Source organism: Phyllobates terribilis, unplaced genomic scaffold (genome assembly GCF_046119375.1).
Source record: "Phyllobates terribilis strain yellow unplaced genomic scaffold, ASM4611937v1 Scaffold_5__5_contigs__length_657084704, whole genome shotgun sequence".
Lineage (NCBI taxonomy): Eukaryota > Metazoa > Chordata > Amphibia > Anura > Dendrobatidae > Phyllobates > Phyllobates terribilis.
In genome coordinates, this window is record NW_027362765.1 from 18,575,521 (window position 1) to 18,719,699 (window position 144,179).

General features: G+C 44.2%; 3 protein-coding genes across 4 annotated transcripts in view; all 3 read right to left on the reverse strand.

The window, feature by feature from the left end:
• The window catches only part of LOC141270566 (oocyte zinc finger protein XlCOF8.4-like), a 6,159-nt gene extending 2,977 nt beyond the window's left edge, over nucleotides 1-3,182 (reverse strand). The window contains exons 1-6 of the mRNA XM_073680639.1: nucleotides 3,107-3,182; nucleotides 2,210-2,316; nucleotides 1,901-2,080; nucleotides 1,707-1,830; nucleotides 1,559-1,623; nucleotides 1,270-1,360 (exon numbers count right to left, since the gene is read on the reverse strand). Of these exons, the coding sequence (XP_073536740.1) occupies nucleotides 1,270-1,360; nucleotides 1,559-1,623; nucleotides 1,707-1,830; nucleotides 1,901-2,080; nucleotides 2,210-2,296 (547 nt within the window). The 5' untranslated portion in view covers nucleotides 2,297-2,316; nucleotides 3,107-3,182. The remainder of the gene's footprint in view (nucleotides 1-1,269; nucleotides 1,361-1,558; nucleotides 1,624-1,706; nucleotides 1,831-1,900; nucleotides 2,081-2,209; nucleotides 2,317-3,106) is intronic.
• Nucleotides 3,183-31,565: 28,383 nt separating this feature from the next.
• LOC141270507 (uncharacterized) lies at nucleotides 31,566-111,748 on the reverse strand. 2 transcript variants are annotated; one of them, XM_073680518.1, is made up of 14 exons: nucleotides 111,667-111,748; nucleotides 110,339-110,440; nucleotides 110,030-110,209; nucleotides 109,823-109,946; nucleotides 109,642-109,739; nucleotides 109,358-109,448; nucleotides 85,717-85,823; nucleotides 85,408-85,587; nucleotides 85,201-85,324; nucleotides 85,020-85,117; nucleotides 84,731-84,821; nucleotides 82,469-83,554; nucleotides 37,138-37,148; nucleotides 31,566-33,760 (listed from the first exon to the last, which is right to left on the reverse strand). In XM_073680518.1, exons 2-14 carry the CDS (start codon nucleotides 110,417-110,419, stop codon nucleotides 33,278-33,280), a joined length of 2,754 nt encoding a protein of 917 aa, XP_073536619.1. In that variant the 5' UTR covers nucleotides 110,420-110,440; nucleotides 111,667-111,748; the 3' UTR covers nucleotides 31,566-33,277. The 2 variants fall into 2 exon arrangements, with proteins under 2 accessions (XP_073536619.1, XP_073536618.1); XM_073680517.1 differs by lacking the exons at nucleotides 31,566-33,760; nucleotides 37,138-37,148 and having other exon boundaries at nucleotides 81,904-83,557.
• A 6,634-nt stretch (nucleotides 111,749-118,382) lies between these two features.
• On the reverse strand, nucleotides 118,383-129,162 carry LOC141270543 (uncharacterized). Its single transcript, XM_073680600.1, has 8 exons — nucleotides 129,104-129,162; nucleotides 128,682-128,773; nucleotides 122,862-122,980; nucleotides 122,553-122,732; nucleotides 122,356-122,479; nucleotides 122,175-122,272; nucleotides 121,886-121,976; nucleotides 118,383-120,283 (listed from the first exon to the last, which is right to left on the reverse strand). Exons 1-8 carry the CDS (start codon nucleotides 129,127-129,129, stop codon nucleotides 119,316-119,318), a joined length of 1,698 nt encoding a protein of 565 aa, XP_073536701.1. The 5' UTR covers nucleotides 129,130-129,162; the 3' UTR covers nucleotides 118,383-119,315.
• Between the last annotated feature and the right edge of the window lie 15,017 nt (nucleotides 129,163-144,179).

The window sequence follows — 144,179 nt, forward strand, 5'->3', positions numbered from 1 at the left end:
ACAAAAATAGCAGTGGATAAAAAAAAAAATTCAAGTCTTTTATACTGTTCCTTCCTTAATAATCTTCTTCTGGTAACAAAAAAGGCTAATATAAAGTGATCTGTGGTAATTTCCAACACACAACAGTAAGTTTTAAAAAGGTTGTCCAGGCTTGGGTTTCAAAATGGTCACTATGTGACCACAGACTTGTGAATACTCACAGTGAGCGCTGTCAGGATTCTCCAGGTGCTGGGAACAGGCAGTCATGTGACCGCAAGTATACAATTTGCATACTTTTGGTCACATACCAAGTAGAAGTGTCCAGCCTCGCTCAATTCACTTGTGTTGAGCGAGGCCACGCACGTCTACTTGACATATGATCGCATGCATACAAATCTTATACTTCGCACCCGCCCGCTCAGGGTGTCAGCACCAGAAAATACTGATTACGTGCACTGTGAGTATTCACAAGTCTGCAGTCACAGAGTGACTCCTATACAGTCGCCACTGACTATTAGGTCGGTTTCACACGTCCGTATATCTCCCATACCGGAAAAAATGGTGCAGGAGATATCCGTGTCCATGTGTGTCACACGTGTGGCAACAGTGTGCCGCATCAGGATTACACAAACCGGCGCCTGGGAATCAGTGCTACAGTTAGCGTTGTTCCCAAGCGCTAGTGCTGATCACTGCCCTCATCATGGTTCCCTGACGGCGCTGCGATCAGCACTAGCAGGGACAATGATGAGGGTAGTAGTGTCTGCTCCTGCAGTGTCCACTTCTGTAAAAATAATAAAATAAAAAATCCTTATACTTACCTGTCCTAAGTGTCCCCCGCTGTAATCCATGCGACCGATCAGCAGAGGAGCCAGGGAGAATGAAGCGCTGCAGCAAGCGGCCCCGGCCCAAGTTGAGCTTAGGAGCATGTCGTTTCACTCACTGAGCACAGCTGGTACGTGTCACATGGATGGCATCCGTGTGCGGCACGTGTTTACATGGACCCATTGACTTGAATGGGTCAGTGTGAGCCATGCTGTCGTCCAAAACAGACACACGGTCTGTGAAAACACACTGAGATGTGCACAGACCCATTCATTTGAAAGGGTCTGCATGTGTCAGCATCTCCGGCACGTGTGGAAACTGTCACCACATGTACCAGAGATACTGACGTGTGAAAGAGCCCTTATTGTGGCTGATGGACTGGGATTTGAAAATGGATATGCATCAATTCCAATATATTTCAAATGAGAAGAATCTGTTACTGCTCTGCATTTAGTGGTTACTACTCACCTGGGTGGTTATCTGTAGGAATTTCCGCTTTACACCACTCATCACCCCTCACATATGTCTCTGTAGTATTAATAGGGGTCAGATCTTCACCCTGAAACAAATATTGTGCAAGTCACAGACAGATGGAGAAGTCACATCTATGACCAGCTCTAATCCTGCCATCTCCACCGTTCTCATTACACAAGTATAAAGCATATAATACTGGTGAATAATTCAAGACTGAACACAAGACTCTCACAGCCGTCTACACATCATAGGGGAGATCTCATGAGACCTTCTCTCCATCTACCTGATAATCCTGTTCAAAAAGAGGATGGGGACATCTTTCTGGTGTTGTCCTCTTACTGGATAGAACTGGAGGAAACACATACAGGGACTGAATTCATTCTTTACATACAGATAATTATAGGCCGTGTGTATTTAGTCCTGTCTGTTACCTGGTGATGTGAGGGGCTGGGGAACCTCCATCATGACGTCCTTGTACAGATCCTTGTGCCCTTCTAAATACTCCACCTCCTCCATGGAGAAATAGACAGCGACATCCTGACACCTTATAGGAACCTGACACATACAATGATACTGTCATTCCCCGATCCCTTCATAGCATTGTACAAAGTCCCAGCATTCCCACCTCTCCAGTCAGCAGCTCAATCATCTTGTAGGTGAGTTCTAGGATCTTCTGGTCATTGATGTGCTCACGTATCAGGGTATGAGGTGGAGGCCCCATGATTGGGCACAGGGGTCTTCCCCATCCCTCAGACACAGGGTCCTGACAGCGCTCAATAGAGGTCTTCTTCACTACTGTGTATTCCTGGTTATGGAGAGACACATTAATAAATCTCACTACAGACATTTCCAGAGTCCTCACCTCTCCAGTTCTGTCCATCTATTATTCCCATAGATAAGAATGATGTAATGTGACGTCATCAGAATCTCTCACCTCTCCAGTAAGCCGGAAGAGGATCTCTAGGGTGAGGTGTAATATCCTCTCTGCCATCTTATCTCTGTCCATATCCATCCTTGACATGTCAGGAAAATTGTAGAAACCTAAATGGAAAGAAAGTTTGAAGAGGAGTAGGAGTAAAACACAAATCACATAAAAAGTTTAATTACTGGAGATGTGATACCAGTATAAAACAATAATGAGGTAGTGCTCTTCATGCATCTAAACATAAAACAATGTTGTGTTGAGGGTTCCTTTGTGTCTACGGATACGTCAGAGAACCACACGTCCTTTTTTTTTATGGACCGATTGTCAGCAAGAAATAAAATAACCAGAGAAATCTGAGCTTGGATCAAACTCGCCAACAAATCAAAGACCCAGTGAAAAAAAAAGAAAAAAAGGACAGAACACAGGAGGCGTCTGCCTGTAATTTGTGTTTTACTGGTTAAAGGGAAGTAGAAGCAAAGAATTTTTTTTTTCTTTATACAAGAAAAATGGGTGCAAAAAAAGTAGTAAAAACTGACAAATAATAATTACTATTATTTCTATAGCACCATCATATTTCACAGCACTTTACGTTACAGAGGGAATATATAGACAATAAAGACATCACAGAATAACACATAATTCACCAGATACAGGAGTGAGGGCCGAGATCACATCATACCACCGACCATTAATCACAAGGGGGAAAATCAACAATGACGTGTGAGGAAAAAGGAGAGAACAGTAAGGACCGGGGAGACCGCGACAGAACCACTGGACTGTGTCCAAAAGGAATCATCACTGAGCAACAGCAGCCATCATAGGAAATACTACAGATTGTATCAGTGACTGCAGCGCCCCCAAGAGGAGAAGAGAACAATGTAATTATATAATGGGGTCTCCACATACCTCCACCTGCAGAGCCGCCACCACATATATGGCTGCTCTGTGCGCACAGGAGCTGTGATGAGGTCACAGGAGGGGAGGAGTCAGGGGTCACATGATCAGGGGCCTCAGTGGATGCAGGACTCTGCTGTGCTGGTTGTCATGGTGCTGGATGAGCTGAAGTTTATGTGTGGGGTCAGGAGGGGTTTACAGTGTGGATGTAGCAGAGCCGCGTGTGTACGAGGTGTACGGAGCGGAGCCGTGTGTGTACGAGGCGTACGAAGCGGAGCCGCGTGTGTACGAGGCGTACGGAGCGGAGCAGTGTGTACGGGGTGTACGGAGCAGAGCCGCGTGTGTACGAGGTGTACGGAGCTGAGCCGCGTGTGTACGAGGCGTACGGAGCGGAGCCGCGTATGTACGAGGCGTACGGAGCGGAGCCGCGTGTGTACGAGGCGTACGGAGCGGAGCCGCGTGTGTACGAGGCGTACGAAGCGGAGCCGCGTGTGTACGAGGCGTACGGTGCGGAGCCGCGTGTGTACGAGGCGTACGGATCGGAGCCGCATGTGTACGAGGCGTACGGAGCGGAGCCACGTGTGTACGAGGCGTACGGAGCGGAGCCGCGTGTGTACGAGGCGTACGGAGCGGAGCCGCGTGTGTACGAGGCGTACGGAGCTGAGCCGCGTGTGGACGAGGCGTACGGAGCTGAGCCGCGTGTGGACGAGGCGTACGGAGCGGTGCCGCGTGTGTACGAGGCGTACGGAGCGGTGCCGCGTGTGTACGAGGCGTACGGAGCGGAGCCGCGTGTGTACGAGGCGTACGGAGCGGAGCCGCGTGTGTAAGAGGCGTACGGAGCGGAGCCGCGTGTGTACGAGGCGTACGGAGCTGAGCCGCGTGTGGACGAGGCGTACGGAGCTGAGCCGCGTGTGGACGAGGCGTACGGAGCTGAGCCGCGTGTGGACGAGGCGTACGGAGCTGAGCCGCGTGTGGACGAGGCGTACGGAGCTGAGCCGCGTGTGGACGAGGCGTACGGAGCTGAGCCGCGTGTGGACGAGGCGTACGGAGCTGAGCCGCGTGTGGACGAGGCGTACGGAGCTGAGCCGCGTGTGGACGAGGCGTACGGAGCGGAGCCGCGTGTGTAAGAGGCGTACGGAGCGGAGCCGCGTGTGTACGAGGCGTACGGAGCTGAGCCGCGTGTGTACGAGGCGTACGGAGCGGAGCCGCGTGTGTAAGAGGCGTACGGAGCGGAGCCGCGTGTGTACGAGGCGTACGGAGCTGAGCCGCGTGTGTAAGAGGCGTACGGAGCGGAGCCGCGTGTGGACGAGGCGTACGGAGCTGAGCCGCGTGTGTACGAGGCGTACGGAGCGGAGCCGCGTGTGTAAGAGGCGTACGGAGCGGAGCCGCGTGTGTACGAGGCGTACGGAGCTGAGCCGCGTGTGTAAGAGGCGTACGGAGCGGAGCCGCGTGTGGACGAGGCGTACGGAGCTGAGCCGCGTGTGGACGAGGCGTACGGAGCGGAGCCGCGTGTGTAAGAGGCGTACGGAGCGGAGCCGCGTGTGTACGAGGCGTACGGAGCTGAGCCGCGTGTGTAAGAGGCGTACGGAGCGGAGCCGCGTGTGGACGAGGCGTACGGAGCTGAGCCGCGTGTGTACGAGGCGTACGGAGCGGAGCCGCGTGTGTAAGAGGCGTACGGAGCGGAGCCGCGTGTGTACGAGGCGTACGGAGCTGAGCCGCGTGTGTAAGAGGCGTACGGAGCGGAGCCGCGTGTGTACGAGGCGTACGGAGCTGAGCCGCGTGTGGACGAGGCGTACGGAGCTGAGCCGCGTGTGGACGAGGCGTACGGAGCTGAGCCGCGTGTGGACGAGGCGTACGGAGCTGAGCCGCGTGTGGACGAGGCGTACGGAGCTGAGCCGCGTGTGGACGAGGCGTACGGAGCTGAGCCGCGTGTGGACGAGGCGTACGGAGCTGAGCCGCGTGTGGACGAGGCGTACGGAGCTGAGCCGCGTGTGTACGAGGTGTACGGAGCGGAGCCGCGTGTGTACGAGGCGTACGGAGTGGAGCCGCGCGGGTACGAGGTGTGCGGAGCCGAGCGTGTACGAGGTGTACGGAGCGGAGCTGTGAGTGTACGAGGTGTGCGGAGCAGAATCATGTACATAGCGGAGTCGTGCGTGTACGAAGAAGAGCCGTGTGTGTACGAGGTGTACGGAGCAGAATCATGTACGGAGTGGAGCCGCGCGTGTACGAGGTGTACGGAGTGGAGCCGCGCATGTATGTGGCGTATGGAGCAGAGCTGCTCGTGTACGAGGCGTACTGAGCGGAGCTGCGCGTGTACAAGGCGTGCGGAGCTGCGCGTGTACAAGGCGTACGGAGCGGAGCCGTGAGTGTACGACGTGTACAGATTCAAGACTTGATTTCCACTTAAATGATTGGTACGGCCATTTCTCCAAAGAGTCCCAGGAGCCATTTTTTATCATGACAACACCAGGCCTCATGTCGCACATAACCTGCTCCCGTAACTGCAGCGTCTCTGGTCTTGTCTCCATTGCTCACATCTGATGGAGAAACCTATATGGAAAGTTTTAGGGGAAACTCAAAAGGTTTCACAAGTTTGCCAGTTTTGATCAAATCAGGGAGTCGATCGATCGGAGACAAGAGAACACAACCAATTCTGTCTATGTCCCAGGCTTGTCTGCTCTCACATGCCCAGTCACACGTCAGTGTCAGTAACTCCCCGGCGCCTGCACAATAGAACCCTGCGGCGCAGTGCACAGACAAACTGGGGCGGGAGGGAACAAAGCGTGAGCGGCGCTTTGCGCATGACCAGGAAGTCAGGGAGACCAGTGCACGTCACAGGGCCCTGTGACGTGCAGGGGAGGGGGGGGGGGTGATAAATAAGCACATAGATAAACAGATAGGCGGGGATTTCTTGGGGTCCTCCATAGGCCAAGCCTGTGCAAAACAGAGTTGATAAAAACACATTTCTCTGCAATCAAACCTCTACTATGGGCCATACAGGTATGTATAGATTTATTTTTCTATAACCTGTATGCCCATAGTAGAGGTCTGATATCTCCCAGGGGGGTGACAGATTCCCTTTAATACAAAGACAGCTCTATATTTGATACGCCTTATGTTATTTGCTTTTAAGAATAACACTTATAAAGCTAATATTAAAGTACAAAATTATGAAAGATATATGTGTATATTTAATTGTCTAAAATAATAATCAAAGCGAGGTATAAATATTTACCATAACCCTTTTTATTATTTACAGACAATTTATCCATCAGCTACTTCCCCATGCTATGGGAGCCTGGAGGGGACAAATCCCGTTCACTGACGGACTTCTTGTCTGTAAATCTCGTCATATATGATTACTGGAGGAACACTGTGATATTTTGCAGATATGATAACCCACGGTCTATGATGTCTGATCTTGCACGTCTCTTCACATGGTGTAATCATAACAAATATACCAGTTACATACCAACATTTAAGTAATGAAAGGGTAAATGCATATACTCTTATTCCCTATCCCCATTTCCACTATGTGAGGTCTACCATTCAGCTTGATTGTCTGCAGTTCATGTATATAGGGAATGTTTGGGGACAGCATTTATATCTAGGTCACCATGCAGAAGTATGAAGGTAGCAGGCGTAAGGCGTGCTAATGTGCAGGTTCCCTCTGCACCCGGGAGAAGCCATTTATAGGCCTGGTGACCACATACTAGATATAAATCCTTAGGCAGTATGCAGAGTATGATGTCAGTGAGTCTCCCAAGACAACGTATATAAGTCAAAAGTCCTTGCATCAGAGGTTTCCTTCGTTGTAACGGGCAGTATCAAAAGTCTCTTTGTGGAAACAGCTATAGTTGAAAGTCTCATATGGCATAGTGTCATGGGATATTGCGCTATGGGTGCATATCCAGCAGTTTTTAGGAATGTCTTTAGAAACTGTGTCTCACAGCAGGACTTGGTGATACTTATCAGCTTATTGACCCAGTCCTTTCCTCCTTTAGTATCTCATTGAAAGTTAGGGCAATGGATGCAATTGCCATCAGCATGGTCCAAAAGGGGCAGGGTCAAAATCTTTGCTGCAGCCGACAGGGCTGTGGAGTTGGAGTCGATTTTGGTGGAGTCGGAGTCGGTATAAAATGGACCAACTCCGACTCCTAAAATATATAATAAATTGGGTACAGTAGTTCAATGCAGTTTGTGGGGAATATTTTTTCATAAGAATTTGGGAAAGTTATGAAATGTCCTATAAATGTCTGTCGCATTCCTGATGTAAGGGTCTAGACTTTTAGCTGAGATGAATCTGTACTACAGTAAATTTATCACTTAAATATGAGCCATGTATGAGGGAGTCGGAGTCGTGGAGTCGGTGTCATGGAAATTGAGGAGTCGGAGGTTTGGCTTACCGACTCCACAGCCCTGGCTACCGGGGATCAGGACCTTTTTCAGTGGCTGACATTGATCCAAGTATCTTTGCCTTGGAGGTTGACAGAAATGGCAGTGGCCTGTAGCACTTAAAATGGCTCACTCTATCTGGGTTCTAGTGGTTTCCTCATATATCTCTTGACCACGACCCAGTCTCTTGGTACCAATGTGTGTGCCGCTTATACAGTTTGAGTCTGAGATGGAGGAAAGGACATGGTTATGAGTAACAGTCAGATATTTGTGCAACTCCAAGACATATTCAGTGAGGGAACTGTAGGAGGCCTGCAGCTGCTGAGGTAAATACAACCCTGTTTTAGGAACACTGCCAAACAGTATTTCATCGGGTACAGCTTCTCTATACCCCTCACTGAATATAATGCAATGGGCAAGCAATCTACCCAGGACAAGTGTGTTTCCTCCATGCACTTCTGGATTTTTAATTTCAGAGTACCATTAAGGTGTTCCACCTTCCCACTACTTTGTGAGTGGTAGGGAACATGGAAAATCTGATCTATCCCCAGAGTGGCCATGATCTGTTTTATCAGTTCTCCAGTGAAGTGTGTGCCTCTGTCACTCTCTATGGTTTTGGTTACCCCATATCTGCAAACCACCTCACTTATCAATTTTTTTTCCTGTGTTAACTTTGGTCATAGCCCAAGCTTCAGGCAACCAAGGGAAGAAATCGATGCATACCAGGACTCATTCATAAGTACCCACCTTAAGTAGCTGTATACAGTCCACCTGCAGTCTCTGAAGCGGGTAATCTGGTTTTGTGTGCATTTTGTAATATTCAAATAGGTTTACCGGGGTTATATTTCGCACAAACGAGACATACTTTGTAGCCGCATTTGGGAACCTTGGGGCACAGCAGTTTGGTAGCACCACTGCACACATAAAACCATTTCAGTCGTGCATCGGGTGAATGTGCTAGGGCAGCCATCATGAGGAACAGGCAGCGTGGGAGGCAAAGCCTGGTGTTCACCTGCCATACCCCTGACTCTGACTGTACAGCACCCGCTTTGGCCCATATGTTCTGTTTGTGTGGGGGAGCCAGGGTCTGAAAGACCTGCAGTAGTTCACGATCAACGGCCACTGGGCCCGGTCCGGTGACAGTCTCCTCTGTAAAAAGGGGCTTCCCGCAATTTCGGTCACTGAGTTCCCTAACGGGGCCGTGTCTGCTATGGCCAGTATTCCAGTCAGAGGTAGTCGTGCTGCTTCCTTAACCGTCTGGTCGGCCAAGGCAATCCCTACTGCAAGGGAAGTTTGTTCCATGTGTGCCCTTTGGGGAAGGGTGAGTGCTGTGAGTAGCTGTTCTACCGCCTCCTAGGTTTGCCAGCAGAGGCACCAAAGAAATCTGCGACCCTTTAAAACATATCTCGAGTCCGAAAATACATTCATTTCTTTACATTTTCCAAGATTGCACGCAGCAGTGAATGCCTTCAGCTCAGCCTCTGGCATAGAACAGCTGGAGGAGAGTGGTTCATGTATTACTGTCTTACCATTGTGGACTATTGCATACCCGTTGATTATTCGTCCTTGATCGTTGTACCAAGCTCTGGAATCATCTACAAAATACTCAGCAGACGGGTTAGTGAGGGGTACATCAGTGATATCTAACAAGCCATATGTTTCTCCATCCATCAATGCCTGACAATCATGTTCATGTGTCAGTGTCAAACTCACAGTCCCTCCCTCTTCCCCACCCTGATATTCTCCTCCCTTTCCTAAATCCACTGGTAATCGTGTAACTGGATTTAGAACATTACAGCGTTTGATAGTTAGATTGGGGGATATGCTGTCCGTGTAGTCTGCTTAGGTGAGTTAGACCCGCTGCTACACGAGGAGCAGGGTAGTGTAGGTGAGGAGTCGCCATCTTTATCCTATTCTTTAAAAACAAAAAACTCCAGCTTACTCTGCTTCCTCTGGCTCCTTTTGCCTTAGGTCACCATCCCTGGGTAAAGTGCTGGAGCTATATTAATAGGACAGGTGCTTAGGTTGTCAACAAATAGGGGCACTGGTTGCCGGAGCTCTGGAGTCAAGAGGCCATCGTCTTCGGCTGCCAAACCATTGCCACCCCTCTTTGTCAGATTTGAATTCAGGTGGTCAATATCATTAAGAAAGGTCTCATTTCATAACTTAACCTGACAACTTTTAATAATGTCTAAAACAGTGTTACATAATCTGAAAGGTCCTTGAGCTAGTCTGGTGGAATATTCTTCAGCTGCTCTCTCAGGACGTGCAGCCTCTGTGCAGTCCCGGTACCTTCCTCACCTATTTGTCAATAACGCACTCTGTTTTGTGGGCTATAAGATGCACCGAACCATAAGACACACCCCAAATTTTGGGGAACAAAATAGGAAAAAAATGTTTTTTAATAAAATGGCGGTGCGTCTTATAGTCCGAATTTAAGGTAGCTTATTGGGGAAGGTAAAGGGGGGGGGGCTGGGATGCTGCTGCAGGAAGCTGGCGGCGGCAGGAGTGGGGCGATGCTGCGGGCCCCAGGCTGGCAGGAGGGAGTGTCCCTGCGGTGCAAGGCTGCGGGTCCTGGGCTTTCAGAAAATGATGGCAGTGAGCGGAGTCCCCGCACTGCACTTATCATTGTTTTCCTGACGCTTCAGGACAATGGCCACCGAAGATGGCACATGCGCAGATTGAGATCTCAGGATCAGAGATGTTGGAAGCAGAGATCTCAATCTGCGCATGTGCCACCTCCAGCAGCCATTTTCCCAAAAAGCCATCGCCAGGAAATCAATTGGAAGTGCAGGGACACCGCTCCCCGCCAACATTTTCTGAAAGCCCATGGCCCTCAGCCTCGCACCGCCGGGACACCCCTTCCTCCCAGCCTGGGGCCCCCAGCATAGCCCCACTTTTACACACCTTACTTACGGCAGCCATGGCCATAAGAGACTGTGGTCGGTCTCCGACTGCATCTCTAGCATTAGAGGCCGCTCCTCCTGCCTCTAGCTGCAACCTGGGCATGCCCCCTGGGCTGTCCACATCGCAGCTGTGGGAGGAGACCGCGGCCATCTTTGTGGAGCCCGCAGTGTAAGCTGCGCACGGCTCAGTCCGTGCATGCCATGACAGGAGTTGCCGGGGAGGAAGTGCCTGGGAGCGGAGGTCCCGGGTATCTGCGGTGGCTGCAGCGGCGGGGAACGGTGTTTCTCAGCCTGTCAGCTGTTATCACCGCTGATATCTTCAGAGCACAGAGACAGAGCGCTGCGTGGGAGAGTGTAAGGTGAGTAGGATTGTTTTTTTTTCTTTGCATTGAATATAAGGGACCATATGCCCAGGATGGGGGCATATACCCAGGATTGGGGGCCATATACCTAGGATGGAGAGGCCATATACCCAGGATGGGGGCACATACCCAGGATGGAGGCCATATGCCATATACCAGGATGGGGGCATATACCCATGATGGAGGCCATGTACCAGGATGGGGGCATATACCAAGATGGAGGGCCATATACCAAGATGGGGGCATATGCCAGTATGAGGTGGGGCCATATACCAGGATGCACTAAATGGGGCCATTATACTGTGGGGCGCTATATAGGATCATTATACTGTGTGACGCTATATGACGCCATTATACTGTGGTGAGCTATATGGGACCATTATGCTGTGGGGCACTATATGGAACCACGATACTGTGAAGCTCTATATGGGAACACTACACTGTGGGGCGCTATATGACATAATTATACTGTGGGGCGCTATATGATGCCATTATACTGTGGGGCACTATATGATGCCATTATACTGTGTGGTACTATATGACGCCATTATACTGTGGGCCACTATATGGGGCCATTATACTGTGGAGCACTCTATGGGGCCATTATACTGTGGAGCACTCTATGGGGCCATTATACTGTGGTGCACTCTATGGGGCCATTATACTATAATATACTTATAAGCCCCAGCTGTCTGCTTTACCTTGCCTGGTTACCAAAAATAGTGGGGAACACACATTTTTTTCATTTATTTATTAGGGTAAACACACTTTAGTGCCACATGAAAGACACTAAAGGGTGCAAGTTTATTATATGTAGGGGGCTTGTGAAATTATATATCTACAGGACGTTTATTCTATTGCACCACTGCTCCCATAAAAGTGTTCAGAGCAGGGTCACACATTTTTATAGGAGCAGTGGTGTTATGCGTGAACCTGCTCCATCCACTTCTATGGTTGCAGTGGTATAATGTGTGACCCCGCTCCATTCACTCTAAGGGAGCAGTTGTGTAATGTGTGACACCGCACCGTCCGCTTCTATGGGAGCAGTGGTGTATTCTGTGACCCCGCTCTGTTCCCTTCTATGGGAGCAGTGGTGTAATGCGTGACATCGCTCCATTCACTTCTATGGGTGCAGTGGTGTAATGTGTACCCAGCTCCATCCACTGCTATGGGAGCAGTGGTATAATGTGTGACCCCACTCTATGCACTTCTATGGGAGCAGTGGTGTAATGTGACCCCGCTCCGTCCACTTCTATGGGAGCAGTGGTGTAATGTGTGACCCTGCTCTGTCCACTTCTATGGGATCAGTGGCGTAATGTGTGACCCCGTTCTGTTTGCTTCTATGGGAGCAGTGGTGTAATGTGTGACCCTGCTCCGTTCACTTCTATGGGAGCAGTAGTGTAATGTGTGACTCCACTCCATCCACTTCTATGGGAGCAGTGGTGTAATGTGTGACCCTGCTCCGTTCACTTCTATGGGAGCAGTAGTGTAATGTGTGACTCCGCTCCATCCACTTCTATGGGAGCAGTGGTGTAATGTGTGACCCCGCTCTGTCTACTTCTATGGGAGCAGTAATGTAGTGGATGGAGCAGGGGCACACATTACACATGCTCCCATAAAAGTGGACGGTGCGGGGTCACAGCTTACATACATTAGATATTGCGTATCTAATCTCATCCTGTGTGATACACTCCAATAAGCCCAATATGTAATCCCGTCATGTGATACACTACACATAGAGTAACATGCTGGGATTAGATACAGGGCTAAGTATCTAATTGTGTATGCGATACCCTCCATGTATATAACCCCAGTTTATGATACAGCGAGCAGCACTAACAGAATCAGCGCTGCCGGCCGTCCTCGGTGACACTGTAGCTGTCAGTATCACTGGCAATCACCAACAAAATGGCTCCGCACTGTGATCCTAAACTTTACCCTCTTATCTTTTTACAAACACCCAGAAGGGCAAAAGGGGAGTGACGCAACACACATGTGAGCAGACCCCGCCCACATTTACTGCAGTCATAAGGTGAGCTAGTTGTACACTAGGTTTTCATGGCAAATTTCAGCAGCTGCTCCCCAGAGAGTTTATAAGTGGAAATACCAAACCTTTTAAAATTATTTTTCATATTTTACTTTATTAAAAATAAATCATAATATATATATATATATTTTTTTTTTTAATTAAAACATTAATACTTTAAATTTCTCACAATTGTTGAGATTTTTTTTTTTTATGGCACCTTCCCTTTAAACTTTCAACTTTGCCACTACTCTGAGTGGTATCGAGTGTGTAGGGCCAACTCTGTCCCTAAGGCCTGCCATATCTCTTTCGTCAGATTGGCTATGAATGCAGGCCCTTGGTCACTTTCTATGTTTTCTGGGAGCCCATATCTGCACACTATCTCAGAGAGGATCTTCCTTGCTGTTGTTCTAGCTGATTGATTTTTCACGGGACAAGCTTCTGTCCACCCTGAGAATATATCTACCACCATTAAAGCATACTAAATACCCCTGAGTGTGGCATTTGTATGTGATCTATCTGTATGCGCTGGAAAGGGTACATGGGTTTGGGTTTACACTTCTGAGATGTCTTCTCAGTCTTCCCCGGGTTGCAGCGGGCACAGACAAGACATCCCCTTGTGTAGTTTGCGGCTACTGTTGAAAAGCCTGGTGCATGGTAATATTGTCTCACAAGATTGTGCATCTTCATTTTTGATTGGTGGATGATGCCATGAACCCATCTGGCTACCATAGGGTAGAGGGCCCTTGGAAGGCACGGATTTCCTTCTTGTAATATCAGATGTTTTTCATCTGGCCTGGCTCTTTCCTGGATCCACTTCTCCTTTTCTTCTTTGGATGCCTACTTCTGGAGGGCCAGAACCATGTTCTCCCAAGATTGTAAATCTAGTCGGTCTTTCCCTGTTCCAGGGTCTGTTAGAGAACATAGATGAGATGTTTCTGTGGCAAGTGATAGTATTGCTACCTCTTTTGCTTCTTTGTCAGCCAGACTGTTGCCCACTGCTTCCTTTGAGATTCCCCCAGTGTGTGCCTTAACCTTTGTCACCGCAACGCTTTCTGACATCAGCAGGGACCCCATCAGTTCTTGTATGGTTTTATGGTGTCTTACAGGAGTTCCAGGTATTATTTCTAGTAGTTCCTTCTTCCACAAAATGGCTACATATTAGGTGGTCCTCGAGGTTTTTACCTCTCCTATAGGTGATTTTAGGTCTATCTGAAACAACGTCTGACAAATCCTTGTCAGATTTTAGTATTGGCCAAAGGTCATGCAATATAAGTTTCACATCTTGATTATGGTCATCAAAACTACCTATCAGATGAATCTCATTTTGTTGTTGTTCTTTTTTCTTCCTATCAGCAGTGAGATGTTGCAACTTCTTACTTGGAATCTGAACACAGGAGGAGGTAATCAACATACTGTAGGAGCGTGACTGTGGGATGTGTCATTCTCCAGGGCTCCAATACAGTAGTCATGGCTTGGCTGAAGATGGAGGGGTTGTTCTGGGCTCCTTGAGGCATCACAGTCCATGTGTGATATGCAGAAGTAGTGCTGTTGCTTTAAAAGCATTCAGGAACTATTAGAAGTAACACAAACACAGGAGATAGGAAGTGTTGTGCTCCAGAAGCATCCAGCAACTAGATGGGTTAACGCAGTCACAGGAGAAGGGGGGTGTTTTAGCAGAGCCCCAGGAGGATTGTGGGGAAGTTGTTTACTGTCTGGCTGGAGCTGAAGAGAAAGGTGGTGTGTGTGTTCTGCATCTGACAGAAGCGCCCCTGCAAGTGAAAAGGATTCAAGTGAGGAGTCAAGCTAAGCACAGGTCAGGTAGAGTTCCTGAACTAGTAGTGTAAAGTATTGTCAGGCAGAAAGATAAGGACTGTAAGAAATGGTGTCACAGGGATCATCTCCCTCAGCAAATCCCCCCCCTCCTCCATCTCACTGTGCTGTAAAGAATGATGTGTTCATTATGTGCCTTTGCATTAGAACTGTGCTATCCTGTGCTACTGGGAAGACTGTTAACTGCTGTGCTGCTAAGGAAACTGTACCGTTTGTCACTGGAGCCTGTTGCTCATAACACTTAACTTGCACTGGCTGTGCGGCTTCTTATTAAATGTTACTGTTCTACTGTTTATGAGTACACTCATATATATTCAGCTCTGGCTCGGGATAGCACGCGTGCTGGGTCACGCGTGCAATATATTTTAAGTGCAATAGTTAAAAGTGCAGTTATACAATGGCCGGAAGCTGATAATCCACTCTCCTCTCTTCTTCTTCTTCACACAGGTATTTAATTGCTCCATCCGTTTTTGTGTTCTGTCTGATGAGAAGTGTGAACAGCGTCATATTGTCTAGCAAGATTTTTTCCATGGTATTTAATTGCTCCATCCGTTTTTGTGTGCTGTCTGATGAGAAGTGTGAACAGCGTCATATTGTCTTGCAAGATTTTTTCCATGGTATTTAATTGCTCCATCCGTTTTTTTTTTGTTTTCCTGTTCCTATTTTAGTGTTCAAAGCTTTGTATTTCACTGTTTTATGGCCTCTTTGTTTAACATTGGGTGTTTATTACCCTGCATAGCATTGCCAGCTCTGGACTTTTGCTAATTGACTAATTACTCAGTATGACCAACTGGTGCTGGACTTTAGTAGACATTTCAGTTCATATATATTCAGCTCTGGCTCGGGATAGCATGCGTGCTGGGTCACGTGTGCAATAGATTTTAAGTGCAATAGTTAAAAATGCAGTTATACAATGGCAGTTGGACAGGGCAGGAGACAGGTAAGGTGCATAACATATTCATACAAACATGCTTCTCGGTCAGTCATACTGCATTATGCATTAGTCTTATCAATCTTTTTATTTGTTTTCACTTCTGCTTTCTCACAACTCGCCGCCCTTTAACACATTCTGTGCACTCACTCTATATCAACCCCTCCCTTCTCCCCTCTCCCATATATAACTCTGAGGCTCTACTGGTGCCTTTTCTTGTGACCAGTGATCAGAACGTAGCAGAGGATCCTATCCCGGGTTATAATGTAATCAGTGAGGTCATCACGAAACACAAGTCAGGGACGCTGGTGGTAGATACAATTGCCACATCGCTTGCCATACCCAATGCCGTGGCGAAAAATGTGATTCATAGAGTAAAGAAAGCACAGAATACAATGGACCTAAAAGAAGTCAAGGTAGGCAGGCGCCCAACCATCATCCCTGTAAACCAAATGGTGGGGGTGAGGTGTGGAGTCCAGGTAGAACCGGGAAGAAAAGTCCAGAAAAGACTGTTCATGCCAAAAGACTCCTCAAAGCTTCCGGAAGGCCTAGTTCAAGGTGAGACTGTGCTTACGATTCCCACTGGTGGATTTGTTCGAGTGACAGTACCGGTGATGAATACTACAAAACATGAAATTAGACCGGATCCAAGGACTATGTTAGGTCACATTGAAACCATTAAAGCGGTATATCCAGCCAATGTGAGACCCGCCCAGGGGTCTAACGTGAATTCAGTCTCCTCACCAAGGAACAGGAGTTGCCCAGGGGAGGAAATTGCACGACCCACCTCAGGGTCCTGGGATCCCCCAGTATCCCTGGAACACTTTTGTGCTGAAGATATAGCGATAGCAAAATAGATGCTGAGAGAAGAGTGTCATGCATTCTCTAAAGATGACTATGACATAGGATGTATCCCGTCGTTGCAATTGAACATCAATTTGAAAGACACTGCCCCAGTAAGTAGAAGTTACAAGTCTGTGCCAAAACCATTACACCGTGAAGTGAAAGAATATTTACAAGATCTCAATCAACAGAGGTTGGGTCCAAAAGTCGAAGTAGTCTTATTCCTCTCCTATTGTTTGTGTTAGGAAGAAGGACGGTACGTTGAGACTCTGCTGTAATTACCGGGAACTAAACCGAAAGTCAGTACCTGATCGACACCCGATACCAAAGATCCAAGATATGCTGGATAGCCTATCAGGAAGTACCTGGTTCTCTGTAATCGATCAGGGTAATGCATACCACCAAGGGTTTGTCGAAGAGTCCAGTAGACCCTTGACAGCATTCATCACACCATGGGGATTATATGAGTGGATCCGCATACCGTTTGGGCTCAGTTCAGCTCCAGCAGAATTCCAGAGGAGCATGGAGACATGTTTAGAAGGATTGAGGGACAATATCTGCCAGCCGTACTTGGATGACAATGTGGTACACAGCAAAACCTTCCGGGAGCATGTTGAACAAGTGAGGACCGTATTACAGAGGTATCAACAACACGGAGTTAAGTTGACCCCAAAGAAGTGTGAACTGTTCAAAAGGCCAGTCCGATTTCTAGGGTAAATTGTCTACTGAGAAAGATATACCACGGACCCAGCAGAAACCACTTCGGTACTGGCCTTAAAAGACAAGCATCCCTCTACCATCGGGGAGCTGAGGCAGATATCAGGATTCCTCTCCTACTATCTACTTACATTCGGAACTTCTCTAGGATTGCCGCCCCACTATACCTTTACAATCTATAACTATCTACTACCTATAACTATACTTTGGGATGGGTGACAGAATCAACAACACCCACGGAGAAAAAGAACGCGGGTAGGACCGGGCTTAAAAGAAACAACGCCGTTTCGTCCCAACAGCCCATTCTCTGGACAGCAGACCACCAGGAGGTATTGGAAGAACTAGTAGACTACCTGGTAAAACCACCCATCTTGGGATATCCTGATTTCAATTTACCATTTGTTCTTCACTGTGACACTTCTCAAGTTGGACTGGGAGCTGCCCTGTATCAGCATCAAGATGGAAAATTGAGAGTCATTGGTTACGGTTCTAGAAGATTGACAGATGCCGAGAAGAATTACCATCTACATTCCGGAAAATTACATAGTTACATAGTAGTTTATAAGGCCAAAAAAAGACAAGCGTCCATCCAGTTCAGCCTATTTCTTGTGCACTGCAGCTATTCCGCAGCGTTGATCCAGGGGAAGGCAAAAAAAAAAAACATGTGGTATAGGCCAATTTACATTATTGAGGAAAAATTCACTTCCCGACACCAATCTGGCAGTCAGATTAAATCCCTGGATTAATTAACTATCACTAAGCATAAAATGTAATTTTATTGTTCTCAAGAAAGGCGTCCAGGCCTCTCTTGAACTCATTAAGTGAGTTGGACATCACCACTTCCTCTCCCAGAGAGTTCCAGAGTTCCTGGCACTGAAATAGGCTATCTGTGAACGATTTAGAGATTATCTCTACTACAGTAAAGAGTTTGAGGTATACACTGACAACAACCCTTTGACCTATGTCCTTACTATAGCCAAACTGAATGCAAAGGGTCAAAGATGGGTTGCTAAACTAGCTGACTTCAATTTCAGCATCAAGTACAGGCCAGGAAAATGCAATGCGGATGCTGACGGATTGTCAAGAATGCCACTAGAGCCTGAGGAGTTCATGCAAGAATGCTCGGAGGAAGTCAGTCTGGAAGCAATTGAGAGCACTACCCAAGCAGCACAAGCTTATCAGGAGGAAGACACACCATTGTGGTGTCAGTTGATTTTGGAAACCACCACAAAAGCGAGAGAACAAGATCACCCCCTCTCTATAAAACAACTACCAAAAGGGAAGAGCCGTAGAGCACAACGGGAAGGTCAGATAATTGGTAGAATATTACTTTATGTGGACCAAATCGGTTTCCAAGTAAATGGCAGAGAGACAAAGAGTCACCAGCAGTATCTGTTTTAATTAAAGAATGGACGAAGCTCTATCTCAGTGAAGACGGTATCCTGTATCGTAAAAGAGGACAAAACCGGCAGTTGGTACTACCCAGAGTATTCTGTAGATTGGTCTTCAAAGAACTCCATGAAAACATGGGACACCTGGGAGTGGAAAGGACAACCAACTTGATCCGTGAACGTTTCTTCTGGCTGTACGTGCAGAGAGATATTAAGAGGTACGTGACCAGGGAGTGTGGGTGTCTGAAAGATAAATGTCCGAACACATCAACCCGGGCACCTATGGGCAACATCCAAACTACGTATCCATTTGAGATGGTCTCAATAGACTTTCTACATCTCGAGACATGCAAGGGTGATTAAGATTGCATATTGGTGGTGATGGACCATTTTACTCGATTTGCCCAAGCATATGCCACCACCAATAAATCAGGTCGAACAGCGGCAGAGAAGATCTTCAATGATTTTGCTTAGAGGTTTGGGTTCCCTATGAGGTTACACCATGACCAAGGAAGAGAATTTGAGAACCAGTTCTTTGCCAAGCTAGGAAAGTACTGTAGAATTCAGAGATCCCACACAACGCCCTATTATCACCAAGAGGGTAATGGACAAGTGGAACGTTTTAACCGGACATTATTGTCGATGTTGCGCACTTTAACAACTGATGAGAAGAAAGCCTGGAACAGTTCTCTGTCAAAAGTGGTACATGCCTATAACTGTACAAATAGCGATGCAATGGGTTACTCACCCTTTTTCCTATTGTATGGACAATCGCCAAGACTGCCAATCGACATCATATTCGATACTCCGGTGTCAGAGACTTACAGAAAGTATCCGGAGTACATTCAGAAATGGAAGAAACAGATGGCAGAGGCATACAACATAGCGTCCAAAGCGGTTACGCAAGGACAGAGCAAGAGTAAGAAGTACTATGATCGAAAATGTTATGGAGCAGAATTGACACCGGGAAACCGGGTGCTAGTCAAGAACGTACGTGAGAAAGGCGGTCTAGGAAAACTTTGCTCGTACTGAGAAGACAAGGTGTATGTGGTCGTAAGGAGGAAAGCTGATGACAGCCCAGTGTATGAAATCCGATTGGAAATGGGAGACAAGAAAACCAGAATAGTTCATCGGAATTTACTACTACCCTGTGATTATCTCCCACCACAACAAGACTTCCCAGAAGTAAACAGACATTGTTCAAGATTGACTAAGGGACCACCACAGACTAAAGCTCTGGAGGTGGATAGTGACCTTGAAAGTTCCGATGGAGAAGAACACACCGTTGTATTTCTCGGACCGGCAAGGAGAGGGATGTACCATCCTCAGGAGAGTGAACTAAATCCTGAGGCTTTAGAGTTCGTACCAAGGATTACAGATGAAGTCCAATTCATATCTGATGATTGAACACCGGCCCCTGAAGAGACCGATCGACACTCAGGAGGAGCGGAATTACCAGACCGTGCGGAAACAAGTGACTCAGGAGAAGTACAGGAACTTACTGAGGCAGCATCAAGAGCATCTGAGGAAGCACGGGAAATGAGTGTGGCGGAAGAAACTCCTGTGACCGAAGAACCCGTGGTATCTGAGGAACAACCCACCAGGAGGATGTCGACTCGAGAAGTGAGGAGGCCCGTGATGCTGACATATGAGACACTTGGTGAACCGAGTCAAGTGCCAAGGACTGTCGACTGGAAACAGGTATCTCTACCTGCGGACCAGGTAAGCCCACTTGAGAGGCAGTATGGAAGATGTTGCCTCCTAGAAAGACTTGTTTTCATGCTTTGATTTTCCTTAAAAGACTTTGTAGAAACAAAGAACTGTTAAAGCATAGATAGAGAGAGCTGGTTGAAGATGTACGAAAAGCTTCAGCTGAAGAGATGCTGATTGTTTTTGTGTTAATTGTTTATTTCTTACAGGCGTCCTACAAGAAAAAGGTCGTAAGAATAGATTGTTATCAATGTTTATGAACGTTATACCAATTTGTCAATGCCAATTTGTATATAAAGATATCCAACTTTCACCACTGTCTCAGAATTGGTCAGATTGACCAATTAAGATGAATGTCGAGGACAACATTCAAAAAGGAGGGAAGAGTGTGACATGCAGAAGTAGTGCTGTTGCTTTAAAAGCATTCAGGAACTATTAGAAGTAACACAAGCACGGGAGACAGGAAGTGTTGTGCTCCAGAAGCATCCAGCAACTAGAAGGGTTAAAGTCACAGGAGATGGGGAGTGTTTTAGCAGAGCCCCAGGGGGATTGTGCAGAAGTTGTTTACTGCCTGGCTGGAGCCGAAGAGAAAGGTGGTGTATGTGTTCTGCATCTGACAGAAGCGCCCCTGCAAGTGAAAAGGATTCAAGTGAGGAGTGAAGGTAAGCACAGGTCAGGTAGAGTTCCTGAACTAGCAGTGTAGAGTATTGTCAGGCAGAAAGATAAGGACTGGAAGAAATGGTGTCACAGGGATCATCTCTCTCAGCAAAATCTCCCCCCTCCTCCATCTCACTGTGCTGTAAAGAATGCTGTGTTCATTAATGTGCCTTTGCATTAGAACTGTGCTGTCCTGTACTACTGGGAAGACTGTGAACTGCTGTGCTGCTAAGAAAACTGTACTCTGTCATTGGAGCCTGTTGCTCATAAGACTTAACTTGAACTGGTTGTGCGTCTTCTTATTAAATGCTACTGTTCTACCGTTTATGAGAACTGTCAAGTTTGTCTGGTCAGCAAGTGAAACAACCTACCTGTCTGTACCTGAGGGTCAATACCCCTCTGTGCCTGAGAGAATCTGCAGCACATGGTCTATGGTCACCCTGAGTAACAGTTCCCCCAGGATTCCAAAGAATTCATATCTGAACCTAGCGGCGTGAGTATAACACATGTGTACTATTGGCTCTCACATGGGCAGACATACTGCCTGTGCAGCTGCACAGGGGCCCAGAGGGGGAGGGGGCCCATCATCGGAAAGTTTATCATTAGGTCTCCTGTGTTTAAGAGACATAATTATGTTGGCCAGCAGGTGGCAGCATTACAGAACTGCATCACGATATTCTGCTCTGCGGTGCCTCTCTATATCAATCGGAACAGAATGAGAGAGGAAGAGAGGGATAGTGGACAAAGCATTTACAGAGCAAGGCAAAACAAAAAGAGAGAGCTCCGGTTACAGTCCTCTCCATTCTGTGCAGTGTCCTCCTCCTCTCTGTATATACCTGGTTATGGCTTCTGTGCAGCTCGTGTTGTGAGGCCCTTGCTGCTCCAGAGACTGTGAGATACTTACCTAAGTGCATATGTATTTGCTTATATCCTGTATGTGTAGAAGCTGTGTTCATTTCTAATGTGCAGTTTTCTCTGTGTAAATGAGTATATGTGGCTCTGTACCTGCATTCCTATCTATGTATGATCAGCGCCGGACTGGAGAACCTGGGGCCCACCAGGAAAAAATCAATCTTGGGGCCCACCAGCACCATGCAGTTACCGTATATAGGAATAACATAAGTCCACAAACTCTTTCAAAATGAATCAACTTTATTAACTAATAAATAACCAATATAATGAATAAATAACAAACTAAAGAAACACTCCTGGCAAAAGAGGAACACTGTTATCTTATTCACACCAGTGTGTGATAAAGTGCCATAACAGAACAATAACAATAAATACTTTCAAGGTACATTCCCTTAAAGTATAAGTGCCACACATTGAACCTGCATCTATCTAGCATCCCAGCATCATTGTAGCAGCACCAAACTTGGCCCACTGGGAAAACTTAAAGAATTCTGTAAACATTTTGGAAGTTTGTATTGCACGTTTTCCTCTCCTCTATAATACAATACCATTCAATTGTTAGTGAAAGGCCCAAAACAACAAATAAACACACACTAACAGTCATTCAGAAGCAAAATTCCAGAAGTTTTTTTTTCAGAACAGAAGATGACATTGCATACGTACTAATAATGTCATCATAGTCTAAGTTCCTTGAAATGTCATACTCAATGTTCAACAGAAGGAGTGACTCTAAAAGCTCCTGTCCAATCGAAGACCTCAGACGATTTTTTACAATTTTCAGCTTTGAGAACACTCTTTCACATGAAACCTGGGTGCAAGCAAGTGTAAGAAGTGTCTTGTAAACTGCAAAAATGTTCGTGTAAGCAGCAGAATGTAAATTGTAGTCATGTAAAAGTCTGTAGCAGCAGGAAAGACAGTTGCGAGACGAGTTGAACTTTCAGATGCAATCATTTATTTTACCATATAGTGTACAGGGAAATGGCAACAAAAATTCCAAGTGCAGTAAAATTGCAAAAAAAGTGCAATTACACGTTTGTTTATTGGTTTTTTTTAGTCACCATGTTCACTATATGGTAAAACCGACGTGACAGTGTGATGCCTTGGGTCAGTACGAGTTCGTAGATACCAAACATGTATACCTTTACTGGTATCTAAGTGGTGAAAACAAATTCACAAGTTTGAAAAAGAAAATCACACTTTTCACGCCATGTTCTGCGCTCCGTAGTGTTCTCATTTTTTTGGATCTGGGGCTGTGTGACGGCTTATTTTCTGCGTCTTGAGCTGACGTGCATCCCTGCTGCTTTTTATTAGTCACAACACAGGGAGAGGTTAAACATCCAAGTATTTAATATGTATTGCAAATAAAGAATGTTCCCATTCTTAATATGCGAAAAAACAAATGACTGACAACAATCCACTATACCTAGACTAATAATACTATATAGAAGAGAGAAATACCGCCACACCATGACCAGAACACATACCACCACATAGTGATCAAATACTACCAAGTACAAGGTATATATACTGCCACACCATGAGAAGACAACATATTACCACCACATAGTGACTGTCCGAATAATACCACATACAAGGGACAAATACCGCCACGCCATGACCATGGCACATAATGGCACCAGATAGTGACTGATATTGAAAATGTAAAAAAGCTCTGTATATAGAGTCAGTGTACAGATAATGTAGAGATTATCAGTGACATTATACACAGGAGCTCTGTGTATAGTGTCAGTGTAGAGGTAATACAGGGATCACCAGTGACATTGTGCACAGGAGCTCTGTGTATAGTGTCAGTGTAGAGGTAATACAGTGATCATATATATATATAGCTCTGTATATAGTGTCAGTGTGTGTGTATAGGTAATACACATACTCACCAGTGATGTCTCTAGGTGAAGTTCTTTATCTGCAGACCGATATATCTTCTATGGCAAAGATGTAGCAGAGCTGAAGACAGAAGACCTATGGATTACGTTGAAGTGAGGATTTTTCTTTATTAAAGATGGAGTCCCTAAATGTGTTTTATTTTTAATAAAAAAAAAATTTCTGTCTTTTTTTTTTCTGTTTACTAGAAATTCATGGTGGCTATGTCTAATTTGGCGTGACATCATGAATTTCGGGCTTAGTACTGGCTGATAATACAAAGCTGGCCTGGTACTAACCCTACTATTACCCAGGGTGCTACTCACCACCAGGGCCGCTGGAAGAGCCGGGTAAAGCACCTGGAAATCGTGCTATGATGAATGCGCCATTTTCAGGGGTGGCTGCGGGCTGCGATATTCAGCGTGGGGGGCCAAGAACGCTTGGGCCTTACCATGCTGCGAATCCCAGCCCCTAGATGCCTTGTTTTATATGGCGGGAGCTGGGCAATGGGCATTATTATCAAATAATATATACCTGACAGGAGCCCATAGATTCTGCTGCCTCCAATAATATATACCTGACAGGAGCCCATACATTCTGCTGCCTCCAATAATATATACCTGACAGGAGCCCATACATTCTGCTGCCTCCAATAATATATATCTGACAGGAGCCCATACATTCTCCTGCCTCCAATAATATATACCTGACAGGAGCCCATACATTCTCCTGCCTCCAATAATATATACCTGACAGGAGCCCATACATTCTCCAGCCTCCAATAATATATACCTGACAGGAGCCCATAGATTCTGCTGCCTCCAATAATATATACCTGACAGGAGCCCATAGATTCTCCTGTCTCCAATAATATATACCTGACAGGAGCCCATACATTCTCCAGCCTCCAATAATATATACCTGACAGGAGCCCATAGATTCTGCTGCCTCCAATAATATATACCTGACAGGAGCCCATAGATTCTCCTGTCTCCAATAATATATACCTGACAGGAGCCCATAGATTCTCCTGTCTCCAATAATATATACCTGACAGGAGCCCATAGATTCTCCTGTCTCCAATAATATATACCTGACAGGAGCCCATACATTCTGCTGCCTCCAATAATATATACCTGACAGGAGCCCATAGATTCTGCTGCCTCCAATAATATATACCTGACAGGAGCCCATAGATTCTACTGCCTCCAATAATATATACCTGACAGGAGCCCATAGATTCTCCTGTCTCCAATAATATATACCTGACAGGAGCCCATAGATTCTCCTGTCTCCAATAATATATACCTGACAGGAGCCCATAGATTCTCCTGTCTCCAATAATATATACCTGACAGGAGCCCATACATTCTGCTGCCTCCAATAATATATACCTGACAGGAGCCCATAGATTCTGCTGCCTCCAATAATATATACCTGACAGGAGCCCATAGATTCTGCTGCCTCCAATAATATATACCTAACAGGAGCCCATAGATTCTCCTGCCTCCAATAATATATACCTGTCAGGAGCCCATAGATTCTGCTGCCTCCAATAATATATGCCTGACAGGAGCCCATACATTCTCCTGCCTCCAATAATATATACCTGTCAGGAGCCCATAGATTCTCCTGCCTCCAATAATATATACCTGACAGGAGCCCATAGATTCTGCTGCCTCCAATAATATATACCTGACACGAGTCCATAGATTCTGCTGCCTCCAATAATATATGCCTGACAGGAGCCCATAGGTATATATTATTGGAGCCAGCAGAATCTGACAGGAGCCCATACATTCTGCTGCCTCCAATAATATATACCTGACAGGAGCCCATACATTCTGCTGGCTCCAATAATATATACCTGACAGGAGCCCATACAATCTCCTGCCCCCAATAATATATACCTGACAGGAGCCCATACATTCTCCTGCCTCCAATAATATATACCTGACAGGAGCCCATAGATTCTCCTGCCTCCAATAATATATACCTGACAGAAGCCCATACATTCTCCTGCCTCCAATAATATATACCTGACAGGAGCCCATACATTCTCCTGCCTCCAATAATATATACCTGACAGGAGCCCATACATTCTCCTGCCTCCAATAATATATACCTGACAGGAGCCCATACATTCTGCTGCCTCCAATAATATATACCTGACAGGAGCACATACATTCTCCTGCCTCCAATAATAATCAGCGATTCATGCTGACCAGACCACAGGTGGCATGAATCAGCCTGACTGCGTGATTGCAGTCAGGTATATTTTTTTCTGAAACAATGCAGAGTTTCAGAGAAAGCAAAGCTTAAAGGCTGTCTTCTCCCCATACTGCTCTAGATGACAGATCTTTCATGTGTGTACCTGTCAATCAACTGCATTTGTTCTGGGAGAAGCCAGCCGTACATGGCAGTGGATAATGCGAATTTATTTTATGGTCACTGGTCAGTTCTGTAAAGCACCACCCCAGCATTTTATTTCACTGTCAGAGTGGTATAACCTAATGTAAGTTCCCTGCCCTTAGTAATATACTAAGCAGCAGCTGTCTTCTGCTCTTCCCATTGCAGATCAAAGCTCAATTGTCCATCTTGTGACCTTGACTTCTGATTGACCGGAAGTCAGCGGTAATGGTCACAAGCTCTCAATGTAAGTCTATGAGCCTCGTTTTGGCTCTCATAGACTTACAATGAAAAGTGACCTCCAGCTCACCCAGCAAACACTGGAACAATCTGGCAGGCCACAACCTGCAGAAGACCATGGCCAGCGGTGGTGCATTTGCACACTTGCCCAGCTGAACAGTACAGCGCTGTCATCTTTATAGTGGCCACAGCCGGGTACTACAGATGTACCCATTTCGATTTGAATAGAGGCAGATTTGCATTACTCAGTCGTGGACACTATACATTTGACAGAGCTGTACTCTTTTGCTCTGCAAATGAGCACTTCCGGATGCCACTGGTCCTGGGAACAGTTGATCGGTGGTTTATGATCAGGATAGGCCATCAATATAAAAGTACTGAACAGCCCCTTTAAATGCCCTGTCCTAGTGACAGGTCAACTGTGGAGGTGGATTCTGTGCAGGAAATAGCACACGTCACATGCAGAGTATCCCCATTGAATAGGTGCACAAATAGATCCACAGCATATCAAACTGCACGTGTGAGACTACATCAAGTTAACAATTGCTCCATCTGTAAATATGTATATATATATATTTTGTAGGTTTGGTATGGAAAGGAGGTGGCCCAAGCACACTTCTTGCACATGGGCCCTCCAGTGTCAGAGTCCGCCCCTGGGCTCTCATGTGTGAAGGCAAAAAGGTACTGGCTGTCAGGGTGTAATGGAACACTGAAGAAAGCATTGGCCAAATCAATCACCGTGAACCATGGGGAGGTAGACGAAATGGATGACAGAAGTTTTGGCACAAACAAGGTGTCCAGTACCGTGGTTTAATTGACTGCACGCAAGTCCTGTACCATGAGGAAATTGATGGGTCTACCAGTGTTTTCTTGTTTACCGGAAACAGTAGGGTATTGCATGGTGGTTTGGTGGTGATGACAGCTCCATTCCTGATGTAGATTTGGAGTTGTTGTGCGATAGCAGCAGATTCTGGAATTGAGAGTGGGTACTGGGGTTTCTGTGGCAACAGAGCTCCTGGCTTGAGTTTTACTTCCACAGGCTGGACTTGGAGTCTTCCAATTTGTTCTGGGCCTTGTGCCCATAGGGTATTCGGGACTTGTGTGATCAGTGTTGCATCTACTGAGTCAACAGGTGTGTCCTGTAGGGAGAAGAGGCTATATACTTCAATGGGAGTGTTCCTGTGATAATGGGGTGGTCAGAGTCACAGTCCCATCCTCCTGAAATCAAACATTGGCTTAGATTTTTGCCAGTAAATTTGATCCCAGTAGGTTTACTGGGCAGGTTGTGGAAACAGCCAACTGGGATAACATTCTGTGTAGGCTGCAGGCCTATGTTTAGGGGTTTGGTTATGGGTGTCTACTGTGTGGTTCCATCCACCCCCACACAAGGCACCACTTCATCTGTGAGACAATCTGGGTCTGGAAAGTCAATATATTACACTTCTGGCTGCACCGGTATCCACCAGGAAACTGAGGGGTTTTCCCTCAACCTCTATTTGGATGGTGGTAATTGGTCCACTCGGTTGTCTTGTGGAAGGTAGGAATATAAGTGGTTCTGCTGTTTGTGGTGGATCTGGCTTGCCAATGTCCTATTGTGGGTTAGGGCCCTGGGGTTCCTGTGATGGTTACCACGGCTGTCCAGGTTCCTTCCTCTAACCTGCAGTTCCTCTTGATGTGTCCCATAGCAGCCGACTCTGGGCATCTGTGCATCCTTGTTCCATGGAGGGTTTTGTGGCACTAGGAGGTTTGTGCGCGGGGGCTTGGATGTTTTGTTCATTTCCACCCCTGTTGCCACTTGGAAGAGAATATCCTTGTCTAGATTTCAGTATTCAGGTCTTGTAGTCTGTAACTGTTTCTGGATAGGTTCACGAAGACCTTGAACAAAAGCCTGTATCAGGATTTGCTTATGGGACTTCTCCCGGGTCTCGAACCTGAGATCATTGAACATCTTGTTCTGCCAGTGGAAGAATTTTTCCAAAGTCTCGCCTTTTTCTTGCATGACATCCTGTGGGAAAGTGGCTTGGTCCGCCAAGTGGTCTTAGCCCAGGCATAAACCGTATGCCAAAAATCTTCTCCAGAATCATATGATTCATACCACTCGGTATGCACCAAAACATCCGGCTCCAGGGCCGATCAAATCACTGACCAGAAAGAATCTCCCGCTTTGATTTCCGCGTGTCCGTTGAGGTCCTTCCATGAGGCAGAATGTGTTTTCTGCATCGGACCCTTTTTTCCTGAAAAAGGGCATGGGATAACTTTTCCGGATCTGGTAAGCCGTCCACCAAGATATTAGTTTCACCAGGTTTCCAGGAGACATAGCAGGGGCCATGGGGACCAGAAAAGGACCACGTATCATGGAATGGTAATATGAATAAAGAGAAAATTTCAGCTCACCCCTGAGATGTAATCCCAGTCTGGCATGGAGCACGGAGTCCTCGCTGCTGCACGGAGCCTGGGTCAATGAGATGAGGAAGTGAAGATGGATCCAGCTAAACGCATCGGGCGATTAATTAAAATTCAACAATCTTTATTGGCAAATCCTTTTAAAAACTTGTAGAAAAGACAAAAAATGGACATCTCAGACGACAAAGCATATATTATAGGGTGGTGTGTATAAAAAATGCCATACGCGTTTCGAGTGAAAAACTCGAACACTGGCTATGAAAAAAAATATTTTGAACTGGACTGGACTTAAGTATACTAACAAATAATCATGGATACAAAAAACACATGAAAACAATCAAGAAAATACCAATCACAGAGAAGACTAGACTGAATATATGAAAAGAAAAAGGTGGAAACAAAACAAAAAATGTACCCTGGAAAAACTGAATGAGAAATATGTAATACAATACATATGAACAACTATGTACGTATACATATGAGAAAAAAACATTTTTTGTTTTGTTTCCACCTTTTTCTTTTCATATATTAAGTCTAGCCTTCTCTGTGATTGGTATTTTCTTGATTGTGTTTTTTGTATCCATAATTATTTGTTAGTATACTTAAGTCCAGTTCAGAATATTTTTTTTTCATAGCCAGTGTTCAAGAGTGCATTTTTTATACACACCACCCCATAATATATGCTTTGTCGTCTGAGATGTCCATCTTTTGTCTTTTCGACAAGGTTTTAAAAGGATTTGCCAATAAAGCTTGTTGAATTTTAATTAATTGCCCGGTGTGTTGAGCTGGATCCATCTTCACTTCATCATGGAATGGTGACATTTAAAAGTGAGGATGGACGGTTTGGGGGTCCCATCTTGGTGCTAAGGTATTCTGGCGGTGCCGTGGAGTTCGGATGTCGCTTGGCTCCCCGACTTGGGATTTATCAGCCCGAGCTGCTGATTCCTGTTTTCCCTGCTCCACTGGGTCATCCTCTTCCACTGACCCATCACCATTGGTGAAGATTCTGGTCTGCCCTGGCCCAAGATAGCTGCTAGGGAGGATGTGCCCTGACCCAAAATGGCCGCTGGAAGGAAGTGCCCTGACCCAAAATGGCCACTGGGGTGTAGGGCGTGCCATCTGCATTGATAACTGGATACAGGGAAGTAGGACTGTGTGGGCGTGATGCTACACAGAAAGAGCAGGTGTCACGCCAGTTTGGGTTCTGCGTTTGACAGGCCGTGCCTGTCCAGCCTTCCAGGGAGAATGGGGGGCGGTCTGGACTGTTCGGGTGTGGCCACGGCAGCCAGCACTATTTTCTCTGGTGGTGGCTGATAAGTATAACATCCATTAGCAACATTATATTTTTCTCTCCACATCTGTCTTCTCACTTCCCTTACCGTTCTTTACCATGCCTCAGTGTCATTTAGGGCTTCATGATCCCTAAGGAGACCCTTTTTAATTATTAACACATCCTTCCATTCTTTCTCATCTAGCCTTTCTCCAGGGGCTAACAGCCCTGACAATTTGAGGAGTGTCTTTACATTTTTCACATGCTTATTTCCTTCTCTTTCAGCCACCAATGCTTTGGGTGTGTATTCTGTGTGCGCTGACTGGTTGTTACCATCCATTTTATAATCTGAATTCTAAATGCAGTACTTCCGCTTTCGCTAGGGCGGTGTCTCATTCCGGGCTGCTCCGGTTCCTTCTGCACCAAAAAGGTATATACACGGGGTTGTGTAATCTCCGGTCTTCTATCTCCTGGAATAATGTTCCCTCTGGGTTTGGAGGTGTAATTCAAGCGTGTATGTTTAATCTAAATACTTTCAGCTCCGGGAACGTGGGTGAGAAAGCTGTATATCCGGTCTGAGATCTGGGGTGGGGGGGGGGTACTTTTGTGACACGCCAACCCCCCTCTGATATGGCCAATACAAGAGCCGGAACACAGAGAACATATCATGAGAGACACTAGATATCTATTAGCATCTGTTTCCCTTCTTTTCCTGTTTCCACCACAGACGGAACTGAAAATCTCACGTTATTCAAGTATCAAACTGAAAGTTAATAGCTTATCAACTGCACTAGACATCAATTTTTAAATCGCTGTCTGGATCATACAGGTTGTCAGGGATTCCAACACAGAGGGACGACACCGGGGAGATCACGCGATATCTCGCCATTGCCGTCATGCTGTCCGTATCTCGTCCGGAGTCGTGAGCACGCGATCCAGACTACTAACTGCGTAGGTATCGGTAAGCGACCAGTGAGCGTTTGGCGTCACACCTCTAGATTCCACCGCATGGAATCCGTGTTTACGCCCCGTACTGTCACTGTCAGCTTCACGATAGTCCAATTATTAACATTCTCTGACACCACCGGCCGAGTTTTAAATATAATACAGGCCGGGCCGGACGCCTGCGTTTTGGTAGCGTATATGGCTTCGGAGAAGGGAACGATTACAGGACAAAAGAAACAGTACTGAACTATTACATTTTATATTTAATCCAAAAGGGAGGGAGTGTTTAGGAAAAATATATACAAGGATGTTACAAAGGAGACATTACAATACATAAGCAGTTACACAAATAAAACCGGATAAAAGGAGAAACACTATAAAGACCGCTGCGACGATTCAATATAGGTGGAGGGGAGACGCTTCGTTTACTGTTATCGAACAGGGTCCTCCACTATGATAGACATATACTCCCGGGCAAAGAACACAGCTTCAGCCTCAACAAACTATTTTATGCTGAAGGTAGAGACCCCCTGTGATGACATCACAGGGGCTGGGCTCCACCCTTCAGATTTGTATTTAAAACGTGGTTTTTGGGATAACTCATTGCGCGTTGATCCCAGAAGCCCAAAAGTAATATCATATTTTCTATTAGGATTTTACCTTCATGTAGAGACCACACATCGCATAGCTGCAGTCTGCTATTCTGGTGTTTTTGTGCTACAGCTCCCTGATTTCGCTTACAGCCCTGGAAAACTATGGATGCATTCCTGGGCTGGTTCGGTCACTAAAAATATGGGTCCTGTTATTGTCAGACGCATGGAACATACAATATTTCATATTTAGTTTTGCAGTCGGATTGTCTGGAGATTTCTGTTAAACTCTCTTTGAAGCTTGGGAAAGCAACTTTCCCAGTTACACACAAATTAGTGCCACCCCCTCCAGCAATTACCCCCTGCCTCTTCCAGGGACAAGATGCTTGCTTCTAAATTAAGTTATAACACTTCTTGGCTGGTATTTGTTTGTGTAAGGCCTTACTCATGACTGTGTTAATTGGGGCTTTGTGCTGAGCAAAAGGGGACAGCTTGGTACCGACAAGTGGTGAGGGGAATAAGGGAGGGGGTGAATATCTTTATCAGGCAAATATGGAAGAACATTTTCCTGACATTAATATTTCCCTGTCACAGGTCAAAACCCAATCTTATCACAAAACCCAATCTTATCACTTTAAATCTTTAATGTCAGCACGTCATTCCTGGCTCTGCGCCTACACCTTCCTGGGCCTTCAGCAATCTCCTGGCACCGTAAAAGGAGGTATTGTGGCTCGTATAAACGGCTTCTGATCACATCTATCCACCAAGTCCCTGACTCTGCAATATTATCCTGCCGTGAATGTTTATTCTGAACAATTTTAGTCATCGATACCGATCTGAGAATGGTTTATAGCCTGGGGTTGAAATAACTACGCCCTGTTGACACAACATACACGTCATCAAGCAGGGAGACACAGTAATCACAATCACATCAATACCATGCGCCCCTGCTACTGCAACACTGCAACTGGGACTCAAACCTTTGGTTAAGCAGTTTTGGTGGGAAACCTTAAACTCAGCCGAGCTAGAGGCTGGAACCGTAAATCATCAGCCGTATAGAGGCTGGAACCAGAGTGATTGTATTATGACAACTTTAGACCGTCTCACTGTGTTTCCAGGCTGTCTAAGACAACATTCACATATACAAATAAAGCAGACAATTAAGGAAACTATTTTGACAAGGTTCAAGCTAGGACTTATCAGTGTCAGTCAACTATGTCCAAGTCTGACAGCCAACTGTCTCTATCCCTGCAAAGAGACACAGGTGGGTGCTAGGCAAGATAAATAATTTTCTTAAATTTATTTGGAGCTGCAGTCTCCCACTCGTGTGTGGTCCGTCGTGGGAGTAGAGGTTCCGGCATGGCTGCCGTCGTCTGGACGCCTCATTCTAACCCCACGTTGGGTGCCAACTGATTTGGTAGCACACTCTACAGGGATGCAAATCCTTCTTAATTGTCTGCTGCCAAATTTAATATGGAAATGTATGCACACATCAAAGAATAATGACACTTGAATCAAGTCGAATCAAATGCAGAAGTCTTCTAATTTATTAAGGAAGTACATAAGCTCTTTAGCCAATCTCTTGGAGTATTTCCAAGGGTGCATCTCTTTGATATAATTGGTCAAGCTGAAATTATTGCCTTTTATGATCAGAAGCAGAATATAAAATAAGTTCTTTAAAAGTCACATAGCACAGGTGTGGTGCTGGAAGCTAGTGCCATTTTGAATATCTCCATTGAATATTGATATCCATAACATCACATTAAGAACAAGAAAAAATATTCTCCCCTGTGTGACTTCTCTGATGTCTGATAAGACTTGATCTCTCTGTAAAACATTTTCCACATTCTGAACAGAAAAAAGACTTCTCACCTGTGTGGGTTCTCTGATGTCTATCAAGATGCTTTTTCTGGTTAAAACATTTCCCACATTCTAAACAGGAAAAAGGCTTCTCCCCTGTGTGAGTTCTCTGGTGTGCAACAAAATTTGATTTCTGTATAAAACATTTTCCACATTCTGAACAGGAAAAAGGCTTATCCCCTGTGTGACTTCTCTGGTGATAAAGAAGAGATGATTTATTCCCAAAACATTTTCCACATTCTGAACATGAAAAGGGTTTCTCCCCTGTGTGAGTTCTCTGATGTTTGATAAGATTTGCTTTCACTGTAAAACATTTTTCACATTCTGAACAGGAAAAAGGCTTCTCCCCTGTGTGGGTTCTCTGGTGCAAAACCAAATCTGATTTCTGGTTAAAACATTTCCCACATTCTGAACATAAAAAGGCTTCTCCCCTGTGTGGATTCTCTGGTGGCTATCAAGAAGCGATTTCTGGTTAAAACATTTCCCACATTCTGAACATGAAAAAGGCTTCTCCCCCGTGTGGGTTCTCTGGTGCTTAACAAAATCTGATTTATGATTAAAACTTTTCACACATTCTGAACATGAAAAAGGCTTCTCCCCTGTGTGAGTTCTCTGGTGTATAACAAGATTCCATTTCCGGTTAAAATATTTCTCACATTCTGAACAAGAAAAATGCTTCTCCCCTGTGTGAGTTCTCTTATGACTAAGAAGATTTGATTGATTCACAAAATATTTCCCACATTGTAAACATGAAAAAGGCTTCTCCCCTGTGTGGGTTCTCTGGTGGCCATCAAGATGTGCTTTCCGGTTAAAACATTTCCCACATTCTGAACATGAAAAAGGCTTCTCCCCTGTGTGGATTTTCTGGTGCTTAAGAAAATTTGATTTCTGGTTAAAACATTTCCCACACTTGGAACAAGAAAATATTTTCTCCTCTGTGTGAATTTTTTGTTGTTTAAGAAAAGACTTTTTGACATGAAAACTATCTCTATATTCTGAACGTGAAAGTGGCTTCTTTGCTTTATGAGCAACTTGTTTTTTAATGCTTATTTTGTGATTTTGAGTTTCCTTAGTAGTCGGTAATGAATCAGAAGACAGGACCTGTTCCAAAGGGTCAGATGACAGAACTTTGCTGTGAAGGGATGATTTTATATCTGAAGTAATGGCATTCACTTCAGTTGTATTCTGTGGGATCTCAAGATCATCTGATTTACAAATTGAAGATGTCAGCTGTCCCTCTGATCTCCTGGTACAGTCATCTGCTAAGAATAAAAGCAATTATTTTTTAATAAAATATACTTGAATTTTATATTTTTGAACATTTCTACTTTAATGTTCTTAAAAAATGGCAAGTTATGTAAAAATATTGAATTATTCACTAAGAGAATGACAGTTCACATTCTAATAGAAAATCTCATAGGATGAACCAGTAGCGCGTGTTCAACTGTTTGTTCATTCTGCCTCCCAAATATGGAATAAAAAGCCACCAAAAAATGTTGTGTAGATGAAAATAATATCAATAAAAACTTCTACTCATCTCACAAAAACAAGTCCCCACTCCGGTCCATCACCTGTCAATGGAAAAACAGAGGTTTCAACATTATTAGTGGCTCAAAAGCTCTTGAAAAGCAACATTGCTTCCAGAAACCAATCCAGAAATATCTCAAAGTCAAATCTCCCGCTCGTTCTAAGCCTTGCAGTGTGCCTAAACCACATTTAACATCCATGTATTTGGCATTACTATAGTGAAAAGAACCCACTTAATGTACGGTGTTGGTGTTCATGTCTCCTGGAGCACAATCTGGGCAATATGTGTTGGGCACAAAAATGGCAAATGTGCAATTTTCAGTCTCCAACATCCACTGCGTGTTAATTTACGGAAAGTGCCTGTGGAGTCAAAATAGTCACTACTCTTATAGATTAGTTCACTGAGAGCTAGAATTTCCAAAATGGAGCCACTTTATGGGAATTTCTACTGCTCTGGATTTCTGCCATTTTGTCAAATTAGGGCTTCTGCAAATGGTGTGTCCCACCTTCTTTGGGATCTGCTCCTGCAACGTCTGCTTCTGTCACCAGGAGCTGCCTTATTCATTCTGCAGGTGGCGCTAGTAATGGAGGAGATGTCAGAACCAGAAGCTCTGGGCGGTGCAGGCTTCCTTCAGCCACTAAGATTAGGGTGCATGGGACCTGTAGTACCATCCAGTCTGGCAGTATGGGTGTGTATGCTGTCCAGCTGGAGTAATCTGCTCCTTGCTTCAGCTATTTGGAAAGCACCACACCCTACTAAAGCTGGAAGCATATTGCCGGAAGCTGCCAGATACAGCCTTGTTCTCCTCTGGTTCAGTCCTCTGTGCTCATCTCCCGGCTTGTGTATTTGTTTCCTGTTGTGACCCTGGCCCATTTACTGACTACTCTTGTGTCTTCTGATTTTGTATTTTCTCTGCTCTCCTGGTTCGGACCCGACTACCTGACTATTCTTCTTCCCATCTCACTCCACAGAACAGCAGGTAACACTATGGCTCAAGCCTAGTGGTCTCTGTGTACGTCCAGATCCATATAGAGGGGTTAAAGGGTGATGAGGAAGGCAATCCCTAGGATTTGGAAAAAAACAATAAATAGTGCCAAGTCTGGTTGTGATGGCCATCTTTTGGGTGACCCAAATACATTGTGTCTGCAAATTATTCCAGCAAGATCTGCATTCAAATAGCTAAGTGGCGCTCCTTCCCTTCTTAAACCTGCCATGTGCCCAGACAGTAGTGTACAACGGTATATAAAGGTATTGTCGGATGCAAGAGAAGTTGGAAAATAATTTGTAAGGTCCATTGTTTCCTATTCCTGATTAGGAACATAATAATGGCTTAGTGAAGTGGTTTGGAAACTAACTACTGTAGTCAAAAACTGTGAGAATAGATAATAACACATCTACTGAAATGACCAAAATCAACAGTCTTCTTCAGTGAAGTAGCTAGTGGTGAAACCTCTCTGTGGTAATTGGAGTATGGGGCTCGGTGGCTCTTAGCAAACTGAACTATCGTAAGGGTCAATATTTTCTGTCAGATGAGTTTCAAGAAAAAATATTAGACATTCAAAGAGAACTTTTTATAATAGTGTAGAGCTGTGGTATCTTAAATTTAGATCTCGGGCATTTTGAAGAGGCAATAGAGACCTTTTTTTAAAAGACTACCAGGGAGTTAAAGACTCACATAAGTGAGGCCGGGCAATCCCACCAAAATCAAACTATCATACAGAATGAACCTGTAAAAAAAAAAAAAGAATAAAAAACATGTTACATCTCCAACAACAACATATATTTGGGGGAAAGTGTGTCATGTCCCATGATTTAGTAATCATACAGACAATATTGGAATGTCATTGAGTTGTTATATATTGCTGTTTTGTTGCTATGCAAGAAGGTTTGCCCTCCTTAGTCACATTAACAGCCTCTCTCAGACTGCTTCTCTCCAACTACCACTAGAGGTAGCCCTAGGACAACTGTGCTCAGATTATGAAACCTATGCCAGATGGACAAACGAATACATTACAATCCTGCAAAGGCTTAATACATCTGTTTCTCTTGAAGAGCTGCATGTGATCCAACAACTTATCTCTGAGAGAGAACGCATAGTGCATGATATTAAAGCCAAGACAGAGGCAGTCAAAACGATCATCTAAGTCACGCTCTTCTAAATCTTCAACCCTCAACGAACAACTTAAAAGAGCACGTGCAGAAGCCGAAGCTACTAAGGTACAAACCTTTTTGACGCAAAAGAAAACTGAAATGGAAGCCAGCACTGCATGCAAAAAGGCAGAAATAGAGGCCCTAGAGAAGGTATGTGAACTCACCATGGCAAGATTAAAGGTCCTGGAACAAGCTATCAGTGGGAGCCAAAGAGACAGCATCAGTTTAAGTGATTTTGATACTGAAGACCCTCTTAAGAGTACAATAGACTATGTACTGAGCCAAAATAGTGCACCCCTGAGTCCAGCAATCATTCCTGATGGCACAGACATTCCTCTAAAGCCCGCGTCTCACATAGCGAGATCGCTGCTGTGTCACGGTTTTGGTGACGCAACAGCGACCTCACCAGCAATGTCGCTATGTGTGACACTTTACAAAAACAGGAGGACACTTGAGTATAGTGGCAAGCAATTAGTACAATTTTATTTAAATACATCATTCAAGATTTATATCGAAAAAATGTTTAAAATAGCAGAAGGGGGTAAGGTGCAAGGTGCTCAAAGCTGGGGGGTACCCTGGGGGGATGGGCGGTATAGAATGGTCAATTAGTCCATATAGTTAGAGAGTCAGCGGTGAGTACATATAACATAGAGCAAAATCATGTGCAGTGGCAATCAAAGTTGATACAATGAAATGTACAAAGAGGCCAAAGCCTCATGCAACGAGACCAGATCCTAATACAAAAAAGTATCCTAGTACTAACTCAAGGAGTGTGAGTCAGGTAAGTGGTCCCTATAATATGGATGAATATAGACTCACCACAGGCCAAAGATATGGAAGAAGCCCAGAGTCCCCAGCAGTGCAACGGGTAAAGACGCGCCCCGACGCGCGTTTCGGCGTTCTTTTTCAAGAGGCAGCGCTAACCTGCATGCGTCCAGGACCTGTAGAAATACCTCCCATTCAGGTCATGTGACTGAGGGGAGGGAGAAAGCTGATTGGGCTATCGCGGCGCGTGTGTAAGGAGCCACGCCCCCCCATCGCGCGCGCCAAGGCCGTCAAGTCACAGGCCCGCGTCCGGGAGTGCGCTGCAGACACGCCCCCTGGAGGCAAGCCAGGGACATATAGACAGCCCAGCGTGAGCGCAGGGAGGGCATGTATCAAAACACACGCGAACCGCCCCAGCAGCATAAAGGCTCCCAATCTCTCAATATGTGGACAGCCATCTGAGACCACTTGTTGAGACCCTTCCGTCCTACATTAAAGACACGACCGACGTCCTTACCAGGGTTGACGGTACCCCCCAGCTTTGAGCACCTTGCACCTTACCCCCTTCTGCTATTTTAAACATTTTTTCGATATAAATCTTGAATGATGTATTTATATAAAATTGTACTAATTGCTTGCCACTATACTCAAGTGTCCTCCTGTTTTTGTATGCATTTATTTGAGTAGGCATTTTGGACGTGGTGCCTGTCATTTGGTCTTGGCACCATGTTCTGTTCAATATGTTATACTTGGCCTGTGTTTTTCTCATATGTGTGACACTTTGCAGCGATCAGGCCCGTGCTGTGAGGTCGCCGATCGCTGCAAAGTGTCCTGGACCATTTTTTGGTCGTTGCCCTCCCGCTGGTCAGCACACATCGCTGTGTGTGACCAGCGGGAGCAGCGATCAGGCTGGTAACCATGATAAACATCGGGTTACTAGGGGCACACGCGCACCTAGTAACCCGTTGTTTATCATGGTTACGAGCCTGCTAAAGTGAGCGGTAACCTCCCGCTCACTGTAGCAGAGTGGTAACCATGATAAACAACGGGTTACTAGGTGCTCTTGTGCCCCTAGTAACCCGATGTTTATCATGGTTACCAGCCTGCTCCTGCTTCAGCAGGCTGGTAACCAGGAGCAGGACATCGTGGAAAGATTCTGCTCCCCTGATCGTTGGTGAGCCTGCCTGTTTGACAGCTCACCAGCGTCCACATAGCGACGCAGCAACGATCCCTGACAGGTCGTATCGTTGTCAGGATCGTTGCAGCGTCGCTAAGTGTGACGGGGCCTTTAGGCAACAGGACGCAGATCGTTCACCTGCATTCAAGGTCAGTACAAAACACTGCCAACCCTTCATCCCGAACCTCCTTTGTGCACCAGATTGTACCAGGCCCCTGCACCTCACCAAACCCTATACACAGAAGCACACGTGCAGGCAAGTCATCACATTCCGGTCAGCCACACAGTTCCAGCTTCATGCGTAGCAGAAATAATGCACATTAAGCCAGTTACTGGACTGAATGCCTATGCTGCTCCATACTTTCCTGCGTTCCTAGGTTAAAATGCCACAGACTATATGAATAACACAACTCAGCCAGCAACTGTCCGGTCTCACAAGATTCTATAATCAACCTGAAAACTACAGAGGTTGGAAATGCGCCTTTAGAACTGTAATTAGTGACCTCGGCATCACTGTAGCTGAAGAACTAGATCTGCTGATCAGGTGGCTCTGGCCACAATCCACAGAACGGGTCAAGAGACTTAGATCTGTCCACATCAGTAATCCAGCGGCTGGTCTCATGGCTGCTTGGGAGAGACTTGAATGAAGCTATGGTTGTCCTGAAGCCATAGAAAATGCACTGTTCAAGCGACTACAGGATTTTCCAAAAATATCCAGTAAGGACAGTTCAAAATTCCAAGAGCTCAGTGACATCCTGTTAGAGCTCCAGCTGCCCAAAACAGACACGCACCTACCTCAGCTACCTGGACGCTGCTCGTGGGGTAAACCCAATGGTTTCTAAGCTACCGTACAATATTCAAGATAAGTGGACCACAATCGGGTCAAGACACAAAAGAGCTAACCAAGTCTCCTTTCCTCCATTTTCCTACTTATGTGAGTTTATCAAGGACATTGCAGAGTGTAAGACTGACCCAAGCTTTTCCTATAGAGAACCCAGCAGCCCTGGTTCATCCCCTTCTAAGTATGAAAGTCCACGTTTGAGCAACAGAAACTGTAGCAGTCCAGTGTCAGTCAAGAAGACTGATGTTCTTCCCACACCTACATCAGCTCCAGACAAGAGCAACAAAGGTGAAAAGGTTGAAAACCCTAATCGACTGTGTCCCATTCATAAGAAGCCACATCCCCTAAAGAAGTGCATCGGCTTCAGAAAGAAACCGCTCCAGGAACGCAAGGAGATTCTAAAGAACTTTGGGGTATGTTACAGATGTTGTGCTTGTAATGAACACTTCGCTAAAGACTGTAAAATTCCTATTAAGTGTTTGGAGTACGACAGTGAGGACCATGTACAAGTGCTCCATCCATCCCAATCTAACGCTGCACAGCTTACACCTTCTTTCACCACAAGGCAAGGCAGGGAGGATGCAGATCAAGCAGTGAGTCTTATCACAATGTATCTTCTTCATGCACAGAAGTCTGCGGAGAAGGCCTCTGGGACAAATCGTGTGCGATGATATGCCTGGTGAACGTGCATCCCAAGTGTCAACCAGAGAAAACCGCAAGGGTGTGTGTCATCCTGGATGATCAGAGTAACCGATCACTTGCAAGGTCAGAACTCTTTGATCTGTTTAACTTAAAGAGAAATGCTCACACCTACACCTAGGGCACCTGTAGTGGTGTTACGGAGGTCTCTGGGAGAAGAGCCAATGGACTCATAGTATCTTCTCTTGAGAACAATGTGGAGATACCCCTACTCACTCTAGTCGAGTTCAACCAGATACCATCCAACAGAGAGGAGATCCCAACCCCAGAGGCTGCTCTTCATCACCCTCATCTAAAGACTATAGCCAACAAGATACCAGCCCTTGACAACAGCGCAAATATCCTAATTCTGCTTGGCATTCTCTGGCTACACAAGGTACGCCAGCAAATCAACGGACCACATGATGCTCCATTTTCTCAATGCTTTGATCTAGGCTGGGTTATCATAGATAATGTCTGCATAGAAAAGATGAAGAGGCCTACAAGGATTTCCTCATTTAAGACTCATGTCTTGTCAAATAGTCGAAGAAGAGTGACAGTAGGTGGCAGCAAGAAACCCCTGACAACATGAACATGTTCCCGTCCTGTGATAACAACCTCAGGTCAACAGTCTTCAATTTTACAGTGAAGACAACAGTTTGGCACCTGCAAGAGAGGACAAAGAATTCATAAGGATTATGGAAAAGGAATTCGCCCAGGATGATTCCAACAGCTGAGTAGCACCTTTACCCTTTTTATCTCCAAGAACAAGGTTATCTAACTATCTGCAGCAAGCAACGGCAAGGTTTTCATCTTTAAAACGCACCCTAAAGAAAAAGCCAGAGATGGAGAAACATTTTGTCGACTTAATGCAGAATATCTTTGACAGAGGTCACGCAGAACCTGCACCATCACTGAAAGAGAATAATTCTGGTATCTTCCATCCTGTGGTGTCTATCACCCTTGCAAACCTAACCAAATCAGAATGGTGTTTGACTTCAGTGCTCAGTATGAAAGCATCTCTCTAAATAGCCGGCTCCTCACTGGGCCTAAACTAAACAACAGTCTTATAGGAGTGCTGATTAGCTTCAGACAAGAACCTGTTGCAGTAATGGCTGACATTCAGCAAATGTTTTATTGTGAAAGAAGATAGTAGAAACTACCACAGGTTCCTATGGCACAAGGACAATGACGTCCACAACAAGGTCGTAGACTACCGGATGAAGCAGCATGTGTTCGGGAACAGCCCCTCACCTGCTGTGGCAATCTATGGACTGAGACGAATAGTCCAGGAAGGTGAGAGAGAGTATGGATCTGATGCTCCTCTATTTGTGGAAAAGAACTTCTATGTAAATGATGGGCTTAAATTTCAGCCCACAAATGAAGAGGCAATTGATCTGCTGTCTAGAACACAGAAAATGCTGCCGGCAGCAAACCTTAGACTTCACAAGATCATCTCCAGCAACCAGAAGGTGTCAGTCTGCGATAAACCCTTTACCAAACGAGGAGCCATATCTGTTGTGAACAGCATCTACGACCCTCTCGGGTTTATAGCACCTATCACCATTCAAGGCAAGATACTGTTGAGACAGTTGACGCCTGAGAACACGGATTTGAACACTCCACTACCGTCCCAGAAACAACACAACAAAGGTGGGAGACATTAAAGACGTCTCTGAAGATCTTAGAATATCCTATCTTGTTCCACCTTAAAGTCCTTTTCAGCCGCCACCAGAAGAGAAGTCCACATTTTCTCTGATGCATCAACAGAGGTCATAGCTGCAGTAGCCTACCTGAAGACCTTAGAAGCCAACAACAGGGAACATTGTGGATTTGTCCTGGACAAAGCCAAACCAGCCCCGAGGCCTGCTCACTCTGTACCAAGACTTGGTCTTTGTGCTGCTTACTAGTGATGGAGGTTGCCGAAGTTGCCCCATAACAGTGGCACCATATCCCCACTGACCTGCATCCATCTTACCAAGGAACAGGGCTCATGGCTGCATCTAGCTTTTGTGACAACACCTGTCTGTCATCTCCAAGCTTTCCACATGAGGACCCTTGTTCTGTTGATGATAGCAGCACATTTAGGCTTGAGGAACCAGACACTGACGGAGAGATCAGACCAGCCATCTCTACACGATACACATCTATGACACCAAGGTTGAAGCTGAGGCCTCATCACTCTGGATGCTCCTCTAGCTGGTCATCGGTCATGCAGGCTGGTATTCGCCAAGTGCTTCATGAAAGAAGGCATTACATGAAGGACATTACTACTGAACACAGCTTACGGCAGGGAGTATACAGTCATATACCTCCAGCTGTGTTAGGACATGGAACTTTCACCATTTCGATTGCTGGGTTGGTGGAAGTGTTTGCATGTTGCGGCTTCCCCAATCTGAAGATGGATTTCCAATTAGACTTGGATTATTCTACTGTTGTGGACTTCAGGCTACCAACTGGAAAACTGGACTTACAAATGTTATAGTTATTGTTGCATGCCTGTGTGTTTCTTTATTAATTTTTCAGATCGACCGTGGACATCATCAGAAGACATCACATCAAAAAGGATGATTGTGAAATCTAAAGATTTCAGACAGCGAATGTCATGTCCCATGATTTGGGAATCATACAGACAATATTGGACTATCATTGAGTTGTTATATATTGCTGTTTTGTTGTATGCAATAAGGTTTGCCCTCCTTAGAAGTTTGTCCTTCCTCTCTCCCTGTCTCTCTCTCTGATGTAGCTCTGATGTCATTAACCCCTCCCTTCTTCCTCATTTACCATCCTCAGCCATCTTAGAAGCTCATCTGCTTCAGCCCTGTTCTGAAAAGTCTTTTTTACCTGCTGTATAAAAATTCAGTTGGAAATAAACCTTCTTCAGAATCTTCATATGTGCTTCATGCAGTCGAATTAAAACCATCTCAAAAAGAGATAGCCTAGAAATGGCGTCTAACAGCGCCCTATGTTTGCAGCTTAGTCATGGAGTCAGAATAGAGAGCTCAAACACTAAACCGGAGTTGCACTCATTTATGGTGGACCATTGGAGCTACTATGAGTTCTGACCAGGAGAGTAGAGAAAGTATTAGTGCTTCCCATTTCAGGAGAGATTTGCAGTAATCTGAATTCCTTAAGATTGAAAACATAATGTCATTTATGACGTGGAGTGAATCCATGAAACCAGGGCTCAAGCCATGCCAACACATCTCCTGCAGGCGTGAATATTACAGCCATCAAACACGCACAGCTTAGTGATATATCATGGCACAGGTGTAATGTTTTTTATGCAGTTTATCGCAATCCTGTTTGAAGTTAGTCGGTGTTAAAAGAATTTGAAAAGTCAGGATAAAGGGAAACTCTGTTGTTATTGTACAGAAATTCACACTTGGCCCTCACTGCACATTTAATGTTGTCGATCATAAAAGTGAAGTTTGGCCAGAAAGACTGGACCTGGTCTTGTAGGGACCATATGAGCACATTCAGCAGCACAGAAGGGAGAGAAGGTAGATTCATCCAATAAGATATCAGGATTCTAGGAAGCCAACAGCATCATTACCCTCCGCTTTCTCTTACAGGCTCATCATAATATTTTTCTTCAAGTGATTTTTTAACTTGTCAGCACATTCTGGGTACGCGGTCATTTGGCTTTGTAGTTTACAGATCTGGGCCGGTAAGAGTCAGAATTTTAAAATTATAGGAGTTGGGTGGATCCTCCAGGTTCTAAGTTCTAAAGAAAATGGTTTTCACAATTTCACAAACTAATTTCAACATTTTCGGATGGAAGAGAATGTTATGCTCTGGAGTCAAAATGGTGATTACACGATTGTAATATGGCCGTACTACACAACAGATAAAGCAGCCACAGCCGGTGGCTGACTTCTCTGCATTTAGTGGTTACTACTCACCTGAATAGTCATATGTAGGAATCTCCTCTTTACACCGCTCATCACCCCTCACATATGTCTCTGTATTATTAATATGGGTCAGATCTTCACCCTGAAACAAATATTGTAAAAGTCACAGACAGATGGAGAAGTCACATCTATGATCAGCTCTAATCCTGCCATCTCCACCGCTCATATTACACAAGTATAAAACATATAATCCTGGTGGATAAAACAAGACCGAAGCACAAGACCATCACAGCCATCTACACACCATAGGTGATATCTCATAACACCTTTTCTCTACCCTTTTATATGCATTACTTCAACTTTGATATAAAGTAAGGTTTTTAATATAGGCAGTATAGGTACCGTCCCAATTTAGGGTCACCTTGCCGCTGGTGGGACGGCTTGTATACTTTTTTTGATCAAAAATAGTTCACTAAGTACCCTATATTTATTATGCAATTTTGCTTTACATTTATATATAATTATGGTAGGGTATGAGATATATTTTTGTCTTGCTTCTTTTTTGCTAGTGTGAACATGCCTCTGTTTCTTGTATGTCTGCCATCTTAGACCTCAGTTCACATTGTCTGGTTTTTTGACTTGTTTGCATTCTGTGCAATTTAAGGGTGTGGCATGCCCTTTGTTGAGCTGATTGGTATATATGTAGCTTACCACGGGCCTAGGTGGTCTGGAGTTGGGACCCGGTCCTATTTGTCTACCCTTTTATATGCATTACTTCAACTTTGATATACAGTAAGGTTTTTAATATAGGCAGTATAGGTACCGTCCCAATTTAGGGTCACCTTGCCGCTGGTGGGACGGCTTGTATACTTTTTTTGATCAAAAATAGTTCACTAAGTACCCTATATTTATTATGCAATTTTGCTTTACATTTATATATAATTATGGTAGGGTATGAGATATATTTTTGTCTTGCTTCTTTTTTGCTAGTGTGAACATGCCTCTGTTTCTTGTATGTCTGCCATCTTAGACCTCAGTTCACATTGTCTGGTTTTTTGACTTGTTTGCATTCTGTGCAATTTAAGGGTGTGGCATGCCCTTTGTTGAGCTGATTGGTATATATGTAGCTTACCACGGGCCTAGGTGGTCTGGAGTTGGGACCCGGTCCTATTTGTCTACCCTTTTATATGCATTACTTCAACTTTGATATACAGTAAGGTTTTTAATATAGGCAGTATAGGTACCGTCCCAATTTAGGGTCACCTTGCCGCTGGTGGGACGGCTTGTATACTTTTTTTGATCAAAAATAGTTCACTAAGTACCCTATATTTATTATGCAATTTTGCTTTACATTTATATATAATTATGGTAGGGTATGAGATATATTTTTGTCTTGCTTCTTTTTTGCTAGTGTGAACATGCCTCTGTTTCTTGTATGTCTGCCATCTTAGACCTCAGTTCACATTGTCTGGTTTTTTGACTTGTTTGCATTCTGTGCAATTTAAGGGTGTGGCATGCCCTTTGTTGAGCTGATTGGTATATATGTAGCTTACCACGGGCCTAGGTGGTCTGGAGTTGGGACCCGGTCCTATTTGTCTACCCTTTTATATGCATTACTTCAACTTTGATATACAGTAAGGTTTTTAATATAGGCAGTATAGGTACCGTCCCAATTTAGGGTCACCTTGCCGCTGGTGGGACGGCTTGTATACTTTTTTTGATCAAAAATAGTTCACTAAGTACCCTATATTTATTATGCAATTTTGCTTTACATTTATATATAATTATGGTAGGGTATGAGATATATTTTTGTCTTGCTTCTTTTTTGCTAGTGTGAACATGCCTCTGTTTCTTGTATGTCTGCCATCTTAGACCTCAGTTCACATTGTCTGGTTTTTTGACTTGTTTGCATTCTGTGCAATTTAAGGGTGTGGCATGCCCTTTGTTGAGCTGATTGGTATATATGTAGCTTACCACGGGCCTAGGTGGTCTGGAGTTGGGACCCGGTTCTATTTGTCTACCCTTTTATATGCATTACTTCAACTTTGATATACAGTAAGGTTTTTAATATAGGCAGTATAGGTACCGTCCCAATTTAGGGTCACCTTGCCGCTGGTGGGACGGCTTGTATACTTTTTTTGATCAAAAATAGTTCACTAAGTACCCTATATTTATTATGCAATTTTGCTTTACATTTATATATAATTATGGTAGGGTATGAGATATATTTTTGTCTTGCTTCTTTTTTGCTAGTGTGAACATGCCTCTGTTTCTTGTATGTCTGCCATCTTAGACCTCAGTTCACATTGTCTGGTTTTTTGACTTGTTTGCATTCTGTGCAATTTAAGGGTGTGGCATGCCCTTTGTTGAGCTGATTGGTATATATGTAGCTTACCACGGGCCTAGGTGGTCTGGAGTTGGGACCCGGTCCTATTTGTCTACCCTTTTATATGCATTACTTCAACTTTGATACACAGTAAGGTTTTTAACATAGGCAGTATAGGTACCGTCCCAATTTAGGGTCACCTTGCCGCTGGTGGGACGGCTTGTATACTTTTTTTGATCAAAAATAGTTCACTAAGTACCCTATATTTATTATGCAATTTTGCTTTACATTTATATATAATTATGGTAGGGTATGAGATATATTTTTGTCTTGCTTCTTTTTTGCTAGTGTGAACATGCCTCTGTTTCTTGTATGTCTGCCATCTTAGACCTCAGTTCACATTGTCTGGTTTTTTGACTTGTTTGCATTCTGTGCAATTTAAGGGTGTGGCATGCCCTTTGTTGAGCTGATTGGTATATATGTAGCTTACCACGGGCCTAGGTGGTCTGGAGTTGGGACCCGGTCCTATTTGTCTACCCTTTTATATGCATTACTTCAACTTTGATATACAGTAAGGTTTTTAATATAGGCAGTATAGGTACCGTCCCAATTTAGGGTCACCTTGCCGCTGGTGGGACGGCTTGTATACTTTTTTTGATCAAAAATAGTTCACTAAGTACCCTATATTTATTATGCAATTTTGCTTTACATTTATATATAATTATGGTAGGGTATGAGATATATTTTTGTCTTGCTTCTTTTTTGCTAGTGTGAACATGCCTCTGTTTCTTGTATGTCTGCCATCTTAGACCTCAGTTCACATTGTCTGGTTTTTTGACTTGTTTGCATTCTGTGCAATTTAAGGGAGTGGCATGCCCTTTGTTGAGCTGATTGGTATATATGTAGCTTACCACGGGCCTAGGTGGTCTGGAGTTGGGACCCGGTCCTATTTGTCTACCCCTTTATATGCATTACTTCAACTTTGATATACAGTAAGGTTTTTAATATAGGCAGTATAGGTACCGTCCCAATTTAGGGTCACCTTGCCGCTGGTGGGACGGCTTGTATACTTTTTTTGATCAAAAATAGTTCACTAAGTACCCTATATTTATTATGCAATTTTGCTTTACATTTATATATAATTATGGTAGGGTATGAGATATATTTTTGTCTTGCTTCTTTTTTGCTAGTGTGAACATGCCTCTGTTTCTTGTATGTCTGCCATCTTAGACCTCAGTTCACATTGTCTGGTTTTTTGACTTGTTTGCATTCTGTGCAATTTAAGGGTGTGGCATGCCCTTTGTTGAGCTGATTGGTATATATGTAGCTTACCACGGGCCTAGGTGGTCTGGAGTTGGGACCCGGTCCTATTTGTCTACCCTTTTATATGCATTACTTCAACTTTGATATACAGTAAGGTTTTTAATATAGGCAGTATAGGTACCGTCCCAATTTAGGGTCACCTTGCCGCTGGTGGGACGGCTTGTATACTTTTTTTGATCAAAAATAGTTCACTAAGTACCCTATATTTATTATGCAATTTTGCTTTACATTTATATATAATTATGGTAGGGTATGAGATATATTTTTGTCTTGCTTCTTTTTTGCTAGTGTGAACATGCCTCTGTTTCTTGTATGTCTGCCATCTTAGACCTCAGTTCACATTGTCTGGTTTTTTGACTTGTTTGCATTCTGTGCAATTTAAGGGTGTGGCATGCCCTTTGTTGAGCTGATTGGTATATATGTAGCTTACCACGGGCCTAGGTGGTCTGGAGTTGGGACCCGGTCCTATTTGTCTACCCTTTTATATGCATTACTTCAACTTTGATATACAGTAAGGTTTTTAATATAGGCAGTATAGGTACCGTCCCAATTTAGGGTCACCTTGCCGCTGGTGGGACGGCTTGTATACTTTTTTTGATCAAAAATAGTTCACTAAGTACCCTATATTTATTATGCAATTTTGCTTTACATTTATATATAATTATGGTAGGGTATGAGATATATTTTTGTCTTGCTTCTTTTCAGCTCTAATCCTGCCATCTCCACCGCTCATATTACACAAGTATAAAACATATAATCCTGGTGGATAAAACAAGACCGAAGCACAAGACCATCACAGCCATCTACACACCATAGGTGATATCTCATAACACCTTTTCTCCATCTACCTGATGATCCTGAGGAACATTGGGATCTTCTTGTTTACAGTCCTGTTGAAGAAGAGGACGGGGACATCTCTCTGGTATTGTCCTCTTACTGGATAGAACTGGAGGAAACATATACAGGGACTGAATTCATTCTTTACATACAGATAATTGTAGGCCGTGTGTATTTAGTCCTGTCTATTACCTGGTGATGTGAGGGGCTGGGGAACCGCCATGACATCCTTGTACAGATCTTTTTGTACTTCTAAATACTCCCACTCCTCCATGGAGAAATAGACAGCGACATCCTGACACCTTATAGGAACCTGACACATACAATGATACCATCATCCCCCGATCCCTTAATAGCTTTACTATAAAATGTCCCAGCATTCCCAGCAGTGTCACCTCTCCAGTCAGCAGCTCAATCATCTTGTAGGTGAGTTCTAGGATCCTCAGGTCATTGATGTCCTCATGTATCAGGGGGTGAGGTGGAGGCCCAGTGATTGGGCTCAGGCGTCTTCCCCATCCCTCAGACACAGGGTCCTGACAGCGCTCACTAGAGGTCATCTTCACTACTGTGTAATCCTGGTTATGGAGAGACACATTAATAAATCTCACTACAGACATTTCCAGAGTCCTCACCTCTCCAGGTTTGTCCATCTGTTATTCCCATAGATAAGAATGATGTAATGTGACGTCATCAGAATGTCTCACCTCTCCAGTAAGCCGAAATAGGATCTCTAGGGTGAAGTGTAATATCCTCTCTGCCATCTTGTCCCTGTCCATATCTATCCTGGATGGGTAATTCAGAAAATTTTTCCTAATATAAAAGATCTTCACTACGAGGATCTGATATTGTAGGGACCTGAATAGAAAGACGATGAGTTGATGGAACATCATAAAGAATTGTGTTTAATAATACAATTACTGGAGACAATAAGGGGAAACATATCAGGAGCTAGAACGTGTAGATGTTATATTCTCTAGTCTTGTATGGACTGGAACATAAGTTGAATTGCTGACTAAGACATCTCCTCCATGTTCCCAATCACTGGCTATATTACTCACTGCTTAGGCAACTGATTAGTTGTAGGAATCACAAGTTCGTTGGGACTGACCAGGAAATAGATACTGGCGGGGGAGCCAAGCAGTAATGGTATTTTTATTATTTTACAACATTCTGTTTTTTCCCTGAAATCTACTAATAAAACCTATATATTCTAGACAAGTAGTTTCCTCCTCATAGCCTGCAGCTGAATACGTTTCTCATAGACTCATCTTCCATAACACTAATTCTCATCTCATTTACCATCACTGGAATTGGCATTAGCAATACTGCAGGAGATATTCATTAAATGTGACATGAGAAATAACTACTTCATGATGAGGACGACATCTTCCTCTTCTACTACGGCTCTAGAAACATATTTGGCCAGAGTCCATCACCGACTACATTACCACCGGCCATCTACTGTATTTTTCGGACTATAAGACGCACTTTTTTCCTCAAAAATTTTGATGGAAAATGGGGGGTGCGTCTTATAGTCCAAATGTTGCTGGGGGGTATATATATATATATATATATATATATATATATATATATATATATATATATATATACTGTGCTAGGGGAGCGTTTGCGGCGAAAGAGCGGGGCACAGGAGGCAGCAGCCGCCTGCTGCAGCCTACACTGTCCCCGCTGCAAAAGAAAATTAATATTCACTGCTGGGGAGCAGTGAATATTCATGCTCCTTAATAGCGGCACACAGTGTATCAGTAGCGCGGCTCCTGCTGCTGCCGGGCAATCGCGTGTGCCCGCTGTTAAAGGGCATGAATATTCACCCCCTCCACACACCCACGAACATTATACTGTGTGTGGAGGGATGGCGGTACTGTGGGAACATTATACAGTGTGTGGGGATGGCGGTACTAGAGGAACATTTTACGGTGTGGAGGCCAAAAAAGGGTCACGATACTGTGAGAGCAATACATGTTTCCTTGGTTCCCATCTTTCATACTTGGGTTGTATGTATCTATCACTTGGAAAGGAACAAAACCATTGTGATTCTAATAAGGTGGCCACACAAAAACAACCTAAATATAAAACTTTTAAAACAACCCCACAATTTGTACATCTTCAGGGTAAATCGCTATCTAACCATTTGATTAGAGTTGATACCATTAAGCTAAAGTGTCTAAACAGACTTTCTTTCACTTTTCCGTGTTTGTCATGTCAGAACTGTTCTAGGATTACACAGGTCTGCGACTAAAAAGCTGTTTGATTATTTTCATATAATTTCCATGTACTTTGGTGATTTGATAACGAAAAAAATAATGAAAAAAATCCTTAACGTTAGGACTTGCCACAAACCTATAGGTTCTTCTGCAAACTCTGGTGTGAATCATAGGCAACCAGCTTATTTTCTTTCCACATTAACATCAATAGGAACTGTGTGATTGGCTGGTGACAGTCAGGTGGTTAGTGACATAATGAAAGGTCCTTATGCTTTCAAGAAACTTGCATTGGAATTTCATTCATCAACCGTGTTTCCCCAAACTAGCATTATAGCTTTGCGGAAGTGTATTAATTCGCCTGACGACCGTTTCTGTTTCATTTGTGGTGAATATACAGTTCGTTTCTTACTTTGCCCAGAAAGACAAGTTGGTTTATTGCATCGATGTCGAAGGTTTGATGGGTCAATTCAAAATCCAATATGATTCCGCGCAATGGCGTATTTTTATAGATTATTCAAAAAGAAGTCTCAAAGCAGTTTTACTCCACAATGGCGGTTTTTACGCTTCCATCCCTGTAGGCCATTCTGTACACTTGAAGGAAACCTACGAGAACTTGGAATTGGTTCTTCGTAAACTTAAATATGAAGATCACGGTTGGCAATTGTGTGTGTGGATTTGAAGGTCTTGTTCATGTTGCTCGGGCAACAAGCTCGGTATACCAAATACCCTTGTTTTCAGTGTCTGTGGGGCAGTCGAGACCAACAAAATCACTGGACCAAGAAAAGTTGGCAGCCGAGGGTGCTCACGGTCGGTTAAAAAAAATGTCCTTTGAGAAACTTTGGTACCTCCCTATAAAGTTCTTCTACCACCTCTCCACATTAAATTGGGCTTCATGAAGCAATTCGTAAAATCACTTCCAAGAGATGGGGAATCCTTCCAATACTTGGTCACCAAGTTTCCAAGCCTCTCGGAGGCAAAATTTAAAGAAGGTGTGTTCGTCGGACCAGACATTAGAAGTCTTATAGCTGATAAAGAGTTTGTCAATACCATGACGGATCCTCAAAAAGGGTGGATTGCATTTAAAGAGGTCGTAGAGACATTTTTAGGCAATAAAAAAAGATTCTGACTACAAAAAGATCGTCGGACGAATGCTGAAAGCATTTCAAGCTTTAGGTTGCCTGATTTGTTTGAAAGTGCATTTCCTCCATTGCCACATTGACTACTTTCCTGAAAATTTGGGAGCTGTGAGTGAAGAGCAAGGTGAACGATTCCACCAGGACATTAAAGAGATGGAAAGAAGATATCAGGGAAAATGAAGCATTACAATGATGGCAGACTGCTGTTGGATGCTTCAGAGAGACATTAGAGATGCTACTCACAAGCGTAAATGTACCAAGAGGAGCCTCACAGAGAAAAAAAATCTATTTTAGTGAGTATTCAATCACAACGCAGTAAACATCTACAGAGACGAGTTCTCGATTTACTCCCTGGAATCACTTTCTCCCAAAGGGTTAAATGACGTCTGTAACTTCAGGGTCTTTCTATGAAGCTTCTTCTCCGAACTTTATTCCTCTGTTTTCTGCTGTATTTATATCACTCTCCGGAATCAGGAATGTATTAAGTCCTATAGAAACTGCGGAGAAATAATCATCTCTAATTCTGTGTTTCCAGGATTCTTCTAGTGGGAATCAGCTGCGATATCCCCTGTGCAATATATATCTAGTATTAATGCGCCAGTAATGGGGGATCTCCACATACCTCCACCTGCAGAGCCGCCACCACATATATGGCTGTTCTGTGCACACAGGACCTGTGATGAGGTCACAGGAGGGGAGAAGTCAGGGGTCACATAAATCAGGCATGATTGCCTCTTGTCTTCCCACAACCCCCTATCTTTTAGCAGGAGGTAGGGGAGTTTTTATTGTGTTTAGGAAACAAAGGGAATGAAGGGCAATATGTTGGTATTATGACCATCCGTACTGAATGAGCTTTATTGCCGTGACTTCCTACTTGTATGCATTTATTTGTGAGATCAGAATAGCACTCTATGAATGATGTTATATAACAATGAATTATCATAATATATAGTTCACAAAGTATCATAAAAATATGATCAAATGTTTGGGGCAATAGGATCAAATATGCCTCCTCGCCCCTCCTTATATGTGAATGGATTGGTACTGATCTTTAAACGCAGGCTTGTAATACATACGCGCAGTTGAAGGTCTTATAAGGGATGCTGCGCTTCAAGGTGGAATGCAGGGATGACTACGCGAGTACGCGCCGCGGAAGTGATGTATTTCTGGGGCGCATTTACATTAGTATTTGGACAATCGCGCCCCAGAAGTGACATGGGGGAGCGTCATGATGATATGGTGGGTTCCACTGTGGAATGCATTTGTGAAAGCATTTATCAGCCGTTGCTAATCTATCGCCACTTTGAATGGAGGGAGGTGTTTGGAGGCATTGGCCGCCTTTTGCCTAATATTATGTATGTATCATTCAGTATGTTTCTGGGGTGGGAGTGGAGGGGAGGGGGAGGTGATAAGAGGATGAACCCTTTTATCTATTTAAACAGGCAAATGGACCCCACGGGCTCATCATATTTATCAGAGATATCGGCCTCCTGAAGAACCTTGACATGGAGAAACGCGTTGAGGCTTTACCTGACCAACAGTAATGCTTGTGAACAAGCTAAGAATCCTCTATTGTTAGATATGCACTTTATCTTGCTGCCTTAGGCTCCACCATCAGTATTTGATCAGTATTCCATCATTAATTTTTCTCAGGAGTGGGAGACAAAACCAGGTGAGGAACAATCTGAGAAAAGGTATAATAGAAACAAGTCACCAATTCTGCATTTATCACCCACTCCTGGTTTTGTCTCCCACTCCTGAGAAAAAATACTGACCAAATACTGATAGTGGGGCCGTGTCCTTAAATTGATGATCTCTTTGGTTGCTATTATGGGCTATCAGATATAGCTGACCAACATAATTTGATAAGGACGCTAGTGTCATATGTCATTTATCAAGCACTGTGCACATCTTGCAAAATTTATGTGGGTTGCACTAGCCGCATGCTCAAAAGACGCATCGCAGAGCATGTTACTGGAGCGACTCCGAATCCTAATGCAGTGAGTCCTCCATGTCAGGGCTCAGCAAACATTTTGCTGATTTTCACTGCTGTGATCTTTCCTCACTTAGGTTGTGTGCCCACTATGCGTTTTTTAAGCGTTTCCGCAGCGGCAATTCCGCTGCAGAAACGCTTAAAAAACGCTTGGTAGAAGGTCTGCGTGTTCCCCTATGATAATCCACATGTGCTGTGCACATGCTGCGGAAATTTCCGCTGCGGATTATCATTGCAGAAAAATCCGCAGCACTACCAATTATTTTACGTAAACACAGCGTTTTCGCCGCCATTGACTTGCATTGGAAAGAATGGATTCCGCATCACTGCATTTGCAGATGCGGAATCTATGCGTTTCAATGTGTGGATGGTACCCGGGTCTGGAGAAGAGGAGACTCTCCTCCGGACCCGGGTACCATAGTACCTGTAAAAAAAAGAATAAAATAAAAAATAAATATTATACTTACCTTCTGATGGCCCCCGGTGTCCTTGTCTCGGCTTGCCATCAGCTCGCAGTAGACTAAAGAACCTGTGCTGATGTCATTTTTCATGTGACGGGTAACGCGACCGATGAAGTTGGCAGGTCCTTAAATCTACCGCGAGCTGCCGGCAAGCAGAGACAAGCACACCGCGGGCCATCAGAAGGTAAGTATAATATTTATTTTTTATTTTTTACCATTCTTTTACGGTCACACTATATAAATCCATGCCGGTTGCATGGATTTATATAGTGTGACCAAGTTGTCAAGCACTTTCCAAGTGATGCTAAAATCGCCTGGAAAGCGCTTGTCAACCCGCATGCAGAAATGCATGTGAAGAACACTTCACATCCGCTTGTCCCTGGCAGGAAAAACACATGCACAATCCGCATGTACAATCCGCATGCGTTTTTTCTGCCAGGGAGATGCAGAAATGCTCAGGAATAAGTCCGGAGCATTTCTGCATAGTGGGCACATAGCCTTAAGTTTATTGGTATAGATAAGGTGCAAAGACAAATAGGTGGAGGAGATAGAGACAAGCTGCTCTTAACCAGAGAAGCATCCTGGATTCTGAAACTTAAGGCTGCGTGCCCACGATGCGTTTTTCATGCATTTCCGCTGCGGAATTTCCGCAGCGGAAACGCATCAAAAACGCTTGGTAACCCGCACCCCATGGTCCCCAATGGCATTCCGCAATGTCAATGCACATGCTGCGGATTTTTCCGCAGCGTTTCTGCAGCGCTCATAAATCCGCAGCATGTTCATTAATTTTGCGGAAGCGCCACCACTGGCTTGCATTGAGACGCATAGAATCCGTGTCTGTACATTTGTACAGGCGGATTAAATGTGTCTCTATGTGCGGATGGTACCCAGTTCTGGAGGAGAGAAGACTCTCATCCAGACCTGGGTACCATTGTACCTGTAAAAAAAAGAATAAAATAATAAAAGTTTATATTCACCTGTCCGGCAGCCCCTGCAGCGCTTCTCCTTCCAGGACCTGAGATGATGTCACGGTCATGTGACCGCAGGCTGTCTCGCGAGATGCCGGCAAGCCAGGAAGGAACCAGGAAGGAGCACGACAGCACACGCGGCGGCATCGGAGGTAAGTATAGCTTTATTTTTTTATTTTTACGGTCACACTATATAAATCCATGCCAGTTGCATTGATTTATACAGTGTGACCTAGTTGTCAAGCACTTTCCAAGTGATGCTATCGCCTGGAAAGCGCTTGTCAGTCCGCATGCGGAAACACATGCGTTAACGCATGTGGATACGCATGTGAATCCGCATGTATTCTGCAGGAAAAACGCATGCACAATCTGCATGCGTTTTTTCTGCCAGGGAGATGCAGAAATGCTGCAGAAATTTTCTGCTTCATTTCTGCATCGTGGGCACATAGCCTAACTCTCGTATTCCCAATGGTCTCAATTTTCGCAATGATCTAATGTACATTTTTTGATACTTTTTTCTAATGGTGTACTTAATTTGCCAGCATACCATGCACATAAGTTTAATTTATGCATATTACTGAGCAATTATCCTCAGGAGGATTTTCATTCACTAATGAACTTCCTGTTCTTTGTTGTATCCACCCTATTTTCTCTTTTGTTTTCAGTCCATATGTATATATATGTCTTTTAGCTACAGCAATGTAACCTATGATTAAGAACCGCTGTTTGGTTCGAAACGCGTAAGGTCTGCCTTACATATGGCGCTTTTTTAATGGAACTAATAAAATGGACCTTTTAACTTTACATCTCTTGTGATGGATACGGAGAAGATGCTGGAGTTTTTCTAATCTTCTTCTTACTGTATAGAGCGGAGCCGCGCTTGTGAGATATATACAGAGAGGATCCATATGTGTATGGAGCGGAACCGTGTATGCATGACATGTGCAGAGCAAAGCTGTGTGTACAACATGGACAGAGGGGAGACGTGTGTGAGTGACATGAATGGAGCAGAGCCAGGTGGTGCACGACATGTGTGGAGCAGAGCTGTCTGTTGCACGATGTGTACGGAGCAGAGCTGTGTGGTGTAAGACGCAGGGCTGTGGAGTCGGTAAGCCAAACCTCCGACTACGACTCCTCAATTTCTATGACACCAACTCAGACTCCCTCATACATGGCTCATGTTAATGTGATAGATTTACTGTAGCACAGATTAATCTCAGCTAAAAGTCTAGACCCTTAGATCAGGAATAGGGCCGACATTTATAGGACATTTCATAACTTTCCCAAATTCTTATGAAAAAATATTCCCCACAAACTGAATTGAACTACTGTACCCAATTTATTATATATTTTAGGAGTCAGAGTTGGTCCATTTTATACCGACTCCGAAGCCCTGGTAAGACGTGTGTGCAGCAGAGCTGTGTATGTACGATGTTTATACATTATGGTGTGGGGTGTCATAATGTTCCATTATCGGACCCTTCTTGACTTGAGTTCCATCATATTTTATTTAATGGTGGAACCAGCAGTGTGGCCATTTCTCTGAAGAGTCCCAGGAGCCATTTTTCATCACAACACAGAGCTGCATGTTGCTGACGCTTCTGTGAGCTGTCTGCGTGGCCTAAATGTGCTTTTGCGGCTGCAGCGTCTCCGGACTTGTCTCTATCAAGCACATCAGGTGTAGCATCGGCGTCTCTGCCCTCTGCCAGTCAGAGACTCCGTCCCTCTCACCGCCGCGCTCCCTGCCCGGCGTCCTCCAGCGCTCCTCTTCCTGTTTCTGCTGCCGCACTAAGGAGTCCCCGGCCAATTGCCGGAGGTCCTCCCATATATAAGGCACCTCCTCCAAAATGGAGGTGCCCGAGCAATATTTGATGCACAGTGTACTTACCTCTGCTTCAGCCCTCAGGTCCCGCTGCTAGCCTGACTACTAGTCCTGCCCGCCAGCCTGACTATCAGTCCAGTCCGCCAGCCTGACTACTCTCCAGCCTGACAGTCTGTCTTCCGTTCAGTCTGCCAGTCTCTCTATGGGCTTCGCCCGCCTGCTTACCTGGGAGCACCTGCCTGTTACCTGTCAGCCTACCTGGAGGCTCCCGCCTGTCACTTGCCGTGACCACCTGTCTGCCTACCCGGAGGCTCCTGCCCGTCACTTGCCGTGACCACCTGACAGCCTACCTAGAGGCTCCCGCCTGTCACTTGCCGTGACCACCTGTCTGCCTACCCAGAGGCTCCTGCCTGTCACTTGCTGTGACTACCTGACAGCCTACCTAGAGACTTCCGCCTGTTGCCTGCTGTCTCTGCCAGTTCATCTACCCGGACCTCTCGTCAGCCTGCCTGCTGTGCCCATCTGCAGTATCGGTCAGTCTCAGCCATCTGACCCGTGGGAGTCACCTGCTCTCTTACAAGGTCGTCCCCAGAGTAGCACCTGGTCCCTCTGCTCGGTCCCTCCCTGGTCACGGAGTCTTTAGCCGCCGTACGACCAGGGTCGGTCCGAGTGGATACTTAGTTACACCCCTCTGGGTCCCTCCTTGCACCGCAGCACAGAGGTTCCACCACCTGGATCCCTAACATCAGGGACATCATTGGTTAGTGATCACACTCAGGAGTTGCCAGCCATTGATCCTGCACCACCGCTAATTCTGTATTACTGCGTACAGTTCTATATAGATGCAGGATGGTTAATCAAGTAAGACAGACCGTTGCCTAATCAGCTTAATTTATTAATTTATGTACTTCTCTCTCACTTTGAAGCTTAGCACAGTCTGCAAACGACATACACTTAGAAATCACTCCTTTACATACACCCTCTGAACTTTCAGCAGCAAACTGGGGTTTATTGGCATGTAGGGAAGAGTTTTTTACAGATTGTAATATTAAAGCCGACATTCAAGTTATGGGCATTTAAACGCTAGAGAATAAAATGAATTATCTGAGAAGGAAAGCCGACTGTTCTGGACATTTAAAATCACTGAAATCTAATGATGATTTGGCACGTGTACAACGGGGACTCCCTATGTTTAAAGACATTTCTCAATTCCAAGATGATTTAAGTTTTCAAAAAGAAGGAGAGCAAATCCATTAGGAATGTTCTCAAAAATTATTTAAGTTGGCGTTGAAAAGGAATATTCAGAGATTAATTCTGAATTAGAAAAAGCCAATATTATTATTATAAAGTGGAATTAAAGTCACACTTAATGGAGAAGCAATTGAAAACTTTATCAAATAAATTCGATAAAAAAAACTTGTTCCCATTCAAGCAGAAATTAAATAAAGAAAAATTCATTAGAGATTAGAATGATTTAGGTAACCGTCAAAATTTTTCTTGGAATAAGAATAAGAACAAATTTACTGCTAGAAACCACTCGTTCAGACAATACAGAAAAAGAACCAACCAGGACAGGTGGACCACTTATTCGGATTCCAGTGCAACAGAGGAATTGTTTGCTACTCGAGATATGGCTTCATTTAATACCCCTGCTATGGTAGTTAAAAATCCGACTCCTTTAGGAAACGCACTAGGAGAGGTGGGACAAGGTGCATCTGGCACCACAGGCAAAAAACTCAAGCAGGTGTCATGGAGAGAGTAATGAGTATACTGACCAAAGGCAGAGAAGTAATCAACCTTACTGATCACCATCTGGACAAAAAACATCTGTCCTTACCCTCCAAGGGTTTAAATTACTGTATACCTGAGTTGTTTGACTTGTCTGATTTTAAAATTGATCTTTTTAAAGCCACAAGGAAGATACATTTGCATTAAGCATTCAAACAAATGCTAATGTTGAATCATAACGCTTCTCGGGTGAAACACTTGTCGTTGCTAATACTTTAGGCTTTAGTGTAAATTCGCCACTAGATTTAGCGCTGCCCAGCAACGCTGAAATGCTAATGAGTTTAAATGAGTCTTACGTGGGCTACACAATTACACAAGCTACAACTCCATTAACAAAGCGATTGACTTTTTTCAACAATGTACTGTACATCCAAGAAATTTGAGTGTCGGTGAGAACATAGCCTTAAAAGATATTAAAACATGGAGTGATACAGTCATACGCAAGGCAGGAAATATTGTGCTGCTAAAAAAAGACTCCTATACAGCAGAAGCACTCAGGCAATTGCAGGAGGAGTCTACATACAGTGCATTATTGAGTGGTCGTACAAATAAGTATAAAAATCTGTTGCAGACATTTTTGAGAACCCAAGTGGAAAAAGGAATGCTATCCAAGAAGGCAGCTGAAAAACTCCTACTGGAGTTCCCACTTAGACTTAACTGGTACTGTATACCTAAAGTACTTCAATCCCTTACAGCATCTCCAGATGTCTGATAGTATCCGGAATTGGCTCCGTCATGGAACCACTTTCCAAGCACCTGGATTGGCTTCTAAGACCATTATTGATGCCTTCACCCCTTGGCCATTTTCCATTTTTTGCGCTTTAGTTTTTTGCTCCTCTTCTTCCCAGAGCCACAACTTTTTTATTTTTCTGTCAATATGGACGTGTGAGGGCTTGTTTTTTGCGGGACGAGTTGTACTTTTGAACGACATCATTGATTTTACCATATTATATACTGGAAAAAATCTAAATGCGGTGAAATTGCAAAAAAAGTCTAATTCCACATTTCTCTTTGTTATTTGTTCATTGAATGCTAAAACTGGCCAGCCACTATGATTCTCCAGGTCAGTATGAGTACACAGATACCAAATATGTATAGGTTCTTTTTTATTTAAGTGGTGAAAAAAAATCCAAAATTTGTAAAAAAAAAAAATAAAAAATGAAGCCATTTTCCAAGATTTTCTCTGCAGTACAACCATTTTATTATTATGAAAATCAAGTGCTGAACAAATCTGCATTCTGAGGACTAAAGGAAGTTTGGCCTGAACAGTGTGCCTTACAGAAAGAGCCAAAAAACAGTATTTTCTGAATTCATCAAATCAAGAAGTAACATTTGGAGTTACAAGCGGGCTATGGAATCTGTAAACCAAACCACCGACTCCACAGCAGTCTCACTACTGAGCATAAAGTACAGAACAGATTCATCTCAAAGAAAAGCCTAAATCCTTAGATCAGGAACAGAACAGACATTTATAGGACATTTCATTACTTTCCCAAATTCTTATGAAAACAGCACATTCTACATTGTACTACTGAACCAATTTATTACATATTTTAGGAGTCGGTCCATTTTATACCGACTCCACAGCCCTGGACAAGAACTTGTCTTTCTAGAAACTATCTGGCAATGCTGAGATTTATACAGATTGACCAGAAACACTTTAGCTGACGGTGCAAAAACTGATATCTGCACTTTGAGTTCTCTATAATTTTCCATAACAATCAAGTCACACAGACACAGAGGAAGATAGATAAATTTTTACTTTGACATTAGCAAATCTAAGGCAATATTAAGATCCCCTGTTGTCTTTAATTACCGCAGTGCCCTCCCATTAATGGGTCAACACCACGTTTAGCTATGTGGATGATTTAGGACACATTATCCACATCAATTAGATCGGGAGGTCGGCTTTTACTAGCAGATAGGAGGAACAGATGCTGCATGGAGGACGCCCATCGGATCGGACCAGCCTCATTTAAAAACAGTGAGGGACCAAATCAAAAGGTATTTTTGAGGAGAACAGAGGGAGTCAGGAGGCAGTGTAATCATTCGTGAAATGCAGAACAACAGCAGAAAAAGATAGTGCCATTTGTTGGGCTACTAAAAAACTGGTGACAGGTTCCCTTTAATGACTCCTTTGTGTCTGCGGATCCATCAGAGAACTAACTACACGTCCTTTTCTTTATGGACCAAATGTCCTCAAGGAATGAAATAACCGGAGACTTCCGTCCTTGTTATGTCCTGAAGATCAAACTCGCCAACGCAAATCAAAGGCCCCGTGAAAAAAAAAGTAAAAAAGGACAGAAGAAGGGAGTCATCTGCCTGCACTTTGTGGTTTACGGGTTAGTGGGAAACAAAAAATGAGAACGTTTGAGAAAAACATGGGGCGTTTATCACATAGAAGAAAATTACGTGAAAACGGCCGAGTGTGACTGCGGACAAGCGATAGAACAGTAAGAAAGGACCGGGGAGAACGACTGGACTGTGTCCAAGAGGAATCATCACTGAGCAACAGCAGCCATCATAGGAAATACTACAGATTGTATCAGTGACTGCAGCGCCCCCAAGAGGAGAAGAGAACAATGGAATTATATAATGGAGGATCTCCACATACCTCCACCTGCAGAGCCGCCACCACATATATGGCTGTTCTGTGCGCACAGGAGCTGTGATGAGGTCACAGGAGGGGAGGAGTCAGGGGTCACATGATCAGGGGCCTCAGTGGATGCAGGACTCTGCTGTGCTGGTTGTCATGGTGCTGGATGAGCTGAAGTTTATGTGTGGGGTCAGGAGGGGTTTACAGTGTGGATGTAGCAGAGCCGTGTGTGTATGAGGTGTACGGAGCAGAGCCGCGTGTGTACGAGGTGTACGGAGCGGAGCCGCGTGTGTACGAGGTGTACGGAGCGGAGCCGCGTGTGTACGAGGCGTACGGAGCGGAGCTGTGTGTGTACGAGGCGTACGGAGCGGAGCCGCGTGTGTACGAGGCGTACGGAGCAGAGCCGCGTGTGTACGAGGTGTACGGAGCGGAGCCGCGCGTGTACGAGGTGTACGGAGCAGAGCCGCGTGTGTACGAGGCGTACGGAGCAGAGCCGCGTGTGTACGAGGCGTACGGAGCGGAGCCGTGTGTGTACGAGGGGTACGGAGCGGAGTCGCGCGTGTGCGAGGTGTACGGAGCAGAGCCGCGTGTGTACGAGGCGTACGGAGCTGAGCCGCGTGTGTACGAGGTGTACGGAGCAGAGCCGCGTGTGTACGAAGTGTACGCAGCGGAGCCGCGCGTGTACGAGGCGTACGGAGCGGAGCCGCACGTGTACGAGGCGTACGGAGCGGAGCCGTGTGTGTACGAGGGGTACGGAGCAGAGCCGTGTGTGTACGAGGTGTACGGAGCAGAGCCGCGTGTGTACGAGGCGTACGGAGCTGAGCCGCGTGTGTACGAGGCGTACGGAGCAGAGCCGCGTGTGTACAAAGTGTACGGAGCAGAGCCGCGTGTGTACGAGGTGTACGGAGCAGAGCCGTGTGTGTACGAGGTGTACGGAGCAGAGCCGCGTGTGTACGAGGCGTACGGAGCTGAGCCGCGTGTGTACGAGGCGTACGGAGCAGAGCCGCGTGTGTACGAAGTGTACGCAGCGGAGCCGCGCGTGTACGAGGCGCATGGAGCGGAGCCGCACGTGTACGAGGCGTACGGAGCTGAACCGGGCGTGTACGAGGTGTACGGAGCAGAGACATGTGGTGTACAGAGCAGAGCTGTCTTTTGCACAACATGTATGGAGCGAAGCCGTGTGCGTACAAAGTGTTCTGAGTGGAGCTGTGTGTATAACATGTACAAAGTAGAGCTATCTGTTGTACGAGGTGTACGTAGCAGAGCAGGTGCACGACGTCTGTGCTGCAGAACCATGCAAGTACGATGTTTATATATTATGGTGTGGGGTGTCATAATGTTCCGTTATCGGACCCCTCTCGACTTGATTTCCATCATATTTTATTTCATGGTGAAACCAGTGTGCAGCCATTTATCTGAAGAGTCCCCGGAGCCATTTTTTAGTAGAACACCGGGCTGCACGTTGCTGACGCTTCTGTCAGCCGCCTGAGTGGCCTAAATGTGCTCTCATGGCTGCAGCGTCTCTGGATTTGTCTCCATCAACCACATCATTGGTCGGTGATCAGACAGGAGCTGCTGGCAGAGGATCCTGATTATTTGAACATTCAGCAGCAGAACCTTCCTCAGACGACCATTAATAACCTCAGTGACAGCGGCCGAGGCTGGAAGTGTCCAGATTTCTGCATGAGGCTTAGACTCCAGACATTTTGAAAATTTTGTTCCCATTTACCATCATCTGCAGTAACTCTTTAACCTCTGAGTTCCAGAATTCCATGACTTTTCCTTCATGTTACAATTTCAATATTTAAGCATGCTCTGTGATTGGCTGCTATGGGTTACAAGGTCAGATTTACAGTACTGTGCAAACATTTTAGGTAGGTGTAGAAAAAATGATACACTTTCAAAAATGTAAGTGTTGGGTGTTTATTTTTAAGAATGAACAAAATGCAAAGTGAACAAACAAAAGAAAAATCTAAATGTGTGAGACTTGTGCAGAATCTTCAGTTTCTTCATGTGATGTCAGACAGACTGGATGATTTTGAGATTAGTGCTCTGTGGGGCCGTGTCATCATTTCCAAGACACTTCATTCTTTACTCTGAAGATAGTTCTTATTGACATTGCCTGTATGTTTCGGATTGTTGTCCAGCTGCAGAATTAATTTGGAGTCAGTCAGATGGCTCCCCGATGGTATTACATGATGGGTAAGTTTCGGCCTGTATTTCTCAGTATTGAAGACCCCAAGAAATGGACAACATTAAGGACCATAGGCACAGTAATCGGTTAAGGAAACAATGCAGCAAATGAAAGACACATCATGCTTACTTCCCTTCGAATCTGGAAGATGTCCAGCAGTCATATCCGCTCAGAAGTAGCAGCTACAAGTGGGACCCAGCTATACTCATCTACTATTCGGAGACGTTTGGAAAGATGTGGGCTTCTTGGAAGAATTGCTGCCAAAAACCATACTCTCAACATGTAAGAAATGCCAAGCAACTCAACTGTGCATGAAAACATAGGAACTGGGGTAAAGAAAAATGATCAAGAGTAATATGAAAATTTTTGGACCATACTCAATTTTGAGAAATCTGTCTTTAGATGCATTAACTTGAGTTGGCTTAGATTAAGGAAAAATTATATTTGATGTGTGCATTAGACATTTTTTTCCACAAATTACATATTCCTTCAAAAGCAGGGAGGTCAGTCAGTGCCAAAAAAAGTACCAAATTGGCTATTTTTAATGTGACCCCTGTAACTAACACAGGGCACGGGTATCTCAAAAATATACACCTCCTATAAAAGGTGAGACATCAAAAACAAAAGGCATTAAAAAGTGACAAGTGGGTGGTGGTTAATAAGGAATGTTGCAGCAAGAGATTTCTATTCCAGCAGTAGCGCAGCCGATTTTACAGTAAACTTGATTTTTATCCTAGTTTGGAAAGGTTCCATGTGGTGGATTTCTCCCCCAGCCACGAGGCAGCGGCAGCAGGTTATTTGAACCTTTACAGTGCTTGTGTCTATCCACGACTACTCCAAAGAGCCAAACCTATTATATAATCTATTTCTTATATTAGGGATTTACCCTATTGTGTAAATTGGTTCTCCAAAGTTTTGCGCGAAGTTGCAGATATTTTTCTGAAAAGTGGATAGGGCTTGGGAAGAGGGAGCAGTGTCAACAATTTTGCAACAAAATTACAATAATGTAATTTAATTTCTGGTGTGTAGACAATTTAAAGATGCACAAAAATTATTAAGAGGCGTACACTAGGGCGAGTCAAATTTTTTGTGCAAATTTTTAGGTCTCACCTCGTGGAATAATTCCTTTGGTGTGAGTGGAATATACACAAAATTTCATAATATTGCAACATTGTTTACTGGTGGCTCAATCATCGCAAAACTAACAATTATTTGTAATAAAGGTCTTGCAGCAAAGTAAATGCACAATTTTACAGTAGTTTCACTTTTTTTCATGAAACATACTTTATTTGGTTCAGGATAGTCATGGTGATGCTTCTCCACACACTGGAAAATAAACTGTTTCTGGTCTTCTTTATTGACAAATAGAATGTATGCATAAGAGCAATGGAGTGTTTGGCAGCATCATTCATGCTTTTCAATACGGCGACTTTTGAGGATGCATCAATGTAACTTGTATTAGTGTGCCACAGACAAGGATCTTCATGAAGAAAATCTTGGTTTATTTCCAGTGCAACAAACTGTTTTTTTGTGTTGGACGACATGAAGTTTCTTGTGTGACACAAGGTTTTCGGCAAGCTGCGTGCAAGTTGAGCAGACATCGTTGCCTTCCATCTGCAGAGCCAATACCATCTCAACCTTTTCTGCAGTTGGAACCTCGCTGTCAAAAAAAGACACACCCGCCATAATCTCACTGAGGTACCACAGGTGTCTGTTGAGAGTTTTTATTGCTGCCTCAACAACAGGCGCATTGATTCCTTTGTATGCTACGAGTTCTTGCAGCAATGTCAAGTCATTTCTCGGCGAGGTGGCTGGCATCTGACAAAGGTACCAAGCCTTCAAGTATAAGCGGACAGTAAAAGTGCATAACTGACAGAGATTTTTTAACTCTGTCAAACTTAAAATGAAATTGGTAATGAAACATGAACATCTTCAGAGCGTATATCACTTTGGCCATCCATCGAGCCAGATGACAGGCACCTGGAGTGTTGATGTGTACATCTAGGTTTGCCGGCCAACCAACGAACTGGATTGCCAGTGCTAATTCCTTGTAATCATCTCTTTAATGGCATTGTGCAAGCTGGTTCGTGCAATATTCAACTAGACACTCCTTAAGTGGACCTAGCTCAATTGAAATGGTCATCTTCCATTCTAGTCGAAAACTTGGTTTTATCCAGTTGATTCCAGGCAGCGGAAAATCTCTCAAACAACTTTATATTTGGACCTGTTGATGCCGGCCACAATTTATCAAACACGCTTGCTATAATTAACTGGTGAATGTGGTGCCTACAAGGCAAACTCTGTAGTTCTTTCTGCAATTTCTGTTGCAAGAGGACACATGCACAAGCCTTTGTACCAGTGTCCCAGTGTACAATCAGTGGACCACTGCTATCAAAGGAAGCTTGGATAACAAATGCTGCAATCTCTTGATGCCGGCGACAAGCCTGTCTGATCGATTCCCTATTTAACGTGAGACAGTCTGGATCATGGCCAAGAGACTAAAAAGCAGCAGAAAGCAAGTAGGTTGCTTTTCTATCACTGATATTAGTTCTGTCTAAAGCTGCAGCAACTTCCGGAGTCACAATGTTGACTGGTCTTACTGACTTACATTTCTTGGGACTAAAATGCCCTTCGCCCTCATTACTATCATTGTTGGAAGAGCCGTTGTCACTGCAACTACTACTGCCAAGTCCAGCCAATGCTGTCGACTGCTGAACTCTGTTTCCTTTTTTCTTCACTTCTCTGAAAGTAATGCTCTCATAAATCTGCTTTCCTCGACCTTGGCCAGCATTCTGTCTAACGTTCCCATACTTCCATGACGACCTTTTTCTCTTTGAGCAAACAAGAAGTCACGATCTTCCTGAAGTTTTATAAGTTTCATGGCATCAGCATGAGCAACATAAAACAAATCATCAAGTTTATTAATAAACTCCTTCTTGGATTCTTGTCTTTTGGTTTGCTGTTTAGCATTCTTCTTGAGACTCTTCCATTGAGCAAACAGACTCTTCACCTTACTGATCACTTGAGTTTTACCCAGAACTAAAGTACTTTGTTGACTGCGACTGTAGCACTGGTACATGTTGATTGCAATTCTGTACAGTACAGGAAATAAAACCTGGCCAACACCTGCCAACTCGACGGCAGCTTAGAAATGGTAAAACTGCCTGCTGTTCCTCCAATTAACCACATTCCTCTAACACTGCAATTTGAAGACGCCAATTTTTCTGCCAATAGTGTCTAAACCTGTGGGAGTGAAAAAGAAAAGGGAAATCCACCGGCACATCCAACAGGAAGTAATTAAAAATTGTTCTTTATTGAAGAAAAAACTAAAACATGCTAAAATTAAACCTCAGAAACCTGACGCGTTTCTGGTGTATACAACACCCTTATTCATAGGACGACTGAGGCAACATGTAACAGACCAGACTTTATACCAAACTTGCAATAAATGAGCAAAAACAATAGGTGGAGCTCAAATCAATGCTGCAGAGGAAGTTGCAGACAATACAGGTGATGAGCATGAAATAATAAATGCAGTGCAATGAAAAATAAATAATTCATAAAGCATACCCAACATGGCAATAATATTCTAAATGGACAAATATAATTGCAATAACAATTCACATAATGGCAACTAATGGAAGCCGCAATTCAGCAGTCAGTATCACACAGGATGAAATCAGATATGCAGCCAGTAACACAAAAAATGGAATTAGGTGCAAAAATCGACAAACGGTATTACACAGCCTAGCAATCAGTGTCTCAACATCACTATTAAACAAGCAGTATCAGAAAAAAAAATAATAATAATAATAATCACAATCACTAATAAATAAAAAATAAGTCATTTTTGTAATTCATGCCCCGGGGATATTTAGTGACCAAGGTCAATATCCAGTAGGCTTCTCTTATAGCTAATTGTTTCTGCCGGCTGCCCCCCCGAATGGAATGATCAACTTTTTCAATCCCAAAAAAAGACAAACAGGAAAGGTCTCCTCTATGCAATGTGCTAAAATGTTTAGCTGCCCCAGAATAACCAGAGTTACCACTGCTGATGTTACCAATGTGCTCAGCTATTCTTTTTTTGAGTTTACGTGTTGTGTAACCTATATATTGTAAATTGCAGATTTTGCAATGTATGCAGTAGATTACATGACTGGTTTCACAATTAATGAATGTTTTGATAGAATATGACACACCCTCAGAAGAACTGAAAGTGTGTTTCTTATTATCCGCATACTGACATACATTGCATCTGCTCAATGCACATTTGTAAAAACCTGTAGCTGAAAGCCAAGATGAGGGGGGTTTTACATTGCGTGTCAGGCTGGGAGATAGCATGTCACCAAGTGATCTGCCTCTTTTAGCTACCACCTGACAACCACCATCTAGAATTGTACGAAGGCGGTTGTCTTGATTTACCACTGGTAAATATTTCTGGATAATGCCCTTAATAGTATGAAACGGATTGCTAAAGGCAGTGGAAAAAACAATGGTATGGGGAGAAGCCGATTTTGGTGTTTTCCCTGTACCATATAAAAAATTATCACGTGAAATATTATGCACTTTTTCAAATGCTTGATTCACTCTGGACCTATTGTATCCCCTATCTTTCAGCCTGTTCTTGATAGTTTTACTTTCCTTAACAAAAACCTCTTCGCTAGAACAAATCCTTCTAGCTCTAATAAATTCTCCCTTAGGGATAGCATTCGTAACATGCCTAGGGTGTGAACTGGAGGCTAAAAGAATGGTATTTCCAGCAGTGTCTTTCCTATATACAGATGAATCAACTCTATTGGTGATAAGCTTACCATGTAACATAATATCCAAAGAAGGAGTATTAGTAGTTAGATGACTACATGTGAACCAAACATTGCAGTTGTTAGACTTCAAATATAGAACAAAATCAGAATATGTTGACTCGCTCCCCTTCCAAACCAGGAGTACGTCATCCACATATCTACCAAACCATACCAAAGATGAAATGAAAGGATTGTTAGTAGAAAAAATATATATTTCCTCCCACCAAGCCATGAAGAGAATAGCTAATGAAGGTGAGAATTTCGAACCCATTGGGGCTCCCAACTTCTGAAGAAAAATTTTGACTGAAACATAAAAAAAATTATGCTGAAGTAAATAATCAAGTAACAATAAAAGGAACTGCTTGAGAGGTAATGAATAAGCACTATAATTGTCCAAATGATATTTCACGGCTACCATGGCTGTGGTGTGAGGAATAGAAGAATACAAGATTATTACATCACATGTTGCAAAGGAATAATCTGAATGGCAAGCAAAACTGTCAAAAACCTTCAAAACTGCGGAGGTATCTTTCAAATAACCCGGAGTCCTGGCTATAAGGGGCTGGAGATAGCTATCAATCCATTCACTGAGATTTTCATTTAGTGACCCTATGCCCGATATTATGGGTCTTAAAGGGGGTGGAAAATCCCCTTCATGAATCTTGGGCAAACCATGAAAAATAGGAATAATAGGAAATTCAGGGATTAGCCATTTAAATAATTTAGGATTAAGAATACCAAGCCTGATGCCCTCATTTAAACACTCAGACAATGCAGATTTAAAGGCAATTGTGGGATCACACTTTAACCTCAAATAAGTGTCAGTATCATTTAGAATAGAAAAAAATATTGTACAATATAGGTCCGAATCCAGCACAACACATCCTCCCTTGTCAGACTGGCGTATGGTCAGGTGTGGATTGTGTTGTAGATCTTTAACAGAATCTGACTGGGATTTATCAAAATTACTATTAAAGTGGATTTCATGAGTATCAGCATATAACTTCGTAAGATCCCTTTCAACCAAAGATTGAAAAAGGTCCAAGGAGGGAACTCTCGATTGTAAAGGATAATACGATGGATTAGACAAAGTGACACAAATATCCTCATCTGCTGGTTTATCCGAAAGCTGGTTAGTGTCCTGTAATGAAGATAAGGTTAATAGGGCAATTTGTTCCGAAACTGAAAGAGATGCATCAAGAGTTTGTTCATGAACAGTAACAGTCTCATCAGTAGGTGAAAAATAATGTTGCTCATTGAAAAAATGTCTCTTGACCGTAAGTAGACGTGTAAAACGATTAACATCCCTGATGGTTTGTAATAAATTGAAATTTTGTGACAGAACAAAGTTTAATCCTTTAGCTAGGACATCAATTTGTGCAGATGACAACACAAACGGAGTCAAAACAATAACGCTCTGGAGATTTTTATCTAGCGATGATGTCGGTGTTTTCTGACTCTCATGGGGTAGCGTCTCCAATCTTCTGTTCCTAGCTCTCCTGCCTCCCCTCCTCCTGCAACGTTTTTTGGAAACTGTTGGCCACGTTCCTGTCTGATACTTGTGCCGGATGCAGAGGTATCAGAACCACTGTCACATGAGTTAAAGTCCGATGATGTCCATTTCTTTCTCCTTCTATTTGGCTCCTGGTGTGAATAGTGACAAGAGCGATTTTTCAAAATAGACCTGAATGGCCTTTTGGAGGGGTCTCTGTTCCATATATAGATCTTATCATTATTGTAATCTGATATATCTCTATTGAACTTGGATTGTTTTATTTTGATGATAATCTCAATGCCTTGGAGGACAACATCAGACATCTTTTTCTTTAATTGACGATAGTCTGAGGTTTCTGAAATTTTGTTGAGCTCAACATTAATTAAATCAATGTCCATTTTTAGAGTTTGCAACCTAGTTTCTTCATATGAGGTGATTAGACCCATCAATTTTAGAGAACATTCAGAAAGTATCAAATTCCATTCAGTCAGGAATTGATCTGAAAAAATATATGTGGGTGATTTTTTGATATGTAATCCCCTGGGGATCATCTTTTTTTCAATATATTTTCTGATGGTATTATGATCCCACCATATCCGTAGTTCTTGCTTAGATAATTTTTCCAATTTATTAAAGAGATCTTTAATCTCTGAATGTGGGCCACAAGAACTGTCCATGCCATCAAACATTGCAGCCAGTTTGGCCATACGTAAATCCACCGCCATGCTGGTATAATGTGTAAGCTTGCACAAAATATCTGATAGCACCACACTTAGATGCAACAACTGCACATAGATTCAAACCAGCATATGGTAATGGACACCAGCATATCTTCCAGAAAATGTCACAAAATAAATGTCAAGCAGTATAACTTGATATATATCAACGGAGCTTCCTTGGATCACATAGAATGGCGTAGAAGGGAGGAGGGGAGAGGAATTGTAGAAAGCTTACCACGTTGTCGATTTCAAAATCATATGTCAGGCGGAATCCATCCTGAGGGTGCGGCACCCATTGGTGATCGCAAGCAAATGAAAAAGAAAAAAGGGAAATCCACCGGCACTTCCAACAGGAAATAATTAAAAATTGTTCTTTATTGAAGAAAAAACTAAAACATGCTAAAATGAAACCTCAGAAACCTGACGTGTTTCTGGTGTATACAACACCCTTATTGTACAATGTTTTTTTCTATTCTAAATGATACTGACACTTATTTGATGTTAAAGTCTGATCCCACAATTGCCTTTAAATCTGCATTGTCTGAGTGTTTAAATAAGGGCATCAGGCTTGGTATTCTTAATCCTAAACTATTTAAATGGCTAATCCCTGAATTTCCTATTATTCCTATTTTTCATGGTTTGCCCAAGATTCATAAAGGGGTATTTCCACCCCCTTTAAGACCCATAATATCGGGCATAGGGTCACTAAATGAAAATCTCAGTGAATGGATTGATAGCTATCTCCAGCCCCTTATAGTCAGGACTCCGGGTTATTTGAAAGATACCTCCGCAGTTTTGAAGGTTTTTGAAAATTTTGCTTGCCATTCAGATTATTCCTTTGCAACATGTGATGTAATAATCTTGTATTCTTCTATTCCTCACACCACAGCCATGGTAGCCGTGAAATATCATTTGGACAATTATAGTGCTTATTCATTACCTCTCAAGCAGTTCATTTTATTGTCACTTGATTATTTACTTCAGCATAATTTTTTTATGTTTCAGTCAAAATTTTTCTTCAGAAGTTGGGAGCCCCAATGGGTTCGAAATTCTCACCTTCATTAGCTATTCTCTTCATGGCTTGGTGGGAGGAAACACTAAATTACTTACCGGTAATGTGTTTTTCCTGAACCCATGACAGCACCTACAACGAGAGGGGGGATCCGCCCTTCCAGGACAGGAAACCTACAGAATAAAAGGACGGCGCCTCTCCACCACCTCAGTTGTTTACAGAGCATGAGAGGACACTACTTAATAGTTATATATCCCATGATTTTTCCTTCTACACACCACGTGAATCAAACACCATGAAGGAAAAGAAGTGATCAACTTCTACCAGTGATGGGAGGGAATATAAGGGTGCTGTCATGGGTTCAGGAAAAACACATTACCGCTAAGTAATTTAGTGTTATCCTATCACCCATGACAGCACCTACAACGAGAGATTTACAGAGAAAAAATTCTAAAGTTAGGGTGGGACCACAGCCTGTAGAACAGTTTTCCTAAAGGAAAGGACAGCAGAAGATCCCAGATCATGCCTATAGTGTCTATAGAAGGTGCAAGGTGAAGACTGAATCGCAACCTTACATAATGCTTGATGGGGACATCCACTTTCTTATTGTTCTGCCATGGATTCCCCGGATTAGCACCGAAAGTAGGGTGCATAATTTCCTGACTTTTATGGAAATTGGAAGCTATCTTTGGAAGATAAAGTAGCTCCCGAACCGACCTATCTTCTAGGCTCTGTATAAACAAAGGATTAACCAAAAAAGCTTGAATGTCACTAACTTACCATGCTGAAGTCAGGGCCATCGGGATAATAGTCTTTAATGTGAAGACCCTGAATCCATGGGTTCAAGCGAAGGCTTGTTACAGCCGTAAGCACTGGATTCACATCCCAGGGTGCCATCTTTGAACTGAAAATGGGCCTAGATCCAAAGCTCACTTTCACAATCCTTGCTTATTCAATGAAGGTTGGACACTGTTCTAGTAGTCTACGGCTAAAAAGGTCCACTTGCAATTCTCTTCCTCTTTATATGAGGTGCTGTTAAAGATAAAAGGTGAGACTTCGCCATCTGAACTGATTAGACATAAGTGTCATTAGGGATCTTGGCAGAGTTCCTCCATAATGGATTATGTAAGATAAAGCTACTCTGTTGTATGACAAGACCTTTACATGGTGACCATGTATAGATGAATGGAGCTTTCTTATATACTGCCTAAAGCTCCTTTAGGTTAGAGGAACCCGGTCTTTAGAGGCAGCCCCCGGGTGTGTACCCGTGACCATGCTACTACTGTAATGTAGGAGATTAGAGTTATTAACAGCAATTGCCTTGTTCAGAGTTGTGGCCAGACTTATTAATTTTGACATATAGCAGGACTCCTTATTCTACCTTGGGAGACCACAACGCTTACTCACTGCCCAGTGAGTTCTGCAGCACTCGATGGATCTGCCCATAATCCCGAAATAGTTGAGGTAAACTATTGTCAATGCCTTTTCCTTCGATATGAGACTTGTCCTAACTACTATAATTCTCCATAAAGCATTAAGGCCCATTAACATCTGAATGGAAGGAGACAAACTGAAAGCCTAAATCCTCATTTTATGCCAAGAACTATTCTCAGGAAATTTGACGTTTCATGTGAATTGGAACCCGATTGTATACCTCCTTAAATGCCTATACTACTATATCGCAATCTGGAACTGCAGATTTACTAGCAGGTCTTCTAGAGTCCATTCCCAATGCTCTAACTCAGGAATCTCTACAGCCCCTTCGGGTTGTAGCAAACCCAGGAAGGACTGGGTTAAAAAATATCTTTACAGGTCTTGATTAGGGCCCGTGGAGAGCTAAGCACTAGAGCAGGCTAGGCATTCACCTTAGTCAGACTGCTGGAGAGCAGAGCAGATGGTATGTGTCTTGGAGCTAATCAGAAACACAGGCCAGACTCCACAAGTATCAGTGGTTACCCTTGATAAATATTGTTTTGTTTGATCAAGCTGGGTTAGCTGAGCTGTATATGAGTAGTCAGGGTCTGTCCTATTTAGTCAGAGCTTGGACAAGACCAGAAATATTAATGTTTACGACTTCTGTGCAACCTGTAAAAAGCAATAAAACTGCGCTCGATTGGACCAAACCCACAATGGCTGTATGAGCACTACATGATGCCTCCTACCTTTAAGAGTGAAACCCTACAAGGTTTATTATTAACCTGCAAAACTAAGGAAGCGCTCTTATTGTCACCTGCCTCCAATCGGCATTCCACCGAGCACCAGCCAGGAATACTGCTACCCTCTGTCTCAAAATAGAGGCTAGGATATTTTTCCGCCTGAATTCGGTAAGCTTGCCATGCACAGTTTACAGTCGCTGAACTTGGTTTTGTCAGACATACACTTAGTTGTGGAACCAGTACCTTTACAAAGAGGGACTATGAGGCACAGACACCCTATAAAAGCACTACAAGGCACAGGGGCACCCTGAAGCACTGAGAGACACTATGATGCCCCATTAGGTACTAAAAGGCACTATACGGCACTACGAATGCACCATAAGGCACTATGATATGCTATGAGTCTCTATGATATGTTATGCTATGAAGAGCCATAAAGCGCTATGAAGAGCTATGAGGCACTATGCCATGAGGCACTATAAAGCACTATGAGACGCTATACGGCACTATGATGTGCTTTTAAACACTAACATACGCTATACGACACTATGATGTGCTTTTAGACACTAACATGCGCTATGAGGCACTGTGAGGCGCTGTGTGCCACAAGGCACTATTAAGTGACATTAAGAGCTGTGCCATGAGGCACCATGCTATAATGTGCCATGAGGCACCATGCTATAATGTGCCATGAGGCACCATGCTATGATGTACCAAGATGTGCTATGAAGCGCTATGCTATGACGCAATATGATGTGCCATGAGGCACTATGATGTGCCCTGAGGCGAGGCACTATGATGTGCTATGAAGCGCTATGCTATGATGCACTATGATGTGCTATAAAGCGCTATGCTATGAGGCACTATGATGTGCCATGAGGCACTATGATGTGCTATAAAGCGCTATGCCATGACGCACTATGATGTGCCATGAGGCGAGGCACTATGAAGCGCTAAGCTATGATGCACTATGATGTGCCATGAGGTGCTGTGAGGCACTATGATGTGCTATGAAGCGCTATGCTATGAGGCGCGTCATGCCACATCTTAGTGCTATGATGTGATATAAAGAGCTATGATGTGCTCTTTGTGAAGCGCAAAGAGGCTTTATAAGGCACTGCGCTCAGATTTTTATTTAAAACAGTAATCCATCTGAATGAAGGATAAAACTTTCCTTTGGGTGGTAAATCTCAGTTGTCAGACTAGCCCCACCCGAAGAAGCCAACTGATGAGACGCAGCTGGACAGCAGACCTTCACAAAGACCATGTGCTGTATTAACACCATGTGCCATCCTATGGATGGAGTAAACAGACTGGAGGACAACAGTAAAAACCTCAGTGTTAGTTTAACATTTACTGAGCAGATAGAGGCTCATTTTTTGTGGTAAATTCTGAAGGCCAATCATGAGGCTCTGTGCGGCCCAGACATGTGGCTAACTTTAGCCTAGAGGTCTAAGGTCCAGCTTCCGTCCTGAAGCCAATTTTAAAGCACGATGCCCTTGGCCCAGATGGGGTCTTACAGAGTGCACACACACCCATTTTTGAGTTTTGCGCTAACATCCTTCAGCCTTTCCTAGTAACCATAACAAGGAAAGGGCCCCATAAACAACGTAAACATTCACGTAGATCACTCACCACCAGCTGTACGGATTTGGAGGTTGGAACGAGTCACAGGCCTGTTTCTCTCTGTCCATGCCTGAGCAATACTGGGGTGGTCAATCCCAGGCAGGGGCGCCTCCAATAGTGCGCTGATCAAAGCTGGAGCTGCTGCCCCTAGGCAGGGGCACAGCTCAACAGGTGCTCCCATTGATGTGCAGAGCTGAGCTGCTGACCCCATACAGGGGCGCAGTTCCACAGCAGCTTCTCCACTGAAGCACAGAGCTGGATCTGTCGACCCCAGACAGGGGCGCAGTTCCACAGCAACTCCTCCACTGATGCACAGAACTGGAGCTGCCGACCCCAGACAGGGGCGCAGGTCCACAGCTGCTCTCTCACTGACGTGCAGAGCTGGATCTGTCGACCCCAGATAGGGGGCGCAGTTCCACAGCAGCTTCTCCACTGATGCACGGAGCTGGAGACCCCAGACAGGGGTGTAGGTCCACAGCTGCGCTCTCACTGACGTGCAGAGCTGGATCTGTCTACCCCAGATAGGGGCGCAGTTCCACAGAAGCTTTTCCACTGATGCAAGGAGCTGGAGCTGCATACCCTAGGCAGGGCGCCGCTCAGTCATATCCGGATCTTCAACAGGTAAGCCTGTCTAAGGTTCTCCTATTGGGAATAATCTTCTCTTCTTTCTTCTGCCGCCATATTAACAAGGTTCCCCCTCAACGACAGGAAACCAACTGAGGTGGTGGAAAGGCGCCACCCTTTTATTCTGTAGGTTTCCTGTCCTGGAAGGGCGGATCCCCTCTCTCGTTGTAGGTGCTGTCATGGGTGATAGGATAATATATATTTTTTCTACAAACAATCCTTTCATTTCATCTTTGGTATGGTTTGGTAGATATGTGGATGACGTACTCCTGGTTTGGAAGGGGAGCGAGTCCACCTATTCTGATTTTGTTCTATATTTGAACAACTGTAATGTTCGGTTCACATGTAGTTATCTAACTGCTAATACGCCTTTTTTGGATATTATGTTACATGGTAACCTTACCACCAATAGAGTTGATTCATCTGTATATAGGAAAGACACTGCTGGAAATACCATTCTTTTAGCCTCCAGGTCACACCCTAGGCATGTTACGAATGCTATCCCTAAGGGGGAATTTATTAAGAGCTAGAAGGATTTGTTCTAGCGAAGAGGTTTTTGTTAAGGAAAGTAAAACTATCAAGAACAGGCTGAAAGATAGGGGATACAATAGGTCCAGAGTGAATCAAGCATTTGAAAAAGTGCACAATATTTCATGTGATAATTTTTTATATGGTACAGGGAAAACACCAAAATCGGCTTCTCCCCGTACCATTGTTTTTTTCCACTGCCTTCAGCAATCAGTTTCATACTATTAAGGGCATTATCCAGAAATATTTACCAGTGGTAAATCAAGACAACTGCCTTCGTACAATTCTAGATGGTGGTTGTCAGGTGGTATTGAAAAGAGGCAGATCACTTGGTGACATGCTATCTCCCAGCCTGACACGCAATGTAAAACCCCCCTCATCTTGGCTTTCAGCTACAGGTTTTTACAAATGTGCATTGAGCAGATGCAATGTATGTAAGTATGCGGATAATAAGAAACACACTTTCAGTTCTTCTGAGGGTGCGTCATATTCTATCAAAACATTCATTAATTGTGAAACCAGTCATGTAATCTACTGCATACATTGCAAAATCTGCAATTTACAATATGCAGGTTACACCACACGTAAACTCAAAAAAAGGATAGCTGAGCATATTGGTAACATCAGCAGTGGTAACTCTGGTTATTCTGGGGCAGCTAAACATTTTAGCACATTGCATAGAGGAGACCTTTCCTGTTTGTCTTTTTTGGGGATTGAAAAAGTTGATCATTCCATTCGGGGGGGCAGCCGGCAGAAACAATTAGCTATAAGAGAAGCCTACTGGATATTCACCTTGGACACTAAATATCCCCGGTGCATGAATTACAAAAATGACTTATTTTTTATTTATTAGTGATTGTGATTATTATTTTTTTTCTGATACTGCTTGTTTAATAGTGATGTTGAGACACTGACTGCTAGGCTGTGTAATACCGTTTGTGTTACTGGCTGCCTGGCTGCATATCTGATTTCATCCTGTGTGACACTGACTGCCGAACTGCGGCTTCCATTAGTTGCCATTATGTGAATTGTTATTGCAATTATATTTGTCCATTCAGAATATTATTGCCATGTTGGGTATGCTTTATGAATTATTTATTATTCATTGCACTACATTTATTATTTTATGCTCTTCACCTGTATTGTTTGCAACTTCCCCTGCAGCACTGATTTGAGCTCCACCTATTGTTTTTGTTCATTTATTGCAAGTTTGGTATAAAGTCTGGTCTGTTACATGTTGCCTCAGTCGTCCTATCAATAAGGGTGTTGTATACACCAGAAACGCGTCAGGTTTCTGAGGTTTCATTTTAGCATGTTTTAGTTTTTTCTTCAATAAAGAACAATTTTTAATTATTTCCTGTTGGATGTGCCGGTGGATTTCCCTTTTCTTTTTCATTTGCTTGTGATCACCAATGGGTGCGGCACCCTCAGGATGGATTACGGCTGACATATGTTTTTGAAATCGACAACGTTGTAAGCTTTCTACATTTCCCCTCCCCTCCTCCCTTCTACGCTAAACCTGTGGGAGACCTAAATAGCCAACATAAAACTTCATTTCATTAAATCTTGATATGTCGCTGTTAGGGATGAGCGAATCCCTGTGTATTTGACTGTGCACCTTCTCCTTCGCCATTGGCAACCTATGCTAATGACTGAGGGAGGGGCTACAGCTGCAAAGTTTGTTGAGTGGCTGCCCTGCACTCAGCCTTTCAACAAACTTTATTGTCCGGGACAGTGAATGGAGCATGCTACTGCGCATGCTCGCCCTCTGCTCCATTCACTTACAGTGCGGTCTGGACAGTGGCTGAATGCGGCCGAAGCCGAATACACAGATTTGCTCATACCTAGTTGCTGCAAATCACTCTAATATCGCTCATCAACACTTGCAAATTACTATTATACATTCAAGTAAGTGAATTTCAGGCAAAAATTTAATTAGACAGTAAAAGACACAATGAGAGTGGTGGAGGCTGCTGCGTAAATATTTAGAGATTAGACTAAAGGCCCCGTCACACATAACGAGATTGCTAGCGAGATCATTAGTGCGTCACGGTTTTGGGATCGCTGGAGAGTCGTTTCGTGATCGCTGGGGAGCTGTCAAACATGCAGAACTTCCCAACGATTTCGGCCGCCCCAGCGATCTAACTAACGATCTCGGCGGTCATTGGGACACTTTCACACAGCAGCTATTTCAACGATCCACACCTTGATAGGGACTGTACTGTGTCACAAAGGCGTGCATAAAATCACTTTTCCGCGCCCCCTCATCTCCGATTGGTGGACGCTACTGCATTCTGATTGGGCAGCCTTGGTTTAACATCGCTACTGCGTCTCCGGTCAGATGGGATCGCTACTGCGTCTCCGGTCAGACGGGAACACTGGTGTGTGCATTGTTCCTGTACAGATGTATGGATGTCCATATATATAGAGAGATGTAAATGGCCATTTATGTGTATGCATATCTGTATGTTTGAGTGTATGTATGTGTATATATAGTTATCTGTATACGTATGTGTATATGAGTGTGTATATATTTATGTACTTAAAAATATGTATGAGTACATGGATGAATCTGTTTACATACGAGTACACGAATGTATATGTGTGTATGTATGTATGTATGTATCTGTATACGCATGTGTATACACATATATATATATATATATATATATATAGACTGCTTACTGCGGTGACTACTGCTACTACTGAAAGAATGAGAAACAAAGCTTTTGCATAGTAGAACACACAGTTTATTAGACACATCAGTACAGCAATGTCAGTAGTGTAAAAACATGAGTAGTTGCCCATTATAGGTTCTGATGCTGCCAAGGAACAGCACCAGGACCATTAAAATACTGGCAGTAGTTGTCGCGGCAGGTCTTCGCATCATGGGTGTTTCTGCCATGTCCCACTGGTTGAAGGCCTGCAATTGCAGGATTGTTTGTACGCCATTCACCGAGCTCCACTTCCCCATTGGCTAGGTCCACAGAGTCCACGAAGCCAGGCGGACAGTACGTAATTGCATCACGTCGACGAAGAAAGTTGTGAAGCGTGCAACAGGCCAAAACAACTGAGTCTATTGATTTGAGCTTCATGTTAATTGGCGTGTGAAAAACTCTGAAGCGGTTGGCCAGGACAGCGTGTCAGAAAACGTGCTGTGTGGGTGTGTGTGCACGAGACCCCTAAAATATCTGCCCATGCAAAAGCATATATATATATATATATATATATATATATATATATATATATACACATATATATATATATATATATATATATATATATATATATAGAAACCAAGCCCTCCCTCCCTGAAGAGCAATGATAGCAGATAATTGGTAGATGTCCTATAAATGAATTAAAAATGGAAACTCATTTGAGACCCCAAACAATACCTACCTCGTTAAAGATGCCTGATTTCTTCAAAGTGGAGTCACAGCTGGAGAACGCTGGTGGGATCCGAAAACAAGGACGCAGTAGCGACCACCAATCGGGGACGAGGGGCGCGGAAAAGTCCAATTTATGCATGCCTACGTGTCTCAGTTCTGAATCGCTAACGAGGTCGTTGATAAGGTGTCAAATACAGCGATGCACAATGCCCAGCGGGAGCGCAGCGACCCAGGAATGGTCCAGGAAGCTTTGTAACGATCAGCGATCTCACAGCAGGGGCCTGTTGCTACCTGTCAGACATAACGAGATCACTAGCGAGGTCGCTATTGCGTCACGAAAACCGTGACGTATCAAGGATCTCGTTAGCGATCTCGTTATGTGTGACGGGGCCTTTACCTAAAATAGGGAATAATACTGAATGTTGCCTGCAATCTGGCAAGTTTACTCTGAAACAGGAAATATAAACTAATATTAAATATTCTCACAAATTACAAATAAGTAAATTGGAAAGAGAGCCCTTTTTGCTCCTTTATACTAAAACTACCCAAATCCTATTTTAATGGCTATTAAGTGATCAATGGCGGACATTGAGCCACCTTTTAAACACAACCAAAAAAACAAATTTTTAAAAGGATATTACAGATCAATATGTATAATAATTATAGGGGGTGAAAATTAGAATAAAACTATTTTTTTTTTCTATAGAACGCATTGTCTCCCTATCGTACGCCTTACTTTAGAGGACACAGCCTTTTCATAGGGTTTATTAAATTCAACCAGATGCAATTCTGCCTGACAAATGGACCCAAGAAAATTGTAACGACTAATGGAACAGTGCCTACCAATGGATGATCCAAATAAAAGAAGGACTGGAGAGACACAAAACGCAAAAATGGGTCTTATCTGGGTAACAATGTTAAGAGAATAGCAGAATAGTGCTCACCTGGTCGGGTTGGGTGCACACAACCACTGGTAACGCTTAGGCTGCTGCAAACCCATGAGGGGATGAAAGTGCAGGTAAAGGAGAAACTTATTCCACGTGGTTGTTCTGAGGAAGAAGTTCGTATACTTCGAAACGCGCTGCCTAATTAACCACTTATACTCGGATTGGCATCCCTCATCCTTCCTATACAGCAGCACAGAATTAACCCATTTGTTTTTCCATTACCTGTGCCAATGGTTGGTGTCATCTAAATGTACAACTCAAACAGTCTTGCAAAAATCAAGATTTCATTGGCTATTGTTCTTGGAATTAGGCAAAAGAAAAATGAAAAAACGACCAGTACTTAAGGTATTAAAATAAAAGCCAACAAATTTTGTGAAGGATTGAGAGATTAGAAATGTCTAGAACATTAATTGAAAATAACCCAACAAAGAACTAAAACCCTAAATCAGAACGTATTAAATGATAATGATTACAAAAAAAAAATTAGGAGAAAAATAAACTAATTATGATGTTCGTAGCTAATTGTAATAAACAGGACACACACACAAAACAAAGTGAAGTATAACATTAAAATGTTAATTACTTTATTAGCTTTAGGATTTGATAATTACAATGTGTTGGCCATACAACAAATGCACAAAATGTCTGCACTGAAGATCAGATAAAGACTAAAACTATTATGATGTTTAACTGATGTCAATGATTTCATTCCAGATCATTAAAAAAGGCACCAAAAAAAAAAAAAAAAGGGATCGTAAATTTGGGTGGAAGAGCATAAATGTGAGATTGGCTATAAGAAAGAAAAGCGCCACAACCCCTTTCACTTATGGTTATGTATACACTAGTTATGTAGGAGTTATTTGATGTCTAAGAAGTGATTCCTCTGATGTTAATTCAGATCTGATTTTTGAGAACAAGATTTCCCACATTCAGAACAAGTATATGACTTCCCTCTGATCTGTAGCAACATGTAATTTTTGGGTAAAATATTTTCTACTTTCTGAGCACGAAAATGTTTTCTACCCTTGGTGTCTTTAATGTTTTCAAGATTTACCACATTGTGAACATCAATATAGTTTCTTTCTTGTGTGAATTCTCCTATGTCTTGAAAGAACTGATTGCTGGATAAAACATTTCCCACATTCTGAACATGAAAAAGGCTTCTCCCCTGTGTGACTTCTCTGATGAGCAGTAAGATTTGATTTTTCTGCAAAACATTTTCCACATTCTGAACACGAAAAAGGCTTCTTCCCTGTGTGAGTTCTTTGATGTATAATAAGACTCCATTTCTGCTTAAAATATTTTCCACATTCTGAACATGAATACGGCTTCTCCCCTGTGTGAGTTCTCTGGTGTGCAACAAAATTTGATTTCTGTGTAAAACATTTCCCACATTCTGAACATGAATAAGGCTTCTCCCCTGTGTGAATTTTTTGATGTTCAACAAGATTTTTTTTCAACTTATAACATTTACCACATTCTGAGCATGAATATTGCCTCTCTCCTGTGTGACTTTTCTGATGCCTAACCAAACCAGATTTCTGGCCAAAAAATTTTCCACATTCAGAACATGAATACGGTTTCTCTCCTGTGTGAACTCTCTGGTGTATACCAAGACTTGATTTCTGGGTAAAATATTTCCCACATTCTGAGCATGAAAATGGCTTCTCCCCTGTGTGACTTTTTTGATGTGTCACTAAACCTACCTTCTCTTTAAAAGATTTACCACATTGCGAACATGAAAATGGTTTCTCACCTGTGTGATGTCTGTGATGTCTATTCAGATCGGATTTCTGCCTAAAACATTTCCCGCATTCGGAGCATGAATAAGGCTTCTCCCCTGTGTGAATTCTTTGATGATTAACAACATTTTTTTTCTGCCTAAAACATTTCCCACATTCTGAACATGAATATGGCTTCTCCCCTGTGTGGGTTTGCTGATGTATCACAAGTTTGTATTTATGGTTGAAGCATTTCCCACATTCTGAACATGAATATGGCTTAATTCCTGTATGAACTCTTTGATGATTTTGCTTCACAATCTGCACTGAAGGTAGGACCAACAGAAAAGGACTGGAAGATAAATCTTTGCTGTGAAGTGCTGAGTTTTCACATGGGATAATGGTGTGCTCTTCATATGCATCATGTGTGATTCCTTGATCACTTGCTTTAAAATTTGAAAATATTTGATGTCCTTCTTGGCTCCAAGCACAGTCATCTGCTAAGGATAATTTTTTTATTATGTTTAAATTACATTACTTTGAAATTATATTGATTTTTAAACAGTTTCTATATAAAAGGTTTTCATAAGACATGTAGTCAGGTGTCTATTTATTAACTAATGAAGGCATCTGTGACAGATCACAATTTAACCGACAAAAGTTTTTGACTTCTGAAATTTATGCAGCATCCTAAAAAAATTAAATCTGCCTATCAATACCCCCTTTTTAGTAAGTTACTCAGTAGAAAATCACAATCACCTATAGGTCAGTGTTATTACATTGTGTGTGTCTGTTTCACACCCTCCCAGACTGCCGCACTTTAGCACAGAGCAGGGAAGTGTAGTATGGTCAGGTACAAAGAAGCCACGGCTTTAAAGGGAATCTGTTAACAGGTTTTTGCTATGTAATTTGCCAGCAGCATCAGCATGAGGTAAGGACAGAGGCCCTAACTCCAGTGTTTATTAGCTGCAGTCAGTTTTCTCTACCTGCTGATTTACGAGAGCTTAGTTGTTGAGCTGTGTATAACCCCACCCAGACAAGTGTACAATTTATAGTGAGAGTAAGCTGCTAACCAGTTGCGGCTGGGTTGGACTACCAGGCACGAGGTCAGTTGTCCTGTAGTGATGATGTCTTGTGACAAAAAGAAACAGGCCGCAACCATGTCATGAGACATTGGGCAGTCATAACATGAGGCAGCAGTTCAGAACCTTATCAAGAAATAGTAGTTCATACTAAGCCACGAGGCAGCAGGCTAATCCAAATCAAGCCACATGGCCAAAGATTAAATCATGCCATCAAGCTAAAAGCTAACTCAAGCTAAGAAGCCAAAAGCTGACCCAAGGCCCCAATAAAAATGCTAAACTAAGCAAAACTAAAAGATCAAAGACTAAACCAAGCCAAGTAACAATGCTAAAGGCTAAACCAAGTCAAGTCATGAGGCAAAAAAGCTACACCAAGCCATGCCATGAGGCAGAGTCAGCAGGCCGAACACCAACCAAACATAAGGCAGTAAGTTGAACACCTACACAAATATAACAGAAATACATATTCAATAATGTTTAATATGTATTTTGGCTGAAGGAGAGAAAATATACAGTAAAAAAAGAACTGACAGACCACAAAACGAATGAGAAGAATCTGTTACTTCTCTGCATTTATTGGTTACTACTCACCTGGGCGGTTATCTGTAGGAATTTCCTCTTTACACCGCTCATCACCCCTCACATCTGTCTCTGTAGTATTAATATGGATCAGATCTTCTCCCTGAAACAAATATTGTCAAAGTCACAGACAGATGGAGAAGTCCCATCTATGATCAGCTCTAATCCTGCCATCTCCACCGTTCTCATTACACAAGTATAAACCATATAATACTGGTGGATAAAACAAGACCAAACACAAGACCTTCACAGCCGTCTACACATCATAGGGGAGATCTCATCACACCTTCTCTCCATCTACCTGATGATCCTGAGGAACATTGGAATCTTCTTTTTTACAGTCCTGAGGAAGAAGAGGACAGGGACATCTCTCTGGTGTTGTCCTCTTACTGGATAGAACTGGAGGAAACACATACAGGGACTGAATTCATTCTTTACATACAGATAATTATAGGCCGTGTGTATTTAGTCCTGTCTATTACCTGGTGATGTGAGGGGCTGGGGAATCTCCATCATGACATCCTTGTACAGATCTTTGTGCCCTTCTAAATACTCCCACTCCTCCATGGAGAAATAGACGGCAACATCCTGACACCTTATAGGAACCTGACACATACAATGATATTGTCATCCCCCGATCCCTTCATAGCGTTACTTGTATAATGTCCGAGCATTCCCAGCAGTTTCACCTCTCCAGTCAGCAGCTCATTCATCTTGTAGGCGAGTTCTAGGATCTTCTGGTCATTGATGTCCTCATGTATCAGGGGGTGAGGTGGAGGCCTCGTGATTGGGCTCATGGGTCTTCCCCATCCCTCAGACACAGGGTCCTGACAGCGCTCACTAGAGGTCTTCTTCACTACTGTGTAATCCTGGTTATGGAGAGAAACATTAATAAATCTCACTACAGACATTTCCAGAGTCCTCACCTCTCCAGTTCTGTCCATCTGTTATTCCCATAGATAAGAATGATGTAATGTGACGTCATCAGAATCTCTCACCTCTCCAGTAAGCCGGAAGAGGATCTCTAGGGTGAGGTGTAATATCCTCTTCCCCATATTGTCTCTGTCCATATTCATCCTTGAGAGGTCAGGAAAATTTTCCAAACCTAAATGGAAAGAAAATGTGAAAAATTAGTTGGTGTAAAACACATATCACATAAAATGTACAATTTCTTCAGCTGCGTTATCGGTATAAAGTATTAATGAGGTTGAGCTTTTCATACATCTCTAGTTTACACAGAGAATATCCACATCTTCTCACTTGGGATTATATTTGAGTTATAAATAAATTCAGCTGCTACAACATAAAAAGCTTAATGTAGAAAATGAAAAAAATGGCCTCTCACTAAAAAAAAAAAAAAAAAAAAGAAAAAAAAAAAAAAAGGATAGTAAATAAAGTTCACTGCTCTCCCAAAAGAGCAAAAATTGAAAGACAGGTTTTAAAAAAATAAAAAAAATTAGCTTCATCATTAACTCCCTCATGACTGTAAAGAGAAGAGCCCCACCTCCCCCCCAAAAAATTATATAAAGATATATATTGTATATAAAATCTACCCAACATGTTTCCCCCACATCTATAATTGTCACTCTGTTGTCAGCAGATGTCTGTTGACTTGGTTAATTACCATGTCAGGAGATGGCCACAGGCTGCTAGACCAAGGGACCAAGGAGATCCTTTGTTCTGCCAGCAGCCTGCGGGGGTCTGAACGTTCACAGGGATGAACGTAATGGAAGGATGACACCTAGCAAGAAGGCCACCGAACAAGTGAGTATGAACTTTTCCACATCTGTCTAAAAATAACACGTTTAACCCTGCTGTTCTGTTCGGGTCTACTATACACTTATAATGTTCCGGTTATTTTTGACCGAACCTATTAAAGTCTTGATTTTTAGCTAATTAAAGAGTTTCATTTGAATACCTGTTGCATTATTATACTGTATGTGAACATGGTTGTTCATAAATAAATGAAAAATGAAATAAAAAACTTAATTTTTTTTTGTATCACAAAATGTTACATGGCTTTATTGCAATATTCATGCATATTGCACATTTGCACTTAAAAAAATATTCTTTATATAACTGTAAACTATAACTAATAACAAACAGTATGTAAATATTTTTTTTCAGAAAAATAAAAAAAATTAAAAAGTTCAGTTTTTTTCTATATAAAATGGTAAATAAGGTTCATGGTGCTAAATTTACTGGTTGCATTCATCACAAGTATAATTTCCATGTCTTTTGCATAAGTGCTTTGCACAACTGCAACATATCACATTTGTTTTGTGATTACTTGATGTTGGACAGAAGGCGGCATCGTTTCCGTTTTAGGATGGTTGCGTTGCTGGTGGAGGTCGTGGGTATCATAGTAGTGCCGGTGGAAGCCGTTGGTTCACTTTCTTTAGCATGCTGTTGGATCCTGTGGACAATGGCTGCCGCTCCATCATCTCTGGGTGTTACTTTTCTTTCTTCGATATATGGGCTAACCAGTGATTTTCCCAACTCCTCTATGATAATTCTTCTTTTATATAGTTTATTTTTGTTCCAATTTGGGTGTATTTCACGCCATAACACAAATGCATTGTATGCCGACAAGAATGTTGTAAAAAACAACCACTGACCATCGATTTGTTTTGCGTTTACAGGTGTAAGTGCCTATGAGTTGATCTAGAGTATCAACTGCCCCTTTTGTGGCATTGTAATGTAAAATCATGTCCGGCTTTTTGTCGTCTCGATTACTGATTGCACTATCATGGTACATTGTGCTCATCAGAATGACCTGTTTGTGTTTTTTGGGAACGTAAGAAACTACTGTTTTATCCTTAGTAAAATAAAACATAGAACTAAAAACGCCTCTCTTATCTCTTACTGAGGATACCTTGCGGCAGTTCTGGCTTATTTTTTCTAACAGTACCCAGCATGGTCATTTTTCTTTCCAGCAACATCTGCCCCAGTTGGTATGATGTGAAAAAATTGTCGCATGTAACATTTTGTCCTTTGAATCCAAAACTACTCGCATGCCTTGATTATTTTCAGCTCTTTCTTCAGTGTTTTTTCGTATGTATATGTGGCACCCCAGGGGTCTGGTTTTCCACAGTAATGTAATGTTATGTCTGAGAGCAGGTGGGAGGTCCTTTGGTCAGGGATCCTGTGCATGCCACACCTCCTGCCCAGTCTTGGGAGGGGAAGAACTTCCCCTGTATAAACCCGGGGCTGAGGCAGGGTGAGTCAGACAAGGAGAGTGGAGACAAGAAGCAGCATAGGAAACAGGAGAGTTCCAAGGAGTCAGGGGCTGGCAGCTGCAGCGCTCGCCCTGACTAAGAAGATTCTTTACCGGACCCGGAGTCCGAGGCTGTGGGGACTAACTTCTACCCAGCAGCAGAATCCGTCAGGCAGGGGATTTCAGGTCCTCTGGCCCAGAAGCCCGAAGGCACGGTCACACGCGTGGGACCAGCACCGCCATCGTGGAGCGGAAGCCATTAGAAGGCCCCGAGTCACCGGCCATACGGGTGAGCACCACACGGTACACTCAGGGACGTGGGCTACTTACATCAGCTTCTAGCAAGGTAGCCAGAAGAGTACAGTCAGTTTGTGAGGCCTACAACTACGCCTGGCCAGGGGAGATCCCATCTGCTCAAAGACTGACCAGGCCCCGTTTGCTAGCAAGTACTCCGGGAGGGTCTATCGTTGTTACCAGTAAAGACCCTGAACTACACCGTACCGTCTCTGAGTGGTTCCTGCTACCCCCATCATCCACGTCGGCTGCCCTGAGGCCATACCCCTCCCGTTGGGGGTTATACTATCACGCTGCACAATCCTACCACCGGCCTCAGCGGTCTGCCCTGCAGCAGCAGCTCCCTGGCTGCACTCAACGGGTGGCGTAGTCATCAACTATTTACTACTAATAGACTGCCGTCTAGTTTGACTCCCTGGGCACGGACCGGGTCACCGCCACGAGACTACAACCCTCCACTGATCCGGCTCCGGGTAGGCTCCCGCATGCGCAACGCAGCGCGACACAGGCCCAGGGGCGCGTCAACTTTGGCGTAGTCGGCAGGATTTCGTGCCCGCAACCACCGGGTACTGCGTGCCTGAAAAGCAAAGACTGTTCAAGCTTACCAGTGGTGAAGATTCCCGCCATCCGCGAAGTTTTCCCGCCATCCGGCGCCATCTTCGACCTTCTTCCCGCCATCCGTGGAGTTTTCCCGCCATTGGACGCCATCTTGAGGACGCCGCGCGGGAAGAAGAGGGGCGTGGACTCCGAAAGCGCGCGAGAACTGAAGCCCCGCCTCACGTCCGGACGTTGCGTAAGGTCCTGGAAGGAGCCCAGCAGACGCCGACGTCACAGGAGCGCGACGGAAGGTCCTCAACCCTGACGATCCACTGCGGAGCCGCGGCCTACGGAAGAGGATCATCGCAAGGTAGGCCACGGTCCACTAGGGGGGAGGAAGATGTCGGATACGGAGGAGAGCTTCACTGCCCCAACCCCCGCCAGCGCTACCGCTGCTGCAGTTATGCCCTTCACCATGCCCTATATCCCGGGAGCAGCTTGGCTACCCCAGTACTCAGGGGAGTCACATACCCTGCATGACTTTAGAGAAAAGCTGGATAGCCTCTTCCAGGTGTACCCCCTCACAGAAGAGCAAAAAGTGAGCATCCTGGTGGCCCAACTAACCGGGGCAGCCAAAAGGGAAGTAAAATCCTGGCCACCTGGGAGGAAGACTGTCGCAGGGATACTAACCCGGCTGAAGGACACCTTTGATACCCGCACCTCAGCCGAGATTAAGCTTAGATTCTACGGGTGCAAGCAGCGAGCGCATGAGAGTATAAGGGACTATGCACTAAACCTACAAGAGGCCCTGAGGGCCATAAAGCAGACCGACCCTGATGGGGTGGGAAACGAGGACAGGCTGTTGACTGAACAATTTATAGAGGGTTTATATTGCAATGCCCACCGAACCCAGTTGCGGGCAATGGCCTTACAGGATCCCCATCTGGACTTTGCACAGTTCAAGGACAGAGCCATCCGGGTGCTCCGAGAACCGGCACCAGGTGGCGTTGTGACCCACAGACGCCCCACTACCACTTACTACCAGGAGGCGGCGCCCTTGTCAGCAGGGCCTGTGGGAGCTGATGCGCAGGCTTTGGACAATGACCCGGCTCCAGACCTACACCATCAGGTCCAAGAGCTAGCTAAGAGCGTTGCTGCGCTAACCCGAACTGTGCAGTCTTTACAGGTTTCCACCCCAGGGAAGATCCAGCTGGCATCCGGACCGGAGGACATCCCGTGGCGTCGACCAAGGAGGACCCCACCGGCCAGAGGAAGACCCAGTGACCGATACAGCGAGGACGGACGACCCATCTGCCGCCGCTGCAATCAACCCGGACATATGGAAAGGTACTGTTCTTTAAACGGGCACAACCTGGGGTAGAGGGCCAACCCCCAGGAAAAAGATCACCAGGCCCATCGAACTGGCGCGACAGATATGTGGGAGGACGTCCAGTCTTGCCTGTGGTACTGGATGGCATTCCAATGAGTGCCCTACTGGATACCGGGTCACAGGTCACCACCATCCCGTACGTGCTCTTCAAGCAGTACTGGAATGACTCGGATATTACCCACTACCCTGACGACGACTTGAGTATCATCGCCAGCAATGGCCAGCCCGTGCCACAGATCGGATTTAAGGAGATGGCCCTCAAAATCGGTAGAGTCGAACTGGCCGCACAGGGACTGATCATTGTAGATATTGATAAACATGAGAGTCACCCAAAAATAACTCTAGGAACTAACGTAATTGAAAATTGTCTTGCAGAGGTGATTTTCCTTTTACAGCAGGTTGCCAAGAACGCCAGCTCCGGCGAGCAGCGGGTGCTCCAGAAAGAGATCCGGGCACTGATGCAACGGCAACAAGTGGAACTCTCCGGCGGTGAGATTGGTAGCGTAAGAATGTGTGACCCTTTTCCTATTGCCATGCCCCCAAAAAGTGAAATGATGATTTGGTGCCGGGCAGCTATTGGTCTGAGAGGAAGAGATTACCAGGCAATGGTAGAACCAGTTTACTCAGACAGTAGGCCCACCATTTTGACAGCACGGGGGGTGGTCAATGTACGCCATGGGAGGGTGCCCATTCGCATAATAAATATCGGGGAGAGGGAAGTGTACCTGCCCCGGTATGCCACGCTAGCCAAATTATATACCACTAATCAAAATTCTATACAATCTGTGGAACCCTTGCCTCCATCTCACCCGGAGGAAGGTAACGGCTCTAAGAAAGACATGGAGGACTGGTGTCAGCAACTACATTTGGGTACTGATTCCACTCCCTCACATCAGAAACAAGGAGTCTATCGGGTGGTTCAAGAGTATGAGAGAGTGTTTAGTAAACACCCGTTAGACTTCGGGCGAGTCAAGGGGGTAGAACACCGCATCCCCACGGGAGATCATCCTCCCATAAAAGAGAGGTATCGACCCGTACCCCCTGCACATTACCAACACGCCAAGGGGATGCTTAGAGACATGAAGGAGGCTGGGGTAATCCGGGATAGCTGTAGCCCCTGGGCAGCCCCACTAGTTTTAGTCAAAAAGAAAGACAACACCATGAGGATGTGTGTAGATTACCGGAAAATCAACCGTATCACACACAAGGATGCGTACCCCTTACCAAGGATAGAGGAGTCATTGGCTGCTTTAAGATCTGCTAACTTCTTCTCTACCTTGGATCTCACTAGCGGGTACTGGCAGGTTCCTGTAGCAGAGGCGGACCGGGAGAAGACCGCATTCACCACCCCGATGGGACTTAGTGAGTTCACCTGCATGCCGTTCGGACTCTGCAACGCCCCAGGAACCTTCCAACGATTAATGGAGTGCTGTCTGGGCCACAGAAACTTCGAGACGGTCCTGTTGTACCTGGACGATGTCATTGTATACTCCAAAACTTATGAGGACCACCTGAAACACCTGGCGGAGGTGTTCGAAGCTCTGGCGAGTTACGGCCTAAAGGTGAAACCCTCCAAGTGTCACCTCCTGAAACCAAAGGTGCAATACCTGGGACACGTGGTGAGCGCTGACGGAGTGGCTCCCGACCCCGATAAGATCACCGCAATTAAGGGATGGCCAAGCCCCTCCAGCGTAAAAGAAGTGCGGCAGTTCCTAGGGTTGGTAGGCTACTACCGAAGGTTTATTCCCGGTTTCACCAAAAAGGCAGCGCCTATGCAGGACCTCCTGATAGGCCAGTCCCGGAAGGCCAAGAACCAGAAGCCGCCCTTCAAATGGGAAGAGCTAGAAGAAGAGTCCTTCCGCCAGCTGAAGATGGCCCTCACGGGGGATGAAATCTTGGCGTACCCAGACTATAGCCAGCCCTTCATCCTCTACACCGACGCCAGTAACATCGGGCTAGGAGCCGTACTATCCCAGATTCAGCAGGGGAGAGAACGAGTGATCTCCTATGCCAGCCGAAAACTGCGACCCACCGAAAGGAACCCCGCGAATTACAGCTCATTTAAGCTAGAGTTCCTGGCCGTGGTATGGGCAGTCACTGAGCGCTTTAGGCATTACCTCGCTTCTTCCCGGTTCACCGTATACACGGATAACAACCCGTTGATACACCTGGACACGGCAAGACTCGGTGCCCTGGAGCAGAGGTGGATGGCCCGTCTGTCCAACTACGAGTTCACAATCAAATACCGGGCAGGACGCTCCAATACTAACGCGGATGCCCTGTCCAGGATGCCCAACCTGCCGGACGAAGGAGAAGATCCGGAGGGACTGGAAGAAGTTGAACTCCCTGCGTTCCACCGTCATGGGACTATCCAGTATTCCCACCGGGTAAGGGGTAAACAGGCTGCTACGTTGAACCCCTTACCCCACTACAACTGGGCGGAAACGCAAGACAGCGACCCTGCCGTCCGACTGGTGAAGGAGATGCTGACTCGGCCGGAGGCTCGACTTGAACCAGACGCTCCGGAGGAAGCCAAACAACTATGGGCGGAGAAGAGTCGACTATTCCTTTACAAGGGGAAGTTGTGCCGCAGAATGGTCAACTCCCGGACGCATTAACTACTCTGGCAAGTAGTGGTGCCACGAAGAGACGCAGCCATGGTGATGGAGGCATACCACGACGGAGCTGGACACTTCGGGTGGAAAAAGCTGGAGTTCCTGCTGCGCGAGCGGTTCCACTGGGTAGGCATGAGGGGAACCATCGAGAAGTGGTGCAGAGACTGTGGCCCGTGCAATCTGAGAAGGAAGGACCGGGCCAGCCAGAAGACTCCCCTGCAGTCCATCGTCACCCGGCAACCGTTGGAACTGGTAGCCTTGGATCATGTAAAACTGACCCCAAGCAGAAGTGGCTACGTCTACGCGTTAACCATCGTGGATCATTACTCCCGGTTCTTGGTTGTCGTCCCCGTCAAGGACTTAACGGCTCAAACAGCAGCTAGAGCCTTCCAGCAGCACTTCTGCCGTCCACACGGGTACCCGGACCAAGTGCTGACGGACCAGGGACCTGCCTTTGAAGCGGAGGTCTTCCAGGAATTCTGCAATCTGTATGGCTGCCGGAAGATAAGGACGACACCCTACCATCCGCAAACTAATGGACTTTGTGAAAAAATGAACCAGGTGGTAATGGATCTGCTAAAAACATTGCCCCTGGAAGAACGCAGTCTGTGGCCTGAGAAGTTGCCCGATCTGGTGGACCTATACAACCACATCCCGGTAGGTTCCACCAACTGTACCCCGGCTTACCTAATGAGGGCGAGACCTGGTAAGTTACCTGTTGACCTGGAAATGGGAGTCCTGACACCTGAGGACACTTCACCAGAAACAGACTGGGACACAGAGAGGCAGCAGCAGTACCGGAGAGTACAAGAGAGCGTGGAGCGAAGTCTCTGTCAGGCTAGGGAAAGACAAGAGAAGACTTACAACCAGTATGCTCCCGCTGTTCCCCTGGTACCCGGAGAGCAGGTCTTGAAGAGGAAAAGACGGCTCCACAAGTTGGATGACCAGTGGGAGGAGGACCCGTACACCGTACTGCCCTCAAGCCACGAGAACCCGAAGGTCTGTACCATCAGTAAAGACGGAGGGGAAACCACAGCCATTGTATCCCGGGACCACCTGAAGAAGTGTCCCGAACAACTGAGGAACCCTGAAGAGGAACAAGAAGACCATCGACCCGTGGAAGAAAGGGAAGATATGGTTAGTACCGTGCTCGGGGACTTCCCTCAGTCTTGGACTCAAGTCAATGGTGCAGTTGTGGTACCCGTACTCACCTTCCTCCAACCATCATCCCAAGAACCTACGGAGCAACGGGTAGAGCTGGAAGAACAGCCGGTCCAGGAGGCAGAAGACTCCACACAAGCAGAACAGGAGAATCAACCCTCTGCTTATAGTGAGCCTGCCGTACCCCTAGTGAGACAAAGAGCCGGTAGACAGCTGCCCAGTTTACCCTTGACAGCTCCTACACCCTGTAGTTCAGGGCCAGACAGTCAGCTCCGTAGGTCCACTCGGGCCACTAGAGGCCAGTTACCCGCACGCTGGAGAATTTAAAGTGTATAAATTGTTTTATTTATGTTTTTCTGTGTATTGTTGCTTGTGAATAATTTTGTGTTTCCAGTTGTTTTTAGGAAACCTTGGTGGATTTACCGGGAATCCTTGTATATAGTTGGAGCGTAACCCAGGATGGACTAGAGACTGTTAAGGACTCGGGGTAGGACAGACCCCTACCTGGTTACGTCTCCCTGTGTTGGTGAAATGGACACCTTTGCTTTTCTTCAAAGACTGCACCCGGTTGCGGACACGCCGCAACCATCTTATGTGTTTTTCTTATAGTATTGTTATTGTTATACTTTGTTATGTTTTTCTAAATGTGTTTAGTCCCGGAGTACTAAATTTCACTAGGGGGGAATGTGGCACCCCAGGGGTCTGGTTTTCCACAGTAATGTAATGTTATGTCTGAGAGCAGGTGGGAGGTCCTTTGGTCAGGGATCCTGTGCATGCCACACCTCCTGCCCAGTCTTGGGAGGGGAAGAACTTCCCCTGTATAAACCCGGGGCTGAGGCAGGGTGAGTCAGACAAGGAGAGTGGAGACAAGAAGCAGCATAGGAAACAGGAGAGTTCCAAGGAGTCAGGGGCTGGCAGCTGCAGCGCTCGCCCTGACTAAGAAGATTCTTTACCGGACCCGGAGTCCGAGGCTGTGGGGACTAACTTCTACCCAGCAGCAGAATCCGTCAGGCAGGGGATTTCAGGTCCTCTGGCCCAGAAGCCCGAAGGCACGGTCACACGCGTGGGACCAGCACCGCCATCGTGGAGCGGAAGCCATTAGAAGGCCCCGAGTCACCGGCCATACGGGTGAGCACCACACGGTACACTCAGGGACGTGGGCTACTTACATCAGCTTCTAGCAAGGTAGCCAGAAGAGTACAGTCAGTTTGTGAGGCCTACAACTACGCCTGGCCAGGGGAGATCCCATCTGCTCAAAGACTGACCAGGCCCCGTTTGCTAGCAAGTACTCCGGGAGGGTCTATCGTTGTTACCAGTAAAGACCCTGAACTACACCGTACCGTCTCTGAGTGGTTCCTGCTACCCCCATCATCCACGTCGGCTGCCCTGAGGCCATACCCCTCCCGTTGGGGGTTATACTATCACGCTGCACAATCCTACCACCGGCCTCAGCGGTCTGCCCTGCAGCAGCAGCTCCCTGGCTGCACTCAACGGGTGGCGTAGTCATCAACTATTTACTACTAATAGACTGCCGTCTAGTTTGACTCCCTGGGCACGGACCGGGTCACCGCCACGAGACTACAACCCTCCACTGATCCGGCTCCGGGTAGGCTCCCGCATGCGCAACGCAGCGCGACACAGGCCCAGGGGCGCGTCATATACCTGAGAGTTTATAGCGTATGCACTTGAGATTATAACTCCTTTATTTTACTCAAAAAATGGCTGGAGATTAGTATAAAAGGCTATTGGTCATTTTTGACCAAACAGTACAAGTGTAAAAAAAAAACGTGGAGCAAAAAGTAAACAAAAAAAAAACAACTACCCATAGTAAGAACCCCTCAAATGAGGAAAAGGCAACCACAAGTTTCAGAACCACATAATGAATATTTTAAAAAATATCAAATTTCAAATTCGGTCATTTTTGACCGAACAGAACAGCAGGGTTAACCCCATACTTCCCAACACATACAAATCCACAGAGATACTCTGGTCCACTTTGCTGTATCAGGCATACGCACATGACAAATTGTGCATCAGTAGAAGCATTTTCGATAAAGCAAACTCCTCCAAATGTGGCCATGTTGGTGTATACCTTTGAGAGTAGCATTTGCAGACCAGAACACGTATAAACACTTGCTAGCACAAGAAGGGCATAGGAAGTTTCCACGCTTGATAACTTCCACTGCCATTGTTGTGTGGAAAACATCAGACAAGTACACACACTTGAAACACAGTTGCAAGAAAGGGCCCAGTGTACAGCCGAGAGGGGCAGGGAAATTCTGTGTGTGTGTTTTGGAATCTAGACTTTCGGAGAAAGAGACCTATTATTCTGACATGGACACAGAGCTCCTCCGACTAGACACTGAGATCAATCAGTTTAAGAACAGAGCCACATCCACGGATGCGCTGGTTACAACACTCAGGGAGGATCTGGCTACAAAGACGCAAACCACTGCGGATTTGCAACAGGTTATCTCTAATCTGTCACCGCCTGGTATGAATAGCATGTTACCTTTGCCCACAAAACAGGTTTGTGTCGGTACAGGAGACGGCAGCAACAGCGTCCACGTCTCCCATGAATCATAGATCCGGAGCTTCAGATACCAGGGAACAGTTGCTACAGTTCACTCCAACACTGTTGTAGTACAGACGTAGAAGTCACTTTCAGGGTCAGGACAACAATTGGGGATATAGAAGTGGGTGGGAAATGGATCACACCACTTCCAATCTGCCAAATTGTACGGAAAGGCCAGAGAAATGTTATCCTAAACATAGTATGGAAAGGATAAATTTCCTGTTACGGATCTGCAAGGAGATCCTGAAATACGATCCCAATGTAGATCAGTTTACTTCATGCGATATCTTTGAGGGTCATTGCAATAAATATTCTGTGGCCCCTGTATATCGTATGGAAATATTCAAAGTGTGGTTGCCTACACACCTTGTGCAGAGGTATGAGGCGCCGGGGAGAAAGCAAGCCAGGAATGAACTGTTGGTTTGAAGCCATATAGAGGAAAGTTACAAAAGATCAAGGTATTGGTATTCTGCAAGGCATGATCCACGTGATTGTGAAAAAATTCCCATACCTTGACACTGCAATTCGGCTAAGTGCAGCAAGGGAACCATCGCTTACTGATGCGGCCATGATTATTCAGGCGTGTAGACAAAATATACTGCACATTAAGAAGTTTGTTAAAGTAAGGGAGCATGTGCACGTACATTTTAGATAGCAAGATGAATGTGTACACCATAGTAAAACTGAATCAACTGTTCGCCCCACGGCTCTGCAATTGGAAAGGACAGAGAGCATTCAATGCTTTCAGTGTTTGCAATACGGACATATGAAGAGAAATTGTCCTCAATGGAAACGGAACCGTAATGACCCTGAAAAATCTGGCAATAATAATGGTTTCAAGATTAAATCTAATTATGCCAGAACAGGAGGGGGAAAACAGGTAGATAGAAATCAGGGACATTTACAAGGGCAGGCACCAAAACATGTGGCCATTGTAAATGCCCCAGCTCATGGAATAGTAGGTGTGGAATCTAAAGATTCCACAAAACACTATGGTTGAGAACCCACAAGTGACAGCATGTACCTCGTACAGGTACTTACTGAGAGTCTTGTCGAGATCGATTGACGAGTAGGGATCCCTAAAGATCTGGCGTCAGCATGTCACGTTGTCAGAATTCCTATTGTCCTTCTGCAGTTTGACCACTAGTCTGCTATTGTTCACCTTAATTGTGCTGCAATCCCACTCCTTACCACTGGAGACTGCTGTTGTGTTCTGCAAATGCCCTTTACTAAAATGGCAGATTCTGAACCTGTGGGATCCATCCTTTTGCTAACTCCAATAACTTCTACTACCACTTGCTGTTCCTGCTCGTGCTCCTTCGGCCACTGGTTTCCAGCAGTACTACGTCAGTATCGTAAAACACGTAATATTGGATGGTTCTGAGAGACCCCACATTAAGGCCAGAATCAAAGAGCAGGACATGCAAATCATGCTGGATACTGGTATGAAAATATCCGTTACTAAAGTCAGACATGATTTACATCCCAACAGCCCTCGATCGAATTTGATCACCATCATTGGGGAAGTGATCGTCCAGATTGCCAAATACATAATCATTAGGATACCAATGCGGTATTACCCCGGTTCTGACAACATCATCGGAACTGATGTAATGACCCAAAATGGATGGATCCTAGATTTCACAAACTGCATTGTATGGAAATGACCCGGAAAATCTAAGATGTGTGTCATGCAACACCAGTGTCTGGGACAACCCTTGCCAGCAATGAAAAGCTCAGCAGATGCACTGGAACACAAATGGCCAGAGGTCTCACACAACATAGACCTCAAACCCCCTGTGTACAAACATCCTGATCTGTGAGCTCAGAATAGAAACAACTGTGAAAGATTGATTGGTGTTCAGGTGCAGCCAGACCCATCCCTCAATGCCAATACCGCTTCCCATTAGAAGCGACCCAGTTGAATCACAACACTGTTCTGTAATTGGAGACAAGGGGTGTGGTCATAGAGGGAAATTCAAAGTGCAACAACTCTCTATGGCCGGTGAAGAAGGAGGACACCAATGCGTGGTGTCTCACTATAGACCTATGTGTGCTTAACAAGTATACCCCGATGCGTGACCCTGTGGTGGCACAAACTCCCGACATAATGGCAAAGATAAGTGGCAAAGGTCATATCATATATTCTCGACCATCGATGTCGCAAACGGGTTCTTTTCCATCAAACTCACTGAGAAATGTAGGTACAAATTTGCCTTTACAGTGGGAATAAACAGTACATGTTTGGTGAACTTAACCAGGGGTTCCACAGCAGTCCTACGTATTTTCACCAGGCACTGGCGGCCATACTGAGCGCTGCCAAAGCAAAACACCTCTATGAACTCCTCAAAGGAGAAGAAACACTAAGCATATTGTAGGCTCCCGATCCCTCACTTTGCAGCCTCCACATTCCCCTTTGGTCTTCTTGCTTCAAGATACACTCCTCAGTCTCCCAACAGAGATTTTGGAGGTGTATTATGGACCTCAGTGCCTGGAATCAGAAAGTGGACCATGGAATCTGAAAGTGGACAGAAGTATGTTCTGTCCCAGTTGATGAAAATGACAGGGACTAAACATGACTGTGGACAACCACCACAGATCACTCCATCACAAATGTTCAGCACAACCATGCGGAAGACATAGTCATCCGTGTTGATGGCTCTCTATTCTGTCTAGATGGCATCTATGTGACAGGATTTGCATGCTGGATGACACCACAGGTACCCAGAGTCTTGTCAGGTCACATGTCAGCACAACAGGTTGAACTGGAGACTGTCAATGAGGCTCTACTCCTTCAACCTCCTGGGAATCAAACTATACAATAGCAATAGTTCATACAGTTAGGTCCATATATATTTGGACAGAGACAACATTTTTCTAATTTTGGTTCTAGACATTACCACAATGAATTTTAAACAAAACATTTCAGATGCAGTTGAAGTTCAGACTTTCAGCTTTCATTTGAGGGTATCCACATTAAAATTGGATGAAGGGTTTAGGAGTTTCAGCTCCTTAACATGTGCCACCCTGTTTTTAAAGGGACCAAAAGTAATTGGACAATTGACTCCAAGGCTATTTCATGGACAGGTGTGGGCAATCCCTTCGTTATGTCATTCTCAATTAAGCAGAGGCCTGGAGTTGATTTGAGGTGTGGTCCTTGCATTTGGAAGGTTTTGCTGTGAAGTAAACATGCGGTCAAAGGAGCTCTCCATGCAGGTGAAGCAAGCCATCCTTAAGCTGCAAAAACAGAAAAAACCCATCCGAGAAATTGCTACAATATTAGGAGTGGCAAAATCTACAGTTTGGTACATCCTGAGAAAGAAAGAAAGCACTGGTGAACTCATCAATGCAAAAAGACCTGGGCACCCGCAGAAGACAACAGTAGTGGATGATCGCAGAATAATCTCCATGGTGAAGAGAAACCCGTTCACAACAGCCAACCAAGTGAACAACACTCTCCAGGAGGTAGGCGTATCAATATCCAAATCTACCATAAAGAGAAGACTGCATGAAAGTAAATACAGAGGGTTCACTGCACGGTGCAAGCCACTCATAAGCATCAAGAATAAAAAGGCTAGACTGGACTTTGCTAAAAAACATCTAAAAAAGCCAGCACAGCTCTGGAAGAACATTCTTTGGACAGATGAAACCAAGATCAACCTCTACCAGAATGATGGAAAGAGAAAAGTATGGCGAAGGCGAGGTACAGCTTATGATCCAAAGCATACCACATCATCTGTAAAACACGGCGGAGGCAGTGTGATGGCTTAGGCATACATGGCTGCCAGTGGCACTGGGTCACTAGTGTTTATTGATGATGTGGCACAGGACAGAAGCAGCCAAATGAATTCTGATGTATTCAGAGCCATACTGTGTGCTCAGATCCAGCCAAATGCAGCCAAACTGATTGGTCGTCGTTTCATACTACAGATGGACAATGACCCAAAACATAAAGCCAAAGCAACCCATGAGTTTATTAACTGGTTCAGGACCGCCCACTGTACATAAAAGTCGGCGCAGCCCGGGCTCTGAGCAGCGCCGACGTTTAAAAACGGTGGGTGATCCCGCAGCGCTCAGGACCCCCAGGGTCCTGCAAGCGCTACGGTTCTGGTGCAGAGCGATAGCTCTGACAGGGGACATCATCGGGACCTGATTGGATCAGGTCCCAATGATGTTAACCCTTCGCTATCTTCTATATGCCGCGATCTATAGTGATCGCGGCATATAGAAGATAGTGAGAGGAGAGGGGGTCGTCAACTTATCTCTCCGACGGCCCCCTGATGTCTTCCAGGACCTGTCGTTGTTATGGCAGCCGGAAGTCACATGACCGCCTCCGGATCAGCCTGCAGCTGAACTCTAGCAGGAGACACTGACTGTGAAACAGTCAGCAAAGATCTCATCCAATGCAATACATGTCTATTGCATTGCATGAGATCAGTGATTAGAAAAATAAAAATTAATGTCCCATACAGGGAATAAGTAAAAATGTAAAAAAAAAAAAAAAAAGTCAAAAAATGTTTTCAAACTGTTAAAAAAAAAATAACAAAATAAATAAATAAAATATTAAACCAATAAATCCGTACATTTAGGCAAAAACAAAAATAGTACACATATTTGGTATCGCCGCGTCCGAAACAACCCGATCTATAAAACTGTCACACTAATTAACTCCTTCTGTGCACACCATAATAAAAATAAATAAAAAACGGAGCAAAAAACTATGCTTTTTCATCATATCGCCAAACAAAAAGTGGAAAAAATGCAATCAAAATGGAAATAAAAATGGTACCGCTGAAAACGTCATCTTGTTCCGCAAAAAAAAAAGCCGCCATACAGCTCCATCAGCCGAAAAATAAAAGTTATAGCTCTCAGAATAAAGCGATGCAAAAAAAAATATTTTTCTATAAAATTGTTTTATTGTGTAAAAGCGCCAAAACATAAAAAAAATATACAGTAAGTGTAGTATCGCTGTAAACGTACTGACCCGAAGAATAATGCGGCCTTATCACTTTTACCACACGCAGAACGGCATAAAAAAAACCTCAAAAGACAATTCCTGAATTGTTGGTTTTTGTTAATTTTACCTCCCAAAAAACGGAATAGAAAGCGATCAAAAAATGTCACGTACCCAAAAATGGTACCAATAAAAATGTCAACTTGTCCCGCAAAAAACAAGCTGTCACGTGACTCTGTCGGCCGAAATATGGAAAAATTATAGCTCTCAAAATATGGCGATGCAAAAACTAGATTTTGCAAAAAAAAGCGTCTTAGTGTGTGACAGCTGTCAGTCATAAAAACCCAATATAAATCTGGTATCTCTGTAATCGCACCGACCCGAAGAATAAAGTAATCTCATCACTTATACCGCACGAGGAACGGCGTAAAAAATAAATAAAACCAATTCTTCATCTGCTACTGATTTGTTTATTAGGTCTCCCAAAGATCGCAGTATGGCTCGGCACACATTTCTCCTGCGCTCTGCGCTGAGCACTTACACCAGAGTTTCCGTGTAAATCTCTGAAATATGTGATTCAGACGGAACCCATGACGGAAGATTCCCTGTAATGAGGCAGATATAGGCCACTGTGGATGCCATCTGACCTGTGATCCCACGGTGTCAGTTTTTTTAGGCGTGCATAAAAGTGCGGTTGGCCACAGTTTTGTGCACTTCTGAAAAAAAGGACACCACTAAACAGAGGCCAGACGGAGTCCAGAGTAACTCTGCTGCCTCATTACAGTGAATGGATCCCACAGGGGTTTCATCTGGAAACCCCGATGTAAGTGCTCAGCCTCGAGCGCCAGATAAATGTTATGTAAAATGTTCCCAATAAAAGCTTCAACTCAGTCCTCAAAAACCGCTAGTCCCCACTCAGGTCCGTCATCTGTTAAAAATATTCCAAGTTACTGGTAGCAGAAAGGCTCTGGAAAAGCGAAATGGCCCTTGCCCCCCAAAAGAAATTCAGAAAATTTTGTGCTCCCAAATCCAAATGCCTATTCTACAATAATTTGTTCTCCAATTGTCAAATAGCGCTCCGTTCCTCCCAGATCTCGCCGTATGGCTAAGTGGTATGATACAGCCACATATGGGGTATTGCCACTTTTAGAAGAAATTGTGTGACACATTTCGGCACCATTTTTACCCATTGCCCTGTGTGAAAATGTAAAATATTTTTTTGTGGTAAAAATATAATTATGTTTTTTTCACTGCCCAATGGTATAAATTTAAAAATTAAAAAATACTCACTACTTCCCTAGATGAATTCCTTGAGAGGTGTAGTTTACAAAATGGGGGTCACTTGTGGGGGTTTCTGCAGTTTCGGCATGTCAGTGACTCTTCAAATGTGACATGGTGTCTGCAACCTATCCCAGCCAACATAGCGCTCCTTTCTCTTCCGAACCCTGCCGTACACCAAAGCAGTGGTTTTCCACCACATATGGGGTATCGGCGTACTCAGGAGAAATTGCACAACAAATTTCATGGTGCAATTTCTCCTGTTATCCTTATGATAATACAAAATTAGGGAATGAAAAACATTTTTTGTGTGAAAAATGTGAAAATTTTATTTTTACGGCTCAATATTATAAACTTCTGTGAAGCACCTGGGGGTGCAAGGTGCTCACCACACATCTAGATAAGTTCCCTAAGGGGTCTAGTTTTCAAAATGGTGTCACTTGTGGGGGGTTTCCACTTTTTAGGCACATCAGGAGCTCTCCAAACGCAACATGGCGTCTGCTAATTATTCAAACAAATTTTACGTTCAAAAAGTCTAATGACGCTCCTTCCTTTCCGAACCCTGCAGTGCGCCCAAACAGTGGTTTTCCCTCACATATGGAGGATCAGCGCGCTCATGAGAAATTGCACTACAAATTGTGTATTCCATTTTTTCCTGTTACCCTTGTGAAAATAAAAAAATTGGGTCTAAAGTAACATTTTTGTGAAAAAAAGTTAAATGTTCATTGTTTTCTTCCTCATTCCAAAAATTCCCGTGAAACACCTGAAGGGTTAATAAACTTCTTGAATGTGGTTTTGAGCACCTTGAGGGGTGCAGTTTTTAGAATGGTGTCACTTTTGGGCATTTTCTGTCATAAAGGCCCCTCAAAGTCACTTCAAATAAGATGTCGTCCCTAAAAAAAATGAGAAATCGCTGGTCAACTTTTAACCCTTATAGCTTCCTAACAAAAAAAAATTTTGGTTCCAAAATTGTGCTGATGTAAAGTAGACATGTGGGAAATGTTATTTATTAACTATTTTGTGTGACATATCTCTCTGATTTAAGGGCATGAAAATTTAAAGTTTGAAAATTGCAAAATTTTCAAAGTATTTGCCAAATTTCCGATTTTTTCACAAATAAATGCTAGCGATATCGAAGCAATTTTACCACTATCATGATGTACAATATGTCAGGAAAAAACATTCTCAGAATCAGGGGAATAAGTTGAAGCGTTCCAGAGTAATTACTTCATAAAGTGACAGTGGTCAGAATTGAAAAAATTGGCCCGGTCACGAAGGCAAAAACAGGCTCTGGCGCGAAGTGGTTAAAGCAAAGAAGTGGAATATTCTTGAATGGCCAAGTCAGTCACCTGATCTCAACCCAATTGAGCATGCATTTCACTTGTTAAAGACTAAACTTCAGGCAGAAAGGCCCACAAACAAACAGCAACTGAAAACCACCGCAGTGAAGGCCTGGCAGAGCATCAAAAAGGAGGAAACACAGCATCTGGTGATGTCCATGAGTTCAAGACTTCAGGCAGTCATTGCCAACAAAGGGTTTTCAACCAAGTACTAGAAATGAACATTTTATTTACAATTATTTCATCTGTCCAATTACTTTTGGTCCCTTTAAAAACAGGGTGGCACATGTTAAGGAGCTGAAACTCCTAAACCCTTCATCCAATTTTAATGTGGATACCCTCAAATGAAAGCTGAAAGTCTGAACTTCAACTGCATCTGAATTGTTTTGTTTAAAATTCATTGTGGTAATGTCTAGAACCAAAATTAGAAAAATGTTGTCTCTGTCCAAATATATATGGACCTAACTGTATGTAGTTCAATCCCACACCCTGCACCTGGACACATAGAAGAGACAAGGATTCGTGGACAGCCAGAATAAACCTCTGGCCCATGTGATGGTCCTGAAGGAAATGTGGGAATGTCCCAGCATACCAGAGAGGAGAACAGCCTTTGATCTTGGGAAACAACAAGACTGACGAATTGGCCAAGACTGCCACAGTATCTGGGGTCTTTTGGGAACCAGGTACTGAACAGGTTCCTGCATTCCAGATTACAGTAAGACAGATCAAGCTCAAAGATGGCCCTGTGTCATGTGAGGAGGAACAGACAAAACATCCTCTTCTAATGATACACATCAGAGTCCCACAGCATCCCTTGACAATATGTTAGGGGATCCTGTCTTATGAAACCGGTATACAGCAACTTACTCTACCAGTAGTCCCGCAGCATCTGCAGGTAGAGCTGACGACACTAAACCATAAACCACCAATTGTTTGGGCACCTTGGCCGGGATAAGCTACTGTCCCTCCTGAAGGACAGACTATACTGGTCTGGAATGTCCTAAATAGTAGAGGAAGTCCCCCAACAATGCCTGGTACCTGCTCAGGTTAACCCAAGGGCATCGGCCCTGAAGCCAGTGCTGCAGTGAGTTCTGCCGGCAGAGAATCCATGGTCTGCAATCCAGATGGATTACATCGGACCATTACCAACAAGATGTCGCAACTGCCATTATGCAGTGGTGGTGGTCTTCTCCAAATGCGTATAAGCCATCCCCATGGTCAATGATTTGGCTACCACTACTGGTCAGGTTCTCTGGGAACAGGTTCTTTCACGATGTGGTATCCCCAGAGTGATAGAATCAGACAGAGGGACACATTTCACGGGTAAGGTCATGAAATTGCTGTGTGGACTCCTGGACATGAACCTCTGCTTTATATCCTCTATCACCCTCAGTCAGTGGTCATTGATGGGTATCTGAGCGACAAAGGCGACCAGTACCGGTGTCACTCCATTCGAGCTGATGACGGTCGTTAAATGCCCCTGTGTATACCCAATGTACCCCAGTATCTGAGCCCATGAAGAATGCCATTGCCAGAGACTCGTTCCTCCAACAGATTAAACAGAACCTGAAGGAGTTGCTGCCTTATGCTTCTTTACAGTTGCACAAACCGTGCCTACAAGGGGAAACACCTATGCCCCCTGTAGGGGAAAAGGTAATGGTGAAAATATTCCGCCAATCTGGACCATGGGACAAAAACTGGGAAGGTCCTTAAGGTAATGGGTGACAAAATGCTAAAGGTCCAGAGACCGAAGATGCCAAAGAAAAAAATCTCGTAGACGACAGGAAACCTTTTGGATCCACATTGACCAAGCAAAAGCCACCCGAACCTCCCAAAATCAATAATAGCTTAACAAAGAGAGTTGGGAGAGGGGGGTTGGTATGTCGAAGGTGGATCCCTAAGTTCACCATTCAACATACACACATATAATACCATAAGTATGATGATGCAGGCTCAGCTTCTTCGGGGAAGGATCGGGAACCTACTGATGGTAAGGGTAGTATGTCACTTAAAGGACCAGGTTTCTTAAAGGTAAAAGTGCTTAGAAAATAAAATCCTAGAACCATACAGCAATTTTACCTTCACACCTGGACAGTGGTATTTGTATGGGTTCTAGAGAGAAGGTTTTGCCAATAGTGTGACACAGCATTACACCCCCTTAGAGAATGTGTCTGCCATACAACATGACTTACACACCCTCTGTCTCAAGGAATCCCGACATGTTTAAGACTCAGTCTCAACACCTATCAAGTCTTTAATATTGGCGTCTAGGGACCCCCACTTGCACCCCTACAAGCAACCAGAAGCCAACACCACCTCAGTGTTGTGTATGGAAGAAGTTCTGACTCCTGAAGATGTCACTGGGGCAGAGTACAGCGGTTGGTATATCCTTCGCTAGGAAGAGTAGTCAAAGTGGTTTGAGGGTGAGGATGTACTTTGATTGACCCATACCTGTAAAAGGAACCCTAAAGGCATATGGTATGTTGAGAGATTCCCAGATGATTATCACCAGGGAATCAAAGTATGTCCATGGAGTTAAACTCTGGTCAGGCCACATGGAATGATCAGAGTGGTTCGGTGAAACCGGAGGGCTTGTACCGAGCAACAGTTTTAAAAGGTACGGACCGATGTCAAGGATCTGAGGTATACTTGGGTAAGAGGGGTCCCCATCCATACGGTCGGTCTTTCATGATCACGATCATGAGAGACAACGGTGTACCGAAGGTGATGGGATACTATTTCATTACCTATTCCCACTGGAAACCGGACACACAGATGGTGACGTTAGATACTAATCCCTGGAGGTGGGACCTAGTATGCAATGGGGTGGACACCACAACCATGAATGTATGGATGGATGGTAATCCTATGATTGAGGAATACTGGAGCAGATACATGTCTTCCGATTGGAAAGATTCCAGAAAAATGGACATTAACTTTGGCATCAATATAGATGGTCCGTTTTAGTGGCCTTTTTGTGAGGTGGTGGAAGAAGTGTGCTGGTCGTTTACACAGTGGGTCTATCTGTCCAAATCCAAACCTATTGGAACCTAGCCATACAGGCTGGAGATAGTGACCTGTAGTACCAATTCAGGGGTAGAGGTCAAGTATGTGTGACGGTGGTAGGGGTACCGTATGAAGCAGACTGTCTTCAACCAATCAAAATGCACCTGGACTTTTGCAATATTTCTATCCATCAATTGGCAGATCCCATAGCTCGTCAATTGTCACCTCAATGGAAGATCATCACGGAAATCAAATTCGTCCTATACACCTTGGTAATTTCTGTAGATGACTTCAGAGTAGACCACTGGGATCACAGATGTCAGTTTGGTTCCTCACAAACAACTCACATGATGAGAGCATGGGTAGTGGCAGGGCAAGAGGTGAGAAAAGATAATTCCCTACACAGGAAATACAGGGGGAGGAGAGAATCGCCATGTGATTAAGAGTAGGTGCTTTGTGATTGGGTGCCCTGAACACTATGGATATGGAAGTCCGGAGAAGTAAACTTGGGGACATTGCGTGACATGCTGGGGAAGGGTTCAGAAATCAGCTTAATGTAAACCACATTTTAAAAAGGTGTATATCAAGCCACATGGCAAAAGGCTAAATCATGCCATCAGGCTAAAAGCTAACTCAAGCTAAGAAGCTGAAAACTGACCCAAAGCCCAAAGAAAAAGGCTAAACTAAGCAAAGCCAAAACATCAAAGACTAAACCAAGCCATGAGGCAACAAAACTAAATCAAGCCAAGTCACAATCCCAAAGGCTAAACCAAGTCAGGTCATGGGTCAAAAAAAGCTATATTAAGCCATGCCATGAGGCAGAGTCAGCAGGTTAAACACAAACCAAGAATAAGGCAGCAAGTGTGAAGTACTGTATACAAGATATCTAGACTGTTCCAAGTTAATGTTAGTACCCCAGGGCCCAACTGGGCAAATATTCTCAGTGCAATCCCTACTAGGGGCTAATTTAGAACATCTCTAAGGGTGTTCCATTATTCATTAATGTACAGAGACCTCAGCAGATGGTGAAGAAATAACATTTTTATACGTGAAAGAAGTTTATGTCCATATTCCAGCTGTATTTACGTGTGTTACCACCTGTGGAGACATCAGGGTCTCCTGTGGGCAAAAATACTACTCAGACAACAAAGGGTGAGGGTAATACAGAGTGACAATACTTTATTGAACCACCAAACAGGCAACAAACATATAGAACAGTCCGAGCAAATACCCAAGACGGTGCAAAATTACACAGTCTCACCCTTCCACTGGCCCGTCGGGAATAGAGCAGGTGTGACTTTGGGACTTCCGGGGCAAAGTTAACTACCTCAACCAATGGCATCCCACTTTTGGGGGACACCCACAGAGAGGAGGTAGTGGCAAGCTTAGGAAGCTGACAGTCCATTGAGGTATGGGGCCAGGAGTTCTAAGGGTCCAAACCTGGCATTCTCCGAGCGTATCGATGGGTTCCAGGTGACCGGTGGGTCCCAACCTGGCTACTGCAAACATCTCCATGGGACCAGGTGACCTGATTGTCCCAACCTGGTTTTCCCCAAATATATCCATGGGTTCTGTGATAGTCAATGGAGCAGATCTGTATCCCTCCATCAAGGGCAGAGGTCCCTTAGGCTGGCCTGCTGTAGAATCCAAATCTGTGTCCGTCTGTATGGAGCCATGTGTTCTAGCTGCTGTTCTCAAGAGTTACTCTAAATCTAAGAGTCTCTCTTGGCTGTGATCTTGTAAAGGTGTTTCTCATCATTCACAGGGCAGGAAGGGGGGATGGCAGGGGCTCATGTCGCATTGTTTGAGCATTTAGTCAATTTGCATAGTTTGTCTTCCATTGCTCTGCAGATCAACTAACTAGCTGGCTTGGTTCAATATGTAATTAGCATATTGGCAAACATCATTGTTCCATGACCCCAAGTCCCTGTCACCAGAGATAACAGACAATAAGTTGCACTAAGTATCAACTCAAGTGTCAACATCCAGGCTTATACATATAATAGTCTGTCCTTCTTGACCAACCAAAGAAAAACACATAAATGCAAAACTAAACATAATAGTGTATTTCTCCTGGCCTACTGAATTTAGACATCTGGATAATTAAGATTAAATGCTGTGTCGGCACACCACCTATAACAGAATTACATATTCAATCATATTCAGAATATAATTTGGTTGGAAAAGAAAATATACAATGCAAAGAACTGACAGACAATAAAGCGAATGAGAAGAATCTGTGACTTCTCTGCATTTAGTGGTTACTACTCACTTGGGCGGTTATATACAGTAATCTCCTCTTTACAATGCTCATCACCCCTCACATAAGTCTTTGTAGTATTAATATGGGTCAGATCTTCACCCTGAAACAAATATTGTATAAGTCACAGACAGGTGGAGAAGTCACTATGATCAGCTCTAATCCTGCCATCTCCACCGTTCTCATTACACAAGTATAAAACATAATCCTGGTGGATAAAACAAGACTGAGCACAAGACCTTCACAGCCGTCTACACATCATAGGGGAGATCTATTGACATCTTCTCTCCATCTACCTGATGATCCTGAGGAACATTGGGATTTTCTTGTTTACATTTCTGTGGAAGAAGAGGACGGGGACATCTCTCTGGTGTTGTCCTCTTACTGGATAGAACTGGGGGAAACACATACAGGGACTGAATTCACTCTTTACATACAGATAATTATAGGCCATGTGTATTTAGTCCTGTCTATTACCTGGTGATGTGAGGGGCTGGGGAACCTCCATCATGATGTCCTTGTACAAATCTTTGTGCCCTTCTGAATACTCCCACTCCTCCATGGAGAAATAGACAGCGACATCCTGACACCTTATAGGAACCTGACACATACAGTGATACTGTCATTACCCCGATCCCTTCATAGAGTTACTGTATAATGTCCCAACATTCCCAGCAGTGTCACCTCTCCAGTCAGCAACTCAATCAACTTGTATGTGAGTTCTAGGATTTTCTGGTCACTGATGTCCTCATGTACCAGGGGTAGAGGTGAAGGTCCTGTGATTGGGCTCAGGGATCTTCCCCATCCCTCAAACACAGGGTCCTGACAGTTCTCACTAGAGGTCTTCTTCACTACTGTGTAATCCTGGTTATGGAGAGAAACATTAATAAATCTCACTACAGACATTTCCAGAGTCCTCACCTCTCCAGTTCTGTCCATCTGTTATTCCCATAGATAAGAATGATGTAATGTGACGTCATCAGAATCTCTCACCTCTCCAGTAAGCCGGAAGAGGATCTCTAGGGTGAAGTGTAATATCCTCTCCACCATCTTGTCCCTGTTTCTATCTATCATTGTCAGAAAAATTTTCCAAACCTAAATGGAAAGAAAGATTGAAAAATGAGTCAGCGTAAAACACATATCACATAAAATGTATAATTACTTCAGCTGTGAAATCGGTATAAAGCAATAATGAGGTTGAGCTATTCATATATCTAGAGCAGGGATGTCAAACTCAAACAGACAAGAGAGTCAAAATGAAAAACTTGGACAAAGTCGAGGGCCAATCATTATACAGTATATTGGGCTCCACATAGCTTTCCATACATTATAATGGGCCCCACATAGTCCTCCGTACAGTATAATGGGCCCCACAAAGCCCTCCTTATAGTATTAAGGGACCCTCTTTGCCTTTTATACAGTACAATGAGCTCCACAAAGTCCTCCCTACAGAATAATGGCCCCACATAGGGGTGGTGGTTCTGGTGTCCCTGGCCAAATATAATCACCCTGCAGGCCAGATTTTGCCCAAGGGCCAGTTTGACATGATGTAGAGTTTACACAGAGAATATCCACGTCCTCTCATTTGGGATTTCATGTGAGTTATAAATAAATTCAGATCATTTTTCAGCTGTTACAATATAAAGATCTCAATATAGAAATGAAAAAAAATCCTCGCTTAAAAAATACAAAAGTAATCAAAAAGTTCATTGCTTTCCTAAAATAACAAAAATAAAAAAATAAAAATTTGCTTCATCATTAACATAGTTTTTAAGGTTGAAGGAAGTCCATCTAGTTCAACCCATAGCCTAACTTGTTGATCCAGAGGAAGGCAAAAAAAAAACATGTGGCAACACTAAGCTCCACATTGGGGAAAAAATTCCTTCCCGACTCCATACGACAATCAGACTAGTTCCCTGGATCAACGCCCTATCAAGGAATCTAGTATTTATAACCTGTAATATTATACTTTTCAAGAAAGCCATCCATGCCCTTCTTAAATTTTAACAGTGAATCACTCATTACAACATCATGCGGCAGAGAGTTCCATAGTCTCACTGCTCTTACAGTAAAGAATCCCCATCTGTGATTATGATTAAACCTTCTTTCCTCCAGACGTAGAAGATGCCCCCTTGTCCCAGTCTCAGGCCTCAGAGTAAAAAGATCAGTAGAAAGGTCTTTGTACTGTCCCCTCATATACTTGTACATAGTAATATAGGAAATACTACAGATTGTATCAGTGATTGTAGTGCCCCCAAGAGGAGAAAAGAACAATGTAATTATATAATGGAAGAGTGTGAATAACAGGGATCTCCACATACCTCCACCTGCAGAGCCGCCACCACATATATGGCTGTTCTGTGCGCACAGGACCTGTGATGAGGTCACAGGAGGGGAGGAGTCAGGGGTCACATGATCAGGGGCCTCAGTGGATGCAGGACTCTGCTGTGCTGGTTGTCATGGTGCTGGATGAGGGGAAGTTTATGTGTGGGGTCAGGAGGGGTTTACAGTGTGGATGTAGCAGATCCGCGTGTGTACAAGGCGTACGGAGCAGAGCCGTGTGTGTATGAGGTGTATGGAGCGGAGCCGCGTGTGTACGAGGTGTACGGAGCGGAGCCGCATGTGTACGAGGCGTACGGAGCGGAGCCGCGCGTGTACGAGGCGTACGGAGCGGAGCCGCGTGTGCACGAGGCGTACTGAGCGCAGCCGCGCGTGTACGAGGTGTACGGAGCGGAGCCGCGCGTGTACGAGGTGTACGGAGCGGATCCGCGTATGTACGAGGTGTACGGAGCAGATCCGCGTGTGTACGAGGCGTACGGAGCGGAGCCGCTTTTACGAGGCATACGGAGCAGAGCCGTGCGTGTACGAGGCCTACGGAGCAGAGCCGTGCATGTACGAGGCCTACGGAGCAGAGCCGCACGTGTACGAGGTGTACGGAGCGGAGCCGCGTGTGTACGAGGTGTACGGAGCGGAGCCACGCGTGTACGAGGCGTGCGGAGCGGAGCCGCGTGTGTACGAGGCGTACGGAGCGGAGCCGCGTGTGTACGAGGCGTACGGAGCGTAGCCGCGTGTGTACGAGGTGTACGGAGCGGAGCCGCGCGTGTACGAGGTGTACGGAGCGGAGCCGCGCGTGTACGAGGTGTACGGAGCGGATCCGCGCGTGTACGAGGCGTACGGAGCAGATCCGCGTGTGTACGAGGCGTACGGAGCCGAGCCGCGTGTGTACGAGGCGTACGGAGCGGAGCCGCGTGTGTACGAGGCGTACGGAGCGGAGCCGCGTGTGTACGAGGCGTACGGAGCGGAGCCGCGTATGTACGAGGTGTGCGGAGCGGAGCCGCGTGTGTACGAGGTGTACGGAGCGGAGCCGCGTGTGTACGAGGTGTACGGAGCGGAGCCGCGTGTGTACGAGGTGTACGGAGCGGAGCCGCGTGTGTACGAGGCGTGCGGAGCGGAGCCGCGTGTGTACGAGGCGTACGGAGCGGAGCCACGTGTGTACGAGGCGTACGGAGCGGAGCCGCGTGTGTACGAGGCGTACGGAGCGGAGCCGCGTGTGTACGAGGCGTACGGAGCGGAGCCGCGTATGTACGAGGCGTACGGAGCGGAGCCGCGTGTGTACGAGGTGTACGGAGCGGAGCCGCATGTGTACGAGGTGTACGGAGCGGAGCCGCATGTGTACGAGGTGTACGGAGCGGAGCCGCGTGTGTACGAGGTGTACGGAGCGGAGCCGCGCGTGTACGAGGCGTGCGGAGCGGAGCCGCGCGTGTACGAGGCGTACGGAGCGGAGCCGCGCGTGTACGAGGCGTACGGAGCGGAGCCGCGCGTGTACGAGGTGTACGGAGCGGAGCCGCGCGTGTACGAGGTGTACGGAGCGGATCCGCGCGTGTACGAGGCGTACGGAGCAGATCCGCGTGTGTACGAGGCGTACGGAGCGGAGCCGCATGTACGAGGCATACGGAGCGGAGCCGTGCGTGTACGAGGCGTACGGAGCGGAGCCGCGCGTGTACGAGGCGTACGGAGCGGAGCCGCGCGTGTACGAGGCGTACGGAGCGGAGCCGCGCGTGTACGAGGCGTACGGAGCGGAGCCGCGTGTGTACGAGGCGTACGGAGCGGAGCCGCGTATGTACGAGGTGTGCGGAGCGGAGCCGCGTGTGTACAAGGTGTACGGAGCGGAGCCGCGTGTGTACGAGGTGTACGGAGCGGAGCCGCGTGTGTACGAGGTGTACGGAGCGGAGCCGCGTGTGTACGAGGCGTGCGGAGCGGAGCCGCGTGTGTACGAGGCGTACGGAGCGGAGCCACGTGTGTACGAGGCGTACGGAGCGGAGCCGCGTGTGTACGAGGCGTACGGAGCGGAGCCGCGTGTGTACGAGGCGTACGGAGCGGAGCCGCGTATGTACGAGGCGTACGGAGCGGAGCTGCGTGTGTACGAGGTGTACGGAGCGGAGCCGCGTGTGTACGAGGTGTACGGAGCGGAGCCGCGTGTGTACGAGGTGTACGGAGCGGAGCCGCGCGTGTACGAGGCGTGCGGAGCGGAGCCGCGCGTGTACGAGGCGTACGGAGCGGAGCCGCGTGTGTACGAGGCGTACGGAGCGGAGCCGCGCGTGTACGAGGTGTACGGAGCGGAGCCGCGCGTGTACGAGGTGTACGGAGCGGATCCGCGTGTGTACGAGGCGTACGGAGCAGATCCGCGTGTGTACGAGGCGTACGGAGTGGAGCCGCATGTACGAGGCATACGGAGCGGAGCCGTGCGTGTACGAGGCGTACGGAGCGGAGCCGCGCGTGTACGAGGCGTACGGAGCGGAGCCGCGCGTGTACGAGGCGTACGGAGCGGAGCCGCGCGTGTACGAGGCGTACGGAGCGGAGCCGCGCGTATACGAGGTGTACGGAGCAGAGCCGCGCGTGTACGAGGTGTACGGAGCAGAGCCGCGCGTGTACGAGGTGTACGGAGCAGAGCCGCGCGTGTACGAGGTGTACGGAGCAGAGCCGCGTGTGTACGAGGTGTACGGAGCAGAGCCGCGTGTGTACGAGGTGTACGGAGCGGAGCCGCGTGTGTGCGAGGTGTACGGAGCGGAGCCGTGAGTGTGTGTACGGAGCGGAGCCGCGTGTGTACGAGGTGTACGGAGCGGAACCGCGTCTAGACGAGGTGTACGTAGCGGAGCCGTGTGTGTACGAGGTGTACGGAGCGGAGCCCTTTGTGTACGAGGTGTACGACATGTACAAACTTCCTTTTAGTTCGCCCGGAATACCCAAATGTTTTTCTTGGAACTCCCATTCATCTAGAATCAAACTCTGGATATTGTCATGAACCAGGAACACCATCTTCTTTTTTTATTTCAATTTGTTAAATATTTCATCTTGGACTGTTCGGGTTGTCTCTTCTTCCTTGACTTCTCTTGTATTTGTTAATGCTGTTAAGAGTTCCTCCATGTCCTCAGTAGATAAATAATATTTTCTGGCCCCTTGGTCAAAGCTTTCAGAGTCGGGTTTAATTTTTCTTCCTCCAGCCAATCTTCAGGGATAGATGCATGGTCTTCTTCTGAGTCTGAACTTTCCTCTAAACTAATCTTCCTCTTTTTGGTCACCGGAGGTTCTAGAGAAGGTGGCTAGGAAAGTCTGAACTTCTTGACGCACCATCCTCCTTAACTCATCTATGAGAGACAGTTTTTCATCCCTCACAACCTTTTCGGTGCCTTCCTAACATAACTGCTTTTTATGTGAGGATGGGAGCTTCATATTACAAATGGCACATCTACTACCCATAGATTTAGCTCTCGTTTTTTGGTGTAGGATCCATGTCTCCCTGAAAAAAGGAAAGAAGGTGGTAATAACCATATCCTACTCCCAAAATGAGTCACCCACCCCAGGATTACTTACTGGGCCTGGGTTCGCTCTGGGCTCAGCAGATGTAGAGCGAAGAGAAAACGCACCCTCCATGGAAATAAGGGATCGGTCCTACCTTAGAGTGTTTTCTTCTCAGGGTCACTTATAGCGAAGTGACTGTGACCCAGCATGGTGGGCATCTGTGACGAAAAAGCTTCTAATCTTAATTAGCCAAACGTCTAGATTTGTTAAGCCATGAGAAATACACTATTGTGTTTGTGTTGACTTTTGAATGCATGTGTTTCTTTGGCTGGTCAAGAAGGACAGTGACTCAGGGTGGAACAATGAATGTTTGCTAAATATGTTGATTAACCATTGTGTGGACCCTGTGGCTTGTTGACTCACAAAACAGGAGGACAAACTACGCATTAAATGCTCAAATAATGAGACCTGAGTGCTGCTCCTTTCCCCCCGACCTGTGACTGACGACCTTAGCCACATATGTAAATATAAAAAGGGTTTTTCTATCCTGCTGCAAAGAGAATCAAAGATTCAGACAGACTCTTCAGGACAGCAGATTGGTAGCATGGCTCCAGCTAGAAAGACACAGAATTAAATTCTACAGGATTCCAGCCTAAGGGTACATGGCCCTGACTGTAAGGATACAGATCTGCTCCATTGACCATCAGAGAACTCATGGATACATTTGGGGAAACCAGGTTGGGATGAGGTCCACTGGTCCCATGGATATGTTGTTTGGGGTTGCCAGGTGGGAGCCTCCGGTCGCCTGGAAACCATGGAGACGGTCGGAGAAGCCAGATTGGGACCAGCCGGTCGTCTGGCCCCATGGAAACTCAGAGGCCAGGGTGGGACCCTCGGGTCTCCTGGCCTTGTACCTCAATGGACTGTCAGCTTCCTAAGCTTGCCGCTATCTCCTCTCTGTGGGGCCCTGCCAAAAGCGGGGGCCAATGGTTGAGGTAGTTGGCCCTGGAAGTCCCAGCTGCTCTATTCTCGGCGGGCCAGTGGAAGGGTGAGACTGTGTAATTTTGCACCATCTTGGATATTGGCTGGGACTGTTCTGTTTATTGTTTGTTTGGTGGTTCAATAAAATATTGCCACACTGTTTTACACTCACCCTGTGTTGTCTGACTAGTGTTCTGCCCACGGAAGACCCCATGTCTTCACAGCATCCCTCGGATGCAACTCCTCTTCCTGGAGAACCCTCCTGTGATTCCAATCTAGAGGAAGACTCCCAGAAGGCCATTAGTGTCCTCATTCCATCAGTTCAATGTTTTCCCACCAGGAGGGCTGAAAAGCGCTGGGAGTTTCACAGTGGAACGCAACCGGAAGCAACGTCAATTGAATGGGACCTGTGTCCTGCTTCATTTCCGGCGCATGCTCACTGCACACTGGTATGGAAGGGAGGGAGAAAGGCTGGGGATCTATGGGGAGGACCCAAGCCCACGTCTGATCAGCATTGCCCGGAGATGCAGAAGAAAAGAAGGGTCCGAATCCTAGGGACACAGGAGCAGATGTAGAGGAGGAAGGCAGTGCAATAGATTTCACTGCTTGGCAGGTATTCTTACAGTCCCAGCGTCTGCTGCAGAACACCAGGATGACCTCTTCATGCCCCTAGGAACAGGAAAAACACTGAGGATTGGAGGTGGGGAGGGGCTATTTAACCTCTTTGTGATTCCTGTCACTATTAGAGGAGGGGCAACCTCCTGCTGTGCTGTCGTGGAGGGTGAGGGGAAAAAAATAAATTTAATTCGCCATGTCTGCAGAAAGATAAAAAATATATGGTTCTTGGAAGAAGGCGAGAGAAAAGCGAAAATGCAAAAATAAAAAAAATACTAGTCCTTAAGAGGTTAAAGTAAAAACCAACAAACTGTGCGAAGGACAGAGATTGGAAATATTCAGAACATTCATTGAATAGAACCCTACAAAGAGCTAAAACTCTAAATCAGGAAGCTTTGTTAAATGTTATCAATTACTAAAAAAATTAAGAGAAAAATAAACCAATTATGATGTTTGTAGCTTCTGGTAATAAACAGGACACAGACACTTAAAATAAATAGAGAAGTACAAATTTAAAATGTTAATTACTTTATTAGCTTTAGAATGGGATGCGAATCCGAAAAAGGCTTAAACAATAGGGACATTTTTGTCACCAATTTCTTTGTGGAATACGATAATCAAAAAGAAACCTTGGTTGGCTCACATTTGGTAATTACAATGTGTTGGCCATACAACCAATCCACATAATGTCAGCACTAGAGGTCATATAACGGCATTAAAAAAGCCGCAAAAACATTAAAAAAAAAAAAAAAAAACGGAATTTTAAGATTAAGAGATTGGCCAAAATAAAGGCAACATAACACCTTTAAGATATAATTATTGTATATATAATAACCATATCCGAGTTCTTGTCACTTCTTCACCAGGACCTGCTCCTGCAAAATCTGCTTCTGTCGCCAGGCGCCACTGTATTCATTCTGCAGGAAGCGCCGGTGATTGAAGATACGTTGGAACCAGTAGCTCTGGATGACACAGGCTCTGTCCAGCTACTTAGAGTTGGGTGGCTGGGACCTGTAGTGCCGTCCGGTCTGGGTGTCTGTGCTGGCCAGTAATCACATGGAAAATAGGAAAGCGCTACATAATGTATGTATGAAATATTGGAAAAATGTAACTAATATTAATATGAAAAATTACAGTAAAAAAAGGTACTTACTGCATAGATTGGCCAATATATGTGAGCTCAACAGCCAATGTCAAGACGTCCTTCATTGTTGAGTCCCTGTCCTGATATGTAACCTCTCCTGTGCAAAAAGCCTTCAATTTATGGGGCAGAAATGAACCAGCTAACTACTTAAAATCACCTGAGGCTGATGGGAGTGCACATGTTAAAAAAGGATTTGATACAAATAGCACAAAATGACCAGCACATCCAAGCTAGTGTGAACAGGAGCCAACTAAAAAAATGTAACTATAGAAAACAATTAAGTTGCACTTTTTTTGACATGTGCACTCCCACTACCATCAGCCTCAGTTGATTTTAAGTAGTTAGTCGGTTCATTCCTGCCTCAGAAATTGTAGGCTTTTCGCCCAGGAGAGGTGACATATTAGGACAGGGACCCAACAATGAAGGACGCCTTGACGTTGGCTGATGGGCACACATAATATATTGGCCAATCTATGCGCCAAGTACCTTCTTTATTACTGTAATTTTTCATATTATTAGTTTAATTTTTCCAATATTTCATATATACATTATGTAGCGCTTTACTATTTTCTATGGCAGTAATGCAGTTTCAATGCTCTAGAGTAATCATTCTTAGCAATTCAAGGTGCAACTTAATTGTTTTCTATAGTTAATTTTTTTTAGTTGGCTCCTTCACGCTAGTTTGGATGTGCTGGTCATTTTCTGCTATCAGTAATCACATGGAGTTATCAGCTCATTGCTCCAAACAATTGGTGAGCACCACACCCTACTTTATTTTCCAGCTTACTGCTGGAAGCTGCCAGATACAGTCTTGTGCGTCTCTGGTTCAGCCCTGTCTGTTAATTCCTTGTTGTTTCATTTATCCTTGTTTTTACCTAGGCTTATGTTTTCTGACTATACGTACAGATCCTGATTTTGTTCTTTACGTAACTACTCGGTTTTGACCCTGCTTGGCGACCATTCCTGCCTCTGCTTCGCACCACTGGAAGGAAGCCTTTACGTAGGTAACAATCCACTGGACCCCTTTGTAAGTCCAGATCCCTATACAGGGGTTAATGGATGTTGGAGTTGCTCTGGAATGTGCTAGTCGGAGTGGTTTGTGTTAAGTCTGTCCGAAGTAGCCTTTTTGAACTTTGAGCCTGTGGCCTCAGACAGACGATACAGTTCTTTGATATCTAAGTAAAATATTTCTCACATTCTCCACATGACTGTCTTGTATTCTGTGAGATTCTTAATGTACAATTATATCAGAGTTGTAGTTGAAGCACTTTCCACATGTGCTACATAAAGAAAGGCTTCTTCCCTCTGTTACTCCTCTGATATTTATTAAAATCTGATTTATGAGAACAAGATTTCCCACATTCAGAACATGAATATGGCTTGTGATTTATTGGCAACATTTTTTAAACATTCTGAGCATAAAAATGGCTTCTATTCTGTGTGAATTCTTTGATGTGCAACTAAATTTCCCTTCCGTTTAAAAGATTTACCACATTCTGAACATGAAAATAGTTTTCCTGTGTGAATTCTCTGATGTCGTAAAAGAAGTGATTTCTGGCTAAAACATTTCCCACATTCTGAGCATGAAAAAGGCTTCTCCCCGGTGTGAGTTCTTTGATGTTCAACAAGATTTGACTTCCACTTAAAACATTTCCCACATTCTGAACATGAATATGGTCTCTCTCCTGTGTGACTTTTCTTATGTGTAACCAAAGAGGATTTCTGGCCAAAAAATTTCCCACATTCAGAACAAGAAAATGGTTTCTCTCCTGTGTGGACTCTCTGATGTATAGCAACATGCGATTTCTGGGTAAAACATTTCCCACATTCTGAGCATGAAAATGGCTTCTCCCCTATGTGACTTCTTTGATGTGCCACTAAAACTGCCTTTTGTTTAAAAGATTTACCACATTCTGAACATAAAAATGGTTTCTCACCTGTGTGAAGTCTGTGATGTCTAATAAGAACTGATCTCTGGCTAAAACATTTCCCACATACTGAACATGAAAAAGGCTTCTCCCCTGTGTGAGTTCTTTGATGCTCAACAAAACTTGATTTCCACTTAAAATATTTCCCACATTCTGAACATGAAAATGGCTTTTCCGCTGTGTGAATTTGTCGATGTGTCACAAGATCGGATTTATGGTTGAAGCATTTCCCACATTCTGAACATGAATATGGCCTAATTCCTGTATGAACTCTTGGATTTTGCTTCACAATCTGAGATGAAGATAGGATCAACTGAAAAGCACCAGATGACAGATCTTTGGTGTGAAGTGCTGAGTTTTCATACGGGATAATGGTGTGCTCTTCATATGCATCATGTGTGATTCCTTGATCACTTGCTTTAAGATCTGAAGATATTTGATGTCCTTGTTGGCTCCCAGCATAGTCATCTGCTAAGAATAAACTAAATTTCACTATTTTTTAAATAAATCGCTTTGAAATTATATTGATTTTTTTTACACAATTTCTATATAAAAATGTTAACAAGAATTGCAAGTCATGTAGTCAGGTGTCTACTTATTAACATTAACTGATGAAGACAGATGTGACAGATCACAATTTAATAGGCATAGAAGTTATTGACTTTTGTATTTAATTCATCCTAAAATGTTTCAAATCTCCCACCTGAGCTGTCGATTGCTGCAGCTCCTCGTGAGAGTGACCAAGGGTTTTTTGGCTGCTTCTCTAATTAGTGCTCTCCTTTCTTGGGGTGTCCGTTTAGGTGGACAGCCATGTCTTGGTAGGTTAGCAGTTGTGCCATACTCCTTATATTTTTGGATGATGGATTGAACAGTGCTCCATGAGATCTTGAGAACTTGAGCAGTGTTTTTTTTTTTTTTATAACCTTGTTTACTCTTCTCCAAAACTTTATCCCTGACTTGTCTGTTGTGTTCATTGGTTCTCATGATGCCGTTTGATCCTTAGTGTTCTCAAACAAATCAGAGGCCTTCATAGAACAGTTGTAGTTATACTGAGAAAAAATTACACACAGGTGGATTTACTAATTATGTGACTTCTGGAGAAAATTGGTCACTCCGGATTTTATTTAAAGGCATCAGACTACAGGGGGCTGAATACAACTGCACTCACAATTTTCAGATTGATATTTTTTAAATATTTTGAAATCCATGTATCATTACAGGATATGAAAACTTTTTCAAGGCACTGTATATGTAATGTAGTGCAAGTGCGGTAATATGCTCACCGATCGCTGTTCAGCGCCGCTCCAGTCCACTTCTGGTTCACATAACTTCTATTCTGACTAGTGGGATCACTCTGGGAAGTTGCTTTTAGGCCCCCTTCACACCTCAGTGTTTCCTGTACATGTGTCATTTTTCACACGTACCGTAGAGACTAACACAGGCACGCCCTTTATAATCTATGGGGCTGCGCACATGTCCATGTGACGTACACGTGGACATGTCTATTTTTTTCTGGCAACACGGAAGACAATAGTTCCGCACATGTGCACCCGGATGACAAAAAGTGTGACATCCGTGTGTCATCTGTGTTACACGTAACGGAATAGAATGCAGAATATAAAATGTTTAGGTGTTAGATGTGCAAAGATATAGACAGATAGATATCTGTGAGATATATAATTAGTGCCGTGGGTGTGTAGTTTACTGTAGATGGATTATCCTTATAGATAAATGAAAAAAAACTATGTTGGGTATACCTAATTGAAAGAAAACAACCCAAGCAGGGTTTTTTTTTTTTTTTTAGAGAGATTTTACGCTAACTTAATTTCCTGACCGATAACCAAACTTAAATGGCCAAAAATCTATCAATATAAAAAGCTCTTCACTCTTCTGTTGTCTTGGTATCTGCTTCTCTATCTGGTGTGTCCCATATGGGTACAATTTTCTTGGTCGTCACAGAAAACAAAAATTAAATGGTGCTTTACAGCCTAAAACCACTGTAGTTAATGAATTGTATTCCACAAAGCGAATAAGAAGAATCTGACTTCTCTGTATTTAGTGGTTATTACTCACCTGGGCGGTTATCTGTAGTAATCTCCTCTTTACATCGCTCATCACCCCTCACATATGTCTCTGTAGTATTAATATGGGTCAGATCTTCACCCTGAAACAAATATTGTACAAGTCACCGACAGATGGAGAAGTCACATCTATGATCAGCTCTAATCCTGCCATCTCCACCGTTCTCATTACACAAGTATAAAACATATAATACTAGTGGATAAAACAAGACCAAACACAAGACCTTCACAGCTGTCTACACATCAGAGGGCAGATATCATGTCACCTTCTCTCCATCTACCTGATGATCCTGAGGAACATTGTGATCTTCTTGTTTACAGTCCTGCGGAAGAAGAGGACGGGGACATCTCTCTGGTGTTGTCCTGTTACTGGCTAGAACTGGTGGAAACACATACAGGGACTGAATTCATTCTTTACATACAGATAATTATAGGCAGTGTGTATTTTGTCCTGTCTATTACCTGGTGATGTGAGGGGCTGGGGAACCTCCATCATGACGTCCTTGTACAGATCTTTGTGTCCTTCTAAATACTCCCACTCCTCCATGGAGAAATAGACGGCGACATCCTGACACCTTATAGGAACCTGACACATACAATGATACAGTCATCCTCCGATCCCTTCATAGCGTTACTGTATAATCTCCCAGCAGTGTCACCTCTCCAGTCAGCAGCTCAATCATCTTGTAGGTGAGTTCTAGGATCTTCTGCTCATTGATGTCCTCCTGTATCAGGGGGAGAAGTGGAGGTCCCGTGATTGGGCTCAGGGGTCTTCCCCATCCCTCAAACACAGGGGTCTGACAGCGCTCACTAGAGGTCTTCTTCACTACTGTGTAATCCTGGTTATGGAGAGACACATTAATAAATCTCACTACAGACATTTCCAGAGTCCTCACCTCTCTAGTTCTGTCCAGCTGTTACTCCCATAGATAAGAATGATGTAATGTGACGTCATCAGAATCTCTCACCTCTCCAGTAAGACGGAAGAGGATCTCTAGGGTGAGGTGTAATATCCTCCCCTCCATCTTGTCCCTGTCTCTATCCATCCTTGACGGGTCAGGAAAATTATAGAAACCTAAAACACAAACTACATAAAATATACAATCACTAGAGCTGTGACTCTGGTATAAAGCAATAATGTGGTTGAGCACTTCATGGATCAAGAGGTCAGACAGATAATATCTACGTCCTCTCATTTGGAATTATATTTGGGTTATAAATAAATTCATGGAACTTTTCATCTGTTACAATGTAAAGATCTTAATGTAGAAAATGAGAAAAAATATTCTCTCACTAGAAAAAAAAAAAGATAAAGTGATTAAAAAATTCCACTGCTCTCCCAAAATAGCATAAATTCAAAAACTACTATGTACAGTGGGGAAAAATAAGTATTTGATACACCGCTGATTTTGCAAGTTTTCCCACCTACAAAGAATGGAGAGGTCTGTAATTTTTATCGCTGGTACACTTTAACTAAGAGAGACAGAATCCAAAAATAAAAAACAGAAAATCACATTGTGTGATTTTTACATAATTAATGTGCATTTTATTACATGAAATAAGTATTTGAAACAATAGAAAAACAGAACTTAATATTTGATACAGAAACCTTTGTTTGCAATTACAGAGGTCAGACGTTTCCAGTGGTTCTTGACCATGCTACAGCAGGGATTTTGGCCCACTCCTCCATACAAATCTTTCATATTTCAAGGTTGTTGCTGGGCAACATGGAGTTTCAGCTTCTTCCTAAGATTTTCTATTGGGTTCAGGCCTGGAGACTGGCTAGGCCGCTCCAGGACCTTGAAATTCTTCTTATGGAGCCACTCCTTAGTTGCCCTGGCTGTGTGTTGAAACACTGTCACACTGGAAGACCCAGCCACAACCCATCTTCAATGCTCTTACTGAAGAAAGAAAGTTGTTGGCCAAAATCATGTGATACATGACCCCATCCATCCTCCCTTTAATACGGTGCATTCGTCCTGTCCCCTTTGCAGAAAAGCACCCCCAAAACGTATGATGTTTCCCCCCCCATGCTTCAAGGTTGGGACTGTGTTCTTGGAGGTTGTACTCATCCTTCTTCCTCCAAACAGTGGAGCAGCGAGTGGAGATTATACCAAAAAGTTCTATTTTGGTCTCATCTGACCACATGACCTTCTCCCATGCCTCCTCGGGATCTTCCAGATGGTCATTGGTGAACTTCCAACGAGCCTGGACATGTGCTGCTGGCATGAGCAGGGGGACCTTGAATGCCGGCAGGATTTTAATTATGACAGCGTAATGTGTTACTAATGGTAATGTTTGAGACTGTGTCCCCAGCTCTCTTCAGGCCATTGACCAGGTCCTCCCATGTAGTTTTGGGCTGATTCATGACCTTTTTCACTATCATCCTTACCCCACGAGGCGAGATCTTGCATGGAGTCCCAGACCGGGAAGATTGACAATCATCTTGTGTTCTTCTATTTTCTAATAATTGTGTCAAAAATAGTTGCCTTCTCAACAAGCTGCTTGTCTATTGTCCTGTAGCCCATCCCAGCCTTGTGCAGGTCTATGATTTTGCCCCTGGTGTCCTTAGACAGCTCTTTGGTCTTGGCCGTGGTGGAGAGGTTGGAGTGTGATTGATTGTGTGTGTACAGGTGTCTTTTATACAGGTAACAAGTTCAAACAGGTGAAATTATTACAGGTAATGAGTGCAGAGTAGGAGGGCTTCTTAAAGAAAAACTAACAGGTCTGTGAGAGCCAGAATTCTTGCTGGTTGGTAGGTGATCAAATACTTATTTCATGCAATAAAATGCAAATTAATTATTTAAAGATCATACAATGTGATTTTCTGTTTTTTATTTTTAGATTCTGTCTCTCACAGTTGAAGTGTAACTACGATAAAAATTACATACATCTCTATACTTTGCAGGTGGGAAAACGTGCAAAATCGTCAGTGTATCAAATACTTATTTTCCTCACTGTATATTTGTGTGTGTATAATAATATTATATATATTGGTCCAAAAGTAGGTGGACAGAAAGTGTAATAAGGTTATGAAGGGGGAGATTTATCAAACACTAAATTGCAGCCGCCTGTCTGGATCATCCTCCAATAAACCATGAATTAGACGTGGACGATAAGCTTTCCACCCAATAGATTTCAGGATCTGCATGGTAGAAGATCGTGAAATTCCCAATTCCAAAGAGGCTCTTCTGGTGGACTTTTTTGGACTCTGAACAAATGTTTCAGCAACAAGTTGTTTATTATCTTCTGTACAGACTGTTTTGGGTCGACCAGTTTTTGGAGCATTAAGGATTGAGCCAGTGGCATTGAATTTGTCACGAATGCGGTAAATGGTTTGTCTCTTTGGGGCTTGAGTACCAAATGTTTCAACCTAATTTGCTCTAACGGTTTCAGCATTTTGAGATTTTCAATACTCTGTTAAAATCCATTTTCTTTGATCTGTATTTAAATTACTTTCCATTATGTGTTATCTGAATTATCTGAAAAGAAAACAGATTTGGGGGAGATATATCTGTGAAAACTAGATCTGTGAAACTGGCTCAGTTGCCCTTAGCAACCAATCAGATTCCACCTTTCATTTTCCAAAGAGTCTGTGAGGAATGAAAAGTGGAATCTGATTGGTTGCTAAGGGCAACTGAGCAAGTTTCACTTTACACCATGTTTGATAAATCTCTCCCTTCATAACCTTATTACACTTTCTGTCCACCTACTTTTGGACCACCCTGTATATATACACACACATATATATTATAAAAAAAAGTCTTCATCGTTAAGGCCCAATATAGGTCACTAAATCATTAAAATTAATCTCGTAAGATTTTCAAAGAAACGAGATGAAGTGTCTTTTCAGCCAGGATCCCCCCAGCATCTGCTTTATGAAATTCTTTTCTCTGCAGTACGACCATTTTATTCCTATGAAAACTAAGTGCTGAACAAATCTGCGTTCTTAACTATACCTCCCAATTATTGAAAAACAGAAAGAGGGATAAATCATGCGGTGCTGATAGTGAGTCTTGGCAAATTTTGGCTGCGCCCCTTGCCACACCCCAAGTCATGCCCATTTACTATTTCTTTCTACTCTAGCAGGAGGAGGGGTGGTGGCAGTGATGGACATTCAGTAAATGCCCGTGACTGCAGGGAATACACCCAAATCAGAGACTGTCTGCTGTATCTGGGACGGTTGGGATTAGAGATGAGCTGATCGATTCACGGGACTCTGGTCCAGGTCAGTTCTACCTGGCGATTGGATGGAAGGCTGTGAATCTCTTGCCTTCTGGCATCCCCGCTGCAGCTTTTGATAATCCAGGACTGAGGAGACATCATCTGTGTGTCCTGCTCATCTCAAGTTTTGTTTCTTCACTCACAGCCGGAGCAGCTAGAACTTTCTCACTTTTATGTAAGGTTCACTAAGCGGGATATGACTTTTTTGTGTCTGTAAGGCCGTGTTCACATGTTGCATAAATCCTGTTTTCTGCAGTTGTGCGCACCAAACTACACAATAACAATCTTATCTGAATATTGCTGCATATTTTATGCCATTCCCCATTATTTGATGCGTTTTTGGTGCAAATGTGAACCTGAAGTTTTTTTTACAGGACAGAAAAGTTTTGATTGTGCACTTAAAGAAGTAACTGCAGTTTTTTTCCATACTTTGTTTCAGGCTCCACATAGAAACTTCCAGAGAAGAAAAAAAAAGCACCAAAACCGCACAGTTCAGCAGTGTCTTTAGACCACAGTGGCGCAGTTTTCATGAAATTAAGTCCTATTTGCTTGGACAGAAAGAAAAACAGCATTTATACTACATGTAAACACAGCCGAAATGTCCAAGCAAAGTGGATGTAAGTTAATGACAACTCCGCCCTTGGTATGTCTAAAGACGCTGCTGAACTCTGCGATTTTGGTGCTTTTTTCACAATAACGTTCCATGTGAAACTTGAAAAAAACGCATGTAAAAAACCCCTGTTGTCGAGTTTTAAAGAGCAGAATCAAAGCTTTTCTGTGCTATTAATAAAAACATTAAAAATTCAGCTTCACATCTGCATCAAAACAGCATCAAATAAGGTGATAAGGTTTTCACACATAAAAGACCCAGCAAATACGCAATAATCAGAGAAGATTGTTTTTGCGTCATGTGGTGCGGACATATGCAGGAAGAAAAGCGTAAAAAAAAAGTAGCATTTATGCTACGGAACATGGTCTCAGCATTACATTTTTATTACATTTTTTAATGGATTTAGTAGAGAACAAAAAAAAATCAATGAAATCATTTTTTACGCCATTTACAGATCACCATAAATAATCTGATCACTGCGTTATGCGGGTCTTTATGATTACAGGGACCACAAACTGTTATTTGCAGATTTGTGATGTTTATTATTTTATTTAAAAAAAAGTGCAGTAAAAATGACAATATTGTAATAGTTTTTCATTATTTTTTACTAATTTTATAGGAAGAAAAAAAATATTTTTTCTTTTCCTTCTAGAATACAGGGACATATAAATACACAGCTATGTACAGATATATCTCTACATACCAGTATAATGTGCCCATGGGTTCATAGCCTGCATTGCAGCTTCAAGTATACAAAATTCTCCCATATATGTCCACCCTTTTCATACCCCATGCTTGGCCCTGATAAAATAAAAAAGCTTATACTCACCTCCCGTGCTGGTTCAGTTCCCGCAGCGCTCGCGGTCCCGGGGCTCTCGTACGGCTATTGTGACATGTGAGCCACGCGCCCAATCAGCACCGGCGCCACAGTCCCTGCTTACTGTCAAATTGAACATGAAGACAAAATCCGGGCTGCGGCTGCTCTAGGACTTCCTTTTCATGTTTAATTCGTACGTAGGCGGGAACAGTGATGCCGGCGCTGATTGTCCGCCAGGGTCACAACAACAGCATGGGAGCCCTGGGGAGAGCAAGTGTCGACACCTTGGGAACAGCGCAGACATGGGAGGGGAGTATAAGATTTTTTTATTTTATTGGGGCCAAGAGTGGGGTATAAGAAGGCGTTGTCCTACTAGTAGACAACCCCTCCAAGCTGTGGCTCAATGTTTTAGCTACTGTTTGCAACAATGGAGGTAGAGAGTTTGATTTCCAGGGACAGCAGATCTCATGAAGAAAAAAAAATGATATTTTTGTTACTGCTTTTTATTATTTTTTAGGAACAGAAAAAATCTGACTTTTTTTTTTCATCTCTGGAATACAGGTACTGTACATAGAAATACACTGCTATATACAGATCTATCTCTATGTATCAGTATAATCTGCCTGTTAGTCACGGCCTGTAATGCTGCTTCAGGAGAACAGAATTCTCCCACGTTTGTTAGGGTAGATTGTGGTCGATAGCTTTAGCTCCTGTCTGCAATGATAGAGGTTGTGAGTTTGAGTCCCGGGAAGACCAAATCATGAGAAGAAAATTGCTCATTTAATTATTTTAAGTGCGTGCAGAGAGATGCGAGCCTCGCCGCCTGAGGATGAGGAGCTACAGAGCAATTAAGATGCTGTACAGAAGACATCGCGCAGAGAGCGAGTGAGTGAGTGAGTGAGTGAGTGAGTGGAGGTCGGGACAAAGCTCTGACCTGCCGGGACAGCGGGATTGACCCCTCAAACTGGGACAGTCCCGCTGTATCGGGGCAGCTGGGAGCTATACAGAAACACTTGATTCTTGCACTTTGAGTTCTCGATATCGTTCCATAACAATTCAGTCACATAGGCTTTTATTGTCTAATTAAAGCCGTGACCTCCCGATGGTCGGCAAAAAATAACCAGAGCTACGTTCTACCTTGATAACTTCTGAGGATCAAACTCGCCAATTCAAGTCGAAAGCCCCATGAAAAGAAAAACGGGAGGCGTCTGCCTGCGCTTCGTGTTTCACTGGTTAATGGGAAGCAGAAGAGAAGAAAAGTGGATGCAAAAAAAAAAGAAAAATAATTAAAAACTGACAAAAAACACAAATCATTTATCAATCACATAAGAGAAAATAACCAATGACGTGAAAACGGCCAAGTGTGACTGCGGACAACGGACAGAACAGTAAGAAAGGACCGGGGAGACAACGACAGAACGACTGGACTGTGTCCAAGAGGAATCATCACTGAGCAACAGCAGCCATCATAGGAAATACTACAGATTGTATCAGTGACTGCAGCGCCCCCAAGAGGAGAAGAGAACAATGGAATTAAATAATGGGGGATCTCCACATACCTCCACCTGCAGAGCCGCCACCACATATATGGCTGTTCTGTGCGCACAGGACCTGTGATGAGGTCACAGGAGGGGAGGAGTCAGGGGTCACATGATCAGGGGCCTCAGTGGATGCAGGACTCTGCTGTGCTGGTTGTCATGGTGCTGGATGAGGGGAAGGAAACGTGTGGGGTCAGGAGGGGTTTACAGTGTGGATGTAGGAGAGCCGCGTGTGTACGAGGTGTACGGAGCAGAGCCGCGTGTGTACGAGGTGTACGGAGCAGAGCCGTGTGTGTACGAGGTGTACGGAGCGGAGCCGTGTGTGTACGAGGTGTACGGAGCAGAGCCGCGTGTGTACGAGGTGTACGGAGCAGAGCCGCGTGTGTACGAGGTGTACGGAGCAGAGCCGCGTGTGTACGAGGTGTACGGAGCGGAGCCGTGTGTGTACGAGGTGTACGGAGCGGAGCCGTGTGTGTACGGAGCAAAGCTGCGTGTGTACGAGCCGTACAGAGCGGAGCCGTGCGTGTACGAGGCACACAAATTGATATTTTTGCACACAAAAAGGCTTGTATAGGCAGCTGTTCACACTAGGGTAGTGCACAGTATCCGGCTTGCAGCCTATTAGATACGCCCATACTATTAGACTAGGCGGGCTGCCCGGTGCTATCCAAGTGCACCCCATGGGAACAGACACCCCAGATTACAATGCCCGCACTGAGGGGCCTGGCTGCAACCTGGAATAAAAAAGTGCAAAAATACAAACAGGTGCATCTCACAAAATTAGAATATCATCAAAAAGTTAATTTATTTCAGTTCTTCAATACAGAAAGTGAAACTCATATATTATATAGAGTCATTACAAACAGAGTGATCTATTTCAAGTGTTTATTTCTGTTAATGTTGATGATTATGGCTTACAGCCAATGAAAACACAAAAGTCATCATCCCAGTAAATTAGAATACTTTATAACAGCTTGACAAATGTTTTTAAAATCCGAAATGTTGGCCTACTGAAATGTATGTTCAGTAAATGCACTCAATACTTGGTCGTGGCTCCTTTTGCATCAATTACTGCATCAATGTGGCATGGAGGAGATCACCCTGTGGACCTGCTGAGGTGTTATGGAAGCCCAGGTTGCTTTGATAGTAGCCTTCAGCTCATCTGCATTGTTGGGTCTGGTGTCTCATCTTCCTCTTGACAATACCTCATAGATTCTCTATGGGGTTAAGGTCAGGCAAGTTTGCTGGCCAATCAAGCACAGTGATACTGTTATGTGTAAACCAGGTATTGGTACTTTTGGCAGTGTGGACAGGTGGAGAATGAAATTTCCATCTCCTAAAAGCTTGTCGGCAGAAGGAAGCATGCAGTGCTCTAAAATTTCCTAGTAGATGGCTGTGCTGACTTTGGTCTTGATAAAACACAGTGGACCTACACCAGCAGATGACATGGCTCCGCAAACCATCACTGATTGTGGAAACTTCACACTAGACCTCAAGCAGCTTGGATTGTGTGCCTCTCCACTCTTCCTCCAGACTCTGGGACCTTGATTTCCAAATGAAATGCAAAATTTGCTTTGCATTTACTTAGTGTCAATGACTGCCTTCTGGACATCTGTCAAGTCAGCAGTCTTTCCCATGATTGTGGAACCTAGTGAAACAGACTAAGGGACTTTTTGTGAGATGCACCTGTATATATACACTGCTCAAAAAAATAAAGGGAACACTCAAATAACACATCCTAGATCTGAATGAATGAAATATTCTCATTGAATACTTTGTTCTGTACAAAGTTGAATGTGCTGACAACAAAATCAGACAAAAATCATCAATGGAAATCAAATTTATTAACCAATGGAGGCCTGGATTTGAAGTAACCCCCACAATTAAAGTGGAAAAACACACTACAGGCTGATCCAATTTTGATGTAATGTCCTTAAAACAAGTCAAAATGAGGCTCAGTATTGTGTGTGGCCTCCACGTGCCTGTATGACCTCCCTACAACACCTGGGCATGCTCCTGATGAGGTTGCGGATGGTCTCCTGTTGGATCTCCTCCCTGACCTGGACTAAAGCATCCTCCAACTCCTAGACGGTCTGTGGTCCAACGTTGGTGGACGGAGCGAGACATGATGTCCCAGATGTGCTCAATCGGATTTAGGTATGGGGAATGGGCGGGCCAGTCCATAGCTTCTATGCCTTCATCTTGCAGGAACTGCTGACACACTCCAGCCACATGAGGGCTGGCATTGTCCTGCATTAGGAGGAACCCAGGGCCAACCGCACCAGCATATGGTCTCACAAGGGGTCTGAGGATCTCATCTCAGTACCTAATGGCAGTCAGGCTACCTCTGGCGAGCACATGGAGGGCTGTGCTGCCCTCCAAAGAAATGCCGCCCCACACCATTACTGACCCACTCTGTCACGTCTGTCACATGTGTTCAGTGTGAACCTGCTTTCATCTGTGAAGAGCACAGGGTGCCAGTGGCGACTTTGCCAATCCTGGTGTTCTGTGGCAAATGCCAAGCATCCTGCATGGTGTGGGGCTGTGAGCACAACACCCATTAAACAACTGAATGAACATCCTCCGAGCCCGGTGATTCCATAATTTTTGCCAGGGGTTGTACAACTTGGCATCCTGGTGCTCCACAGGTCCCGGGCTCTGGGGCCACATCATGTTGGTAACTATCATCATCCTCCACCAAGGCACAAATCTTCATCTCTTTGATCTTGTCGGACCCATCGAGATCTCGCTCCTCACACAAACAGATCATAACAGCTTTCTCATGCTTCTTTTAAGTAGCTGCCATCTTAATAGTCACTCGCCAAATAAAGGTTAGGACAGAAAAACAAGAGAGGGGACAGGAATATAATTGCTACATGTACAGTATTGTCCCAGGTGTAATAAATAAACACTAAGTTCAATATTCAAAACTCTGCACAGAATCATTGCAGTGACCGTGATAATTTTAGTGACAGGAATGATTACTCAATCCGAATCAGTAATGCTTTGTAATCCCACTGCTTGCCACCAATTTTCAAAGATACTCAACTCCGCTGCATCCAATTGTCAGGACATTTCCACATTTGAGTGATGACTGATGGGTGAGGCCGCGGCTGCTTCCAGTACCTGGCCGTTTATTGGGGAATGCACAGTGAGCGTATGGTATATACTCCTCTGATTTCAATGCATGGAATATATACCCCAGTACGGTCACTGCGAACTTCACAATAAAAAAAAAAAAAGGAACCTTTACTAGCTGCCACCACCAATAGTTTAAAATGGCCGATTGCACACCCGGTACAGGTAGCGTATGGCTTCAGGAGTGCGATTTACAGAGCAAGAGAAACAGAGCTATTAAATTTTATATGTTTAATCCAGAAAAGTAGGCAGTGTTTATAAAAAATATACAAAGATGTTACAAAATGGTAACAAAACAATATGATAAATAGAATTACAGAAAATATAAAGGAATAACAAAAGAGAATTACTAAACCTGATGTCATGGAAATGGCTCAGAGCTTAGCGGCGGGAGGTACTCCTTTTGGAGAACTGACAGAACCCACAGCATGCTGTGGTGTTTGTGTCTTCTTCCCAGCAAATCTCCCTGTTGTAATTACCTGGCCACTGCAGGAGACCCCTACTTCAACGTGGAAGGAAGTGTCAGCTCTCTCTCTACTTGCCCTGTTTTAATCAGTCCCATATGTTCAATGTGGAGTCCTACTTTAATGGAGGTTGAAGTGTTAGTAATTAATCCTATATGTTCAATGTGTGGGTGATATTTCCTCTCTGCAGAGATGTTGTTATGATCTGCAACATGAACTAAGGAAAGATAGGGGATACATCAGCCTTTTTCAACAAGGAAATATGAAACACAGGATTAATCTTCCAGGAAGTAGGGACATCCATCCTAACAGCAGACGGGAGCACTTTAAATGGACCCACAAACTAAGGACCCAGTTTTTTGGAGGGAATCCTCAACCACAGGTTCTTCGAGGACAACTGTCACGGTCTCCACACTTTCCTTGTCTGCTATGTTACTATTGTGTGGAGGCTGTCAGTCGATTTTGGTTTTGCTGGGTTGTTTCTGCAATCATCTGTGTTCACTTCCCTTGATTAGTCTTCTACTTAAGCATGCTAGCTCCTTCACCAAGTGTCAATTGTACACTTGCTGTTGCCTGTGTAGGACTGATCTCTCTGTGCTCTGTGCCTGACCCAGCCTGACTTCTTTCCCTTACCTGGATTTTGACCATTTGCCTGTTATCTGACTACTCTTTTGTCTGCTCCCTTTGTACTGTGCCATTTTCCTGGACTTGACTTTGGATTGTTTGACCTCCCTCTATTTATCCAGTAATTAGGACTTATATAATATTTCTTTCAGTAATATTAGTCTCTTCTCTCCTCTTCTGAGACTGTTATTTCTGTAGTGACTCGCGTCAAATTACAATTGACCGTTAATTTTTTCTTTTTCCCACCTATGGATCCGTTACATACTTTGTATGATCAGGTGGCGAATCAGTTAGTTCAGGATCTGGCCTTGGAACAACACAAACTGACATCCTCACAGGGTCAGTTACAAGACCAGATTTCTGATACGTTTACTGTCCCTCAGAATCTTTCCTCTCCGACCACTGTCATGACTTCTGAACCATCTGACGTATCTTTGAGCCCCCCTGAACCGGCTATAGCACTCCCTGACAAATTTTCGGGGGAGAAAGATCAGTTCAGAACTTTCAAAGAAAGTTGTAAATTATTGTTTACCTTGCATCCTCGGTCATCAGGGAATGAGTCACAGCGGGTGGGAATTATAATGTCACTTCTGCAGGGGGTCCCCAGACTTGGGCATTTTCTCTACCCCCTTTTGCTCCTGAACGTCTTTCTGTGGACGCTTTCTTTGACGCTTTAGGACAGATCTATGACGAACCTGACAGGGTCAAGGTGGCAGAGACAAGGATCATGAACCTGACACAGGGGAACCACACAGCGGAAGACTACTGTTCTGAGTTTCGTCAGTGGTCTACTGAGGTTCTCTGGAATGACGCGGCTCTCAGGTGCCAATTCCTCAGGGGTCTTTCGGAGTCTCTAAAGGACGCTCTGACTCTGCATCCGCATGGATCGGAGGATGCGGGAGAGACGCAAGGTTCAACAGGAGGTTCCATTTTGTCCACCAGTCCTGGGTCGTTTACCAGAGGTAGAACCTATGGAGGTTGGAGCTGCCAGCTCAAGGGTTAAGGAGAGGAGAAGCCATCTGGAACTTGGAGTTTGTCTGTATTGTGGCCAAACTGGACATCTCTTAAAGGATTGCCTGGCTCGACCTGCAACGAATAAGCCGTCGGGAAACGCCTAGGTCTGGGTGATTGTCGAGGAGGTCACCCAGACTTACAGGTACCCTTTTACTCCTCCGATAAAGTGTTGTTGAATGCTGAACTTCTGTTTCACAAACAGTGTCTATCAACATTTGCCTTTATTGACTGTGGAGCCGCGGCTAATTTCATTGATTCGGGACTTGTTCAGAAGTTAGGATTAGGGACAGTTAAGCTTGAAGACTCTATTCAAATTGTGGCTATTGATAGAACACCGTTGCTAAAAAATCTGGTTCAGTTAGTTACGGTGGAGTTCACACTCAAGGTGGGGTCACTTCATACAGAATTAATCTCCTGTTATGTCTTGGACAATTTACCTGCTGGGATTGTGTTGGGTGTTCCTTGGCTGCGCATGCATAATCCGATCATTGACTGGTATCAGAAAGATATTGCCAAATGGGACCCTCATTGTATTGAAAAATGTCTTAAATCTGTGCATGCTTGCTCCGTTAGTCTGGAGGGTCTTCCAGAATACCTGAAGGACTTCGGAGATGTTTTTTCGGAAGTAGAGTCTGAGATCTTACCTCCTCACCTTCCCTATGACTGTGCTATTAATCTCATTCCTAACGCCAAATTACCCAAAGCTCGGTTGTATAACTTGTCTGGCCCTGAGCTTGCATCCATGAAGGCTTATATTAACGAAAGTTTACGGAAAGGTCATATTCGTCCTTCCTCATCACTGGTTGCCGCCGGATTCTTTTTTGTTAAAAAAAAAGATGGAGGTCTCCGTCCCTGCCTCGAGAATTAAACAAGATAACTGTTAAAAATACTTATCCACTTCCACTTATCCCCGATCTATATAATCAGCTTTCGGGGGCCAAATGGTTTTCCAAACTGGATCTCAGAGGGGCATATAATCTGATACGTATTCGAGAGGGTGATGAGTGGAAGACAGCGTTTTTAACTTCTGAAGGTCTTTTTGAAAACCTCGTCATGCCTTTTGGGCTAACAAATGCACCCGCGGGCTTTCAGAATTTTATGAATGATATTCTCTCTGATTATATTGGGAGATTTATTGTGGTTTATTTAGATGATATTCTAATTTTTTCACCTGATCTGGATATTCATTATAAACATTTCCGTTTGGTTCTGCAAAGGTTAAGAGATAATTGTTTGTTTGCCAAGATAGAAAAATGTACCTTTTCTGTTCAAGAAATATCATTCTTGGGCTTCATTGTGTCAGCCTCCGGGTTTAAGATGGATCCTGGGAAGGTTCAGGCCATCATTGATTGGGTTCAACCCAGCGACCTTAAGGCTTTGCAGTGCTTTTTAGGGTTCGCAAATTATTACAGAAAATTTATTAAAGGTTTTTCTCAGATCGTCAAGGCTCTTATGGACCTCACTCGCAAAGGGGCGGAGCTAAAGGTTTGGTCGTCAGAAGCAGTCAGGGCTTTTGAAAACTTGAAGAAATGTTTTATGTCTGCTCCTGTATTTGTTCAACCAGACCTCCAGAGGCTGTTCATTGTGGAGGTGGATGCTTCTGAGGTTGGGGTGAGGGCTGTATTGTCTCAAGGTCCTAAGACTTTAACTAATCTGCGACCATGTGCCTTTTTCTCTAAGAAATTTTCTCCTGCTGAAAGAAACTATGATGTGGGTAATCGAGAGTTACTTGCTGTCAAATTGGCTTTTGAAGAATGGAGGCATTTTTTGGAAGGAGCCATTCATCTGGTCACCGTGGTGACAGATCACAAGAATCTAGCGTATATCGAATCTGCTAAGCGGTTGACACCTAGACAGGTCAGATGGTCTTTATTTTTTTCAAGATTTAATTTTTCTATTACGTTCAGACCTGGGTCTAAGAACGTGAGGGCGGATGCCCTGTCTCGTAGCCTTGATTCTGTGTCTCCTCCGGAGCCTCCTTCCTCCATTCTTCCTCAAGGTATAGTTGTGGCCATGGTTTCCTCTGAGCTGGATGTGGAAATCCATACTGCTCAATCCTTGGCTCCTTCCAATATTCCTGAATGCAAGTTGTCTGTCCCTGTGTATCTCAGATTACGCCTTTTGCAAGAATTCCATGATTCTGTGTTGAGTGGTCATCCTGGAGTTACTGCCACCCAGAAGGCAGTTGCTAGACTCTTTTGGTGGTCTGCTATGCGTAGGGATATTAAAGATTTTGTGTCGGCTTGTGAAACTTGTGCACGCGCAAAAGTGCAACATTGCCGGCCGGCTGGGGAATTGGCTCCTTTGCCCATTCCAGAGAGACCATGAACTCATTTGTCCATGGATTTCATTTCCAATTTACCTCTGTCTGGGGGGATGACGGCTATTTGGGTAGTAGTCGATCGATTCAGCAAACAGGCTCACTTCGTTCTATTATGTGGGTTACCCAATTCAGAGACTCTCTCCAAACTGTTTATTACTCATGTGGTACGATTGCATGGGATTCCTCTTAATATTGTATCTGATAGGGGAGTACAATTCGTCTCTAGATTTTGGAGGGCTTTCTGCAGAAGGTTGGGGATTGATTTGTCCTTTTCCTCTGCTTATCATCCTGAAACTAACGGTCAGACCGAAAGGACAAATCAGTCTTTGGAACAAATTTTAAAATGTTTTGTCGCCGATCAGCAGGAGAATTGGTCAACCTTTCTTCCTCTGGCTGAGTTCGCCTTTAACAGTCAGGTTAATCAGTCCACAGGAACCTCGCCGTTTTTCTGTAATTATGGGTTTCATCCTCATTTTGGTGAGTTTTCCAGGATAAGTTCTGGGTGTCCTGGGGTAGATGTAACCATTCAAGAGTTGGGGGATATCTAGAGGGAGGTTAAAAAGAATATTGGGGTGGTTCAGCATCGGCAGAAACAAAAGGCCGATAGGAAACGCTCGTCAGGTGCCGCCTTCAAGGTGGGGGATAAGGTATGGCTATCCTCTATGAATATTAGATTGAAGATACCCTTGCTGAAGTTGGGTCCTAGATTCATTGGTCCATATGAGATTCCGGAGGTGGTCAATCCGGTTTCCTTCCGATTACAACTTCCTCAGTCTTTCCGTATTCCTAATGTGTTCCACAAGTCTTTGTTGAAGGAATTTATTCCCCCTGTTCTGTCTCCCTCGCCCCCGCCTCCTCCGGTGTCTATTGAGGGAAGCTTAGAATATGAGGTACAAAAGATCATTGATTCCCGTATGGTCCAGAATTCCCTTCAATATCTTGTACATTGGAAGGGGTATGGACCCGAAGAACGGTCCTGGGTTCCGGCTCATTCTGTGAGGGCTGATCGGTTGGTCCGGGCCTTTCATCGGCGGTTTCCTTGGAGACCTGGGGGTCCGGTGGCCCCCCCTTGAAGAGGGGGTACTGTCATAGTCTCCACACTTTCCTTGTATGCTATATTACTATTGTTAAATTTACTGCCGCCATACAAAGGGTTAATTAGGGAAAACTCCTATTGAGACCTTGCAAATACTGACATAGAAAGCTGGAGCTAAACATCCCACAGTATAAAGAAACATTGTCAGAGTGAGTCAATTAAAAAATATCCATTTTATTAGTACATAACATTAAAAATCTTCATCAAAAATATAAAAAATGTGTATATATATATATATATATATATATATATATATATATATATATATAGTACATCTAGGAAAGGTTTCACGGTAAAGACACAAGAAAAAACGCATGACAGTTGCAGAAAAATCACATAGATCAGAATACTACAAGTAGTAAAGAGTAAATAGTGAGAAAAAAATGATGAGCAGCAAGTCATGAAATAGTTAACACTGCTAGGAAAACATACTCCTTCAAAGTGATTATAGAGAAGGTCCTGCCTATTGTGAGCTCTGTTCCAGAGTTTCAGATATAAAGTAAACTAAGTGTGTTACTATCTGAAAAAGTGGCAAGTGCATATATCTATGTGTATGAGAATCGGCTGTAAAAATAATGATAACAAGCCGAGCATGGAGCAGAAATAGCAGGACCAGAACTATAGTTTAGACATGCTTACCCTCAGAGTAATAAATCTGTCCTGACTGTCACGCAGCCCCCATGCGCATTTCGCATATCTTGCTTCCTCAAGGGACTTGGACCTTGAAGAGGGGGTACTGTCATGGTCTCCACACTTTCCTTGTATGCTATGTTACTATTGTGTGGAGGCTGTCAGTCTGTTTTGGTTTTGCTGGGTTGTTTCTGCAATCATCTGTGTTCACTTCCCTTGATTAGTCTTCTACTTAAGCATGCTAGCTCCTTCACCCAGTGTCAATTGTACACTTGCTGTTGCCTGTGTATGACTGATCTCTCTGTGCTCTGTGCCTGACTCAGCCTGACTTCTTTTCCTTACCTGGATTTTGACCATTTGCCTGTTATCTGACTACTCTTTTGTCTGCTCCCTTTGTAATGCGCCATTTTCTTGGACTTGACTTTGGATTGTTTGACCTCCCTCTATTTATCCAGTAATTAGCACTTATATAATATTTCTTTCAGTAATATTAGTCTCTTCTCTCCTCTTCTGAGACTGTTATTTGTGTAGTGACTCGCGTCACAACAACCAAACCATGTCACCCACAGTAAACAAAACCTCCTTACGTTTCCTGTCAAAATGCTTCTTGGACTTCTTGTTAGCCTCTTGACGGTTACAATATACATTAGTCCAAACTCTCTCCAAATCACCGGAAAAATTCTCCTCCTCCGGCACCGCCGACCCCAATTTGGAGAATGAACCAAAAGGCGGATGTCTCTCAGTGCAACAAAAAAAAGGAGAACACCCAGCAGAGGAGGATGTATGATTGTTAAGAGCAAATTCTGCGAGAGGCAGAAACTCAGATCACACCTCTTGATTGTCCGCCACAAAACAACGCAAAAACATCCTGGTTCTTTCTATCAGTCTGTCCATTAAACTCAGGATGATAACCAGACGAAAATGACAAATGGACTCCCAACCTGTCACAAAAAGCATGCCAAAAGCGAGCCACAAACTGAGGTCCTCTATCAGAAACAATATCCGTGGGAACGCCATGGAGCTTGACAATCTCCTTAACAAACGCCTTAGCTAGTGTCTTGGCGCAGGGCAACTTAATGAATGGAACCAAATGACACATCTTACTAAAACGGTCCATGACCACCCAGATGACAGTAAAACCCTCGGACACAGGAAGATCAGTAATAAAATCTATTGTGAGATGCGTCCAAGGTGCACTAGGAACCTCCAGGGGGCAAAGCAACCCCGCAGCAGGAGTATATGAAGCCTTTGACCTAGCACACACAGTACATTGACGCACCCACTTGATGACTTCCCTCTGCCATCCAGGCCACCAAAAACTGCGACTGATAAGTCTCTTAGTCTTCGAAATTCCTGGATGACCTGGCAACCGACACTCATGACACTCCACAAACAAATCTCTCCTAAAGGCTCTAGGCACGAACAACCTCCCATGGGGAGTGTTAGATGGAGCATCATCTTGAGCTTTCAGAATCCCATTCTCCAACACGGAGTTCAATGCCGCCTCCACAACTCCTTTCTGTAAAATGCTCTCCTCCTCCTCGGCACCGACCGTAGAAGAGAAGCTGCGAGATAAAGCATTGGCTTTAACATTCTTAGTACCAGGGATATAGGTAACAGAAAAATGAAACCGAGAAAAAAAAAGTGCCCACCTAGCTTGACGGGCATTCAAGCGCTTGGCAGCATCCAGATATATCAAATTCTTATGATCTGTGAAAACTGAATAGGAAATCTAGCGCCTTCCAAAAAATGACGCCAATGTTCAAATGCGAATTTAATAGCCAGCAACTCCCAATTTCCAACCTCATAATTCAGTTTGGTTTCTGAAATTTTTTTCAAAAAGAAGGCACAAGGATGTACTCCACCCTTGTTCTCCTGAGACAAAACTGCTCCGACCCCTACCGATGAAGCATCGACCTCGACCAAAAAAGGCTTGGTCTCATCAGGCTGCATAAGGGTAGGGGCAGAACTGAACCTCTCTTTGAGATACTCAAACGCTTCAATGGCCTCAGTAGTCCATTGGGCCGTAATCGCACCTTTCCTGGTGAGATCGGTTAGAGGTTTAACAATTACAGAAAAATTCTTAATGAATTTCCTGTAATAATTGGCAAAACCCAAAAATCTCTGTATAGATTTCAAACCAATAGGCCTAGCCATTCCTGCACAGCCTAAACCTTCACAGGGTCCATCTCAAAGCCCTCGCTGGAGACAATGTAGCCCAAAAAACTAATTTTCTGCACAGCGAACTCACATTTCTCCAGGTTAGCAAAGAGTGAATTATCACTCAATAACTGCAAAACTTCACGTACACTCTGCCAATGGGACTCTAGATCTGGTGAATAAATCAAAATGTCATCCAAATACACAACCACATTCTTACCAATCAAAGGTCTCAGGATGTCATTAATAAGGTTCTGAAAAAATGCAGGTGCAATGGTAAGACCAAAAGGCATCACCAGATTCTCAAAATGACCTACCGGAGTGTTAAAAGCAGTTTTCCATTCATCACCCTCCTTCATTCGTAACAAATTGTATGCCCCCCGGAGATCAATTTTAGAGAACCACTTGGCCCCCACTAACTGGTTAAACAAGTCAGGAATTAACGGCAATGGGTAGGAGTTGCGTACGGTAATCTTATTAATTTCACGAAAATCCAGACATGGACGTAAACCCCCGTCCTTTTTCTTAGCAAAGAAAAATCCAACTGCCACAGGCGACTTAGAAGGTCTAATGTGACCAGCAGCCAGGCCAGTCTGTATGTATTCTTCCAAGGCCTTTCTTTCAGGGATAGTCAGATTAAACAAGCAACTCTTGGGAAGAGTAGCTCCCGGAACAAACTCAATGGCGCAATCATAATCCCTATGAAGAGGTAAAACTTTGTACTCCTCCTCCGAAAAAAAACTCCAAAAATCTTGAATAGGTACAGATAATTCCCCTTTTTCCACAGCCGCAATGCGCTCATTACAACATTTATCATAGCACTTCGGACTCCAAGACTTAGTCACATTAGTAGACCAGTCCAGCAAAGGATTGTGCACTTTTACCCAAGGCAATCCTATAACAACCAGAGAGGGTAAATTATCTAAAACAACCAAGTCCAAAATTTCTTGGTGAACTCCATTGATAGTGAGGGGAAATGCAGCAACCTTGTGAGTAATACATTTCAAGGGAGTGTTATCAATTGCAATCACAGAAATAGGTGATGACAAAGGTTTGGATTTTAATTTAAGGTTTTCCAAAAACCCTTTATCAATCACATTAAGTGTTGAACCACAATCCACAAATACCTGAAATTCAATCAAATCTCCCTGCAAAGTAGTACTCCCAGAAAGAAATACTCCTGCAGAGCGTAAACAAGCTATACGGGTGTAACTGACCTTTTTTTTTTCTTTACTTAAACGACGCTCACAATACTTAATCAAATGGTCAGCTTTACCACAATAAAGACACAATCCCTTGGCGAACCTCCGGTCTCTTTCCTGAGAGCGGAGTGACATCGCCCCAACCTCCATTGGCTCTCCCCCGTCAGAGCAGATTTTCTGGGGACTAGGAACTGACATTACAGAAGTCTTTACCTCATTCATCCTGGACCTCAGTCTCCTGTCCACACGAACAGCTAATTGCATGGCATCCTGCAACATCTCAGGTGCAGGGAATGCAATTAGCAGATCCTTAACCCTTTCACTCAGACCAGCAAGAAATAAACATTTCAGCGCAGGATCATTCCATTTAACTTCTGAGGCCCATCTTCTGAAGTGTGTGCAATAATTTTCAACATCACCTGACCCCTGATTCAAACGCCTGAGTTCTGCCTCAGCAGATGAGATTCGATCAGGATCGTCATATAATAGCCCCATAGAAGAAAAAAATTCTTCAACAGACCTTAAACACGGATCATTAGGTTGGAGAGAAAAGGCCCACCCCTGTGGTTCATTGCGCAAAAGTGACATAATAAAACCAATGCGCTGTGATTCATTCCCAGAGGACCTTGGTCTCAAACGAAAATATAACAAACAAGCATTTTTAAAGGATAAAAAATCTTGCTGGTTACCATAAAAAACATCAGGCAGTCCTACCTTGGAATCGACAAAATGCGCTTCAGAACAGCTACTCACGTGTTGCTGAAGCTCGGCCACCTCCAGAGACAATCCATGCAAGCGTTGAGCCAAATCCTGGACGGAAACTATACTGATCCCCGAATTTCTTTCCTTTTAGTTTTTTGGGCTGGACTTACTGTTATGATCTGCAACATGAACTAAGGAAAGATAGGGGAAAGCTGTCCCTACAGTAATACTAAGCTGAATCCCTACGATGTAGCGGGCTACCTGTTCCTAGCGAACAGACCCGCCTTAGTCCTCGGCTAGTCTGAACGAAGACCTATAGCATAAGGGGAGGGGTCCCTAAAAGAACTAAGGACTGGGACAAAAATGGGACACCTCCTAAACAGAAAAGTAGTTGCAGGACACAAAAAAAAAAACTGACAAAAAAGTACTAGAGGTCCCAGAAGGACCAAGCGAACTGACAGAGAAAGGCACAGAAGCACCTGGCTAGAGAAACAGTCAAACACTGAAGTCCAGCACAGCCAAAAGGGCGGAGCTGGAATATAAAGGCAGATGGTCACGTGACGACAAAACACAAGATGGAAAAAACAAACAGGAGGGTTCTAACAGATGTCTTATGGATTTTCATTTTTCTCTATGGCAGTGGCCCCTTTTTTTCAAGAGAAATGGTAAAACTTAAACTCTCCACCCACCATTCCTATGACGAACAGAGCATCTGAAACCTCATCTTGCTTTTGAAGTCAATGTCCTGTTGCAGGTGGTGGAGTTGCAGTGATGTCCTCTTGACGCCTGCTTACATGCATCGTCCCTCATTCCTGTAAGCTGAAGGTCTAAGGCAGCCTTTGGTCTATGGCTTCCTGGTTATCCATATATTTCTGTAGTAAGTGGAGCTTTCTCTTTAATCTGGACCAAATGTCCGGGGCATTTGTCCAGATGTCTAGAAAGTATTGCAATAGCAGAGGGCACCATAGGGCCCCAAAGTAATTGCGAGAATGCACTCCCACCCAAACCCAAATATGCAATACTCTTATTGTCACAATAGTGTCAGTGACAGTTGAGTTCTTGCTATCAATGCGTTACCCTTATATATGCAGCCATGTCGCCCCATTGGTTTCTTTTTGTTTTTCCAGTAGTAGAATAAAAACAAACTCTCAGAACATGGTGATGCAAAAGCAAATCAAATTTTGTAAAATATTGCTTTTAGTGTGAAAAAATAGCAAAGCATAATAAAATCAATATAAATCGCTGTAATCGTATTGACCTGAAGAATAAATTGGTCTTATCACTTTTACCGCACGGTGAACTGTGCAAAAATAAAAAATAGAAACAATAATTAAATTGCTGTTTTTGTTAAATCTACATCTAAAAAATCTTAATAAAAAACTAACAAAAACTGTTATGTGCCCCAAAATGGCGCCAAAAAAATCTCCAACTCGTCATGGAAAAAATAAGCTCTCATACAGCTCGGTTTGCCAAAAAATATATATATATTTTTTTTATATAAAAAACATTTTTACTGTTTGATAGTAGCAAGATATAAAAAAAAACAGATATAAATCTGTTAACACTGTAATCGCAAAAAAACAGAAGAAATAACCGACTCACCCTGCTACGGCTTCAATCAGACCCGGGATCAGCGCTACTGCAAGCGCTTCAGCATGTGCTGAAGAAGGAGAAAATGATCCAGCTCTCAGGACGGTAAAAAAGAATGTTTTCTTTATTTCAATTTCATATTAAAAAAGCAGTA

What these genes read in the sequence shown, in the direction of transcription:
- LOC141270507 (XM_073680518.1), bottom strand. Translation starts at nt 110,419, where the DNA reads ATGATAGATAGAAACAGGGACAAGATGGTGGAGAGGATATTACACTTC. An exon ending in ATGTTCCTCAGGATCATCAG is followed by an intron (nt 84,822 to 85,019) that starts GTAGATGGAGAG and finishes TATTTGTTTCAG; the next exon opens with GGAGAAGATCTGATCCATAT. An exon ending in TCCTACAGATAACCGCCCAG is followed by an intron (nt 83,555 to 84,730) that starts GTGAGTAGTAAC and finishes TATCCTTAGCAG; the next exon opens with ATGACTGTGCTTGGAGCCAA.
- LOC141270543 (XM_073680600.1), bottom strand. Translation starts at nt 129,129, where the DNA reads ATGTGGTGGCGGCTCTGCAGGTGGAG. An exon ending in TCTTCCGTCTTACTGGAGAG is followed by an intron (nt 122,733 to 122,861) that starts GTGAGAGATTCT and finishes CTCCATAACCAG; the next exon opens with GATTACACAGTAGTGAAGAA. An exon ending in TTGAGCTGCTGACTGGAGAG is followed by an intron (nt 122,480 to 122,552) that starts GTGACACTGCTG and finishes TGTATGTGTCAG; the next exon opens with GTTCCTATAAGGTGTCAGGA.